The sequence below is a fragment of the Melospiza georgiana genome, chromosome 3 (genome assembly GCF_028018845.1).
Source record: "Melospiza georgiana isolate bMelGeo1 chromosome 3, bMelGeo1.pri, whole genome shotgun sequence".
Lineage (NCBI taxonomy): Eukaryota > Metazoa > Chordata > Aves > Passeriformes > Passerellidae > Melospiza > Melospiza georgiana.
In genome coordinates, this window is record NC_080432.1 from 47,018,374 (window position 1) to 47,161,048 (window position 142,675).

At 40.8% G+C, this 142,675-nt stretch overlaps 4 protein-coding genes and 1 long non-coding RNA gene across 5 annotated transcripts; 2 read left to right on the forward strand and 3 right to left on the reverse strand.

Annotated features, from left to right (window-relative positions):
- Positions 1-839: 839 nt before the first annotated feature.
- QPCT (glutaminyl-peptide cyclotransferase) lies at positions 840-13,110 on the reverse strand. Its single transcript, XM_058020724.1, has 7 exons — positions 12,963-13,110; positions 9,036-9,182; positions 6,380-6,661; positions 3,690-3,866; positions 2,745-2,844; positions 2,165-2,281; positions 840-1,246 (listed from the first exon to the last, which is right to left on the reverse strand). Exons 1-7 carry the CDS (start codon positions 13,062-13,064, stop codon positions 1,101-1,103), a joined length of 1,071 nt encoding a protein of 356 aa, XP_057876707.1. The 5' UTR covers positions 13,065-13,110; the 3' UTR covers positions 840-1,100.
- A 6,601-nt stretch (positions 13,111-19,711) lies between these two features.
- Positions 19,712-62,062, forward strand: PRKD3 (protein kinase D3). The gene is made up of 19 exons (XM_058021833.1): positions 19,712-19,793; positions 22,509-23,529; positions 33,133-33,271; positions 34,915-35,046; positions 35,733-35,890; positions 38,071-38,260; positions 40,980-41,057; positions 43,007-43,190; positions 44,690-44,813; positions 47,636-47,713; positions 49,333-49,609; positions 52,816-52,868; positions 53,241-53,313; positions 56,288-56,394; positions 56,968-57,129; positions 57,591-57,689; positions 58,898-59,165; positions 60,056-60,141; positions 60,783-62,062. Exons 2-19 carry the CDS (start codon positions 23,239-23,241, stop codon positions 60,954-60,956), a joined length of 2,673 nt encoding a protein of 890 aa, XP_057877816.1. The 5' UTR covers positions 19,712-19,793; positions 22,509-23,238; the 3' UTR covers positions 60,957-62,062.
- A 1,708-nt stretch (positions 62,063-63,770) lies between these two features.
- On the reverse strand, positions 63,771-70,407 carry NDUFAF7 (NADH:ubiquinone oxidoreductase complex assembly factor 7). The gene is made up of 9 exons (XM_058021834.1): positions 70,303-70,407; positions 70,140-70,220; positions 68,661-68,771; positions 67,525-67,735; positions 66,975-67,033; positions 66,136-66,249; positions 65,211-65,354; positions 64,730-64,903; positions 63,771-64,355 (listed from the first exon to the last, which is right to left on the reverse strand). The coding sequence occupies exons 1-9, from the start codon at positions 70,390-70,392 to the stop codon at positions 64,143-64,145; spliced, it is 1,197 nt and encodes a 398-aa protein (XP_057877817.1). The 5' UTR covers positions 70,393-70,407; the 3' UTR covers positions 63,771-64,142.
- A 296-nt stretch (positions 70,408-70,703) lies between these two features.
- On the forward strand, positions 70,704-85,309 carry CEBPZ (CCAAT enhancer binding protein zeta). Its single transcript, XM_058021832.1, has 16 exons — positions 70,704-70,877; positions 71,244-72,766; positions 73,815-74,046; positions 74,361-74,535; positions 74,881-74,969; positions 75,421-75,474; positions 76,152-76,254; positions 77,131-77,199; positions 78,343-78,409; positions 79,647-79,747; positions 80,974-81,031; positions 82,027-82,226; positions 83,200-83,283; positions 83,756-83,817; positions 83,906-83,987; positions 84,650-85,309. The coding sequence occupies exons 1-16, from the start codon at positions 70,725-70,727 to the stop codon at positions 84,787-84,789; spliced, it is 3,192 nt and encodes a 1,063-aa protein (XP_057877815.1). The 5' UTR covers positions 70,704-70,724; the 3' UTR covers positions 84,790-85,309.
- On the reverse strand, positions 84,506-86,909 carry LOC131082148 (uncharacterized). The gene is made up of 4 exons (XR_009114314.1): positions 86,785-86,909; positions 85,195-85,239; positions 84,852-84,935; positions 84,506-84,750 (listed from the first exon to the last, which is right to left on the reverse strand). It is a non-coding gene; the product is annotated as an uncharacterized LOC131082148 (long non-coding RNA).
- Positions 86,910-142,675: the final 55,766 nt, after the last annotated feature.

Here is a 142,675-nt window from a genome sequence, read left to right on the forward strand (position 1 = left end):
TATTGTTCTTCTGTCTTTCATTGATCTCATTCCAGGCCTTCTTTTTGCAAGTGTTACAACAGATTTATCTGTTGAACAATTCCAGTAAGGAATGTAAAAGCACAGGGTTGTTAAATTTGTATCTTTTTGGTGCCTAAACTGCTGTCTTGCTTTTAATAACATTTTATTTTTGATAGCACTTAGCCTTTAAAATTGTATTTAGATAAACTATAGTTTCTAAAGTGATCACTTTCCTGATATGAGTATTTTTGTTGTGGTCTGCATTAAAAACAGCAGATGGGTGGTGGCTTGGAGGTTTTTTGGGTCAAATTATGAATGATTCTCACGTGACTGAATGGCATGTACTGGGTCATTGCTCCCACACACCACCTGATCTTTTGTTTATATCTCCTGTGTCGCAGCCAAAGCACAGGGAAACCCCCACAAACCTTCCTGTTAGGATCACCCCCACCACCACTCTCCATCAACAAGTATCCAACAAATGATAGGGGCAAGGCTGAGCTTGGGTTATTGGTCTGTGTTCTGGGGGTCAGCTGTCTGCAGAGATAAACCCTTGCAGCCACCTTTGTAGGGGAAGGAGGAGAGGGACCAGAGAGGATTAAAAATGACACCTGTGTGTCAGGAGTTCTAGCAACTCATTTCAGCATGAGGTGGTTTTGTTCAGCCCAAAGTAGAAGTCTGCTATGATGTGATTTTTGCCTCTTTTGATAACGTGGTGTAAATTTCTGTAGCTGAACACTGCAAAAGTTGGTCCCACCTTGTAAAAATGTATCATACAATTAAGTCATGAGGCATTCCCTCCTGGGATCACAATACGTGACAAAAAACAGTGATAACAATTTGGAAAGATTCTGGAGGTTTTTTATTTAGACACAAAACATGGAAAGATCAAATTCTTTCCAGGCTGAGCTAGGTCTTATTTAATGGTATCTTATTTGGCTACTGGATCAATGGGCCACGAACAGCTCAATCAATAATCAGTCTAGCAAGAGCTATCCCATTTTTCTTCACCTTGATACTCTCCAATGCAATTAAATAGCGAGTGTGAAGGTGGGCAAACAGTAGTGTGAATGGAGTACAATTTGTTGATGTTTTGTCTTTCAGAGGTTGAGATATTCCAGTACAAACACTTGCAGGATTTTGTTGAGATTGTCAATAGTGGCTTTGTCAAGGTTTTCTTCTGTGTCCTTCATGGTATGCCATACTGCAGGAAAAGGGGATGGAATCAGATGCAGGACTGGAACCCCTATAAAAAGGAAAGTGAAATTTGGAGAAGAAATGTTTTAGAAGTTCTGTTAAGCCAACTGATACTTCACCATTTAGCAACAGAGTCAGGTAACTACTCAATAAGCTTGCTTTACAGGGTGTGTCCCTGCAGCTTCCTTTTTCCTTCTCTTGTTTTGATGCTTGTGACTGCATCCCATCATTAAAGAGTGTATTGTGTAAAGCTGCCACCTTCCTTTCCTTTGAGTACTTTTCCCTCCTCCTACTTTTTTCTTTTTCTTTTTAAAATAATCTGTAGCTACTTATTGGCGGTTTTTTTTTTTTTTTTTTTTTTTTTTTTTTTTTTTTTTTTTTTCCCAAGATTCTTTAGGTTTTGTGTTTAGGAGCTACAGTAGGACAGAGAAATCACTGCAGCTCCTCAAAATGAAAACTGATTACCATGTTTTTGTGATACTGTTAAGACTGAATATTTTTGAAACATTTTTCTAGTTCTCTACATAAATGGTAAAATAGGGTTTCTTATTTTTACTCTGTAAAATAGAGACAGTGTTGCCCTCAGATAAAGGAACTGTATCACTGCGTGTATGTGTATATATACATATATATATATATACATACACACACACACATTAAGCCACCTATATGTACTGCAGCTTGTAGATAGGTAAAAGAGGAATGAAATCAGTCTTCTGCTTCCCAATTGCTTTTGGGGAGGAGCATTTTTTTCTCAGCCTCTTTCCTGTTTCACTTCTTTTTCTCTCTGATTTTTCAGCTGCACACCTCTAAGGAATTAATTTTTTTCATTAGGTAATACATCAAAGCTCTAAAGCTGGATTCAGAAGCCTCAACTTGAGACAAATAAGCTTGAAAAATGGGAGCATATGCACTTGCTCATTTACTAAATTAAGCATTTCTTACTGAATATAAGAATTTCTGGTACCTCTTAACAAAAATGGAACATGATCATCTTCAACCAAGCCTCGATGTAAATTACTGCGGAAATATTGACTTGGAACAGGGTGATTCTTCAGCAGATTCATGTTGTGTAGCTTTTGCTCTGTAATGCACAATGAAAGTGATTATTACAATTTTTGGACAATGAGGAACGTTGGCAGGTTTGAATTATTTTTCCTCACACATGGAAGCATTTTCCATGGCACAGTAGTGACTGTCTTTTGCATTTGTTTAATATTTGGAAGACTTCAGAACTGGTGCTGTTACCATAATTTTACAGAAGTGAGAACAAAAACACAGAAGTGAAGCAGTTGCCAAGTGTCACAGAGTGACAATCAGCAATATAATGTTTTGTTGCTTTCAAATGTCTGAGAGTCTTCCTCAGTTGTTTTATTAACTAAGTATCAAAATCTTCATACAGGTTTAATATTTCACATTTACATTATCAAAGATTCTTACTGTAAACCAGAAAATTAATCTAAAAATCTGATTCACAGGGCTTAATATATTCAGAAGCTACTCACTTGGTTTTGAAATTAATTCAAAACCCATATCCTTCGGCTTACCAATTGCTTGAAGCCTCTGAAACCATCGAAGAGTGTTTGGAAAGTAATTGGGAAAGACCGGGTTTCGTGCACCAATTAAATCCAGTAGTACAAACAGGTCCTAGACAAGAAAGAATCTTTAGTGCAGAACTCTTTCCTATAACATCATCAGCAGTAATGAAACTCTTGGTTTCCTGTACAGCTCATGAGCAGGTCTTTGCTAGCCCTGGCCAAAGATCTGCCTTTCCAGCGTGGTGCTGAGGAGAATTCACTAGCAAATCCTGATTCCAATCTGATACATTCTGCTGTCTTCCCAAGGAGAGCAAGGTTAGGCTATTCCTCTGTTCCTCAAGCTGAAGCAGGCTGCATAGCCTAGCCTGCAATTTGTGTGTTATATCTCTTTAAAACAGTGGTAGGTGGGGAGAAAGAAGAGGAAATTGCTTTTTCCCCTGAGAACAACAAAGTCTGTCAAGGGAAATACATTTTATGAGTCACAAGAAGCAGTGACAGAGGTGCCTCAGCAGTAAACAGGGAAAGTAGAAGGGAACAGACAACCAGAATGTTAGTAGGAATCAGAGGGATACAGAGATTGCTGTAGCTTAGTACTGAGCTAGGGGAGATTTGTTCATAGGCCAATGCTGTTTGTGCTCTTTCCTTATCACTTTGAATTATCTTTTCCTGAAGAAGGTGGGTATCCTAGTTTATATTCTAATAAACTGTGTATTTTGATATTTCTATGGCTCCTCCTCATACTTGCATGCAGCAGGTCTAATCCCATGAAAAGCTCTTCCCAATTCTCTAACATATTTCATAATGTTTCCAGAAGCCTGCTTCTTCCTTTAACTTCAGTGGGGTCGTGGTTTCTTGGGAATTTGGCCAGTTACCTATTAATTAAATATTTTTACAAATGCCATTTACTATTGTTCCTTAAGGAGGAAAGTTCTTAGGAGAGGAAGAGCCACTTACTATGCCCTGCAGCTGGTTTGTGGTTGTTGAGCCAGGTGGGTGTGGGGTCGATGCCATTTTTTGAGCTAAGTGTTGAGATCCATAGAGGGAGTCGGAAGGGGACCACCGAACAAAGGCTTCTTCACCATCAAAAAAGATCAGCTGAAGGGAAAGGTCTGGTCTTGATGTTGAGCTGGCCTGTTGGAGGAAGTTAAAAGTAAAACTAAGTGATTCTGGCCAGAACAGTAAATAAAGGGCAAATACTGTAGTTATGTAAGTAACACGGATAAGGATGTATTTTCAAGGTTCCTTATGCAGACCTTCCTTTGGATGTTATTATGGTGTAACAGTGGTAGTCATCAGTCAAGGTAATTGTTATTTATCTAACACAGTGACACATTCTCCAGTCTCATACAATTTTGGTTCTGGATAAAAGTTTCATTTCTGACTTAGGAGGACGTGACCTGAGTGTTGAGACCTGCAAAACCAGGTAGCAGCAACATTATCTCAAATAATGAGGGGACATGTCAGTAACAACACCTGATGGGAGTGCAAATATCATCATTTGATTGCATCACAAGGATTAATGTAATTGCTACAGCTGTGCATCAGTGGAGGTGAATTATGTATTTGACAAGTTGATGGTTCTTTCAGCCCCTTCTTTTCAGTCAGGGGAATTTGCAGTCACGGAGGTAATTTTGTGCTAAACCAGAGCAAAGAGAGTGGATATGTCAGATATGTCTTTTCCTTTCAATAACCAAAATATAACAGCACTCAAACCTGAGAATATATATGACAAATGTGTTTAATGTCACAAAAAAGACATTTGTATGAAATTTCTTCCTAGTGTAGAGGGAGTCTACTATCTGAATCCTCATTTCAATTGTCAGAATTTCCTAATAATCCATAGCCCAGAAAATCCCAGTCTGGTTCCAATAAATGAACAGTTTGAGAATTGTAGTCTTGACAGTCGCTTGACAGTCTTTAAGCCCTCTATGAATTAACACTGCTTCAAGTAAAATTGCATGATGTGGTTAAAAAGGTGGGGTCACTGGCAGCAGTCATGTCCTGTATGGGCTACAACTCCCAAATAGCTGGAGCTGATGCAATCTGAACAGAAGCTTCTATAAAATGTCAGTCATGCAGGAAAGATGCTATTGATTGTGCTCACAGTGGTATATTGATTTCTCTAATGGCAATGGCTTGCTGCCCTTTGTCCTTTGCACATGACAGAGCTCTGTGGGCAGCAGTCATTTTGCATTACATTCTGCAGGAAACTGTATCGGTGCTATTTGAGTTTTAGAAAGTAGTACTTGCGTTATTATTACTATTACTGCTTAACACATTTTAATAATGAAGAGAGTCTTTGCCCAATAATTTTAAACTAACTCTGGAGAAGTAAGTTATAACTGGAGAAGCATCAAGACAAAAATCACAGCTTCAAGTCAAAGTATAAATAGATTTGGCTGAAAACATAGCAAAGTCTGTTGTGCTACCATAAGCAGAGCAAAAACATCATAACTAATGTATTAAGCAGATGGATCCCAAAGTATATTTTGTTAACAGACTGTACAAGTGATAGCCTGTGAAAAGTCATTAGTTGCCTTTTTGTCAAATGCTGTCATCTTAGATGATATAAAATAATTTTCACTGTAAAATAGTGTATTCATAGTGAAAAATGTCAGTCTTTAAAGTCAGTGTGCAAGTTGTTTCATAAATACTCACCGGGCAAATTTATTATAAATGAAAGCCTATGTATTACAGGACTTTTTTTGGTTTGTTTTGTGATTAAAAATATTGGCATATTCTTAATCTTCTCATTCTTAAATATTCACATATCAGAAGGCACCAAATCAGTTTCTGGAACTCCTGTCGACAAGTAATTCTAAAACCTGAGCTGAGTGTACTCCTGACACTTTGTAGAGTGTCTCTCACATTTGAGAGACCTTTTCCTGTAACACCTCTGCAAACTTATGAGAATTATTTTTCTGTAAATACTGAATACTGAACCAGTAGATGGCACTCGTGAATCCAAAATCCTACAAATCTGTAATGCTACAAGCTTTAAGAGTTTGTAGGCTCAACAGATTTTTGTGCCTAGCAATTGCAGCCCTTTGAAACAGATTTTCATAGCATAGGTAACACAGACTGATGACATTATACTTCTTCCATAAAAAAAAAAAAACCTATTCAAATTTGTAAAAATAATTAAGAAGAAAATCTTTGTGGGATGAGGGGACCTGAGTGTGACTCATCTGCAGAACAATTAGTTCATCTGTGTCTCAAAGCAGAATGCAACTGAGAGATTTCTGCAGGATTCAGAATGCAGCAAAGCTTTTCAATGGCCCTAGATGTTACTGGATAGGATAGGAACTTGTGAGTCAGGTTCTGTGCCTTTTAGATAGAAAGTAGCATTACACCTTTCCAAGTCTACGAAACATCTATTATTCATGTATCATTTGTTCTTTTTAAATGGTATATGTTTATACAGATAACTTTTAGATATCCACCCTTTTTATAAGAAATTTTAATGTGACAATATAATTTAGAGTAGTAGATACTGATCTCTGTTTGTTCTTGGAGTCAATGGGAGATTTATTACAAGCACAGCAATCAGAGAACCCAGCATGCAGGCTGTGGAAAAGAATGTGGAAATGCCCTGAGGCCTGTTGCTGTTGGCAAGGCAAATGAAAATGAAACAAAAGAACTACCTTGATTAACTGCAGCTCGTTATCCAGGGCCCGTGCCAGCTCCAACATCATGGCACAAGGCACAGCTGAATCAGTGGCTCCCACAAACACTCTGCCCTGCCACTGTTGTCCAAAGAATTTTGAGTCGTAGTGGCAAGCAAGCACGAGATGGCGTTTTGCAGAGGGCTCCAGAGTGCCAATAACATTTGAAAAGGTTTTATAGCCATATGGTGTGTATCTCTGAAATGTGTCTTCTTCAATTTCCCAACCAGCCTTTAATGCTTGAAGACGGTCCTTGATATGCTGCAATTATAAAAAACAATCGGGTTAATATTTCTTGCTTCAGAAAGATGTTGCAGACAAATTGTTATTAGCTAATTAATAGTGGCTCCTAAGCTTATTTCTGTAAGTTCATGGTGTTTTAAAGGATAAACTTTATAGCAAAAAATATAATATCACTGTATAACTTTGCTACCTGAGCCTCTGACTGCCTCATTTGCTTTTTATTTCTTCCCTTTGACCTTTCTCTTTGTGAGTGTGAAGATGTTTTGAATTATTGCTGGTTATTATGACACATAAAGATCTTGAACTCTAAAGTTTTCAGGCCAGTGTCTTTTACAGGTGTAACTAGAGCAGATTCAATGTTAATATTTTCAGAGCTTGACTCAGATGTGCCTTTAAATTGAAAGTCAGAATTGGCTGCAGAGACCTTGTTGTGGCTGTTTAGACAATTACCACACAAAGATGCCATGGAAGTATAAGGGGGAAAAAAAAAGCTCTTTGTGTTGGTTGGTTGGTGTGAGGTGGCTGGACTTCTAAGCTTCTGTGAAAAATCTGCCTTTCAAGTGACATAAATTGTTTACAAGGCCATAACAGATAGGTAGATTATTTTAATTAAAGAAAGAATGAAACATTTCAGAAGAGCGTTTCAAAAATGAAATTCCATAAGTGTAGCTCATATAAAGATAAGAATTGAGACAATCTATAAGGCAAATCATTAATTTTAGCTATCTTTCTGCCTGAAGAGAATACCTCTAACAACCCCAGCTATACTTCAACCAGAGTTCTGGCTAACTCATATTAGAGGGACATCTCTGCTTCTCTGTTGAGCAACTTATTTTTGTGGGTCCCTAGAGAGCTTCTTCAAGGCAGATTCCTCTCTCTTTAAGTAAACATTAGGAAAAGCCTCTGAGGGGAAAATAGACTTTGAAGACTTGTTCTGCTCTTAGGGAAGTCAGTAGGAATGATAAAAAACAACAATATTGCCATAGATTTTAGTGCTAGAACAAACTTCCATTTTGTTTGTGGTCACCCACTAAAAACTTTTACAACATGTATGGTCTATCAGCCATCAGTAGGCAGAGTGAAGGATGTCTGTTAAGGATTGAGGGCACTATATAAGCCTGGATGGAGCTCCCAGTAGCCTTTTTCCCTGGTCTGATGATTTTGTGTCAACAAAGAAGTATAATCCATTTCAAACTCCATTGCTGTGTTTTGACAATAGAGGACTCTTAATTTTTTTTTAATTTAATACATGCTGTTACCTTGTAACAGGATGATCCATTCTATTTTGAACATAATCTGTGGTTTTCTAGCCTAGGCTCAGCTGTTTTTTTGCTTTTCTTCCTTTTTCCCCTTTCACTTGGCTGCCTTCCAGAGTACTGCTAAAGAAACCACAAAGCTAAATCTACAGAGATGTGCACATACACACACACACACACACACAATGCATAAAAAGGCTGCATTTTTCCAATCTACCAATTCCTGAGTAGCAAATAAATTTATTGTAGCTGAGGCTGTCTTAGAGCTGTTGAGTCAGTGCCCAAAGGGCAGATGAAAGCTAGTGGGATGCTGTGAATGTCTTTAGTAAACTCAGCTGTACCATTGTCTGCCTCCTGCTTGGCTGATGGGGTCCAGAGCCAACATGGACACTGTCCTGAATTTGCCCACGCTGTGAGTGCAGAGCAGAGGGGCTGGCAGAGCAGCAACCCCATTGTGTGACAGCTTCTTGTGGCTCAAAGACAACGTGCTGGAGTCTTTCCTGCCTTGGGGCCAGCTGCAGCCTGGTTTGTTAGCCCAGCATCAGGACATGGCTGTGCTTGGGCCAGTGGAGCTGCTGTGGTTCGTGGATCAGGGCTGCACTTTGTTGTGCTGACCATTTCATCTGCCTGCCCCTTTGGGCCCCTGTGACCCCCTTTTGTGTTGATACACCCATCTGAGGCAACACTCCAGAGCACTGTAACAGCACAGGACAGGGCCTCTCCAGAAAAAGTGTCATTTATTTCATCCCATGCATGGTCTCGGGTTTGAAGCAGTGACCAAAAACCTGCTCATGTGAGGGAAAGGACAACCACTGTGTTGTACTTTGGGTACCAAACCTGGGGCAAACTTGTTAATTTAAAACATTATTAAAAAAAAAAAAAAAAAAAGACTTATTTTCCATCATGCTATGCAGCCCTGGGAAATAATGTCAGCTGATGTGCAAGCTGGGTCATGTTGGCACTATGCGGTCTAGACTTGAACAATGATAGAGTTCATCCTACTGAATTAAAGGAATTTCTGTGGCACTGTCTCTTTGGTAGGGGTTACCAAAGATGTTACCAGAATATAAATAATAATAATTATAATAATAATATATAGTAAAGATGTTAGAGCTTGTCAGGAAGTGTTGTCTTACCTGTCGCACAATGTAACTTCCTTGTGATCCCGGGTATCTTTCTATCAGGATAGGGCGCAAATCATTCTCCCACATTTCAGAAATATCTGTGTTGGCCACAACTTTTTGAATAGCATCAGAACTTAAAATTCTTGGTTGGTGAGAATACTGCAGAAGGTAGAGAGAAGAAGAGTGCTATAACTATTACTAGGCCTTTTTAACCAGTTTTCTTCATAATTACAATAAAAATGGTATATTGTGCTACTTTATTTTATTCCAAACAAAACGTAATTTTTAAACCCTTTTCACTCAGAAATTACTGGCTTCTCTTTCATTTCCATACAAAATTTGCTAGTATTTAAAGTATGGGAGAAAGTTTTACCTACCAGCTAGCTGTAAAACCCGAACCTATGAATGGGTTCTCTGTTTCCTAATATCTAAATTATACATGTCATGTCTGCAACCACGCCACCTTCAACCGAGGTTTCTATTGAGACAAACACCAGAAGCTTTGTTTCCAGTAGTAGTATTTGGCTTTATGCTGTGTGCTGTGAAGAAATGCCTAAGGTAAGTCACGCTCAGAGGGAGCTAGCTGTGTCATTGTGGTCTTTGCCCACAGTGCAGAATGAGTGTGACTGCACAGAATGCTGTGGCTCCTCTGGGGCTAGCTGGGGCATTTGTCAGCTTGGTGACACATGGGTTAACCTCAGATCCGACAGTTTGTCTCCTGTGGCAGCCCCTGGTATGTGACCCACCTCCCAAGTGACTTCCTTTCTGTGGCCCAAGCACAGGCCTTTGGGGCTGTATCAGGTGACCCAAAATGCTTGAGACATCCTTATGCAGCTGGCAAAGGCACATCTGAGATGTGCAAGAGCTCCATAGAGCTCTGCAGTGGTAGCCGAATGCCAGGTGGGATTCCCAAGGACATCTCAAATGCTCCTTTAGACACCAGGTTTGAACCTATCCAATCTCTGGCAGTTGTCTCCTCAGAAACTTCCTGTGCCACTACTGTTTTTACAGATTCCTGTTTCAGGCACTATCATTCCATTCCTCATTTATATCACATGGTCTTCCCTCTACTCCTGTCTTTCTAATGAAAAATACTGCTTTGTCTATTTCTTCTTTGATCAGAACTGCCTTACATGACTGATCAGACTTGCTGTCCTTCCATGTACCTTGTCTGTGTCATCCTTTCTAAGATGAGCAAAAGGAGTGAAAATGGAACGTGGGCACATCATAGTTTATACTGTAGGACAATTTTATTTTTTATTTTATTCTTTTTCTTTCTTCAAACTATTCAACAGCTGACTTGCTTTTGGGCTGCTCCTGCATCAAAATGACATTTTCATACATATCTGTAGTCTAACCCTATCATTGTATGTGTTAGCAAGGAATAATTCACTCCTTTTCTACTCATGTGTGTCATTTCACATGTGTCTGACACAACACCTAAAACCCATTACCTGGCCAGAATGTGAAATTACCTCGAAAGTAAAGTATCTTATTACCAATTATCTTATTACCCTAGGTGATGAATATTGTTTAAAAACAGGGGTTGCCTCACTATTTGACTTTTTTCTACTTTGTTTGTGTTTGTACAAGCAAGTATGAGCACAAGTATTTTTTAGACTTCACTGCAAACATTTAATTCTACCCTTCTCTTGTTTCTTAGGTGTTTATCTCTGTGTGAACCTTTCCTCTATTTCCACTTAGGTTTAGCAGTGAAATTAAGCAGAGGGCTGACACAAAGACGCTGAATCTAGTTGTGCCAATTTTAATACAGTGTTTAAAGCTGAATTTTAAGACTGTAAGGACACCAAAATTTAAGATGGGCAGTTAACATTTTTATGGCTAGCAAATTTATACATAGATTAAAGAAAAAAGAAAAATTATATCATTTCATCTGATATGAAGATGAACTTTTGAAAGTTTGGAAATTATACCATGGAAGTTGTAAAACAGTCTTTTGAAATACTAGAAGTATAATAAGGTGGAACTTAAACCAGTGTAGAAGAGGCACAGAGAAGAGAAAATGACAGGGAGCTGTTCAGTTTAGGAGGAGCGGGCTGTAAGGGGAGAGTGAAAAACAAAAGCTTTGTACTTTGGAAGAGTAGGAGGACAATTTAATTAAGGAAGTTCAGAAAATCTGCAGTTGAACAAGCGAAGAGCATGCCTGGTAATTGGGGTCATCAAATCATTTGGCAAAGAAACATTATTAAAGTACAAATGCATGAAAATACTTCAGAGGAGAGGAATCAATTTCCATTTCTAATGATGGAGATATCTTCAAATTTGGGAAGTGAGAGGAGTTACAAAAGTGGTTATGAAATAAAAGAGAAGCAAAATAAGATTTGTAAGTGACTCATTCTTTACAGTGTTGGTCAATCCCTACTTAGCCACAACAGGGAGGCAGAACAGTATCTTCATGACAGGGTTGTCACTAATCCTGCTCTACTAAGCTGTACAAAACTGCAAAACTTCGAGTTCTACAAGTAGCCCAGGCTTACCTGTAGGACTTTGAATTTCTGGCTCACATGTCCCTCCAGGGACAAAGAACAAAAATTGTTGAAGGACAAGAATTTGATGAGAAAGAGGAGGTTGTCCTTGCTCAGTGTGTGCACAGGTGGAGGAGCTGAGGTGATATGGTTCTGTGGCACTGCTGACAGCACTGCTGGGGAGACTGGCTGGTCAGAATGCAGCCAGCTAAAGAATGAGGGGATGGGGCTCAAGGGGGCTGCAAAAAGGAGCACTGGGGCTGTGTGATTGTTCATTAACCAGCGTGACTAAAGATTCACCCCTGCATGTATATACTATATATGTACATATACATGTATTGTGCATAATTACAGATATATAGTCTATACATGAGCTATATATATATACTATATGAGCTATACACATATATATGTATGTAGTGTAAGGTACAATTAATAGAACAGAATGAAACAGTATCTCATTAACAAACAAAGAAACAAGCCAAGATTTCCTTGAATGGGGAGGGGGGGGATGAGTTAAAACAAGGAGAAAGGGAGTTACTAAGGGGAAGCATGGAAGGGTGTGAGGGAAGCCTCATTTTACCAGCTTGTCTATTCCGACTTGAGGAATTCAGTCGCTTCTTGCTGAACTTTGACTTCAGCTCTTCTACAAACACTTGGGGAATGGCCCTAAAAGTATATTTTCTGTTTGGAAATTCCTAAAGGGTTTAGTTGAATGTGGTTTGCAGTTTTAAGCTTTCCTACGTTTCACGTGGTTTAATTCTCTATGAAGAAAACTATGTTAATGTTTCATAATGAAACACTAAGACCTGCTACATTGAGAAATCTATGGTTTAAAGATCACCACTGTTTAATTAAACCTTATCTCAAGATTCCTTTTTTCACTAGTTCACACAGCAGTCTAAATTAGACACAACATGGTACAAGTCTACAGCATATTAGAGCATTATATCTTTTCAAAACAATTTTGTACCGGCTATCAGCACATGCCTACTTGCTTTTCCTAGATACATGTGCATTGCTGCTGAAAGCTATCTGTCTTCTCAAACTAAGTCACTGTCCTCTGACTCAACATGGTCACAATGAAAGTTGGAGTATAGTAGAATGTTATAAGGAATACAATTTCAGATTTTGGGTTTCCCCTTAAATTCAGTAACATTTCAGACCATGACAAAGCTTATCGCTTTTGATGCCCGGTCCCGGGCGGTGGGAGATGACAAAGCCAAATGTGTGAGGAAGATCTGCTCGTAAGGCTTAGGAGGGAAGCCATGGCACCCACCCTCACCTGCGGGACGGCGCCAAGGGCGAGCCCAGCCCAGATTCACGTTGGAGGCCAGGGCAGGAGGGATGGGGCCGTCCCCGCGCCCAGCCGCTCACCCCTGCCCGCCGGGAAGGCGCTGCCCCCGCACCAAGGGAGAGGCGAGAAGCGCCGGGAAAGGCGAACGCGACCCACCTTCTCCTGGGTCCACTGCGCTCCGGCGTCCCTGCCGAGCGCCGGGGGCAGGCAGGCGGCCAGGCACAGCGCCCCGAGCAGCCGGGCGGCGACCCCCGCCATCCCTTCCCTCCGCCTCGCCGAGTGCCGGGGGAGCGAAGGAGAGAGCGGCCGCTGTGCCGACGGAGGCGGCGCTGAGGGAAGGAGGCACGGAGGGAGGGAAGGAGGCACGGAGAGAGGGAGGGAGGGAGGGAGGTACGGAGGGAAGGAGACACGGAGGGAGGGAGCACGGAGAGAGGGAGGGAAGGAGGCACGGCGGGAGGGAAGGAGACACGGAGGGAGGGAAGGAGGGAGGTACGGAGGGAGGGAGGGAAGGAGGCACGGAGGGAAGGAGACACGGAGGGAGGGAGGCACGGAGAGAGGGAGGGAAGGAGGCACGGCGGGAGGAGGCAGCGGCAGGAGCGGCGCTGGCCGCAGGAGCCGCAGCCGTGCCAGCCCCTCGGGCAGCCCGCGTTCCCCCGAGCCCGGCCCGTCAGCAGCGCCAGGGGCTGCCTGCGACCCGGCCCCCTCCGCTCCCTCCTGCCCCGGCCGCCGGGCAGCCAGCGCGGGCAGGCACTCGTGATTCCCGCCGTGGGAAAAGCCGGAGCCTGCGGCTTTTCCCTGAAAGCTGGTTCTGTGTTCCGAGGGGCAGCTCGTGATCCCTCGGCCTTCGGGCACCGGTGGGAGCTGCGGGCGCTGCCATGAGGGAGGGCCGCGCTCTCCCGCTGGGAGCCCGCCGGGAGCAGCGCCCGCGGCTGATGGAAGTTCGGAGCCGGTATTCCTTATGAAGGGTGGGACAGCAGAGACCACAGAAATGCGAAGGGGTTTAATTCATTAATTTACAAGTTCTTCTTATGATCTTTTTTAGGCCTAAAACAACAATGCTTGCTAAAATGAAAACCCACTCTTCAGGCGTTTTAATTTATGTACTTTTATTATCAACCAAGAACAAAGCAAAATCTGTGGTGAGGCGGTATTTTGCAGTACACCCATTTAACTTAATTAACCAAAGATACAAGTGTCTGAGTTTTTGTCCTCTTCCTTAGGTGATTTGACATCACCGTTCTTGCTCTAGAATGTTGTAGAAAACATCTGGCTATTCTGCATCACAGATATTATATTTAAAGTCTCCGACTTTTATATATTTCTTAAAGTTCAGGCTCAATCTCAAAACAAAATAGAAGAAAAAGAAGAGGTGAAGGAGGGAAGCAGCAGGAGTAATAATTTTGCTGCTTGTCACCCTTGTACTGGAAAGCCTCATCCTAGTAACTACAGCTTTGCAAGTAACAGCGATGTTGGAGAAATTGAGTGATTTGTGATTTGCAGATTGTTGACCCAGATTTCACAGGGTTCCTAGAAAAGCTGGTGGATCTGCCACCCAGCGTACAGATGACATCTCTGGTGGTGATAGCTTTACTACAGATCCTTCTAGCTGATACTCAGAATGTGGCTCTGTCCCTTCTTTTCATATATGGGAAAACAAAGAGTTAATTTAAATTGGTGCCTTTTTTTTTTTTTTTTTCAGTCGTGAAAGTCCACACAGTGCTTTGTTAGGAAATTGTTCCAAATTCACAGCTGAATCACTGGTTAACAGAAAGAAATGGGCAATCTTTTGATTACCAAGAAAAATCAGCATGGTTGACAGATTTTTAGACAAAAGCCCCAGCATGTCAGAGATCAAGTCACGGGCAATTAGTCTAAATCCCACTACCAAGATGATGGCGATCCCAGCAGAACTACACTACAGAACAAAAATCTGTTGCTCCTCCATGAGATTTCCTGTGGTTGGCTATACAATCCAGATGCTGGACAGAATTCCTGGGTGATGTGCCAGGGTTCTCATACAATTTAGCAGAAAAGAAAATAAATACTATAGCTACAGGAGAAATCTGACAAGAATATGAGTCAGGACTAGCTAACACTGCTTTTCCCTAAGGGATTGTGGTTGCTCTGAGGGTTACAATTATTTGATAGATTACAAATTTGGCTAGTGTAAAGTCAGATTAAGGCAGTGTTAATATCACCTACATGGGAAACACACATAAAAATATAAGTGCTGGACCAGATGTGATCTAGAGAGATCAAACAGGATTTTTTTAAGGGCATTACTTTCAAAGTTTGGAGTGGAGAAGTCCCCTCTCATAACCACCCCATAAAGTTCTGTGTCTACAAAGAAGACTGAGGGAACAACAACAGCAAAAAAGTACATGCAACAGAAATCAGAACACTTCACAGCTGAAAACAGAATTACATAACTATTTAAATATGCAAACTTTAAAATAAAAATCAGAAGTGATGGACATTTTGTTTTTCCAGGGATTTATGAAGGAAAAAAATGTGTTGTTTAATCCTGCTCCGTACCACCTAATAGGAAACGTGTCAACAAATTTCTCAGTGGCCAGCTGTTCTATTACATACATTTTAAATAGTTGTGTTATTACTATGAAAAATCAAATAGATGTAATCAGATACCATGTAGAGGGGGAGAAAAAGGGTACTTTAATTGAAGATAGCACAGACAATGTGTGACAGATTGATCTGTACATCGTCCCTTCCTGTGCCCAGCAAGCGACAGCTGGTGTGACAGTGCCATCTACTGAAGTCCCGATGGACAGTGGATGCAGGCACCTCTGGCGAAGCCTTTTCCTTCTGCTCACCCTCCATCCAGCACGCCAGCATTTCAGCCAAACCGCCCTGGGAAGGCAGCTGAGGCCGCGGGCTCCGTCATTGCCGTGCCCACCAGCCCTGGAGAGATGCACTGCCCGGCGCTGCTGCGGCTTCAATGCGGTTTAACGCAGTTTAATGCGGTTTAATGCGGGTTTAATGCGGTTTAATGCACGCAGTTCTCTCCCGAGGGAGAACTCCCGCACCTTCCACCGTCACAAATACAGTTTGAATGCCTGCCTCCCCCGTGGCAGGGAGGGCAGAGGAAGTGTGGTTTGCTGCGGTTTGAATCCACATAATGAAAGGTCATTTCCAAGCCAAAAGGCTGGATGGAGCTCCAAGCAACCCAGTCTAGTGGAAGGTGTCCCTGCCCACAGCAGGGAGGGTAGAACCAGATGGTTTTTAAGGTCCCTTGGAACCCAAGCCACTCCTGATTCAATAATTTTGAGCCTCAGCTGCAGCTGATTTGCCGGCAGCAGTGAGGCAGCAGAAACAGCCTGAGATTTCCAGAGCTCAGCAGCCTGGGCTGCTGCAGCCTCAGAAATGCACAGGCAGCTCTGCCAGCCCAGAGGGAAGGGCTGATGGTGGGCCCTTGGCGGGGTGATGGTCACAGGGGAGCACAGGGGCCTGCAGGTGCCCGCTGCTCGGGGGCATCCTGTGGGCTTCAGCTGCTGCTGCTCATCCCGGTTAGCTCATCCACTGCTCCTCTCCTTCATCAGGCTGTGCAAGCAACCTGCTTGGTGATTCAGGTTACAGAGAGCCTGTTTCCATGGGCTGATGCCTTCTCAGACAAAGCTTTAATAAGTGGAAAGTGTGAAACGTGTTAGGTTTACCCCAAAGCCTTATTTAGGAAAATAACTTTATTTTGGAGCCGATACAGTTGAATTCTATATATGATATGAATGAAGCTAACCATAGATTAAAGGATCCATGAGATCATTCCTTAAACTAGGGGGGGGTTAAGTGAATTCCAAAACTCAATTACCTAGAATTTTGAATACGAATATGGATTTTGTTTAATAAAAAAAATATGTCCAAAATGTATGTTTATACCAAGGTAAATTTTGATTCTATGTTTTGTAAGTCTATATGAAACTTTTCACTGGTTGGTTGGGAGGTAGATTTTGGGACAAAGTTCAGCTAAGGGCTCAAACCAAGACGATGAGGTAATTCATAGACATACCCACATTTCAGGATTTTATCCAAACCAAACCTGAACTCCTAGCTTTTTTTTCAGTTCCCTTATGGGAGAGGTTGAGTTGAGAGAGTGAGAGAGAAAAGAGACAATGAACAGGAAAAAGAAAAAAGAAAACAAAAAGGAAAAGCATTTCTATATTCTGTCTATAGAGATATTACTTCCTCTTTTTGCAGACATTTGTTGCAGATCTTGCAGATCCTAAATGAGGGCCTTTGCTATGCAACATCAGGGTAAAAACAGTGAAAAATAATCATGGCAGCGTGTGCTTATGGAATTTCTCAGGCAAATGCCCCAGTAAACTCTCCCAAGATGTTGCCTTGAATATGAAAATATTCAAAACATTAGATTGGTGAATAGAAATGAATACATGATGTATCCACGTTCAGATATGAAATAACCAAATGCTAGAGGTATTATTTTCAAACTGGAAAAACTTCATGCATTTTTAGAGTTATAAAACAGTTTCAAACGCAGTTTGTTTATATAGCCCTTGTGGTCCATACAGAAAACCAGTTTTTTGTTTATAAAAGCAAATAAATACAATGAAAGTCACCCATTTCCTAGTATCTTGTAAATGTAAGAGAGCGATTTGTAAAGCACAGCTGGCTTCAGCAGGGAAAGCTGAGCTGTGAAAACAAACTCACCATCTGAGGGAATGATGTGGGCTCAGAAAAAAAAATAAGAACACTGATGAAATCCACAGGAAATCACTAATTATGGTAGTCATAAAAATAACAAACCAGAATGCTTGCCCTGTCAATTACTGCAGCCAGGGCTAATGCTGTCATGATGCTGCAATCACAGAGTCAGCTGTGCATGTGCACAGATGGGTGTGCTGCTCCAAACACAGATACTGAATGCAGAGCTGCTTTCAGATGTGTTTTACACATCTTTACAACAGAGATCTCTACAAACAGAACAGGGTTTGGGTGCTTCAGCGATATTTGTTTAATAGAAAGAAACACCAAAGAAGTACTTACAGCACTTTGGTTTATTTTGGCTGATGCTGCCCTGTATACTGTAATAAATTGATTTTAACTAATCCATCTTCTGATTTATGAAAAAGCAGCTATTGCAGCTTAGGGCAGCAAATTAAATGGCACCAACCCTATTGGATGGTATAAAGCTGAGCTTCTTTACAAAGAAATATAATCGTTGCCCAGGGGCTATGGTAATACCTAATATCCATCTGGTGCTGTCCCTAAACAGATATTTTTAGGGCTGCTACTCAAAATGTGAGAAGCTTGCTGCACTTTAAATACAGCAGAGTGTGTCTCTTTGCTGTGCTAAGCATCAGAAATCATGTTTATGGAGGCAAGCTCTGTGTTTACAGTGGTGGCGTGTGGGAGTCCCACTTCAGAGGAAAAAGGAAACGAAGATTGCTCAGCTATCTGCTGCAGAGCTTTGGCAAGAACATCCTCTATTCATGGAATAGCCTTCATTAAAAAGTCCCAGGGTGGTTTTTGGCATTCAAAACCAGTTAAAGGCAGAATCAACCATTAACTGCTACGTTTTTATTTTAAAGTACTTCCAGATTTTGACAAGAAGCTGCAGGCATATTATTTATCAAATAAAATGGCGCCAGCCAGCGCAGAGAGCTGGTCACACTCTCTGTCAGCTGCACTGTGTAAAGGTCTGATGCAAAATAGGGTGCAGAAAGCGGAAGGGCTCCCCTCAGCTTCAGTGGATTTTGGGCCAGGCCTCAGGAGCACAAGGTGAAGGAAATGAGAAACGTGCCTTACAAACAGAGCTATAAATGACAAGGCACTAATCTGCTTCTCCATCTGTGTCTCGCCGAGCTGAGCATTAGAAGCCTTTGAATTTGACAGTTTGCCTTTTCAAGGCATTTTCGGTCTGGTATATAACTTAAATTCAGCAACTCCCTATGGTAATGGATTTTAGTTTAAGACTTGCACACAGAAATTGAGACCAATTAAAGAAGGAAGATTACAGGTTGTCTCTTAACAGGGAGCTGTTGGGCTGAAGGGAGGTCACAGAGGCAGTTTTGCCTCGCACCAGTTTTATTTGTTTTTCCCAAGTATCTTGCCTGCAGAAATCTGCCGCTGATGCCAAGAGCGGCATCATTAACGCAGGGCAGAAAATGTGATTTGGGTGAATCAGAGTATTAGAAGCGGGGGCTGAAACGCAGCAGGAGACGGGCAGTGCAAAGGGCCTGGAGAACTTCTGAGTGCTGGCACGCACATCCGTGGGGGCCAGCGGGACACGCTGACAGCCACTTCCAGCTCCCAGGTCAGCGCGGCCACGGCCAAGACCAGCGCGGGGCTGTGACACACTAGGTCAAGTATTTCCTGTGCAGCGATGGAGGGCCTGCCCGGCCCAGGGGACATCCCCGTCCCGGCAAGGTGAACCGGGAGCGGCGCGGACCGACACATGGGCTGTGGCTGCCCGGCCGGCCGGGGCGGAGCGGGGCAAGGAGCCGCGGTACCGCCAGGTGAGGCGGGCAGGGCGGGGGCTGCCCGAACCCGCGGCCGGCGCTGGCACCGCAGCCGGCGGGTGCGAGCTGGCGCGGACACGGGCTTTAGCAGGGCTGGAGAGACGAGGCCAGGGCGGCGGCGGGGCGGCAGCTGCAGCTGGGAGCGCAGGGCCCCGCAGCCGGGGCCGTCCTGTTCTAGTCCGTCCCGTCCCGTCCCGCAATAGCGGCTCGGGGCAGCGCCCGCCACGGCCGAGGAAAACTAACGGAAACTCTTTCACGGAGCCCTGCGCGTGCGCCGCCGCGCGCGCTGAGCCCCCGGCCCGCGCGGGGCACGCCGGGGCTCGTGGTTCGCACAGGCCGGGCGGCCAGCGGCAGGACGCGGTGGCGGGACTACAGCTCCCGGCAGCCCCCGCGGCGCGGTCCCGTCCCGTCCCGGGCGGCTCTGGTGTGTGTGCGGGGAGCCGCGGGGCTGGAGATGCGCGAGTGGCCGCTCCGGCCCGGGGCAGCGGCGCCGCAGGTGAGCGCGGCGGGACCGGGGGCGCCGCCGCCGCCGCTGCGGGCGGGAACCGCCGCGGGGCCGTGGTGTGTGGGGATGTGGGTGTGTGTGTACGGGGGTGGGGGCCGCCGCCGCCACCGCGCCGGGGAAGGGCGGGGGCGGACTCGAAAAGTTCCTGGCGCGGCGGCGGGAGCGGCGCCGAGCCCGGCACGGGCCGTGCCCCGGGGGAGCGCCCGCCGGCCCCGCGGGGGGAAAGCGCCGCGGCGGCAGCTCCGCCCTGGGTGCCCCGGGGTGGGGGTGACGGGCCGAGGCCACATCATCTCCGGAGATGGTGCCGGCGGGGGCGGGTCGCGCAGCGGGGATTTAAACCTGGGAGGGAGGGACGGACGGGCGGCTGCCAGCGCCAGCCCGGACGGGGCTGCGTGACCCGCGGCAGGCAGGACGCGTCCCGCCGGTCCCGCCCGGCAGCCGTGGCGGGGAGTGCCGTCCCTCCCGGTGCGAACGGCCCTGCTGCGTAAGAACCGCGAGTGGAGCCGCCTGGAGCGGGACTCGGCGTCCGCGCCTCGCCTCGGATCGGGAGGGCAGGGCGGGTGGAGGGCCAGGTGATGGAGAAGCTGCCCGGGAGACGCTTGGTTTGGGGACAGCGGGAACGGGAGGGACAGCGCTTCTGGGCGGGCGCGGGCTGCGAGCCGGGCTGCGGGAGAAGGAGGCAGAGGGACTCCTTCATTGCCCCTGCTCCTCTCTGCTTTGTGAGGTACAGGGATTTCTTTGCGTAAACAAAATGCAGTATTGTAGTCTGCATGTCAGTTTCAGCGTACGCTTATTGATTTGGTGTTCCGAAGAACTGTATCCTCACTAAAAAGTGAACAGTTTCTATGACTTTCCTTTCATAGAAAGATCCATTCTTTCCTATTAAGCAACAAAAATAAACTTTTTCAAAGGCTTGTGTGCAAATACATATGCACACAATGCCTTTTGATACATATGGTATCAAGGCTTTGTCAATGCAAATGCATCGTGCCTTTGACAAACATAATTAACGTTCTAATTAGGCAGTTGTAGGTGAGCTTTCACAGGGTGCTTTCACTGTCTTAATTAAACTTGCCTAGCAGACTCATTAAATTCTTTCACATCATAAGGCTTTTCTGTTCTCTATTTTGTTGGTTAGGCATTGTTTTTTGTAATTCAAATCCACCCCTAAGGCTTCATATTTGCTGTCTCTGGTATCTGTGAGAGGTGAGGGAGAGGAAAGCAGTAGGTAGAAAACAAGAACAAGTCATGTGCAAGCAAACTTGAAGGCACTGTGAAGCTGCTTTCTTGAGAAACGTCTTTAAATGTTACTGTTGCTGTCCTTGCTTTTCCTATTTATTGCTTTCATCTGTATCGTGTTTAGCGTGTTCTTTAAGGCCAAAGTTTCTTTTCAGATGTCGTTGCTACAGGTCCAACAAGTCTTCTGTATTGGGAGGCAAGAGTTTCTAGATAACTGTGCTGAAAATCCAAATGTATCAATTTGTTCTCTTACAGAGCCCCTGTTAGGAATTTTGTCACAGTACTGAGAGCTTATTTTCCTGCCAGTACTGCAAATTGTGTATCTCTCTTTCCTTATCTACCTTTCAGAATGCAATGACTATGAGGTTTTCACCTATTTGACTGGTAAATACCAGGAGTGCATAGTGTATTAATTGGACTGTTTTAGCTAGTCTCAGCCTTATATCTGGGAAGGACAGCTTCCACTGTGTGCAATAAGATGTGGCATTTCTCTTCTGAAATTTCATTGCAAGAGTAATACACTTTCTGAGTGTGGTTTTTTTTTTTTTTTTTTTTTTTTTTTAACTACATAAGGGAAGGAAAAAATATGTGAGCTTACTGATTTTGGTATCCTGTATGGATCAACGCTCCTTAAAAACTGTTAGCAATATGTAGTATCTATGTATTTGGACCACTTTTGCATCCATGGAAAACTTTTCCTGTGGCAGAAGTTGCATGGGGAATCTTGAAATTATTCTTTTCGAGCATTTCAGCTGCTCATTAAATGCTTGAAATACTGAACCAGGTAGCATAGCATCTTGTAACAAGTATCTCAAGCCCATGCTTGTGAAATTATTTATTTTCAAAGGTTGTAGCTGACTTGCTTTTTTAATCAGACATGTGAGTATTATTAAATGATTTTTTTCCCAAAGGAACCAACCGATGCGCAATTGTAGGCTCTGCATATCTTCCTATAGTTAAGAGTTTGTGCAACTCATTCTTCAGTTTGCTTGAATAACACTATTAAAATGATACATGCTGCCACATAGAGTTTGAGTTTTCATCTTGTATTTTTTTTTGACATTTCTATGCATTTAATGAATTCCCTACCCACCAGCGTCGCAATGTAGATGTGCAGAGCAGAGCTGTGTTCTACTGCTCCCTCCCCACGTTTTTGTTGTTTTCCTCCTAAGTGCTAAGGGCTTTGCTCTGTTAAGCCGTCGTTAATTAGAAGTTGTAGTAACATATTGATCATTGCTAGATCTGATTTTTCTTGTGTATCATACCATGGGAAAGCAGTAAAGTTTAATTTACAAATACAAAATGCTTCTAATGTAACACATTTAGTGTTATTAAACCATATTTATTATTAACTTCTTTGAGTAAAAGGAGTTGGTGTCCTGCTGCGTAAAAGTAGAGTGGTTGTGACATGGGTATGTGACTTCACGCATTTCATGTGAAATAACAACTTTATCTTTTCCCCTACAGGCAGAGTACAATGTTTCAAAATGCTGGAGATTATCTGGGTGATGCTACAGATTACATTTAATATGATTGTATCTTCAGACATTCTGCTGCTCCATTTCATGAGCTAAAATATTTTATAAAAATGAAATTGGATATCTTCATTGATCTTCAAGTTCATCGTGTCCTGTGAATTCAGAGAAGACTTTCTGAAGGAGGAATAGATTCATCACATATGTGGACTTCTGTTGTTGCTCAAGGATACACTTTTTTTTCGTTGTGAAAGGCTATCTGCATGAAGATGAGATTTGAAATATGATCTGTGTAACTAGGTGAACAAGGATCCTTTTAATGAGTTATCAACATCTATTTCAATCTGCTTCTCCGGCTTTTGTTTTTTAATAAAAAATGAAGGACAAGTATAAAACAGAAGAGCTGATGTGTTTCTGTGAGGCCTTTATGTAATCCTCTGTGTCTGGATGTGGTGCTAAAGGACAAGCAATCTGCTTTTGATCAGCTGATTGTAACTGCAGAAAGAGAACCTTTAATTTAAAGTAACTTGCAGCTGTAATTATTTTACTCTTTGGCTTGCGCCAAATGAAAGGGAAATTTAAGTTTTACTGGTCAGGAGCATTTTACTGAACTAAGAAAGGGAAACTTACATTATCCTTGTTTTCATTTCAAACCAAGAACCGATAACATTTCACTCAGAATTTGACTGCTAGGGAGATCTTGGCCGAGTAAAGCAAGTCAGATGTCAGCAAACGACTCTTCTCCCCCATCCTTACAGAAGTTTTCCCCACCTACGTGTCATGCTGCTGCACCACAGACCCCATCTTTGTCCTCAAGTCCCCAGTCGGGGCTCTCCAGTCGGCTCTCCAATGGCAGTTTCAGTACCCAGAGCCTCACCAACTCCCGAGGCTCCATGCATGGCATCTCCTTCCTTCTGCAGATTGGTCTCACTCGGGAGACTGTCACCATTGAAGCTCAGGACCTGTCCCTCTCTGCTGTTAAAGACCTCGTGTGCTCAATAGTTTACCAGAAGGTACGGTATAATGCTACTGTGTTGTGCTGATGGCAACAGCTGTTTGCTAGCAGGCTGTTTAGTAATAGCAACTGAGATATGCCAAGAGTTTGATATGGTGGCAAAGATCTATGCCAGGTATGTGCAATTATGCAGAAAGAAATTTTGGTAGCTCTCAAGGGAGAAGCTTTTAATTCAATAGGAGTAAACCCTCCTCTTACTTTCTCACTTGTGAAATCTAGTAAAAGAACATGTAGTTCTAAATTTCCTACATGAATGACTTTTCACAGTATGGGCAGTTTTTTCCTTTTAACAATTGCCACTGATACCTTAGGTTTTTACTAGCTTATGCTTACTACTGTTGAAGAGTATTCTTGCATCTGCATAGCCAGCTGCTGCGACAGGACCAGTTGTGGCTACAGACTTGATACTTGCTCTTCTTTTTGTTTCTAGTTAATAACTAAATATCCCACCAAACAGCTAATAATGTTCTATTATTGCTTTTCTGTATACTGAATACATGTGTTACTCCTATATGTCAATATATTTCTGTTAGGAGAGGGTTGACCGATAAATAAAAGAACCTTGGCACACTTTTCCGTTGTGCCTTGGCTACCCTGTTGCAAATGCTGCCTATTTAGGAAGGAAGTAACACTGATCATGTTGGTTTTGCATCCAAATTTTGTCTTTATCTTTAGGTTAGGAAGGTTAGATCCTAGGAAGCAGCCTGAATAGAAGTTAACAATATTTCATAAAGTAAGAAATAATTGCTGTTTTCCATCAAGGTCAGGGAATTATCTCCATGTCTTTCATTGTTGAGATAGTGGTGATATTTATCATTGATTAGTGTTATTATATAATTCTTTTTCACCTAATAGGCTGAAAAAATGTAAGTGCATGATATGTTATTTGTATATGTTGTTTATCTTTTTTCCCCATCTCATAACTTACTGCATATTTTTCATATAATATATTTCATATCTTTGGTATTTTTATAAACTAGTTGACAAACAAGCCAATTTCATAATAACTTCCAAAATATAATTCAGCATCTTAGTTCCTTTCTGAAGAGATGAGTTATTTGGGTCAACTTTTTTTTTCCCTGTACCATGCATGTTAGATGTACCTTTATGCAGCCATTTTAGGGGCTGCTTTTTCTCTCTATATCCTTCTCTTTACATCTGCATATTTCCTGTCTTTTATCTTAAAGTAAGATGAAAACAAGTACATTCACACTTATTTTTCTTTTTTTCCTTTCTGTTTTTTTCAGCAGGCTTAACTAAAATTTTAACGTGAGGTCTTCTTATAGCTCAAAGTTCTTACATGCTAAGCCTAATCTACTGCAAAACTGATGAGGATTTCATGATCGGTTTTCCTTTTTTTGTCTGGCTGTGCTGCAGTTTCTGCTCTCCTGCAGCTGATGCTACCAGAAAGTGACTGCTCAGTGAAAGCACAGGCAGCAAACTGATCAGGAAACAACCTCATGTGTGGTGGATTCATCTTTCATAAGTAGTTTTGCAGCTAGTGCACGAGTGGCAGTATTCTCCCTGTACTCTATTTGACAGCAGTATGTCCTGCTTTGACTTTTTTTCTCTTAGATCTGGTGACTGTTCAATGTTCTTGGATTAGTGGATACCTGATGTGAGAATTGCAAACTGCATTCTTGTCGGTAATTGTGTGAATGGTTGCTGCTTTTTTCCAGTTAAAAGCTTTGAGCCTGCTGGGTATGCTGTTGAGATTCAACAGTGTTAAAGCTTCCCTTTCCTCTGGTATTCCACAGCTTGCTTAAAGTGTTTTGTCCTGACTGCAGGGTACTGTGTGGTTTGTTGTTGTGATAGTTCTGTACTTAACAGTATCTACTTACTGTGACATTTCTTTAATGAATTAGGAGAAATACCTTTTCTTTTTTTTACTTGGAATAGTAATTGATAGCTTTTCTTCTTATTTGACTGTTATTGTTACTAGAGTTAAACAGATGTTTCCTTGCTTAACAGTCACATTTCAGGTTTGTATTCCTGTACATAATCTGGAACAAAAAAACTGAGGAGTCCTTATTTGCTTACTTGGGAGCTTAAACCACCTGCCTTACTGTATTTGAGGCTACAATTGCAGTATCAAAAATGTTGGTTAGGGCTCTGCTTTTCTGTGTTTCCTGCTTCAGACACTGGTGTTCAGTGTAGCTTGTTCAGGTTTTGCTGAAGGGTAATTAGAAGCAGCATCAGCAGAACTGAAACTAGAGATGTGTCTGCAAAGAGAGTGAGATGAGTAATGCAAATATTTGGTGTGTCTCTTAGGTCTCATACAGATGTTCTGAACATCAGGAGATGTTTTTTCTTTTTAAGTGTTTTTCTTCAATTTTTTTCAAGTATAAAGTTAAGTTTGGGGGTTACTGTGTTAGGGTTGTTTTGTACTGCAAAGGTTAATAGAACTTCTCAGAAAATCCAAACTTTTGACTTTATAGGGATGCTTAAAAAAATTCTTGCTTATGGTCTCTAGTACATTCATGGTCTTCTCTGTTCATTCCTTATCTAGGGTGCTCTGTATTAAAGGATCAGACATAGAGTTCTCAGGGGCAGTCTGAAGAGGAGCATAAGCTGGACACATATGGCTGCTGGAGCAGAGGGACAGTGTTTAGAAGCAGAAAAACCTGTAGCAGGTAGACAGTGTGTGTCCTTGCACAGTAGTCAGATATTGCAGAGGCAAGTTCTTAATCCTGTTCTGTGTTTGAATGCTGTCTCTTCATTCCTCACATGAGGTAGAACAAAGGAATTACTGACTTAAAACTAGAAACTTACATGTGGTGATGTTCCACTGCCTGCAGACTGAGAGTTATGTTGGACAGCATGCTCTAAGTGCTGTATTCTAGTTCACCTAATTTTATTCTGGTTTGAGCTATAAATGAAAAACATTTGATTACTGCAGCTAAAAGTGTAACTTGAGTTATTACTTGTATAGTATCAATACCTGCAAGATTTGTTGTAACTTTTTCAGTAAATTTATGAGTCTTTACTTTCGTGTTTCTGCAACTTCTCTATCTTTTTTGGTCCACAGACCTGTCCTTCATCGTTTTCACTTTCAGTCATACTCGGCATTCTCCTTCTCTGTATATATTTCCTCTGATGGCTTTGTTATATTTTGCTCTGAAACAGACCAACTGCTCCCCTACCTTAGAATGTTTCCCTGAAATTCTCATGATCCTTTGACTGTTGCATTCTTTTTGATTGAGTACTGATACTTTACCTATGTAATCTGTTTCTTACTCTTCCTGCCTAGTTTTTCTAGAACAGTATTTTTATTGAACCCATCCAAAGTCACCATTTAGCAAAATCAAAGTGGTGTTTCTTATGTCTTGCTGATTAGATTCTGCTTCTGTATTTTCATAACATTACAAGAATCATATTGCAATCCATCCATATTACAGATGGATTTCTACAGCTCTTGCAGTAACAACTTGAGCATAATAAATAAGTAACAGAACTGCAACCAGTGTTCTGGGTTTTTCTCCAGGTTAAGCTTGTGATAGTTCATGGTGTTTGTTTTTCAAAGGCTCTAAAATGAATGCAAATCATCTCTTCTGTTCAGATGTGCTCAAATCTGTTTTCCTCCTACTGCTCTGCCTTCTTGACTTGTTAACTCTTTTCTTCATATGAGCTAAAGAATGCAGAGAATTAGCAAGAGTTGAGGCATGAGAAGCAAACATGCTTTTTGAGAAGGTGGGAGCTGGGGAATTACTGGTGGCACAGAGGTGTTACATGGGGGGCAGATTAGCATTTCCAGCATGGTGATAGTTTGTATGCCTGAAAACCTAGCCAAGCAGTAGTCCAAGTATGTCTGTACTGAGGCATCTGGTGAGGGAAGGATCTTCTGCAACATGTTTGAAGCTAATCATCTGTGTGATAATGTCATTTGGCACATGATTCTAAAGAGTGGGAGTGAATAGCTGGGTAGGGATGCAGGATAATAGAATGGATGACTTCAGTGAACGGAGAGACTTTCCAATGGTGTTTTGGACCATTAGACTTTGGAATTAACTTTCAGTGGTTTGAAGCATTTGTTTTGAGTTATGACGGGTCATGAGATATTGGACCTTGAAACAATATCCGCCTACACTTTTCCCTAGTGAGAATTTTTGGCGACTAGTCCAGAACTTTGCAAAGTAACTCCTGGAACTTGAAGTAAAGGGAGTTTTCAGTTACTGCCAAGATAGAAAGAAGCCTCAGTTGTATTTCGCTCAGAGTACTGACTGCTGTATGTTGGTTGAGTTCTTCTGCATAAAAAAAGACAATGTAGTGCGCTCTCAATTAAAGCTAGCTATGCTGTAATCCTTACAGTATGAGCATGCTAGATAACACCAATGATTTTTCCTCAGTGTAATTGTAATATTGCACTAGTTGTGTTATTTGTGCTAGTATCACCAAGTATTAATAATGACATATATTCTTGATATAAGTTGATGATATTGTTGTACCAGAGATTAATTTTGGCACAGTCTAGTGCATATGTAGACTTCCCACAAGTGATTTCCTGTCACTAGAGACTCTTTTGGAACTGTTAAAACTGGGAACAGTCATGTTTTTGCTTTTAGGAAACTTAGTAATACTGGGATTAGCAGTTTGTATGTTCTGAGTAACTGTGCAGATACATTAGGCTTTTGTGCAGGAAAGTAATGGCTGTATAATTCCATAAGATAAAACAGGCTTTAAAACATTCTGCTTTGAGTTTGTTTTCAAGTTTACATTATGAGCTCTTAACACTTCAAACGAACTGGGTAATGTTCTTCCTTAACAGCTTCGTGTAACTGAGCATAAAGAAAGCTATAAAAGCTGTACTTTGCTGCAGTACAAGAGAGAAGAATTTGGTAGTGTACAACTTGAATGTAGTTCAACTATTGAACATAGTTTAAGCTTTGCGTAAAAATTCTGTTAGAAGATCCCACTTGAAATGAAACCCCTGTTAATCGATGAGGTTATTCTTGGCCAGCAGTGTGCACTGAGCCTTCTGGCCAAGGTGCTAGTGAGGAATGCTGCATTCCCGAGTGGGCTGGGAGCGGAAGAGAGAGCAGGCGCCGCATGCCGGGAAGGAGCCAAGCTGCTTGGTCGGAGCTGATTGCTCCCTGCATCCAGGCCGGGCCAAGTGCCTTACACAGGGCTCTGCTGGGCCACCTGCAGCTCATCAGAGCCGGCCATGGGCAGGGCAGCCAGCCAGCGCTTCCGTGGTTGGGTGCACGGGGCTGCAGTGGGGGCAGAGGAGAGCAATCTGAGCCACAGTGGGTGGAATGGAGTTGGGAGGCAGGCATCTTCCCCGTAAGTGGGAATTTTTTTTTTTTTTGGTGGGGTTGGGGGGGGGAAGTGTGCAAGGAAAGAGCAGGATTAGTTCATTGAACTTCAAACATTTTGTGAGGTGTGATTGAATTTGGAGGCTGCCGCAGCTCTGTCCCTATGTGCAGCTACAGACAACAAGACTGACCACGTATTCCTGATAGACACTAGCATTTGGATGCAGGTGTGCAGCACATACATGTGTATGCACAGATCCAAACAGATCAACAGTGTTGGTGTCTGTGAGCCCTCACATGAGCACAAACAGCACCAGTGGTCCTATGCTGTATCAGTCTCTGGTGGTTCAGGATGGAGGTCTGGTAGTGGCAAAAAATGTACAGACACCTACTCCCTCACCAACCAGTAAAAAAATAGCAACAAACAAAGGTGGGTGTCTCCAGCAGCTGGCTTCAAGCACTCTCTGCTACTTCAGTAGCTGCTGGATCTTGGTCTTTTCAGTTGCTGACACCTGGATATTCAAACTCTTGATTTCACTGATGTCTGCAGTCACTGAGATTGCAGGGTCCTCTTGCTCTGATTGCTGGCAGTCAGACCCCCCATACACACACATGGGCTCAGAATGAGAGAAAATCATTCAGGAAAATAGCTAGAAATTGAATTTAATGGGAATAGAGGATGGGTGGTGCTGATGATGCACAGGGCATGTTCAGACAATTGTTCTAACCAACCCCTGTTTACAGATGACCAGCCTCTTTTATCTTCTTATCCCGCAGTTTTTTCCCACGTTTATTCCTCCCTGAATCACCTCTTTCCTTGCCTTTGTTGCCTTCTGTAAACATTCTGTAGGTATTGTACAATCCTAACTTCCCAGCATTTTACAATCTCTACCATACCATTGGACAGCAACCACTGTCAGGCCAAAAGGTGTTCTGGTGTTGACTTACCTGATCAGTGTATGTGTGGAAACCGGGTCTAAGGATGTCCTGTGAAGGCCAAGGTATCTTTTCCCTGGAGTTCTTTATTTGGGTTCCTACCTGCCCTTCTCTCTCTGTGCTCCCCTGGCTTGTGGAGATGGGCCTGATGGTTCCTCTTGTGAAGGGTCTGGGAGGTCCTGGGCAGGGTGTTGGTGGCCCCCACCTGCATTTTTCCTCTGTGCTGCTTTGCGGATGTGCAGACAAGCACCTCACAAGCAGGACAGGTAAAGGAGCTGCTGAGGTTCCTCGCTACTGCCTGTCCCTCTTAAGGATTCAGGAAAACCTCCTAGCAACTGAAGCTCCATGCTAATGAACAGGCTGGGTCTCTTCTCATCCTTTTAGCTTTTGTAATTATTATTTCAGAAATGGAGATCAGGCATGCACAATGCCTAGAAAAATGTCCTGGTGTAGTCTTGTCACATGCTATAGAAACGCTATGCAGAGGCTGTGTTTAGTGAGAGAACTCTTGTACTCCATACTAGTATAGATTATTCCCTTGATGGTTGTGAGCTTGTGATTCTGCATCATAGTCTAGAAGCCACTGATGAAGCTCAAGTTTGGAAGTGGAAGAAATACCTTTTAAGGAGGTTAAATGTTAGAGTTACAAAACTAGATAATTTTTCACAGTCACTTTTATGTGTATGTATATTGGTTTTGGAAGAAAAGGGCAGTAAAGCATATGATGTCAATAAGAAAAGCATTCATGATACACAGCTTAAAAGGTCAATTTAATTAATGGAAAACCAAATGAGGGTGTTGATATCAACAGTTCTAACAGTCTGTAATTGATGATTTTGCTTTTTTTCCTAATATTTCTACTACATAGAAATTAATTTTGCCTTTGGAATTTATTTGAAAGGCAAAATCATAGTTATGGGTATAATAATGTTATTTACAAACTTTGGATTAATGATGATGCTGCTTTCTAAGGGATGTAATGTCTCATATTTTTAATCATTAAACTTGCTGTCACAAAGAGGACTTCAGTGTTCATCTGTAACTTTAGTTTATTGTGCCAGCTAATGCTTTTCAGTAATGAAAATTAGTGTAGTATGTTTAAAACATTTTAATAAATCCAAGATTTGTACATGAGAATGGGTAAATGGCACATAGGCAGAACATATTTTGTCATAGCAATTAAGATAAGTGCTGCTTGGCAGGTGATTATGTGACCTCTGGTTACTGAGGTGGAGGATTATTTGTAGGGATGTTCTGGCAGCTGCATAACAGGGTTATGGTCTTAAAGAGTGAAAAAAAATTAAAGAGAAAGACATATCTTTATCAAAAGAAGGAGACTTAAACCTGTAAAATATCTTGGAGGCTTCCTTAAAATCCGTGGTTTGTAGGTGGTTCTGTGAACTTCATATGAAGAGACAATAGTTCATGTGATTCCCTGAGTCATGAATTGTCCCTCCTGGCAGCTGAAATTATTATTGGTGTTATTAAAACGTGTCATGTGTATCTGTAGGCAGATATATACAGTTGTAATATTGATTTTATATCCCTTTTGTTACAATTAAGTTTGTCAGCAGTATAATGCAATTAACAGAAAATTAACAGTGTACCAAGGAATAGACATCGCAGCACTTATTTTAATAATGTTATTGTATCTTGTTTTCTGTCAATCAAGGCACAGTAGGATTTTGGGTTAGAGCTTAAAGTAAGTTTATGATGTGGTTTCAATTATGAAGAAATGTCAGTTTCCTTGGAAGAATTACTAGTGACTGTATCTTTGTGTGTTCAGAATATAAAGTCAAGTCCTGTGCGTACTTGCAGAGATACTGATATACATATTTGGGCAGCACAGCTAATTCTTGCTTTGTATGTTCTTTCCTATTACAAATGATCTTTGGGCAATTGGAAAAATGCAATTTTTAGTATATTCTTGGATATTTGCTATTTTACATAGGAAGCCTGAGAGTGAGTTGAGAGACAGAGGAAGCAGCTGGCTGCTTTGGCATCGGCCCAGTAAATCAGTTTCTTCTTGCTATGGACTGAATACCTCTGTGTCCGTATAAATTTGTCAGCTCTGTCTTTTGCTTTTGCAAGGGTTAAATTGTACAAATTCTGTCTCTCTTAGTGACTGTCCAAGGTAGATAGCCTGCTTTCTGGAGCAAGGACTTCCTCAGTGTTAAGTGTCATGTAATTATGTAATGCATACACACCAAAACAGAGAAGACTGACTTGGTATTTCAGATAAAATTGCTGCTGTAAAGAAGACATTATTTTTTTCTCTGAATGAGAAGAAAGTGTGAAAACAATGGGCACAATAGATATGATACCTTCATTATGTATTTGATTTGGTAGAACAAATCTTAGTTAATTACAATTAATATACCACAAGCTTCATGCAGTTTAGATACTATTGACTGTGCAACACGTAGATTACTAACTTGTTACCTCATTAATTAAAAGTTTCTTCTGAGCTTTTCCATATTTTTTCCCACACTTTTCCTGTTTTGATCTGTGTGTGTGTTCCCACCTCACGTTTGAATTCTGGTTTAAACCAAAAGGTCAAAGGAGCTGCTTGAATGCTGCTCATTCCTCTCCAGGGTCTGTTCCTCCTCTTTTCCCCCATGAACTGTTTACTTTAAAGCTTTTCATTTTAACAAGTTTTCATTTTAAGAAGTTTTACTCATGCTTAACAGTGTTTTGAAGATAAGGAAAACAAAAAATGAGAAAGCTTTCAATGAGTAGGGAAAATACAGAATGAGAAAGCTTTTTCCAGTGATGTATCATGGAAAAGTGGCATGTTATTTAGTGTATCTGTTTCCTGTATGGATTTTTTTTCCTGTCCTTGTGAGGATTTGAGTTTTTCTTTTCACAGAATCACCGAAAATGGGTAATGTTAGAAGGGATCACTGGAGGTCATAGAGTCCAACTTGCCTGCTGAGCATATGCTCCTCTGCAGCATATTACTCAGGATTAGTCATATCTGTTGATCTAAACTGTTGTAGAACAATGGTATGGAGCTTCTTAACTGGCTTGCTGCTCAAGGAAAGTGCAGCAGGTGCTGCCGGAGTGGCTGGAGCTAAATACCTGCCTGACCAGAATACCTGTGAAATGAGGATTATAGGTGGTGGTATCCAAGTTAAAAGTCTGCATTGGCTTTTATGTGCCAGACTGATTATGGTGGTCTGAGAGATTAAAAACCCCAATAAACAAAAACTTTAACACTTCTTTTTTTCAGGTTAAAAAAGAAAAAAAATTAGAAATTTTCAGAAAATGTTTTGTTTCCTCAAAAATAGGCAGATTTATTTTGTTGTCATGACACATTTACAACTCTTGAGTTCTGTAGCTGTTATTAAAAACATTGATGTATAGGATTATCAAAGAGCATGTATTAATTTAGAGTTTGATTTCTATTGCAGTTCCCAGAGTGTGGTTTCTTTGGCATGTATGACAAAATTCTCCTGTTCCGCCATGACCTGAACTCAGATAATATTTTGCAACGAATTACATCAGCAGAAGAGATACACGAGGGAGATCTTGTTGAGGTTGTACTCTCTGGTAGGTATTATTGTAGCAGTGGAACAACTCTTTGTTCAGTAGATTAAAAGAAATTAGGACTTCATGGAGCATTATTTTCATGTTTGCCTTGAGCTTTTTCACTTTAGGCAATATACTTTGGGGTAGAGGTTTCTGAGAAAGTCCAAGTGTCTCTGATGCTTCAGCACTCAGTTTTTTTATTTTTCATTGTTCTGTTTTAATCTTCTTCAGGTTTATTATTAAAAATAAATCTGAATTATACAAATGAGAATTTTTAAGTATAATAATACCAGTTTTTCATTTTTGTGATTGTTTAAGGTGAAATGCAGGTAGGATTCAGAATTTGTTCTTCCAAGTTGTGGGTTTTCTTTTGCTTATATCTGTCTTTTTGTTCTGTAGTTTTTGCTATTGATGGTTTATGCTGTCATAAGACTTCATATAAATGTTGTTGCTGAATCATACCTATAAAAACAGGCTCTTACAGGTTATTGTAGTTCTTAAAAATGGTTTCTTTGAACATTATAGTCCTTAGAGTGGTGGTTCTTAACCAATAATGAGGACAAAATAACCCCAGCCCTGGTTGTCATTGTATGTGTTTGATCAATACTTCATCAAATTCAATCAAAAATCAGCTGTAGTTAAACTACAAGTAAAAGCTGGACTAGTGTTGAGCAGTTTTTCAAGTCCTTGAGGATAAAGTGACAAACTGAGACGATATATTAGAAGGAGAGACCTCTTGACTGTCATGAGCTTAGATTTGTAAGCTTGCTCAATAAAGTATGAATTTGATAGCTGTAAGGAAGGCTGAGTCCTTGGCCACATTTCAGGGCATGTCTGAACTGTTCAGTAATTGATCATCTTATTTTGAACTTTTCATTGCTTCTGATGAATAGCATATTTGGAAAATTTGTTGTGTGACTCTTGGCAGTCTCTGACAGTTTCCTTACAGACAGACAGACCACCCGAAACTGAGGCATTTTGAAGAACATGTAAATCTATTTCAGTAGGATTTTAAAAATAAGATCTGAATGGGGAGTGTTAGTATGTATCTGGTAAAAAACCAGTAGCCATCAGGACAAGGCAATCTTGATGTAAAATACCTTTTTTTTGTTTCCTTACCTCAAAGATACAAAACAAAAGAAATTGAAATATATCTACACTTATTTAGGGAAAATAATATTTCAGTGTTCTGTGGAAACTTTATCCACAGTTCTTTTTTGATACACTGATTTGAATCTAATAAGCTTTTACTACAGAAGTACTTTAGAAGATAAAAATCTATTTTTAGAACTGTCTTTTTTTGAAAATTTTGTAGGTTACAGAACAGCTTGAAAATTAAATTGTTCTTTAAAACATTTACTGTTGCTTTTAGCAAAGCTCGTTCTACCTGCCTTCAACTTAGTGAAGTTTTCAACAGAGTGATTCATACTGTTGATTAGTTGGGAACATTAGCCTACAGAGTTCAGTGGATATTTTTCCTCAATAAAAATGTTTATTGAGAACTATGTCTCCTGAATGCATATTTAAATGACATACGGTAAAATGCTGATTTCTAAATATTTTGTAAGCATTCTTTAAATTAGCCATTTTTAAAACATGTTCTTTCCATAAATCCTTGTTGATCCTGTGACAAGAGTTATAACTTACTGCAATTTTTTTTAAAGCTTTGGCTACAGTTGAAGATTTCCAGATCCGTCCTCATGCACTTTATGTGCATTCCTACAAGGCTCCTACTTTTTGTGACTACTGCGGAGAGATGCTTTGGGGTTTGGTACGACAGGGATTAAAATGTGAGGGTAAGTCAGTCTATGATATTTAGTGTGTTTGTGTGTGTGTATATCTATATGAGATGAGGAAGAAGAAGTTGTATTGTGTTTGGTATGTTACCAAGTGATAAGTACAGTATTTCCTACCTGGAAAGGTGTGTGCATTGGAAAACTGAAGTTCTGATCTTGACATTAATGCAAACTTGGGCTAATGCATGACCTTGGGCTAATGACTTAAGAAATGTTGTTTCCCACTCTGAATAAAATAGCTAGCTTACAACCTTGCGTTCTTTGCACAAGGAAAATGTAGTTTGGAGAGACTCCCAAAGGGGAATCCCTTTCCTTATGGCTTTCATCCAGCTGGCTGTGGAGCACTCTGCAGCCTGCTGTCAGGTACTAACACTGCCTTCTCACTGAATTCTTCTTGCTTCTTGTGCTCCAAAGTAAGGGAGTGATGAAAGCTTCCTGGTGCTGGGAGATCAGCTGCTTCCAAGTGTTAGACCTTGTTACTAGAACTGGGCTTACTGGAGAAAAAGCTGTTTTTGTGAATCACATCAAGAACACTAAAATCTGAGAATATGACACAACAGTCTATTTCTGCCTTTGCCATTGTCCTGGGTCATCTTTTTAAAACTCCTTTATCAAAATATTAGTACTGTGGTTTTTTTTTCTTTGAATGTTGGGAGGTTTTTTGAATAAACAAACTCCTCTTCCAGGTTGTGGGTTAAACTACCATAAGCGATGTGCCTTCAAGATTCCAAACAACTGCAGTGGAGTGAGGAAGAGGCGCCTGTCTAATGTGTCTTTGCCAGGAGCAGGGCTTTCAGTTCCAAGGCCAGCACAAGCTGAACACACATCCTCTGCCTCTGAAGAAGTATGTAATGTGAAAGAAGAAACAATTTCTGGTTTAAATTCTTTAACCTCTGAAGAACTAGATAGTGTTTTAAGTGGCTCATGATGAGTATGTGGGAGTCAAACTTAACCATTATGATCAGTTTTAGTGAATTTTAAAATACAGTGATTCTTAGACTTTGACACTTAGTGCTTATTATTACTGTGAGAGATACAACAGGAAATAAACTATAAGTTTTATATATAAATTTGTTATTGGCCTTTCACTCATGGTTATATGAAATCCTGAGAACTTTGGCTTCAGAATGATAAAATATCTTGCCTTCTAGTAATACAGATTAGTTCTGTAATTATTGTATCAGCATAGATTAGTTTCTTGGCCAATGCAGTACAAATTGTAAGCTTTTATACTGGGGAAGAGTGTTCTCAATCTGCTGTTAAGCTTTTCACAGAGTTAATCCAAAAAACCCCAAACCCTGTCTAGGAGGGTGTATGAGATGAAAGGCTTACAGTAAAAACAGACATCCATAGTAGTTCCGTGTTGTGATGATTGCTGAGAGGTTATCAATTACATAACAAATATCTATTATCAAGTATATCCCAACTATATTGGGATCATGAGGCAGGAGAGGCAAGGATTAGATCCATTTGTTTGTGCCTTAGGCTTTTCTAGTAATCTGTTACTTTACACTATAACTATTCTTACCACAATTTAAATTACAAATCATATAGTCTACTTCAAGAACATTATTTTTTTTTAGCTAGAGGCTATAAAAGCTTAGTCTTGAGTAATGAAAAATATTTATTTTGATGTTTATGACTACTGGTAAGATTGACTCAGTGAACATAGAATTGTAAGCATTTATCACATAATTTAACTTTATGATTTCTGTGTGCATGTTTAGTACTTTTTTGATACCTCTTAATTTTACTCAATGCTTCTTCTGTTTTAATTGAAGTTTTTCTTTTAACTTCATTTCAAAATTTTTTTTTGAGGGGGTTTATTTTATAAGTAATTTTTCAATTTTCTAAGCAGTTTTGCCTAATTTAGTAAGCTATCCAGCATACTGTACCTTGCTTCTAAAAACTGATAGTTTGAGGTAGTGATTGCAGTTTGGTCTGCCTGCCTCCAGTGCTTTCCATTTTACCTTCTATATGGAGGCTTGTACGCGCTGTCTGCACCTGGATGCGCTGTCAGGTTGCTCAAAAAATGAATGCTGTGAGTGAATTTCTAGCATTTCTGTTCTGTGGAAATAAAGGTTCATACATAATTTCCTGCTTTCTGTAAGACTTTTCCGTCTGGTATTTTCATGGTTTTGTTTTACAATACCAGAATGTCCTCTTAAAGCTTTTTGGCCAGGTTGCTTTCTTGTCTGGTCCCTTTTGGAGCCAACACCTCCCTTACAGCCCCACTGACATTTTTTTCATCCACCAGGACCCCCAAGTCCTTCCCAACAGGGCTGACACCAGTCCCCAGCCTGTGTTGATACAGGGGGTGACCCAACTCAGGCGCAGTGCCAGCACTTGGCCTTGTTGAGCCGCAGAAGTTTCACATGGACCCACTTCTCAAGCTTATCCAGGTCCTGCTGGATGGCATCACATCCCTCCAGTGTGCCAGCTGGGTGGCATCCACAAACATGCTGAGGGTGCACTCACTCCCACTGTCTGTCATTGATGAAGACATTTAATAGCTCTGGTCCCAGTGTCAGCCCTGAGGGACACCACTTGTCACTGATGTCTGTCAGGACACTGAGACATTGACCACTCCCCTCTGGATGTGACCATTTAGTCAATTCCTTATTCTTCTAAAGGTCTGCCCATTGAATCCATCTCTCCATTTTAGAGTGAAGGATGTTGTGGTGACCATGTCAAAGGCTTTACAGAATTCCAGATAAATGACACCTATAGCCCTTTTATTGTCCACTGGGATGGAGTCACTCCATCATGGAAGGCTGCTGGCTGTCCCAAATCACTTCCTCCCTTCATGTGCTTTAGCATAGCTTCTAGTAGGATCTCTGTGATCTTCCCAGATACAGAGGGAAGCCTGAAAGGTCAGTGGTTCTGAGGGTTGTCCATTCTGCCCTTTTAAAAATGGGTGCAGTTTTTGCCTTTTTCCAGTTCACCTGACTGCTGTGACTTTTCAAGGTAGTCATGGCACTAGAACTGTTCTGGTGCAAATGATGTATTCCTTCTTTATTGCAGCGTTGCTGCCCAGAGCCCAGTAAGAGGATTCCCTCTTGGAGTGGCCGCCCCATCTGGATGGATAAGATGGTGCTGTGCAGAGTGAAGGTCCCACACACCTTTGCTGTTCACTCTTACACTCGTCCCACCATCTGCCAGTACTGCAAGCGGCTGCTGAAGGGCCTCTTTCGCCAAGGAATGCAGTGTAAAGGTAAACCTTTCCTTTGCTACTGCAGCAGTACATTTCAGTAAAGGTCTTGTATTTAAAACTGTTTGATGACTGTATACTGCAAACATGTAAGTTTTGAAAAATTGCATAATTTTCAGAAGACCAGAGCAGCCCTCATTTTCATTGTCGTAAGCTGTGCATTGTACATTTTTCTGAAAAATAAGATTTAATTGTGTAGTTTGAAAACACTGTAATTCTAGAAGGATAATTATGAATTAATAAAAATGAGAAATGCTTCCTTTTTTCAATATCTGTATTCTAGACCAATCACTAAGGAATCTGTGAGTTTTCATTGTATTTTAGTACAGGATACTGATTATTACCTTTTGGAGATAGGTGCCTGTGCTGAACTTGCATGGTTTTTATGTAGCAAATGTTAACATGCATGGCTTCAGTTCTCAGACCCTTCCATGTGGTTCCTAGGGTGTAACTAACGCGATCTCCTTCTGGCTTTTTATTACTAGTTAGTGCAGATCTGTTGGCTTTGTTGCAGGAAACAAAAGTCTAGTAATGAATCATAAACATTAATATGGAAAGGAGTTTCCATTTCTCTCATGTGAGTTTGTCAAACGGGGGTATCAAAGGTCAGCTTTTTGAGAGAGGTCACTTAATACATTTTCAGTTTGCTTTATTAGAGGAGAGAAACTATTGTAAGCTTACAGCTGTGTTAACCTTTTTTTTTTTGACTGGTAATAGTGCTGTCTCATGTAAGGAAGTAGTTTTATTTTTCATTTCTGTTGTTATTTGCAGTCTTTGTAGTCTGTTTGAAGTCTGCATCCTGAACTGGTTTTGATATTTTTTCCAGTCAGCGTGTCTCTTGGATACACATGATACAGAAATAATGAAGCTTGAAAAAGATGCCTTGTGGTTTTAACATACAGATGCTGCTGGCCGTATACAGCATATGACTGTATCCAGCTGAACAAATGGAGCTACCACATCAGTTTCAGGGAATTGAATGGCACTGGATAAAAATATTATTTGTATGCATGTTGTAAGCATTTATGCATGGAAAACAAGCCTAGAGAAATGCCATGTATATGTGCAGGACAGAAATAAGTGTCTTAATAGGCCTCCATTTATGCAGTAAGATCCTATACTTATTTTTAATATACCAGGAACTGATATCAAGCAGTTCAAATTGTTTCATATTGACTTTTCTTACAGATTCTTAAGGTTTCCCACCAACTTCCTTGTGCACATTCACAAAGCTTGGGGGTCTTCTAGTAGTTTTATGTTTCTGATTACCCGGAAGAGCCCTGGATTTCTTGATTTAATTAATTGCTATTTGGGCTCTGAGGATGATGTTTGAGATGCTAAGGCTGTGTTTGTGGTAATAAATTAAATGTGCCCAGAAACATTCCCGGACACTGAGGTCAGCTGGGACAGGATGACCCGCGTTCATGAACAAATTTTCTTAGCATCCCAGCCTGGGTGGCTCTGTGCAGACTGCCTGGAGCAATTTCATAGGATGCTCTGGTTTATGAGCTAGACCTTGGAACTGTTTGAGATTATGCTAATGCTGTGGGCCAAAAGCTTGCTAGGGGATGTTTGTAGCTATTTACTAGACTAGAGAATTGCATGGCAGTACCCAGGAATGTTTCTGAATATAGTTTAATCTTTTAGGATAGATTCAGTCTTCTAGTTTCATGACAGGATTTGAAATGTCTCTGTTTCTTCCAGCCTTTTTTAAAGTAGTGAAGTAATTGTATTTCATAATATGGACTGAAGCCATGGCTGTAAAATACTGTTAATGGGCCTCATAGGAAGCATCTTTTTAGGCACTCAGAAGCTGAGTAATATTGTATTCTGCTCCAAAATTTGGCTCCTCTGCCACTAAAAATGGAGAGATAATGGTTTTTCTCTTGTCTGGGCTTAAAAGAAAAACACATTGAGCTTGTTTTGAATAGCAAAAAGAGGTTAAACTACCAATATGAAAACAATTGTGGGGGCAGTAGGGAGTTTTGAAATTCATGGTATTGATGGAGTTGAAAATCACAGGGATGTGACTAATAAAGGAAATTCCTGTTCATACCAGTAATGTTGTGTGCTGGACTTGGTTCAGTGGGCTGCATTGATACCTCGGGTGCAGCAATGGCACACGGCCAGCTGAGATTCCATCCTGTGTCAGGCCAAATCCGGGCATAATGTTATTCTGTCTGCCCTGTGTCAGCAAGACATGGAGCCTGAGGAGTCAGGCAAATCTGTAACCTGAATGAGAGGGGAACCAGACTTCGGGATTTACTGCAGAACATATTTGCTCTGATGTAGTTGTGTGATCATAGATGTTGTGTGATCAGACTCTGATGGCTGCAAGTCTTAGTTGGCTGGTGGGGAAAAATGTTAGAGATGAGACAGTTAAATCATATAGCAATGGAAAAAAGGATGTGGAACAAATGAAAGAATGGGAGAAGTTACATCATGAGGGAAAAAATAGCTGCAGAAGAAGCTACAGAAGTAGCAAGCCATTTTGTACTGGAAGGGGAAGTACTGACATAATAAATAGTGGTGGGACAAATCAACATGTGACATAAGGACAAGATTGCTAATTTCCTCCTGGAGGTGACCTCATTGGTGCCGTCTTCAGCTACATGCAAGTATATGAATCTGAAGTTAGAGTTGGAAGGAGTGAATGATAAATGCTAGTGTCTGGGTGGGAGTCAGGTTCTGATATCATGGGCTTATTTATCTGCTGTTTTAGATTGCAGATTCAACTGTCACAAACGCTGTGCACCTAAAGTACCTCGAGACTGTCTTGGAGAGGTTGTTTTCAATGGAGGTAAGATGAGAAACATGCTTTCCAATAGTGAGAGATCTTTTGTGGCTGAAAACCAAATACCTTAGTATTTAGTTCCCTCACTTCTGAATATTTGATGTATTTTTATTTATCTTGCCAGTTTTTTGAGTTAAAATGAAAAAGATTCACTGTAAAACTTACACTCTGGTGACTTAAATTTTACTTCAATCAGTCTTGACAAGTTCACTATGCTTTTGTTGGGATTGCTTAATGGAAATGAAAAATCTAGAAGCCACCCCAATGTACAAAATTTGAAGATCTAGTGTGATTGGTCTGCTCATTTTTCACCATGAAATACATACTTTAAAATGTTAATATCTGGAGACATGTGCCATTTTTTATGACTTTCTCATATCTTACTGGCCAGAGTTAGCTGAGGTGTTTGAGGTAAAAGAGAAAGGAGAAAAACCCCAAGCCAAACCAAAAGAAAGAACTGCACCCTAATTTCTGGAAACCTCAATGAAGTAGGACTGCTTTCTGCATAGTCCTTGCAGAATTGAAAGAGGAATGTGCAGAACACTTTGTGGAAGAATGTTTAGAGTATTTTTGTAAGTTTTAAACCAGTGTTAAACTGATGAAATATGAGGTAGATGAGTAGATAGGGATTAAAAACTGATTGAATGGGGGGGCCTAGAGAGTGATTATCAATGGCAAATAACTCATGGTGTACCCCAGGGGCCAGTAAAGGGTCCAGTCCCATTTAACATCTTCATTAATGATCTTGATGGGGCAGTGTACCCTCAGCAGCTTTGCAGGTGACTGGGAGGACTGGCTGATATGGCAGAGGGTTTGTGCTGCTATCCTGAGGACTTCAACAGATGGGAGAAATGAACTCAGGGGGTTGTTGGACCAAGTGACCTTCAAAAATCTCCTCCAACTTCAGCCATTCTGTGGCTCTGTTGCCTTGTCACACAATTTTTAGTGAAACAAAATTGGTGATGTGGAGCAGATTGCATCAAACAGTACAACTTGATTCAGAGGCTTGGGCAACAGCTGTGCTAGGGTCTGTTGCCATTGCACAATAGATCCCATCCATTCATGCTAACCTTCTCCAGCTCCCAGGCTCTTTCCTGGATCTTGAGGTTGGTGGCTGTGAACAGCAATGTGCAATGTGATGTTGATGCAGCCTGGTTTTACTGCCCTTGAGATGCTAAGGTGCTAAAGGCCACAGAGTTTGTGAACTATGGTTTCATGTAATTCTTCTGAAGACATAAAGAGCAATTTATTTTTTGTTCCTTCTCCCATTCTTAATTGAACTCACCCTAGGTAAAAAGCAAACTCAAAAACCACAAGCCAAAAACAAACAAAAAAACAACCATAAAAAGGCTACAGACATATTACAAGACATATTTTTATGTCTTAATTCTTAATTTTCCACAGTACAAGTTGTACAGCTTTTGAAAACACTAAATTTCTGCCTACAAAAAATCACAGGTGAATAAGATCTGTTCTGCTTTTCTCTTTTCCTGCGATTGCACAACTCCCCTTTTCTTTCTTACTTTTCTTATTATGGACTACAAGACCAGGGAGAGCAGAACTGGGTTGCTGTTAATGGAGAATTTCGTTTGCACAGGAATAATTCTCTGGGTCATCTCTAGCCATTGAAAGGTTACTTTGTCCTGATTACTTGTGGAACAGAATCACTTAATGAGATTTAGGTGTAGACTTTAAGCTTTTCACTCTGTTTCTTTCAGAATGGTTTGTGTTTAGTTGGGTCTCTCTTGCCTTGGCATTTAGCAAAATGAAATTGATGATGTTCATTAGCATACTCTGCATCTTACAGCAAGTGTGTGAAGATTTTGTATATTGTGATTGTAATTTTTTTTTACATAAGTGTTAACTAAAAAAAAACCAAAGTTGAGTTTTGGAGGATTTTATTTATTTTTTTTACTTGTATGTGTGAAATGATGTCTGACTTGTGTTGTTTCCAGAACCTGCTAGCCCAGGGCAGGACTTGGATATGCCAATGGAAGTTGATAGCAGTGAAATGAACAGTGATGGTAGTAGAGTTCTAGATGATGCTGAAGAGCCCTCTCCTCCAGAGGACAAAATCTTTTTTATGGATCCATCTGATCTTGATGCAGACAAAGATGAGGAAGCTGTCAAAACAATCAGGTAAGTTCCAGGATGGATTTCTTTGCTCAGGATATGTGTTGCTCAATATTGTGAGCAAAACGTTTCCAATTAGCCCAGTTTTATTGCTGAAAGTGTATTTTCCCTTTTTGTGGGTTTTTTTTAGCTTGAAAACACTTTGTAAAATTCTCCTATCTCAAGAAAATCTGAGACATAAATAGACTAAAAGAATATAGCCTCTTCTAATTGGTAAAAGTGTTATGCTATGACAGTTATTGAAGAAATGCAACCAGATTATTAGTGCAGGATAAAACTTAGAGTTTAACAAAGCTAATATGTGGTTAAGGTCTCTGTTACTTGAGCCTAATTTAGTTACTGTTATATATGTGTGGGTTTAAACAGCATTAGTTGGGATATTTTAATATTGGCATCGTAGTCTATGCATGTTATGCAATAATTTGCTTTATTTATCTTGAAAGTGATGTTTCTGAAGTCTTTTATCTAATAACTGTTAACATAGTTCCTTAAATCAAATTTGATCTTTTTATTTCTTTATTATTCTGAGTAGTGTCATCCTGATTTTCTTAGTCATTCTTAATAAGATAAGCACAGTTGTTCTTGGTCAAACATCACTGTAGCTCAGGGCTTAATAGCAAATTTGTGAGGGAGAGCATATAATGATACCTTCCAATTTCCAGTGATTCATAGCTCAAGGCTCTCCTGACTGGGAAGCAACATCTACCTCCAAGTAGCATTTTTCCATTTATTTCTAATTGAATTTGAAGCAATTCAGGTTTTTGGTATGACAGTATCCTGTAGCCAGTCCTACATCCTGTAGCGTAGCAGGCCATGTTAAGGCATCCTTACTTTTTTTGTTTTGAAACTACCTCACAATGTGTGTTTACAGATGTGTCTGTTAGTGCCACATGTAGAGCTCTGGTATAGGCGGGCACCTCGATGTTTAGCTTCATTTTCAGTGCTATTAAAACCTGTATGTTTAATTAATGGCTCTCTCAGAATATTAGAGATTATCAAACCTGTGTCTGCAGGACAGTTAATATACCTTAGCATTGACAGAATTTTCTAGTACAGCTGTGATTTAACACACCCTGGTTTATGTTTTCTTAAATTGAAAGTTTGCTTTGATAGGGACCTTCATTAACCACAATATTTTGAAGCAGCATAATCAACTTACATAGACAATAAGAAATTATAGTTATGCTGATGCTAATTATATTTGTGTGGTGTAAAATGGCATGAAAGACCAGCAGTCTCAGCAGATTGTTTTGAAAGAGGATAATTTCTGTAGGTTTCCTCAGTCCAGTGTGTTTCTTCTCTGTTCCTTAAGTACTGCAATATTTGCCCTAGAAGACCTAGTAGGAGCTCAGATGCCTTATCAAATTCATCCATCAACTAAATCTGCATGGGAAGAAAAGTTGTCTGTTCCTGAAAATTGTGGACTAAATACGTAAAACAAGTATAATTGCAGTACTGTTGTGTTTTAACTTGTTCCATATTAAACTGTTGTATCTTCTTTTTAGTCCTTCAACAAGCAATAACATTCCTCTCATGCGAGTTGTACAGTCAATCAAACACACAAAGAGGAAGAGCAGTACAATGGTGAAAGAAGGATGGATGGTCCACTATACTAGTAGAGACAACCTGGTCAGTTACTTCAGTTTCTTCCTAAATTAAGTTATTTCTCTAAACTAGTGTGTTTTATTTCTGATTAGAGTATAATTTGAAAGAATTTAGCTGTGATGTTCATTATAAAGAAATCTGGTTCCAGGCAGAAAGTATAATTTATTCAATTATAATTCATGTGGTGATTAAACAGTACTTTTCCTTCTCCCCTTTAAGAAGGAAAAGCATCTCTACATTGCCTCAAATGAATTGCATATGCAGTATTTCAGCTTTCCTGAGAAAGTAACTTAGAATAATTTGTTTGTGTCATCTTTCTCTTTAGTAGTTGAACTAAACACTTGTCTCTTTTTCTGTTCTACAGAATACTTGTCTCTTTTCTGTTTTGTTCTTTTCTGTGGGAAGAGGTGGAATTCATAAGAATATTTTGTGTACTGAAATGGTTGAGAGTATTATTCTAATGATCTAGGTGTGTGTAAATAGTTATGTGTAGATATGGGAACCCTTAATTCCTCTAGCAATTCACTCTAAGAGTTGTGGCTTGACTGTATGTCCTTGTGTAAGCAAGCACCCCCAAAAAGACTGTGTTGTTTGTTACCAGTGCTACTGATAATGCTACCTTAATTGAGTAGGCAAGCTACTTGATTTTTGTGTATTGAGGAGGAAGACAAGGCAAAATAACAGGGTTCCTTAGTATTGTCTGATGGGAGGAAGTGAATCAGTCCTCTTGTTTTTTGGTAGATGAATGAAAACGAGGAATTTAAGAAGTTCCCAGATCTCATGGAGAACATTATAGCATACTGAGACTATTCATGAAAGGCAGCAGAAATACTTTTGCATTCTTTATCTCTGTGGCATCTGATTGGAGGAGGCCTAGAGAATTAAAAAAAGCACAGTTATTTAAGTTCTGAAGAAATCAATTTGAAAGGTGATAATAGGCAGCTCTATACTGTAATGTTTTCACTTTTTGTGATTGTCAGCTAAACTGACTGCTGTAAGTGGTCTTTGTGAAACTACCTTAAAAACCATTTCTTTAAGGTACAATTTTTTAGTACCTGAATGTATTTATCACAATCCAAAATAAGTATCTAGTGTATTTTAGATATGGTAACAGCCAAGTCTACATAAAAGTCACAATTATCATCAGCTGGCTCTGGAAAAACTAAGGCCAGGTAGCAGACAGAGGTGAATAGTTCTAGCAGAACTGTTCAGGGCAGACCTGGTATTCAGCTCTGATTTAAACTTTCAGTACAACCAGTATGTTTTCCCATGGACTTTTTTTTTTGTTTTGAGCCTCCCCTTAGAACAGTGATCTGCTGAAACAACTCAGTTTAGTTTGATTTTCTTCATCTGTCAGTCTGGCTGCTACCTCGATGACATCAACTGAAAAGGCCAGTCAGATGAAGTATCCTGACCCAAAGGACAGTCAGCCAAACAAGATCCCACAGAGCTTCCTAATGGGAGGAGACTTCCGTATTGGGCATTACAACATCGGCTATTTCCCTTGGCCGTTCTGTTCTCACAGTGTCAGACTGCTTCCTATTCCTGAAACAACTGGGCTTCCTATCAGTTCCAGACAGGTTCATTTTAACAGCACGATCTGCGTGCTTCTTGTGCTCCCTGATAACAAGAGGTTTCATTCTTTAAAATGAGAAGTTTCTGTGTCATCATCTTTACTCTTTTTCTAACCTTGGTCCCATCTTTTCTCAGAGTAGGGTATGGGCAGATTCTGAACCCCTGAGTAAGTTACCAGCCTTTTCCTTAATTCCTCTCTCCAAAGTCTTTCCTGATTCACAATTTAATAAAGAGCATATATGTTGAAATGAGGGGTTTACACCTTTTTTTTCACCCATTGTCCCAGTGCTCTCTGGGAACTCCTTTTAGTTAAATCCATTTTTTGATCTAGTTTTCTCTGTCTAACTCCTATAGGTTGACTTAGCTTCTCCCTGAGTAATGTGATTTAAGCTCTGCTTAAATATGGAAAAAAAAACAAAACAGCTTTGCTTTTAATATGACAAAGTTTATAAAATAGAAATGTAATTGAATGATATTTCAAACTTTGTCATCCTAAGTTAGGGTTAAGGGTCTTGGTTTTTGTCCCAGAAAAATGGAAGTGGTTTTCTAACTATATCAGCATGGTGCAAGGAAAGTATCTTACAGATACTTTGATTAATACAACCATAGTAGCTTTCTAAAAGCTTCTTTGTTTTGAAGAATATTCTTCTGCTTAAATTATAAGACAGTTATATGCAACAGTTAATCCATGTTACTTTTTGGTCAGGGAGATTTCTTTTTGGTGGATACTTCCAACAAATGGCTATGTAGTCTGTCTTGGGTTTTTTTTTTCCCTAAATTGTTTTTTTTTTTCATTTGAATCTCATAATATGCCTGTTTTGCCTCTATATTGATGGAAGAATTAAGGACTTGTTAGGCTTGCTCAGTGCTTGAACCTTGCAATGTTGGTATGAGGGCATGAAGGGAGAAAGCATGACTCCCACAATTGTCACTAAATTTGAATGGCTCAGATTTTGTGAGAATATGCACCTGGAGTAAAGCCTGTCTAGTAACTCTTTTTTCCTATATGAGGTAACTCTTGTTGTCACTGCTTTTGCTGGAAGGTAAGTGATATTTGCTAGTTTTTGGAAATAATTTTTGAGCTTCTTCTTCAATTAAGACAAAGTATTTTTTCCCAAAGTTTATTTTTTCATTTCTGTAGTCTAAGATTATTGTAGAATAATTTTGAATGATTATCACAGTAGTTTAAAGCATTTTTAATTTAAATAATGAGATAGTAAAAGCCATATGAAAGGTTTATTCCTTATGTAATTGTACTCTGCATTTTGTAGAGAAAAAGACATTACTGGAGACTGGACAGCAAATGCCTCACACTATTTCAAAATGAATCTGGAACAAAATATTACAAGGTAATTAATGATGAGTAATAATTTTGTTTCACTTGATTTATTCAATGCTTTATAGATATGAAGTCTACTTGAGCAGTTTACGTATTATCTCCATTTTCCCATCTCTTTTTTGAATCAAAACTGTGACCAGGTTAATTGTTGCCCAAAGCCTGTAAGTGGGAAGGATCAAGACTAACTCTGAGAAGTTGCTTGCAGCTCCTGCTCTAATTCCCTTGAGTATGTCTCTCCTTACATTTTTGCATGTACTGTTCTCCTGAATTACCTGGCATATTAAGCTTTCCTCACAATTACCAGAGAATTTCTTTGGCCGCCATTTGAATGAAGGCTTGAATTTTTGTGTTGTCTGAGTAGTGACTGAAAGTTTGCATGCTTATGTGTTTTATTTCAACGTTCCTCAAATTCAGTTACTCCTTACTGTACAACTGAAAGTTTCAAGCTTTATAGGAAAATTTACTGTATAGCCTTATGTTTATATAATTTAAGCATAGTGTATTGTCAATGTAGGATTGTGTTTGGTGGTGGAATATTCAGAAAATGCATTTGAATGTGTAAACAGGACTTTTCCCTTTCTTGTCTTATGCCTTTAGGTGGGGGTCCAAATCTTGCAGCTTCTTCATTTATAACATCTCTAAGATCAAGCCTTTTCTCTGTACACCCAGCTAAACTTGCCCAGATCCTTTTCATTCCTATCTTGACCAATGCAGTCTCTTCTCAGACCTCTCTGATACTTGTATTGCCCTGTGCATTCAAAACACAGCTGGTAAAATATGTTCCTTGCTTGTTGCTCCATTACGTCACTGCTTTTAGTCCTTTCACTTGCCCCTTTGCACCCCTTGTTTTAACTGCTTAGATCTGATTGTCTTTGCTGTTAAAGTAATTCACAGTTTTTGTCTTTACATTTATTTGCTCTTCATCTCAATCAGCTGCTGTCTCTTATCCTCCTAATGCCTGCCTGGTGTTCATCTGCCTTTTCACTGCTCTTGCAAGTGACATGCACCTGCACCTTCCCATGGATGTGGAATGTCCTCCTCCACCTAGCATGAACGTGAAACCATTTCTTCCATGAGATCTGTTCTGTAATACTCTTGTACCATGGTCTTAAACTGACCAGGTAGAGGATAGTATCTGTATGCAGATAATATCTGCTAATATCTATATCATGTTTACCCAAAATTATTCTGATGCACGAAGCAGTGCTTATTGATTAGCTGCATCCTCTTCTTAATGTTAGTGTTTCACTTTCTCCCCCACCTGCTCTTCTCTGCCTAAGCTGTATAAACTGCAAGGAGAAAATGATCATTCTCTCTTTGTGCATCACTTACCCATGCAGTGGGGGTGTGTCTCATGATGAACATTAATGTAGTTTGAGTAGCAAATAGTAGTTGTATGGAGGGAACTGTGGTGGGCCTTAGAGTCTGTCTAGGCTTGCATATAGATATTCAGAACACTGGTGTTCAATGGTCATGCACAGTTCAATTTTATTTATGAAGCTTGGTGTTTCAGTTTTGTTTTTTTGATTTACTTAATTTTGGTTTTTTGCAACGCTTGCAGTTATGGGTGTTAGTATATTAAAATATTATGTGCATTTTCATTTTTTAATTTCTAATATCTTTCTTCAGGAGATTCCACTTTCAGAAATTCTCCAGGTGACTCAGCCTCGAGATTTTTCACACGTGGTGCAGGGCAGCAACCCCTACTGTTTTGAGATCATCACTGACACGATGGTGTACTTTGTTGGCGAGAACAATGGCAGCGCTCATCACAGTCCAGTCCTTGCTGCCTCCGGAGTGGGACTTGACGTAGCTCAGAGCTGGGAGAAAGCCATCCGCCAGGCCTTGATGCCAGTCACCCCTCAGCCTAGCGTTTGCACCGCTGCAGGACAAGGGAAAGATCACAGTAAGCAGTGAGGTGCTCTTGTTCATGTGCTGAAGCTGCTGGTGGTAGTGATTCCTTTGGGAACAGGGCTTATTTAGAGTGAAGTACTGTCTGTTGAAGTACTGCTGAATTGGGTTTGTCATTTGCCATGAGTCTCTAAAAATGACTCAGGTTTGTGGAGGGTGGGCAAATCCTTTAATCCTTTGTAGTAGAAAGTAGTAAAGAATCAGATACAATATGAATGCAGAGTGCAGAGTTTTATTGTGGGACCACTAATAACAAATGCAGATGTAAAAAGGGAGTACAGATTACATATTTCTAACATACATAACTAAATAAATATATTCAGATTACATGCATACACTTTGAAAGAAACAAATTTGGTTTTTTTGATGTTAGTACCTATATATGTTTATATTTTTAAAATTCTATGAGATATCAGTAGCTAAGGAGAAGAAAGGAGTTAGTGTTGCTATATTAATACCATCAGTGATGTTAAAAACTTTTTTGAAGCTGTGGGTAGTTATAAAAAGTACCCTGTTCTTCTTTTTATGCACCTTCCCTCATTTTTTTCATCTAGCATAGGATTATATTCATTATCAAGGCTCCACTAAACTTATGTATTGTTTTCTTGCTTTTAAGACATCTCCTTGTTCCTTGCAACAACATTCATTCTCATTCTGTTCTGAGATTTATGCTTTTACTTTTCAGTTTCATTCCAAATTCCATCTACTCTTTAATCTCCTTGCAGAAAAATTTTCTTTTGCAGTAGATTCTGAGATCAGTTTCTCTGTTTCTGATATCTGGCTACTCTGCATCAGCAGCAGTTAAGAGCATGTAAATGCTAGTCTGAGGTAATGGCACTTCCTGCAAATGCAGCAATGGTCTAAAATAGTAAAATTTGAAATGCCAGTACTGGCTTTGATATGTAATTACAGTGAAGAAACATACCTGGGAGATGGTACCTCATACTTGGCTTTGTACACACATAAAATGCCATTTTTGATATGGAATTTTTGGTTTCATATATATATGTACGTATATATCTCTATGTAGATACACAAAAATTCTCTTTGCTATCTAGCATCTAAGGGTTACTGTTGCTGACAGACTTGCAAGACACTTGATTTTTCCAAAACAAATTGTTTTTCAGGTATAAATAATAACATTCCATTGACATTGGTAGGGAATAGAACTGCAGTGGTAGATACTGAGAGGGAGTATTTTAATATGTTTAGTATTTTAGGAGTATAAGAAACTGTAGTGAGTCAGGGAGTGGTATTTCCATATTTTTAGGCAACTCAGGTTGGTTTTTAAACTCTCAGAAGGCCACAAAATGTCTCTTCATCCCTCTTCTTCCTACACTTTGTGAATCATGAACTGTATCTCAAGGGCCCTTAGATTTTAATTTTAGAAAAGTCTCAAATACATGCCTTTAATTGAAAAGACCAAAAGTAGGAGGGAGACATTGCTAGTGCTTGAAGTACTTGCAGCAGCAGGGAATTTGTAGTGTCAAAGTGTCCGCAAAGGATCATCTAATTCTTATATACCCCACTGTGGCCAGAGGTAGTTAGAAATGAGGATATTCTTCCAGTATCACCCATGGCAAAGAATCCTTTGTAACTACCATCCTTTTTACCTGACGTTTGGGGTTGGCTGTTTCTTTGTGGAGTGATTCTGAGCTAAAATGAGAAAGAAACCTGCCTACTGTAGAGAGAATCTACCTGCTGCAGAAGTTGTATGGAATTGTGGCATTACTAATTTCTTTAGAAGTGACTGCTTCTTAGCCCTTATTCTTGCACATTTCAGACACTAGAAAAATGGATTTATTTGGAAGGAAGAACTCACTATTTACCTCAGAGTTATTTCGTATTCTGTAGCCATCTGTGGAGAAGGGTTCAGTGTGTTCTGTTAAACACTTTCAAAACTGTATCTTTATTTTCTAGTTACCTTGAAGCAGTTTTTGTTCACATTAGGAATTTTTTGTCTGACTTCTTTATTGTTTCCCCTTGTGTTCTGTACAGTTACTTCAGTACTGACTTGGTTGTAGTCAATAATCAGTAGGCATCTGCAAGACTCAGAGTTCATATTTCAGATGCGGACTTCAGTATGTCTTTGACAATTAGTAATTGTTCCTGTCTTCTCTCTGTAAATTTCTTCTTTGAGATAAAGCAGAGGTGGCAAAAATCAGACATCTTTTTTCTCTAAATTCTCTTTAGGATGATAAAGGCTCTTTTCAAAGTGCTAGTAAGTTTATAGTGTGTTTTCTAGCTACATTGTAGATGAATTACTTCTTTTTGTTCTTTAAGTTAACATAATATCACAGAATTGTGAGGGTTTAATGGACCTCTGGAGATCATCCAGTCCAACCCCACTGACAAGTCAGGGTCCAGGTTACACATGAACACATCCAGTTGGGTCTGGAATGCCTTCAGAGAAACAGACTCCAAGTGGTAGATGTCTGCTACTCTGAGATGCTTTACTTTGACCTTGGAAGTCAAAAGAGAAGGGTATTTCCTGCCTTCCTTGGCATATCTCTTTTTGCCTGTGCATCAGTGTTATTGTAATGAAAAATTGATGTCAATGTCTGCTGCAGACTGAAGAATTTTTTATCTGATACATTTACTTGGAAATTATATAATCTTCCTGAATGTGCCCTTATGTTCCAATGATTGATTTGCTTCTGTAGTTTATCGATAAAACAAAGATTTTATTTTTTTTATCTTATGAGCTTTATTGCCTTTTTAATTATCAGTTATTCTGTTACTTGATTTCTTTGATTTGTTTCCTTTTCTTATGCATTAATTCTGTATATCTTGGTGCCACAGAAGATAAGAAGCCACATTCATTTGACTATGAGGGATCTACCTGCTCCTCTTGCCTGTATTTTTCTTTATTGTTACCAGAAATCGTTATTCACTTAATGAACTATGATACAATTACTATTGATTTTGGTTCTCCAGCTGTCTATTGTGTACACACTTGTATTGCTCTACTGTTTTTGTAATCAGGAATAGGACAAAAAAAGACAAATAGTCCCAACAAAACTTCCAGGGTTATTTATCTAATGAGTTCCAGAGTATGAAGTTTCTGCAACTAAAAATCATTTCACCGATTCTGGTTTAGAAGTCAGTAAAGGGTTTTTGGTTGATTCTCATTTTTCCACTCTTTTTAGAAAAAGTCTGCCCTTTTTATTTACTAACTTGGCTTTATCTTCTTTATTGCAGAAGAATTGTCTCTAAGCATCTCTGTTTCAAATTGCCAGGTCCAGGAGAATGTGGTGAGTCAAGTGCATTGTATTACAGTGATGTTTATTGACTGAGTATTACAGAGTAATTGGTAGTAGCAGTGTCTGGATGAGAAAGCAGCACCAGAGCACTTAGGTAAAGAAGTCCATGTTATGTGCAGGAAGTTACCTACTCACCTGCCATGGCTGTTAGTTTTTATGAATGTGTGTCCCTGCTTTTGGTGCAGCTCAGTGGATCCTCTTCAGGAGAAGTTTGTTGCGTTTTCTCACTCCTCAGTGTAATGATGGTTTTACAGATTTTGATTAATGCCAGATATAATTACAGCCTAGCCAGTAATACCTAATGTGGTCCTGAACATTTTAATGACTCCTGCTATTTGTAATTTCTTTTTTTTCATGCCTTAGGATATCAGCTCTGTGTACCAAATATTTGCTGATGAAGTGCTGGGTTCTGGTCAGTTTGGTATTGTATATGGAGGTAAATTGCATTATGTTCCATTAGCATTTATTAAGGTAGAATGTCTGCTTGATAATATTATCCTTTCCATACTTACTTAGCTGTATCTGGAATGTCTAGGTGAAGTTAATCATGTTAAAAGTTTTGTTTGGATTACTTTGCTGCGTGGTTCTGCAATTCAATGTACAGTATTTCTTACAAATAAATTCTTGCATTTACAGTTTTGCATTGGCATCCTAATCAGTTTAGAACATGCATTTTTATTTTGGCCACAGTAAAATACAAAGCAATCCAATTTGACCATGCTTTATGATTTTTTAAAATTGCAAATTCTAACACTGTGCTTTACAGTATTAGAAGTCATATATTTGCTGTCAGTTATACCTGTTTTGAATTACACCTGAGAGATGTGGCCAAAAGCAATTAGAAAAACACATAGTTCATGGTTTGACAATATGGATGCAAACATGTTATTGACATACTTGATGCAAACAAATTTCTGTCAGCAGGGCAAAGTAGAAAGAGGTATTCTTTGCTAAGCATGTTAGCCCTAGGTTTCAAGTCTAGTATTATCACCTAGTTTTTAAAACCTTCTGTTGCAGCATATAACTTGTTTTTAATATGTCATCACAAAAAGGAGAAATACTAGAAATGCATATGAACTCTGTTTCTATCTCTTTTTTTTTTTTTTTTTTTTTTTTTTTTAATCTCGTGTTATATCTCAAGTGTTGAGAAAACCACAGACCATAAATCTGGAAAGAGAAAAAGTCATAAGTAATGATTTACAAGTGGTAATCTTTCTGCTTCTGTCACATTTTCTTTCTAATCAGGAAGTGTTGTGGCTTTGATTTTTCTGTTTGCCAATTGTGTAGTTAGCTACTTTATTACTTCTAAACTGCTTGGTGGAAATACAGTTTGGTCTGGTTTTACATCACTCTTCAAAGAGATCAGGTTTTTTGCCCCCTCTGCATTTCTTAAAGCATAGTGTGAATCAAAATATCCTCCCTCTCTTATGAATAGAAATTAACAAATGCAGACAGTTGTTATTTTAATGACTGGGTTTCATTTTTCCTAAATTGCCTTGTAGATAAATCTCAGCTTGATGTTTTGCATGATTCAATACTTACAATTGCTTAAAGTGTAGTAAACACAAAAAACTTTCATTGATTTTTTTTTTTTTTTTACTGAATAAAGGCTTAAAATATATCAGATATGCTTACTTAATATAAAATCACAAGCTGAAAGAGTATGAGAGGACAGTATAAAAGACTATGGTTTTTCTGGTTCTACACACTGCTTAATTGTTGCTGGTGTTTGGAGAGACTAGACCTGGTAACTTTGGATATTGGCTTATCTACACCTGTGTAGTCATACTGAAATAATGGTAACAATTAATGGAAAAATTAAGTTGCTTTCATTGTTGTGGGGTTTGGATTGGGTTTTTATTTTTTATTGCATTTTTTGTGTCCCCTATTCTTGACAAACGTTTTCAAAATTGCAAATCAAAAGTTATAGGATATAGATATCCAACTCCCTGTATCAGTGAGAACAGTTTCCCTCTGCTTTTCCTTTCAAACTTTAGTTAGTTTGAAAGATCTGAAAAAAGGGAGACATAAAAAACTACTCTTGACATTTTCTTGCTGATGTAAAACTTGCACTGAAAACTGGCTGGCTGTGTTTTGTTTAACAAAAGGAATTTTCAAGCTGCTTGTCTGTTACTCTTCATGGGCAAGTTTTAGCTGTAGTCCAGCTTATATAGTTAGGTGTTTTGTTAGATGGATTGGTTTGCTTTACATTCTTTAGCAATCTAGCATTTGCCTTCTGTGTTTTGCATCTAGTTTGTAATTGATTGTATTTGTGCTACATTTCAATATAATTTCCTTTATCTGGTGGAGTTAAGCTCTTTATTCATGATGATGTTAAAGGCAGGTGCAGTAGTTTAACATCTGCCTTGGCAGAGAGAGCAGCTGTGGAGCAGTTCCTGTGCCCTGCCTAAGCCCTGGCCCCAGTGCTGACCAGGGGGCAGCAGGAGAGGCTGGCTGGCTGCTGAGGTGTGGCTGGGCTCCCCACAGCAGTGCTGGTAGAACCTTCTGTGCCACTTGCGCTGTAGCTGGGTGTGTCACCCCTTCTCCTAAAATGGCTTCCAAACCCTTCACTGAGTGGAAAACGACACTTTTCTTTGGTGCAGACTTACTGTTCTGTCATAGTTTAGTACTAAATGCCTCAGATTGCCAAGGCCTTGCAGTGTGTGATCCCATTAACCTCTCTGATGTGACTGAAAGGAACCAGTTGTGCAGCTGTGAAGAAGCAGGGCAAGCGTGAACAGCTCCTCACTTAGCCCTGGACACAGCCTCGCTGTGTATTGCAGAATGCTTCTCATGGAGCTGATGCAGGTTGCAGCAAGGAATAATATGTAGTGCTGTCAGAATGGTGTTTTTCTTACCACATTTTCCTTCTTACCACAACCTTTTAGAGCTTTTTGATCACAGCAGACTGCCTCGGGTGTTAAATGTGTTGCTGTTCTTTGGGGTACCTAGTTGCTCTCATGTTTCCCAAAGAGTATTAGGTGTGTAATTTCCTGTCCACGTGGAGCCCATGAAAGTATGAAACCACTACAGTGGGTGTGTCGATCTGTTTTCACTTTGGCCTTGAATTGTTGTTGATTTTGCAGGAGAGGCAATATTCTGTGGAGCAGTTATTACTTGCTCATGTGCAAGTCCCTTGCACAAGCAAAAGCTCCACCCAATACAGCTAATGTCAGTGTGTGTATACCTGACAGCAGAGTGGTAACTGGTTTAAGTTTAAACTACAGAATTCCTGTGGAGGTTGATCACTTCTTTTACTCATATGCCATTTGCAATTCTAAATATAAATATGGTAATATTGTACACCTGACAGAATATACTGGTTTCCCCTAAAAGGAATTTCTGCTGTAATATTTAATAGCTATAAATTGCTTTTACCTCTTGGTGGCTGACACTGACTTTCTGTTTAGGAAAACATAGGAAGACTGGAAGAGATGTGGCTATCAAAGTCATTGACAAGATGAGGTTTCCAACTAAACAGGAAAGTCAGCTTCGTAATGAAGTAGCCATTCTCCAGGTATAAGTGTTTCGGAATCGTGTTGGAGTTTTGTCTTAAATAGACCATTAATGAGATTTTGTATTGTGTCTAAGTTTTCTGAATTGATTGTTAAATTTACATCTGTGATTTCTGAGTACTTTTGGAAGAGAGAATCTTATAAAAGCAGGAACTCTTGAGTACTTGGTGGAGTTGATAACTTGGGGGTGATATCTACCCCACTGTAGGGTGTCCCCCTAAAGCCATGAACTTTGGCTCCATGTTGACTCCCTCAGTATTATTTTCTGCTGTTCTCCACTGCTGGCTCCTCAATCTTTGAGTATTATTCTTATACTCAATAACTTGAATACAGAGCATGCATCAACTGTAAAATTAATCATTTGAGCTAAGTTGTATTAAACAAGTTATCCGTAGTAGCCGGCATGTTTCATGTTGACACTTGTTTCAAGCTCATTTCTTTCCTCAGGTTTTTTTTTCACCTGCATCTCTTTAACTGGTTTTTTTTTTTTTTTATTGGTGGTCATCATTTCTGTGTAATTCAGACTATTTCATACTGTTTTATTTTAGTAATGTACCTATGCTGCTTTGTTTTAGAATTTGCACCACCCTGGGATTGTGAACCTGGAATGTATGTTTGAAACCCCAGAACGAGTCTTTGTTGTGATGGAAAAGCTGCATGGGGATATGCTAGAGATGATTCTTTCCAGTGAGAAAAGTCGACTTCCAGAACGAATAACTAAATTCATGGTCACTCAGGTGAGCAGTCAGTTCCTCTGCTTTGAGGGGAAAGGCTAGATTTTGGTTTTGTAATTATAAGATGAGAATTTGGAGAAGGGGTTTTCTGTATTGTTATTCAGAAGAGAGCAGAGAGAGCTACACATCTAAAGAAAGCTGAATAAACAAGAAAAGAACTTTGAACGTTTCTTATGTTAATTTTTTGCCCTTCTTTCCCAAGACATAACATTATGGACATCTAAAAATGAATGTCAAAAGAGTAAGCATTCAAAAAAACAGAGCGGGGGGGGGGAAAGGCTTGGGGAAAATAAACCCCCTTGTTTTCAAGTATTGGTAAGCTGGAAAAACAGTCCTTGCACAGTATATATGGGTTAGTTCTTGAGGACTCTGTTGCTAGAAATTGCTGTATTGGTTAGTCTGTGTGTCTTTTGACACTTCTGATCTGCTTGAATATATTCTGAAAGCGTTCATTTGTTTTGTAGATACTTGTTGCTTTGAGGAATTTACACTTCAAGAATATTGTGCACTGTGATTTAAAACCAGAAAATGTACTACTAGCATCAGCAGAACCATTCCCTCAAGTGAGTGAAGATTAAACAATACTTCTCGTTACTATTCATTGGGTTTTTTTTAAAGCAGTATTGGCACTGCTGCTTAAAAAGCAACCTCTTGTGGGATTTTCAGCTGACTTCTAGAATTACTTGAACTGCATGTATTGTAGTCATCTCTTTTTTTTTTTTCCCCCCTTGTCTCACTAAGTGCCTTTAGTGCATTGCTCTTCCTTATGCTCTGAGGAGGGCTTACTGACTTGGGGTTACATGTTGAACTTGGTCTGGATTGTTTTATCTCCATAAGTTCCTGCTGTGTTCAAGTTGAGCAACTGTTGTAGAATCATGAGGATTTGAGCATCGTTGCACGTGCCAGATGTTAATGCATTTTGCTGGGATGTTCTGTCAAGAGCTTGCTGGCTCTGAGTTTGAGCTAAAACTCATTGTTTGATTTTTGTGTAGCCAAAACTTCAGGAATATGATTAAGAGGAATGTGATTTGGCTGGGATTCATGTGTGTTTTTAACTTTGGTTCTGTGCCTTTTGAGAGTGAGGATTCACTTCTGAAAATGAGCTGGGTTTGGAATCAAGATACTTCATTATAGTAGAGGTGGCCTTTGAGTCCCAGTAAAATATCTGTATTGTAGAATATGTAAATATGTCTATGTAAAACCTGTTCCTCTAAGTAAAAGAAAAGGGGGAAATATAGTAGAGGTGGCCTTTGAGTCCCAGTAAAATATCTGTATTGTGCTTCAATATCTCTATATAGGCCTTGCCCCAGTAGGTTCCAGTTGATCTTGATGGGCTGCAGCTGCAATGTCCTTCATTGGGCTGCAGCTGTGGCTAGTGAAGGTAGCTGGGATAAAAGGGGGTGGGTTGGCCAGTCAGGGAGAGCCTGGGAGGAGCTCTCACTAAGAAGGAGCAGCATGCAGTAGAAGGAGTCAGAGCTGTGAAGATCTACAGCCATAAGAAAACACCATGAGAAGGTATGGGACTCTAGAAATATAACAACAACACTTCATCCTTATTTGCACACTTGTAGCCGTGTAATACACAAACTGCCTCAGACCTGAGTCTGTGCAGAGCCAGTTCAGCTCTTGATCCGAAGCATGGCTGATCTGTGTGCTGCAAACCCAGCAACCTAAAACCTTAATGGACTGGTTTCCATGGGGTTTTGTTGGCAGAAAGGGTGTGAAGTGAGGCAGGGATTTCTGAGTCTGAAATGTGCTGCTGCTGCTGCAGGTGAAGCTGTGTGACTTTGGCTTTGCGCGCATCATTGGTGAGAAGTCCTTCCGGCGCTCTGTGGTGGGCACTCCCGCGTACCTGGCCCCCGAAGTGCTCCGGAGCAAGGGCTACAACCGCTCCCTGGACATGTGGTCAGTGGGGGTGATCGTCTACGTCAGCCTCAGTGGCACGTTCCCCTTTAATGAAGACGAGGATATCAATGATCAGATTCAAAATGCAGCATTTATGTACCCACCAAATCCTTGGAAGGAAATTTCTAGTGAAGGTAAAGAAAGTAATTTTCTCTGTTAGAATGTTTGTGTATGTGGGTAATGCTTTCAAATGCTTAAACTTCAAGGTTCATTGAGAAAGGAGTGGGAAAATTATTGATAGCTTGAGTTTAGTAGGCTATGCCAAAGTAGATAAATATGAGATAAATATATTTGTGAAAGATAAATTGTGGAATACAGTGCTTTAGATAATTTTCAGGGCAGGGGAGAGAGGAGATTTAGCAAGATATACAAATTTCATGCATGATGAATGGGATGAGTAATCTGACACTTCCCAAAAGTCCCAGAGGAAAGTTAATTCATGTGTGGGTATTTGCTGAATGCTGGTATATTTTATCTGAGCTATAATCACAGAAATGGTTCAAAGTTGAATCTGGAATTTTAGCTTGTACATTAGGAAGTACAGATTTAAGTGTCAACCTAGAAGTTTACAAAGCTGTTCTGTAGAGCTCTCCAGTGCCAGCTTTGGTTATGTGTTGTTACCATGTTTGGTTAATACATGATTAATACATGGGCAGATGTGGAAGGACCGATACAAAAGTATACAATAGTGGAAGTACCTCTATTATTGTGGAACACAGGATTATGCTCAAGCTTCTTAAGCATATCTGAAAATCACTAAAAGCAGTAGGGAAAAAGATTAACAAATAATATAGTAAAGCTTTTAGTGTTTCCATCAAAAGTAGGGGGAACTTACCCCATACTTATTTTGTAGCCACATTTAATATAAACAAAACTAAATAGAAAACTCAAGAGCTTGATTAAATACAAAGAAATTCAGTATAGGATACACTCACACATAAAAAAATAATTTCTACTGCAGCATGTGAATGATGGTAGAGGTGATTTGTGTTTTAACAATATAATTTTTCTTCTTCTTTGCCAGCCATTGATTTAATAAACAATTTACTTCAAGTGAAGATGAGAAAACGTTTCAGCGTTGACAAATCCCTCAGTCACCCATGGTTACAGGTAAGCCCATCTGCCTTTTTCTCCATGTTTATAATGGGTGAATAGTTTTTTTGGCTGAAATCCTTCAGAGGCTTATGAAAACCGCAAGTGTCACATTCTGTTAATAAGCATTCATGAATGCTTGAACATTTCTGGTTTTAGCTTTACTTTTGATGTGCTCCAGGGTTCTGACCATCTATGAATGCCTTCTTTCTTCAAGGGAAATTTGTCTTACTGTTCTTTCCACCTTTTCCTTCCTGTCTGACAACAGCATGGGTTTATTCTCCTGGCTTCCCCCCTGACTTGGGCAGTGATGAGTGCATGAAGCCCTGTGATGTCAGCATGGAGGCAAACATTATTTGTTCAGTGCTGAAGTGGACACACAGCGTGGTGTGTGCCATAACTTGTAGTCCCTTTAGAAAAGATTTGTTTGGAATGGACTTTATCTGCTGCTTTGACAACCTTAGATACTAGCCTATTTAATTCTGAACTATTCTTTGTGGATAATGTTGGGGCTTTTTTTATTTTTTTTAAACAGATCTTGTTGGTTGTATCTTGTGGCTATTTACACTAAAAATGGACACAAACTGCAGAACTTATCTGTGGGAATGTAGTGCTGCTGTTTCTTAAAACTGCTTCCTTAAATCTCTTTTACTCCTTAGGATTATCAGACCTGGCTTGACCTCAGAGAATTTGAAACCCGCATTGGGGAGCGCTACATTACCCATGAGAGCGACGATGCACGCTGGAAAGAGCACGCTTACGAGCACAACCTCGAGTACCCCCAGCACTTCATTATGGCTCCCAATCCAGATGACATGGAAGAAGACCCTTGATTTGTTTATTGTGCTAAATTGCAGCAAAGAAGGATGCTCCAGGCAGAAAGTGAAGAAAGTGGAACAGCTATTTCTCTTTCCAAATGCCGTACACATAGTTTGGTGTGTGAAGCCCCAGAGGATCCTCCATTGCCATGGGAATAGACTGCTGTCTGCAAACTTTTCTCCATCCCTGACTTTAACTCGGAGTAGTTACTAAACAGTGGGATACAGAGCCCTGTTGGGTAGCATTTCACCCAGCTGGGTGGCTACAAAGCCATTACAGAGGTGTAGTGTGTACAGACTGAACGGTTTGTGTTTTTCAAGGGTTTTTGTTTTTTCATAGCCTACGCAGTAAGAGTTTTGTAATAGTTTTCTAATCCCTATTTACTAGGCCATAGAGGACTGTTTTCTGTTACTTAGATACATCTCCCGTTTCTCAGACTGTGGATGGTGAAGAGACTCCATAAAGAAATCAGCACAGAATACCTTGGCTAAAGCAAAACATGGTGGTTTAGTTGAATACAACTTCATACATGAAGGAATAATTTGCTGCTGTTTAGACAGTTAAATATGTGTGTCTTGGCCCTAATTGAACTTTTTACAGAAAGCAACCAAAAAAAAAAAAAAGGATAACCCCATAACTTCTTACATTCCTCTTGAAATGCTGGCTGACATTCTAAAGAGATGACAACCAAAGCTGTGCTAGGCTTTTATTTTGTCTGTTAAAAAAAGCAATAAGCCACAACAGTGCGCTGCTGTGCAAGGCTGGCACATCATTGATACACACCAAAGGCATTTTGCCTTAAAACTACACAAATAATGCAGAGAGCACACAAGACTTGATGTAGCATATCCTTTCACTCTGGAAGACCAGCTTCTAGCAGAAGGATGTGGAAAATAGGGAAAAATACATGCAGCTTTCTTTTGTCATTTTGAGTAATAAGATTTTTAAATTCTTCTAATATTTTTCTAATATTTTAAGGTTCCCTGGACTTAGATCAGGAGTAGTTTGTAGCCTGCTAGTGTCTTATGTTAACTCTGCTCAAAACCTAGAAGTAACAGTGGATAGCACATCAGCTGTTGCTTCTGCCAGGGCAGCTGGATTGTAGGAGAAAGGACTTTGCCTTCCCACCTTAACCTGCAGCCCCTCCCATCCTCTGTACTGTGCTCAGAACTGTTTGAGCTGAACGAAGAGGCCAAAAGCAACTCCTAACTCAGTTTTTTCTGTGCACATGCCTCAACTGAAGGATTCCCAACCACTAATTGGACTTGTGGCATAGCAGAGGGGAGCAGCAGTATTCTTTGGAATGATTCCCTTGGACAGATCAAGTTAATGGTATTTCAAAGAAGTTTGAGGCTGTAATGCTAAATGCAAATGGAAGAGGTTTTTTGGTCTTATTTTAAAAAATTAAAAGGGTGAAATATTTTTTTTTTTTGTGGGTAACAGTGTTGTGCTCCTGGAGGGTGCTGGATGGCTGCATGCATCCCGGATGTGCCAAGCTGCTTAACTGGAGCTTAGTTGGAAATATTTCTAAAATACTGATACAGGCTTGAACTGCAAAGGCAGTGAGAGGCTTTGGGGTATCTCCTCTCTCCTACAAAGATATTTCTTTTTTTGTTTGTGTGTAGATAAGTATTTTTTCTACTGTTTTTATTCAGGTAAGGAAACAGGTGAGCAGATTTCTAAGTTGTTAGATGTACCTAAAGTGTTACATGGTTAGCTCAGAGCTGGCAGCTGCTTGCAGTAGCAGTGACGTGGCAGTGGTCAGTGGCAGCTGCAGGCAGGTCTGGGTCTGTAACTCACTCTTTCTTTCCCATTGCCCTTCATCTATGTGCCACTGCATTTTGTAGGTGTCTGTGTTGGCAAAGGCTGAGCTCTGGATTCTTAACCCTGTTTAGAGAGGGTTTCAGGACTGATTGTTCACAGAGGCACTGCTTTTCATCTGCAAGCAGAGCAATCACCGCTGACATTGGTAGTTTGGTATTTGCCTGCTCTTGGCAAGGAAAGCAGTGCTGTTGAAAAGCTTGCAGTGCTCAAGTGACCAAATTTCAGTGAAGCCATTGCTATATTCCATCCTAACTAATATGTAGATACAGTTTGGTTTTAAACTTCACATTTTTTACTTGAGCTGTTACTTCAGGTTACCTGTGGGTTTGTTGTTTGTGTTGTTGTAAGGGAGGAAATAAAGCAGCTCAGTCACTTGAAAAAGCACAACAGCAACAGAGGAAGGAGGGGACAATAATGAAGTAGAAGGCCTGGCTTTTGTCTCTCCCCATGAAGTCTGCTCTGCTTCAAAATATTATATGAACTATTTATTCTTCAGGTTGTATTAAAATAAAAATAATGCTGTTGGCTTTTGGAGGAGATTGCCTGATCATATGCAGACTTATGGAGCCAGACAAGAGAAGCCACAAGCAGGTAGTAGTCAGGAAACCAAAAAAATCAGGCTTACATCATGAGTAAAATTCCTAGAGTAGTAAAAATAGCTGAGTTTTTTATTCCCTTTTTTCTACCTTTACTGCAGACTTTGACAGCAGTAGGTTACGGTGTTTAATACCCTTACCCCTAGATGAATTAAGTTGCATTCATTCAAGCAATAGTGCTATAGTGATGCTAGAAAAAAGCTCATGTAAAATTTATAGCCTCAAAATGACACTGTCAAGTACTTTTATATTTTTATACACCCCATTGTTTGTAAATATCCTCTGGTAAGCTTGAAAATAAAATTTATTTCCCTATCAGACTTGTTCTTTTTATTTACATGAATTTTCTCTCCTATCAAATGTTCTTAGGAGTAAATGGTTCTATATTTTCTTGTTTGTAGTTTTATTAAATATGTCCTGCTGTGGAAATTCAGCCAGCAGGAACTCCTTTTACATGCATCCTGTCACTATTCTCTTTATAATAGTATCTTCAGAGACATCAAGGCATCTTGATTTTATTAAAGTACCAAAGCTTGAATACATTTAGAGTATCCTTAGTGCATCTTTGTTACTGACAAGTTTTGATTCCACTAGCAAACATTTCACTCTGTTCTTTCATAAGACCCCCAAACCACTGTTCATTCTCTGTGTTCTTGTTTCTGTGTGTGCAGTCTTTTATTTCCACTCGTACTGCTTTGAGTAGGTCAGTCCAGAGGTTTGGTGGGCTGCACCACGCTTATTCTGAGACAGCCATCATGCATTTTGTGATAGTATTTGAAATTACTTTAGTAACAGTTCATTAAATCCAGCAACAGGTGGTAGGGGAGACTTTGATTCTGGCTTATCTTTCTTGTCAGGATGTACAAGTCTGTGGTGAGGCAGCAGGGCAAAGAAATTAAAACAGTCCCCCATCTTCTCGGGATTCATCAGCATGTCATAGCTGTGAAGTAACTGCTCACGAGTTGCTGTGTCACCTGAATTCTGCAAGAGCACCTGGAAAAAAAAAAGCAGGTTAGAGCCCCTCCTGCATTCCTATAAATTGCTGCATACCTGCAATCCCTTCTTGCATCCTTTTCACCTAACAGTGCTGTGATGGTTGGTAGAACTGGTGAGATCACTGGTGGTGACCCACAGCCCAGACACCGATGCAAGTTTTGTGTTAAGTGCTCCTAAATATAATATGATCAGTTTACTTTCAGGGATCTGGAGTAACTTACATCTAGCAGAAACAACGTTCTGATCTCATACCTACATGCTAATTTGAACAACTTCATTTTAAAACCAAAGATTTTTACTAGAGCTCTTGTGCTGCTTAAGAGTATTGCCTGTGGACTGGGAGAGCTCTGCAGCTCAGAACACTCTCGTACCTGCAGTCGGAGGTCAATGCCCATGTTCTTTAAAAACTCCCTCTGTTTTATAGGGCCTAACGTAGCTGTTTTTCCCTGGGCCATCTTTCGAAGGTAGCTGAAATCAACATCTGCTGTCAGGTCTGCTGTACCTGGAGCACTCAGCACATCGTGAAGTTGGTGATTCCGGAAACCCTGAAAATGAAATTGGAAGATTACACCCAGCTGTAGTCCAACCATCACAGCTGGAGACAGCAAAATTAAGCTGTGCCTTTGAGTGGTGACAATAGCAAATTACACAGGGAAAATTAGAGATAAATGTAGCAAGAGCTCAGATTAGCCTTTCCATCTGATAGAAACCCTTCTAGGTACTGATTAAACAGGAATTACTCAGTTCTATGCAGTTTTTGCTATTATGCCCACTAGGAAGTTTATCTTACAAGAACCTAATGATCTAAGATAACAGAATCTTTTGGCTTATTGCTGTAGGCAAATGCCTTACCCGGAACGTGTCAGTTTTGGTTCCATCGTGGCCGTAATCTGCGACCAGAGCGGCCCCACCATCCTTCTCTATCCGAGAGGCCAGCCTCTGCACAATGACACCAGCCTCAGGACACACTTCCACGTGGTCTCTTGTTTCTTCTGGCTAGTGCACAGTTCAAAGACCAGAACACCTGTATTAGCAGAGAAGCACAAGGCAAGTGTCCCTCACACCTGGTGTCTTGGGGCTGTTGCTCTGCAGTGACACGCAGGTACAGGAGGTGCATTCTAGGCTACCTACACTGGCTTGAGCTAGTTTATACTATCACTCACTCTCATTTAGTATTTTCTGAGTGCTGGATTTCAGTACTCTCTTCAATAATCCGTAGTGAAATGAAAATTTTTCTACCAAGAATATCTGTATCAGGTGAAACTTCCTTACTGTGGTACTTAAGGAAAGTAGTGCTTCAGCTGTTCACACCCTTCTGAGAGGCCTTCTTGTGTGAGACTCTGTAGCTCTGTTTAATCTCCAGTACTTAATTTTGTGGCTTTGAGTATCCAGTGCACTTCAGGAAGAAACCACATTAAAGGCCAGGCAGCTGCCCTGAGTACCCTGCAGCAGGCTGAGAGCCTGGTCGGGGCAGGGCCACTCTTGAGATGGTGATGCCACACACACAGTGAAGAACTCTGCCTGTCCCTTGCTGCCTCAGTTTGCTCTCTGAGGCATTTTCTGTGTTCAAGCTCCTATTTTGTGAGGTTTCATACATGTGGTAATTTTTGTGCTGCAGTTTCACAGCATACAAAGCTAAATGCTGGTGGAATTTTAAGCTCCATTCATTTATAGACTGGGAGCCCTCTTCTTGCTGTCAGAGTAACTGAGAAGCACTAAATGTACTTGGAAGAGTCAATAAAGGTGTAAGGATGAGCTCTGGGAGGCATAACCTCACCTGAATGAAGTTTTGTGTTGCAGGGGTCCTGGATGGTGACAGGACAAATCGCAGCTGGTCAGGAACTTGTGGGTCAATATCAACCAACACCTCACGCCAGCCCTTCTCCGTGCGCTGTTCAACGAGCCCAAAGCACTCAGGTTACACTCAACAGTACCACGGTATCTTGCTCATTTCATTGAAATAATAGGTCAAGCCTTTCCACAAAGGTTTTAGGAACAACACATTGCTAACAACTATTACTCATTCTTATTTAATTCCAGTAACTGCCTTAGAAAAAGCCTGTGGTGGAGTCTCATGTGCAGAGCCAACAATACAGGTTTGATTACACTTAAAAGGAATGAATGATGCTCTGAAGAAACACACTGCCTCTTCTATTGACAGTGCAACATTTAACTTATCAAAATAAAAGATTTCATTCTACTGGTGACTATCATAAATTACCTACTTCTGAATCGTATCTAGCCTCTATTTTGCTGCTCTCATTACTATTCAAGTGAAAGCCCTTGAGTCATTTGTTAGCAGTATTACAGAAAATCATGTGGAAATTAAAAGCTGCGTTAATGTAGCATAAGGAATAAAAAAACCTGAAACATTGAGAGTTATCTCAGCAGAGAGAAATCCTTAGCTTTCCTCAAGTTTTTCCATTCAAAAATAATAACTAATTTTACTGAATTTAATAATTCAGTTTTCAGCTGAATTAAGCCTTATTTGTCCAACTCAGAATTATTTCATCACCAGAGACAGGGCATGTGACTTGTTTGGCACCTTAATTCTGCTCTTCCTCAAAGAGAAAAAGTGTTTAAGCAGATGGTCACAATTAAAAAATCTTGCTATACCTGAAACTTGTGTATTGGCAGGGCATCAAAGAACTCATGTGCTAGATAAAAGCTGTAACCTGTGGGAAGGTAAAAAAAAAATGCATTAAATTATTAACACTTAACAGCTTCCAGTTTAAAATATTTTTATGGTTTTTAATGAATTAAGCTAGTTAATGTGGTTGTGAAAAAATTATAATTATTTCCAGCTTGCACACAATAAAGATACCATTTTTACAGCTAGCTCTAGCTGCCAATCCATGAATTTCAGATCACTATCTTGTGAAAGAAGATTCAGGCAAAGCCAGTAAAGTGAGGTTTCTTTTCCCCCCCCATGAAAAGAAAAAGTCAGAATATAGGAAATTGGGTAGCTATGCCCAAATGAAGGTAGACAGAACAGGTAGCAGTGATGAAAATGAACCAAGATCCTGCCTCGGACTCAAGTAAGAACAAATATGTATATAACTACTTTTCTGTCCAGTGTGAAGGCTAGCAGAGATGCCCTCTGCTATCAAAAGCTGTCAGTGAAGGAAGGGCACCATCACTTTAACGAGGCACTCAAGCTCCTTACCTGGTGGCACATCTTGAATGTCTCTGTACCAAAAAATGGGAATTCCAGTCTTGCTAATGCCTTTCATGTAAGCAGACTCATCCTCGGGGCTTGGCTGCACCTTCCCTCCTGTCAGCAGCACTGCTTGGATCTCACTGAGTTTGGGGCTCACTTCTACCAGGTGAACAGAGACATCACATTTACTAAGGACAGAGGAGAGCTGCTTGAAGACCTATAAAGGCAGATGAATTCTATTAGGTGCAGTCTTGTGCTGTGTACATCAAAGGTGTAAGTATTAGCCTTCCTTCTCACTATTTACTATTCACTATTAACTATTCAAGGTAAAGGTTTTAGTTGGCTTTCACTAACAACCTCAGTGAGAGAGATTGCATTTTGCTCCTCCAGTAGGAAGTGTGAGTTTCTGCATAAATCTTAATAAAGGATAACAACATGAAAAGCTAATTTGGAAGACTAGTAGCAGCTCCTCTAAGACCTGTAGAAGGTCTACCATTAGAAGAGAAATGGTTCAGTTTCCCTTCCACCTTGAAGAAGTGTTTGATATCCCACATTTCACTATTTTTATTAACATAGGTCAATAGAATAAAAGTTCTTATGTCATGCTAAGTCCCATTAGCAATCTGTTTATGAATCTGCAGCATTTTAATTAAGACAGCCATGCAGGCATGGCTGAACACAAAGCATTAACTCAAAAAGAAATATGGCCCTGAAATGCCCAAAGGAATTAACACAGTTTCATTCTCTGTTATTGTACTCCCCTGTTCTGTTCCTTACACTAAGGTCTCCATCTCAATTACACACAGCAACAACTTCCTAGATGGTTCTCAGTTTGGATAATGTTTCCCTACACAGAAATAATTTACAGTGGAATATTCCTGCCCTGCCCTTCTATCCAGTGGTGTTTGGAAGGTCACAGATGTGTCTGTGCAGTGTGCACACTCTGGCCCCAGTCTCCTTCCCCCTGAGAGCCCTGGGCCCAGAAACTCCTCCACTCTAATCAGAGCCTGAGCTGCCACCCTGACTCAGGTGATCTGGCTACCAGGGAAGGGTAAACCCTGGCAGCAAAACATCCTCCCTTCAGATGTGACTGTAGCTGTGGAATGCAGGCAGAAGCAGAGAACAGGAATGTTCTCACCTACCCGCAGTATGTCCTCGGTGAGGGTGCCCCGCCCTGGGCCCAGCTCCACCAGCTGCAGGCTGCTCGGTTTGCCCATGGCCATCCATTCACTGATGTACCACACTCCTATTAGCTGCCAGTGAGAAACAGCACACAGGGTATCACTTCAGTAATTACACACAGTAACAGCTTCAGCACTTGGGGAAAATCGTGCCTGCCTTTTGTCTGATAACTTAAATAACATGGCAACATTCTGTCTCAGTATTTCAAAGTTAAGAAGAATTATGGTACATAACATCTCATTCTTGCCTTTGAGTATTAACATTGGTCGTTGATTGCTGTCAGCCCAGCAGAAGAAACTCTCCATCAGTAAATGTGAGGAGTCTGTTCTGGCTGGAGCAAGAACTTTCACCTAAATGCACTGCTCATGTACCTTTGGACAAATGTTCTTCCTGACAATGCATTTACCAAAGCATCACTGAGAACAGGATTTAGCCAATCTTCACTTCTGGAAATGAGACCAGAGTGAAACCAGATCACACCGGAGTGAGCCAGATCAAACTCTGGAGATAATTTTTGAGGAGAGTTTTCACACTGGAAAAGCACCATAACTCTTTTTATCTATAAGCAAGTTCTGTATTACAGTAAAGTGTTACTAAGCACAGACGGTGTTTCAGACAAAGGACTTTCAGAAAAACAAAACCCCCTTTCCTCCCTCAAAACCAATTTTTCTCTTGGGAAGTAACTTGAACCTTATCATGGCTACTCCAGTATTTTGACACTGATAAGGTATCTGAACACTGGCTTGGAAATCAGTTGGGATGGAAACTGGAAGAGACCACATTGGGCCACCTGGACCTGTTGAAGTAAGTCATCCTAGAGCACATGGCACAGGAATTGTGTGCTGATGGTTCCTTAATGTCTCCAGTGAAGGAAACTCCACAACCTCTCTGGGCAATCTTAGAGCCAGCGCACAGTAAAGTTCTTCCTCATGTTCAGGTGGAGCTTCCTGTGCATCAGTTCCTGCCCATTGCCTCCTGTGCTATTGCTTGGCACCACGGAGCAGAGCCTGGCTCCATCCTGCTGGCACCTCCCTTCAGATGCTCACAGACATTGATGAGGTCCCCTCTCAGGGCCTCTTCTCCAGGCTGAACAGGCCCAGCTCCCTCAGCCTTTCCTCATTACAGAGATGCTCCAGAGCCTCAATCATCTTTGTTACCCTCACTGGAGCCGCTCCAGGGGCTCCATGTCTCTCCTGTCCTGAGGAGCCAGGACTGGACTCAGCACTGCAGATGTGCCTCACCAGGCTGGGCAGAGGGGCAGGATCAGCTCCCTTGACCTGCTGGCACTGCCCTCCTAATGCACCCCAGGATTCCATTGGCCTTCTTGGCCACAAGGACATACTGGTGGCTCATGGATGGCTTGTTGCTCACCAGGATTCCAGCCAGGCCCGCGTGGTTAAAGTACAACAAGTAACTAAGGACGCGAGGAGCAGCGTTACCTCTCCGAACACCTGGCTTATTTCGGGCGAGGTGATGAAGTCCCCGCTCTCGCCGACGCCGCCGCGCCGCGTGTAGTAACCCTGCGAGGGGGAAGCGGCCCAGGGGCCGCGGTGAGCGGGGCCCGAGGCACGGCCCCCCCTGCCCGGCCCGGCCCCGCCGCACCTGCCCGGGGTTGGTGAGCGCCTCCCGCATGTACTCGGCCACCGTGACCGGCCCGCTGGCCCGCAGCTTGCGCGTCAGGTGCCGCAGCATCGCCCCGGGCCCGCCGGCCGCCGCCGCCTCGCCCTCCGCGCCCGAGGAGAGCCGCGCCGCCGCCGCCGGAGCTGTGGGGAGAGAAGGGGAAAGGAGGGCTCAGTGGGGCGGCCCCGCAAGGGCTGGGAGGGAAAGCGGGGACAGGCGGCGCTCACCGCGGGGAGCGGCGGCGGGACGGGGCAGCCGCCGGCGGCCCGCCAGGAGCGCGCGGCGAGCGAGCGGCAGCACCATGGCAGCGGCTCCCGCTCCTCCTCCTCCTCCTCCTCCTCCCCGCCCGGTCCCTGCCGGAGGCGCGTCAGGCGGGTGCGCGGCAGCGCTTCCGGCGGGCAGCGATGGCGGCCGCGCTCTGGGACTTCGGCCTGGGGGAGCGGAGGAAGGCGGGCGGCGACAGCGGCGAGGAGGACGACGATGGTGACGAAGAAGCAGGAGACGGGGATGCGGGAGAGTTCACGCTGGAAGAGGTGCTGCGCCTCGGCGGCACCAAGGTGAGGGAGCGCGGGAGGAGCGGGAGCACGTGGCGGCCGGGACCCCCATCCCGGACGGGCCCTTGCGGGGCGCGGGGTCTGCGGGGCACGCGCAGGTGTTGGGAACAAGTTCTGTGCTCAGGGGATGGTGAGGCACCGGGACAGGCTGCCCAGAGAACTTGTGGGTGCCCCATCCCTGGAGGTGCCCAAGGCCAGGCTGCGTGGGACTCTGAGCATCCTGGCCTAGGGGAAGGTGTCCCATGGCAGGCAGGTTGGAACTTTATGGTTTTCAAATCCCTCCTAACCCAAACCATTCATGGATTCTGTGGGGAAGCCTTGGGAGTCTTGGCAAACCTTGCCAGTGACAGATGTGCCCTGTCTCTGCAGCAAGATTACCTCATGCTGTGTGCTGTGGATGAGGAGAGCGAGATGGTGGACGGCGGCAAGAAGGACACGATCGATGACCTGAAGGAAGGGGAGCTGGAGGCGTTCGTCAGCTCCCTGGGGCTCAACAAGTATGCAAACAGTTGCCTGGTGGTGGAGGGGGATGAGGATGATGATGATGGCGGCAGCAAGGAGAAAGAGAAGCCTCCAAAGAAAGAGAAAAGCAAAAAGGAAACAAATCGTCCTTCACTAGAGGGGAAAAAAGAAAAAAAAGGAAAGGAAAAGGCAAGCAGTGTGAAAGACAGCAAGAAAAAGCAGGCTGGTGGTGATCAGGGCCAGCAGCCTTCCGCAAAGAAAGAAAGGCTGGAAGAAGATTTTGAATTTCATGCTAGGCAAGCAATCCTGATCAAACCAGGAGGTAAGTGGTATGATATGGAATACACCAACGAGTTCTCTCCAGAACCACAGAATCAGACACTTTTGTCCAAGTACAAGGCCCTGGCCCAGAAGTTGTATGAACATGAGACAGACCTGTTTAAGAATAAGACAGAGTATCAGAAGGGGGCCTCTGCTGCATGGATTAAAACTGTTGTGTCCTCGGGTACCTTGGCTGACAGGATGGCAGCAATGACCCTTCTCATCCAGGACAGTGCTGTCCACAGTCTCCAATTTGTTGAGAACTTGATAAACCTCATAAAGAAAAAGGGCAGCAGGCAGCAGAGCCTTATGGCTTTGGATACTTTCAAGGAGCTTCTCATTACAGATATCTTACCAGACAATCGGAAACTGCGGTCGTTCTCCCAGCGACCCCTTAACAGCATAGTGCAGATGTCGAGTGGCAACAAGGACTCAAGAGACAGGAGGTTGATCCTCTGGTACTTTGAGCATCACCTGAAGCTGCAGATAGCAGAGTTCGTGCAGGCCTTGGAAACACTGAGCCACGATTGCCTGACAGCCACGAAATCCCGGGCGCTGGCAGTGTCCCACGAGCTGCTCTGTAACAAGCCCGAGCAGGAGAAAGCTCTGCTGGTTCTGCTGGTGAACAAACTGGGTGACCCTCAGAACAAGATTGCCACCAAAGCCTCCTATCTCTTGGAGACGTTGCTTCACAAGCATCCAAACATGAAGGGAGTGGTGTGCAGTGAGGTGGAGAGGCTGCTGTACCGCTCAAACATCAACGTGAAAACTCAATATTATGCCATCTGCTTTCTGAATCAGATAGTCCTCAGTCATGAGGAAAGTGCACTGGCTAACAAGCTGATAACTCTGTACTTCTGCTTTTTCCGGAACTGCATAAAGAAAAAGGACGTTGAATCCAAAATGCTCAGTGCTCTTCTTTGTGGGGTAAACAGAGCTTACCCTTACGCTGAGACTGGTGATGAGAAAGTGAAAGAGCAAATGAACACCTTGTTCAAAGTTCTGCATCTTGTGAACTTCAGTACCAGTGTCCAGGCCCTGATGCTGCTGTTCCAAGTGATGGACTCTCAGCAGACTGTGTCAGACAGGTACTATGCAGCGCTGTACAAGTAAGTGGCAGGTTTGCATTTTTATATTCATTTCATTTTAATTTAAATTTCATTTTAATGGTAGTCACCATTAATTTAAAGTTGTAGAAACACTTTGCTTTTAAGATCTTCCTAGTTTCGTGTTTCTTTGGCTAAAATTCCTGATGTTTTGTGGAAGGTGGAAGCTGCTTATGATTTCTTTGATTTAACATAAGGATAAAAACAAAAGACAGTGATAGGTCCTGAGAGCACATGTGCATTTCATCCTTTGCCACTTTTCTGGTGGCTTGCTTTACTTCCAGATCTTATTTGAAACTAATTGATAACTGTTCCTTCTGACATCACGTTTACAGGTACTAGCCTGTAAAGTAATTAGGCCTGTAAGTTTGGCCTGTAAATAGCCTAAAATAGTTTCTTTTTTTCCCCCTTATTTTGAGGAGGAGGAATATTATCTTAAATTTTTTAGATTATTTAATTTGTGTAGCTGGAAAGCCTTGTGTTATAAAAATACTGCTTTTTTTTCTTGTGCCAGCTGATTGTTTAGACTCTTTATAGGATCCTTACAGGCTTCTGTTTAGATGACTAAGGGGAATTTACTGATTATTTAGAATGAGAATTTCAAGTTCCCTGAGAATGTGGAGAGTATTTAAGGGCCTTACTGTGCTTGGCAGCCTAGAAAATGAGCTTGCCAGTAAAAATGTCCCATCTGATTGTGTATTGTGCTGATTTTTAACCATCTGCTTTCTTTTTTTAAACAAATGAGCAAATCAGATTAGTTCCTTAACACTGAATATCTCAAATTTTAAAAGTTTTCAGTTCTTTTTATTTTCTTGCAATATTTTGTTTACCAAGGCAGTTTTGGTTTTTTTTTAATCTTCAATGTCTCATATATATTCAGAAATATTACACAGCTCTTGACAATTCAGGATTGAAATTAATGGTATGGAGTACTGAGGAGCAAACTTTTTTTAGATCGCCCTCTGAAAAATGTAGGTAATTGTTGTTAGCAGCAGTTGTTCTCCTGTGTGCATTGTCACAATCAGCAAAATTTCTCCTGTGTGTCCTACAGGAAGCTTCTAGATCCTGCTTTAGCAACGTGCTCCAAGCCATCCATGTTTCTAAATCTTGTCTACAAGTCTCTGAAGGCAGATGTCGTTTTGCGGCGTGTGAAGGCCTTTGTGAAGAGGCTGCTCCAAGTCACTTGTGGACAAATGCCTCCCTTCATTTGTGGAACCCTGTACCTTCTGTCTGAGCTTCTGAAAGTAAAACCAGAGTTAAGGGCCCAGTTACAGGATCACATGGTATAAGATGGTTTCTTTATCTCACTACTTTTTCAATAAGAGCTGTTTTCATAAGCACATTTTCCTAACCTGTCTTTTAGTAACCATTTGCTAACATGTTTCTTGAGATGGGGAGGGACCATTATAGTTGTGTGTTCTAAGCAGTAAAGTTCAATTTTAAGTGCTATATCAAGGACAAAAATCTGTATTTCTTAAACATCAACCATCATTTGTTTAAATTTTTATAAGTAGCTCAAAAACTATGTGCGTTTTTCTAAAATATCAGAGTAAATATGGAAAGAAAAAGCTGTTTGCTCATGGTTTTTGTTTTTTAGGGGTCAGATGATGAGGAGTGCTTTAAGGATCAAGAAGAGGCTGAAGAGGATGAGGAAAAATTTGTGGATGCTGACAAAGAAGTAGGAGATGAAAAGAAAAGCACAATGGAAAATTCTGCTAAAACAAACAATTCAAATTCATCAGCCTCGTGGGTGCATCATCTGAATATGGGAGGTAAATTGGCAAGAAAATAGATAATTTAACAGCTAAGAGTCCATAACAGGGACATGCTGGTTAAGAGTTGTTGTAAGATTCAGTGATTAAAACATTATTTTAGTTTTTAAATTGAAGTTTGGTTGAAAGCAACCACTCAGAGCAATTTATCTGTTACCTCAGCAGTGATGAGACTCTTGACTAGTGTATTTCAAGGGCAGCTGAATACAGCCTTGTCCTGCTGCCAGATGAACCCTGGCCTGTCCAGCTGGGAGTGATGGGCAGCATTACTGTTATGGGGAAATAAGAATAATACTCTGGTAAAGTTGCCTGAGAAAATTTGTTTTGCTCCCCTCCACCCCACAGGCAGGAAGGGTGAAGCTTCCTATGATCCTCTGCACAGAAGTCCTTTGTACTGTGGTGCTGAAAGTACAAGCCTTTGGGAACTGAAAAAGGTAGGACATTCTTGAATTGCTGTTGTTGAGTTTAAAAGTGAGGCCCTTGTATGAAGAGAGGAAAAAGAACTTGGTTATTCTTGAAGTAGCTGAAGAGAGAGGTTAAAGCTGACATGTTGTTTAGCTTTAAGCTTGTATATGTTCCATACAATATTGATATTCTTTAGTGGGGAATAGAAATATTTTAAGTGGGGATTTGGACAATAATAATATTTTTTGACTATTGGATCTTAGCTTTGATCATTAAAGCTTTTTAGTGTTGACTTAAATAAAATTGTAAATAAAAATGTATTTAATGCAAATAAAAGATTAGAACTTGAAGTTCTTCAGTTGTTAAAGTGTTTCCATCAGCCTTGCATGGCTATGTGTATGTCTGTTATTTAGTAAGTCACAGAGTGGTCTTACAATGTATTTTTTAATTAGAAATAAATTAATGACTCATGTTTTTCAGCTTTCTGAACATTTTCATCCGTCTGTGGCCCTGTTTGCAAAAACGATTCTAGAAGTAAGTGCTTTTGCTAGCTTGTTTCTTTGAGGTTTGATATTTTATGTCAGGTATCTTTTGCCATTTGAAAAAATACATTATCAAGTCTCCTTGCAATTTGTGGGTAACTAGCAGCTCTGCAGAGCTCTTATCATACTCTAAAATGCCAAGCTTTTCATGGTATGACAATGTTATATGTAAAGGATACTGCTTACAAAAATTTTAGTTTTGTAGAAATGTAGGTATTATATAATGCTTAAAGCTTTATTAGAGGTTTTTTAATATCCTTTTATTTAATTTTTTTTAAATATGGGAACCCTACTACAGGAACAAATTCTTTTAAAAATACTGTTGTATGCAAAAACCACTCCAACTTTCACAGATATGTATTTAAAATATTTATTTTTCATTTGAATATATGGTATTGAAATGATGTTGAGTATTAACTGCTGTTAGCACGGTACATTGCCAGGCAGTTTATCACTGAAACAAAGCAAAGGAGTTGTGGTTTACTTAAGCAAATAGTGAAATTGCAAAAAGAAGGATCTGATCAGGGTTATGTGGTATTGTATCCCCAAATCTTTATCTTTTTAAAGTATGTTTTAATGTTGTTCTTGAACTGATTGAGTCCTCTGTGTTTAGATGGTGTCTTTCTAAAATGGACACCTTAATGTTTTTTGTCTTTTTCCTGCTTTCAGGGAAATCACATTCAGTACTCTGGTGACCCTTTGCAGGATTTCACCTTAATGAGGTTCTTGGATCGCTTTGTGTACAGAAATCCCAAGCTCAGCAAAGGCAAAGGTAGGCACCTCTCTGTACCTGTGATCCTGGTTGTAGGTGCTCTCTGAATTGTCATTCTCAGATTGGCCTTGTTGAGTATTTGGGGTGCAAGTGGTGGAACAGAGGAGTGGGATCAGTCTTCAGGGCTGTGGGACAGATGTCTGCAACCCAGAGCCAGCTGACAGCCACATCCTGCTGGCCCTCACACCTGCAGTGCAGAACTGTTCCCTTTGCAGGAATCAGCAAGGGATAGGGAGATATGAACACTACAGAATGGTTGAGGCTAGAAGGGACCTGTGAGGTTGTGGGCTCAAGCAGAGACACCTAGAGCAGACTCTCCAGATGGCTTTTGAATGTTTCCAAGAGCGGAGACTCCACTGCCTCTCTGCAATCTGTGCCAGTGCACAGTTGTGCTCACAGTGAAAAAGTGTTTCCAGGTGTTCAGGTGGAGTCTCCTTCATCAGTTTAATGACCCATCCCTTGATTTCTGCAGTATGCCCATGTCTGTCTTATACTGGAGAGCCCAGACCTGGGCACAGGGCTCCAAGTGTGGTCTGACAAATGCCAGGAAAACCATCAGCCCTCTTTGCTGCAGGGACACAGTGTTGGCTCACAGCCAACTGGGTGTCCACCAGGACTACCAGGGTGTTCTTAGCCAAGCTGCTTTCCAGCTGGGCAGCCCCCAGTGTGTACTGGTACCTGGGGTTGTTCCTCCTTCAGTGCAGGACTTTGCTCTTCCCCTTGTTAAACTGCAGGAGGTTTCTGTCAGCCCATTTCTCCAGCCTCTTGAGGTCATTTTGGATGGCAGCACAACCCACTGGTCTGTCAGCTGCTCCTAACAGTTCTGTATCAATAGTCATAAAATAAAAATTCTCTCTGATTTATATTCTGATACAGAAAACACCAGCAGTGTGGTAATGCAGCCAAAGAAGAAGCAGTTTATGAAGGATATGCAGAATCTTGCAGGTAAATCTGCCCCTTAAATCAGTTAAGATTATGATGACTAAAAAAATCCTTGGTTGGTTGATGTTGATGTGTTATCTGCACTGTCTATACTGTTTGTTTTAGCAATAAAAGAAAGTGCCATCCATCAGGAGTGCAATGGTCATGCCTCCTGTTCAGGATCAGACCTCATCTTCTTGTAAGGATGTATGAAATCTTCACAGATGGAAGTTTGGATGTGTTGAATCATTTCAAGAAAAAATTATGTAGAGAAAGTCAGTTATTCTATAGCCATTTTTACTCTGTTTATTATTATTGAAAAATGGCTTAAATACCAGAAAAAAGGATCTATATAATTATTTAAATGACATTAAGTTCTTTCATTAAATGATATGGATTGCTCCATACAATGCCACAGCTGCAGCTTAAGGATGACTGTAAGGTATCTTTTCTTTGGCACTGTTATTTTGCTTAGAGTCTTCCTGCCTCCAGAAATAAGCTGCCTTTTGTCCAGTCCCACTGTTTCTAACAGTCAAGAGTAGGATGTAGTTTAAAAACCAGCAGTTAAAAAACCAGAGCAAACTATCAGTAAAACATGCCACTTGAGGACAGAAGAGGTACAGTGTCTCTGTAGCATTCCCAGGGATGTGCTTTTCCACCAGCTTTGAGTCTGTTGTGTTGCAGAGGTTTTAGTTATGTACTGATGTACTTTTATGGCTGGTTTTACCGCTCTTAAAGCTGAAAATAGAAATTTTAGCCTATACACTTTGTCACATTTTTTAGTTTATTCTGAGTTTAAGGAGCAATTTAGGAGCAATTCTGTCCTGAGGAATATACTACTAATAAATAAATAAAATAGTGATGTTAGTTTCAAGATTAAAGAAAAGCATCTTAAAAACCTGCCCCTGTCTGAAAAGTTTACAGTATTGTTACATTGGAGATGGCTGAAAGTGAGATTACACATTTGAAGTCTTTTATAAAAATTACGCTTTCGTATATGGTCAGAATTGCTTTCTGTCTTGGTCTGAAGAGGTTTTCAGATAAGCTCCCCATTATTGAATGGATGACACCGTGTGTCTGCTTCTATCTGTGTGTGCTGCTTAACCTATGGAAAGAATAACCAGCATTTCAACTTGGATTGAATCAGTTCATTTTTTCTTTTTGCAGTCAACAGTAAGGAATTCCGGGCCAAAGATGAAAGCAAAATCCCAGTGGATGAAGTGTTCTTTCACAGGTAATGGAATACTTGTGAATATTCATTTTAAATGTTGTTTTTTTAATGCAGTGCCATTAAAACCCGCTGCATTTTGTAAGTACTCTCTGGTATTTCAAGGATTTGCAAATTTTGATTCATTTGAATGACTTAGTGCTTTTTTTGGACATAATTTTAACATTTGTCAAAAGTGCTTAGGAAAGAATATCACCTATGAACAAAGGCAGTTGGGGCTTGTAGTTTAAGTAAATTAGGTAAGCTGACATTACAATAGAGAAGCCTTAAGTAGTGGGTAATGGTGAATATCTTGTGGGCTGTAATTCTTATGCATTAGAGGTATGTATAATGAAAGCTGGAATATAGCTTGTTTATGTTATTAGCAAAAGAAAGAGGAGCTACTTTTCAGAGTATTTAGATTTTTATTACTCATAGTTGTTTCTGTTTCTTTGAATTTCCTTTGAGATTATAATATAAAAATGCAGTTGTAGTACTAAAATTGAAGTGATATGCATTTGGCAAGATTTGTTTTTATTAGATCAAAATACTGATTACCTCTGGCTCCTTAGCAAAGTATCATTTGAATTAACTTCATTTATTATAAATTAATTGATACTGTAGTATTGAGGAATATACTACTACTAAATAAACAAAATGGTGTTAGTTTCAAGATTAAAGAAAAGCATCTTAAAAATGTGCCCTCGTGTGAAAAGTTAACAGTATTGTTACATTGGGGGTGGCTAAAACTGAGATTACACATTTGAAGTCTTTTGTACAAAGAACTCTTTTTATATGGTCAAAATTGCCTTCTGTATTTGGTGGTTCTTTATCATGTAATGAAGGTGAAAATGGCTGACAGAAGATAAAACTAAGACCCAAAAGAAGAGGGCTATGTGAGAAAATTTAATAAAACTTGATGGGTGAATGTCTTCTTTATTTTTTCCCAATTATATTCAAGTTGAATTTGATCCTTTCTTCTTTTCAGTCTAAGGCAGATTTTTACATCTTTGTTGTGATTTTTTATAAATTCATTATGTTAAAAATAACTTCTGCCACCTTCTGCCAGTGAAATTTCATTGTTTTAAACATTACAGTAGTGACTGATTCTTTGATAAACAAAGGATGTACAAGTCTCTTGATTTTAGATGTGTTTGAAACAATCACAGTTTTCAACTGGCAACATACATGGGCAACAGTTTGCAGATTTTTAAATAAAAAGTCATAAAGATCATCCCCTGTAATTTTGTGTCTGTTGTTTCAGATTTTATTCAAAGTTTGATAAGAAGAGAGAGAAACAAAAGCGTCTGGATGATGAAGAAAGTGTGGAAGATGTGGATGATGATGAATTTGAAAGAGCATTGGGTAAGGCTGTGTTCTTCCTTGCAGTAACTATCCCAGTATTCCCAGATTTTTCAAATTACTAATTTATCCTTTTTATAGTTCATATTGTGTAAAGGAGCCAGATAGAGGAATATGGCAGTGGGAGAAAACTGGCTTTCCAGTTGCTCTTTGTGCTACTGCTGACAGCAGTTCCTGCTATGTGCTGTGTGAGCTGCCTGGGTGGCTGTTTGGAAAAGAGGCCTTGCTCCCTCCACTGCAGTAGTCTGCTTGTTTGAGTGGCTGGGAATTGTCTGATTTTGAACCTACACTCATGAGTGGCATGCCCTTTTGTTCTCTTCCTAAGTCTGAGTAACCTGTTCTAACAGCATGTAACATTTGCCTCTATTTTTTCTTTACTGCCTAGCCTTTTTCGGTCTTGCTTACAGTTTCTCTCATAGTTTCTAACATCTTTCATGAGATTATGAGTTCAGGATGGTCATTGGCAAACTTCTGCAGTAGCCTTAGCTCTTCCTGTAGCATGTACTTTGCTTTGGAATTAGTGTGTGATTTGTTCCAGAATTTAAATTTGTTAGTGTACCAGAAAATGTCCATTATTTTGTTATTTCAAGTTTTACTTGTATGTATTAAAAAAAAAATCCAGTTAAATCTCCGTAACTGTTTTGTACAGTATTTTCAGAGAATTCTACATTCTTTTGTCAGGATTCTTAGTGACTCAATTAATCTGGTCTTAGTTACAACAAGAATTTGTTACTAATTGCATTTGTCCTTTATTATTAGTATCTCCCATAAGAATTTACTTCATAAATTCAGAAGCTTCAAATAATGACCCTGTATTTGAAAATTAGATATTTTGCAATGCTAGAATCCTAGAATAGCTTGGGTTGGAAGGGATCTTAAAGATCACCTCATTCCATCCCTCCTGCCATGGGCAGGGACAGCTTCCACAAGACAGGTTGCTCAGAGCTCCATCCAGCCTGGCCTTGAACACTTTCAGGGATGGGGCATCCACAGCTTCTCTGGGCAGCCTGTTCTAGTGCCTTACTACCCTCACAGTAAAGAATTTTTTCTTAATACCTAATCTAAACTCTTTTCATTGTGTAGCCATTCCCCTCATCCTGTCACTACATGCCCTTGGAAAAAGTCCCTCTCCAGCTCTCTTGTGGCATCCTTTAGGTACTGGAAGGTACCTGCTGGATGCAATGACTTGCATATTTCTTTGTAGTAATAACATTTTTCTTTCTCCCTAGATTCTTTTGAAGCTGCTGATAATGCCGTTGTTGACCAGGATGACCTTGATTTTGCTGGGTAAGACTTCAGATTAGTTCTTACTCCTCTTGTCTTAGTATCTGTATAGAGTTTCCTCTGTGGAAGGAGATAGACTTTTTTCAGAATGATTTAGAATACCACCTTGCAAAAAAGGCAATATCAGATTTACATTGAGTAATGCAGGTTTTCTGCATGTCCCATAATAGTCCCATAGTGATGACTTTGGGATGCTTATAGTCCTTAAATGAGACTTGTAGTATTGGATTATCTTAATTAATTAATTAATTGTTTATTTTATACAATAGAGTGACCCAGTAAGCAGTGTAAAATCTTGTTTTTCATTGTCTCAGGTTTGTGTTTGAGAATTACCAAGTACAAAAGGAAGTAGAATGAGGCATAATGGCATTGCTGCCATAAGTAACTGGACCTAACACAGTTAACAAGCTTTGTGAGATCCAGAGTCACAGAGCTCAGTTCTCCTGCAGTCAGCACTTCCATTAATCATCATTTAGGTGGGAAAGGACCTTTAGGTTCATTGAGTCCAATTGTAAATGATTAAGCAGCTTCTATTTTACTCAAAGTATCTATAATGCAGCATTTGAATTTGCACAGAGACTTTTTCACTTAAGTCAACAGCAGAACTAAAGTCTAAACTCCTAGTGAAACTTGAAACATTTTTGTGATCTTGACTGGTGTTTAATAGAGCAGTTTGTGTTTTACAGAAAAGACTTTCTGAAAAGGAGCAAACACCCAGAGGAGATAAAATACTCAAGCTGTCATTTCTGCTAATTTCAGAGTAGGATTCTCTCCAGAACTTCTTAAAATAGTTTACTTTTATAACACAACTGCCTATACCAATGTTGAAAACATACCTGAGTGTATAATATGTATATTTTAGGTCTCAGCCTACATTTGCAGTACTTTGCAATGATGTTGAACTTTCCTAACATAGTCTTTGCCACTAGATAGATGTCATCTAGATGCAAACAGCATTTTTCCAGATGAAGTGCTAAGCTTGTTTCATCTTCTTTTAGTAACATAAAAAAAAATCCCAAGGGCCGCAAGAAAGGTGAGGGATCTGGTGCTGACTGGGAGGATTCTGATGATGAAGATGACTTCAGCGATCTGGACGATGAGGAAGTCTCCTTAGGAAGTATGGATGAGGACTTTGAAGAGGATATGGATGAAGAAGGAGGTGTATTTATGGATGTGTCTGAAGATGATGATGACCTAGGTAAAGTGCCATTTGTTACTGAAAAGCAAGAAGAAAAAGCTTTAAAAATAGGTTATATAATATGTAATTACATATGCAAATTCCATTTTAGTTATCTAGGTGGGAAGTTTGGCTTTTAACCAAAGAAATGACAAGCCTTTCTCTGTACAATGAAATTTTTAAGAGAAGCATTTCCAGGCACAATCTCCTAGATGAGGGTGGGAATTAGGCATCAAAAACTTCCAAATGAGACATGTTTCTTTCATTCTGAAAATTTATACATGAATAACTGGCTTCAGTAGGCAGAAATATTAAAAGAGCTCAAGGAGGAAAAAAAATCTGGTAATTGATAATTTTTGTGTTTCTTCAGACACAGTTAAAGCTGTTTTTTTTTAGATGAAGTTACTTTTATTGAAATGGCTGTCTCACAATTAACAGCTTACTCTTGTAATAGAGCTATGCACTCAATTTTTTATTACCACTGGAGTAGTAACTGATTCTTGTATCTGCATGGTTTTATTTTTTCACCCGAAAAGCACAGTTTACACAGAATACAGTGCACGTGGCTGGAAAAGCAGAGATTAATGGAGTATTCAATTAATAACTAAAGGTCACAGGAAGATGACTGAGGGTAGAGGAGGCAAACTGCTCATACAGTTGTTAACACAATCTTTCATGAGATTATTTCACCAAACTTGCCATGCAGACATTCAAGGTTTACCTAATGCCTGCTTTTAGCTTTTGTATTCTATGTATCATAGTATCGTTCCCTTCTGGTGCTGTGGAAACAACGTAGAGAACAGCACACCAAAGACCAATTTTTAATGGTCCAGCTTGAGGAAATACTAGATTTGCTTGTGTGCACTGCCTTTTAAAGACTTGGACCATTTTGACAAGTATGCCTAGAAATGAATTTTAGTCTCTGCTGCACTTTAAATACATGTACATGGTGTGAAAATTGGAGACTGATGTATTTGGGTTTTTTTCCTATCAGACTCAAACAATGACAAGCAACTGAAATCCGTCAGTAAAAAGGGCAAGAAAAAGAAAGATATGAATTTTGCAGGATCACTGGAAGGTAAGAAAACACTGACATGAAAGCTTAATAGAAATAAAATAGTTCAAAAACCTTTGGAGTAGAAGGATTTACTACAGCAAATAGAGGGATTTACTACAGCAGATTATAACATTTTGGATCGAGGTTCAGATTTGAATAAACCATAAATGAAAAGGAGGTTATCCCCAGCCAGCATAATTCACAGTAACAGTCTGCTGTTGAAGAGATGAGAATTGATGGACAAATTTTGAAGAAGGATGAAGTTGTACTGGTGCTTTGTGCATCTGTTACACCTGATGCACAGATTTGTGCTATTTAATTCTTGGTTGGAAACTTTTTTTAGAGGGGGTGAGGAACAAAGATTTACAACATAGCTAATGCAGACAATCTCATTAATAAAAAGTTCTAAACATTTAAAACATGGTAAAACTTGTTTTAGTGTCTTTGGGAACTTGAAGTTGTGTCTCATAAGAGCAATACTCTTTGTTTGAAGGATCTAGGCGAGGAAAGAAGAGAAAACTCCAAGATGCTGGTATACTGGCATCTGCAGAAGAGGTGAGTTTGATCAGTGCTGAACAAAAAGCACTTTCAAGCATTTCACCTGTTGCTTTGTAACAGAATACTGAATTTTCTCTCTTTAAAGTTTGGCTATCTGCTGGATGAAAATGCTGGCTCTAAGTTCGACAATATCGGAATGAACGCCATGGCCAACAGAGATAACGCGAGTAAGTACACACTGCAAGTAGCAGGCAGCTGTAGTGCTGAAATTCACTTCTTTCCCTTCAGGTTCTGTACATGAACAGATGAACCACCTTTAACCACACACAGCAGGGACAGTAGCTCAGCATCAGGAAAATGTCACAGTTTTCTCTGGTGACAAGAGATGCCCAGTGCTAAATATTAAGTGGGAGTGGTGGAGTAATAAGGCTTCAGAAAAGAGGGAGAGGCTATCCTTGGCCCTTTCACTCTGAACAGGGACAGGCAGGATGCTCTTTGTCAGGCATTTGTGTGAATTCTGCAAGGTAAAGCGTCTGTGATTCCTTGGGAAGGGAAAGCAAAAGGTACCAGTGTCAGTGAAGCAGAAAGCAGTTTTCCCAAAGTAATTCTAGTGAATTATATGTGTATATGCTGCTTGAATAAACACTGCTCCTAACGCAAACGTGTCTAGCATTAGTAAAATACAAAGCAGTGTCTAAAACTCTGAGATGGTAGGTTTGTTTTGTGAAACAAAAAAACCCGCAGCTTTCTCAGAAAAAAAGGCAGTTTGCACTTTATTAACTTTTATAAATACAGTAGTGAAGTTTTAACTTGGACATGATTGATCTGCATGCCACATCATGGTCAGAGGTATCCATCGGCTCCTAAATTCTCATCTTTCCTTCTCCAGATGTCAAACAGATCCAGTGGGAAATAGAGCGAGACAAGTGGCTTCACAACAGGGATGTGAAAAGCATCATCAAAAGGAAGAAACAGTTCAGGCACAGAGGGCTGAAAAACAAGTTCAAAGGCAAGAAATCAAGACGATGAACTTGATGTGGACATTTGAAAAATAATTATTCTTAAATAGTTTTTTATTTAATCTTTCTTACTTCAGTTCTTGCTGCTTAACCATGTCATCTGGTCATTCTCCCTTATGCCGTGAATTCCAGACCGCTCATTGGATTTGTAATAAACTGAAAAATAGGAAAATCCATGTCAGCTCTAAGTTAGACATATGTGATGAGCAGCCCCTTTGTGGCTGATTTTATTTAGTGTATAACTCTCCAGCTCTGAGGTCTCTGTCCAACAGTCTGACACTCCAGCCATGCCTTAACAATAAAAACTTCTGCAGTGTCTCCTGGGGAAAGTTTTAAGCCATCCTAAGATACTGTTCTATATATTGAGATGCAACAGAAGCTTCAGCCATCCTGAAGCCAGCGACTACAAACTCACCTTCCAGAATTGATGGAAACCTCTTCTGCATTGTGTATCTGAAATCTGACAAGAAAGATAAATCACAGTTACTTTCCCAGCATATATTAAGATGAATAATTAAATGCACTATTTTTCTAACCAGAGTTGTTTCATCAAAATTTGTTTAAATTTTGCTAGTTACAGCCACCATTAAATAATGTGATAGGAATTTATTTTTAAAAAATAATTTCAGAGACTTTATTCAGGTTACTCATACATGCAGCCCTATCATTGCAGTGTTTTCTGAGCTTCCTCACAATTGTGATAACCAAGTCCTACAGCTCACAGGAAGCTGCATGCCTCTCATAGACTGACATGCACATAAAACCAGGGAAATTTTGTTTCCTTGTGCAGATTTAGATGTTCACTGAATCATTCCGCGGGCTGCTCTTGACAACCCAGTAGAAAATCACAACAGGTTTATGCCATTTTAATTATTTACAGCAGCTTGTAAAAGGATGTTACCCATTCTAGTACTAACACAAAGGCAGTAAAAGCCTCTGAGTTCACTGAGCTGTTAGATTAGCCCACTGCACCTTATGGAACTGCAATTATAGAGAATATGCAAATGGATATAAGAATTGCAAAAGAGGAGAAAAAAATCCCAAAGATGAACGCCTAGCATCAAGTTACAGTAGGCTGAAAACATCTGTTCTCCATATTTTTGTTACATGTATTTTCTAATAAGAATGCAAAGATGGCTGAAATTTAAGAGCCTGCCTGACACCATCTGGGTCCTGGAAAACAAAAGCAAACTGATGCCAAGGTAAAGCTCAGCTTGCACTCAGCATGAAGACTACACCACTGCTGAAATGGGTGGATTTTTGCCCTCCCAGCCAAAGCAGCAGCTGCCTTTTGACTCACCCTGACCCTGCAGGCAGGACAGCTCCTTTTCCAAAGGGACACAGGTCTATCTAACCAGCGCTGCACCCTGCACAGCCCTGCATGCAAAGTAAGGCTGCTGCTCTGCAGAGCAAGCCCCCTCGTAGTAACCAAACTGGGGCTTTGCTTATTCTGTGTTACCTGGGCACGGAATCCTGAGTCTAAGAGACTGAAATTAAACAATCTGGGAGACAATGGGGGCCGCCTCCTGCCAGCCGGCTCTGTCCTCAGCCTGGGAAATGTCAAATTGCAAAGGCTACGAGACCCAGACACAGCCAGGGCATCCCTTCAGGGGCTCAACGCCAGGTGCCTGGAATAGGACTGATCAATTCCTGCCTCATTTGCGGGCAGCCTGTCTTCCTTTCAAATACTCATCCGGCCCGGTGCTGCTACTGTAACACCGGGCAGGATTCCTTTTTGTTCCGGGTGTGGTGGCGTGCTGCCGCCCGAAGGACTGCTTGCTCGCGGGCTTGGGTTTGTAAAGCTACACCAGCAGCTCGTTCTTCAGAGGTAAATCCTAGCGCCAGCGAGCCAGCCCTGTGCGCCTGCACTCACACCAGCCCAACTCCTGACCCCACACGGCGGCATTTCCTTACACAGCCCAGGCTGTGCGAGGCGCTCCGCGGGCACTGCCGGCGGCCCCCGCGCGGAGGAGCCTCCCCTGCCCGCCCCCCGTCCCCGCCGCACCTTGGCTGCGGTCCATGGCGCGGTAGAGCAGGAGGGCGCCGAGCAGCCCCGCCGCCTCCAGCAGCAGCAGCCCCCTCAGGACGCGCCGCGCCATGGCCGGGGCTCGGCGCCTTCCGCCGCCCGCAGCGCTGCGCAGGCGCCGCCGCTCCGCCGCCTCACGGGCCCGTCATGGCCGCGGCCCCGCTCGGGCCGCCCGGAGGCAAGTGGTGTAAAATGTGAGCTGTGTAAAAATCTTTTCAGGAAAGGGCGGGCTTTGTTGTACATCCGGCCTAATCAGCGAGAAAAGACATTAATCCGTGCGGCAGGTAGCGGGTAACAGGCGAGCGCTAAGTGATGGCCACGTGTTAGAAATACAAGTGACTTGTCGGTAGAATTGCCTTGTTAAGGTCTTGGGCGCCATATGCTTCAGTAATCTCAGATGTAGGGAGAGTTTGATAAAGCCAGGCGAGAAGAATGGACTACTGATAGTGGGCACAAAGACGTACAGCAGAACCCCCATGATTAGGAAGAAACTGACAAAGCAAACTCAGCTTGACTGGGTAAAAGGTAATTTCTGTCAGGGGCAGATTGTGACCACCGACTCACGGCCACGGGCCCAACAAAACCACCGACCCACAAGAAGAGAAAGCATGTTGACTGATGAGCATGAGAAGCGAGCCAATCATTATCTAACAGAAGATAGAAGACTAATTAATAAGGGAACTACGTCATTTGCAGCCAATGAACACTAATTCCTTAGTTTGCTAAATTGTATAAATGGTAAGAACTTCTGATAGTTGGCATGCTTGGTTTGTGGAATACCTTGGAGCACTTGGGTTTGTGCAACTCTGAAATGAATAATCAGTGTGTCTCCCAAGTGTCAGGAAAATTAATAAATTATGCCAGAGGTTTATGTCCAAAAAGGAGACAGAGGAGCTCTGTAACTTCGTTCGAATAAAGGCCATGGGCATTTCCCATGAGGTCGCTCAAATTGTTGGGGGATACAGCCCCGTTTTTTACCCTAAGTTTCTGACTGCATCTCCCTCTTCCTTTTCCCCACTGGCTGAGGTACCTGAAAGGCACAGACTTCCTGAATCGCCTGCTCTATGCTCCCCTCCAGTATGCACCCCCCTTTCATTATATAAAAGAAAGAAAAACCTATTCATAATTCTATTAAGTCTTTGTTCTTTTTCTCTAGGATCAGGAATTTAACCTGGCCTTGGCTGAGCAAAGTCTGTGTTGATAGTAACATCTTCTAGAACTAAGAGTTTCATCTGTTGCTTCTATAAGTTTTTTCTGTTGCTATCTATAAGTTCTTAGCCCCATCTACAAGCAGGTTCATGGTCTGTTTGTAAAGACACAGTCATCTTATTCCTTGCATTTTCATTGTCTTCTGTTATTCATATTGCTATTAACTCATATTATGGGACTGACTTTATTGCCAAAATAAAAGCTCTTCAGATTTTCCTTAATAGGGGCTTAATTTTCTATGTAAGACGCTTTTCTCCCACCTCTGCTAGTGTTTTGTAAGATTAGATATAATATTTTTGCTGCTCATTCTTACAGGGTGATTAATTTTCCAATTCTCTTTTCCCTGGTGGCTGAGTTTGCAAGTATTGCTTGTACTCAGTGGGATTTCTTAGTAAAGTAATTCCTGCTCTGAGGGTTTTAAGTGAACAGGATCAACCCAAGCAGCAGAAGCTTAGGGTTGTTGGAGAAAACATGGATCCGAGGAAGGAATTCACTGCATTATCATTGTAGCAGTTGTGGCTCTAACCAGAGAGGATCCTGGGTCAGGGTCTCATTTAGCATATAGAATTTGCATTATTTTGCAAGTTCTGATGTGGAAAGAAACTGTAGTGTATTTAGGGGCTTAAAAATAATGCCTGTAGTGTTTGGGGTGAATTTATAGCAGCTGTGAGACAAAGCACTGAACTGTACGAGGCCAAATAAACAGGAGCAGGCACAAAATGTAAAATATGCATTTTTGTTTTAAGGAGCCCACAATCCCTTTGTGTTTGCGTCCAGACTCCTGCTGGACCCTACTCAGAGGTTGTTTATCCTATCTTGGCGCTAGCTTTTATTTCTCACAGAGTTTGGAAGAGTTCAGGTGTGGAGAATGATACGGGTTGTCTCTGACATTTAGTAACTCAGTAAACCTCTCCTGCTCAGGCCAAAGGATGAGTAGATAAAGGAAAAAAAGGGATCTCACACTGTTAAGTTGGGCAGTTTGTGGTAGCTCAGCAGGAGAATGTTTTGCCAAAGACCACTGCCAGTTGTTCAGTAGGAAAGCAGGCACACAGCTCCCCATGGTGTGCTGAGGAATGCAGCACCTTGTTACCCGGTAGGCACTCTGGTGGGAAAGCCTGTATGCCAGGTGAAAAAAGGCAAGACTAGAGGAAAAAGAATGAAAAGGAAAGATTACCTGCCCCAGTCTGAAACTAGAAATTGCTGGGCTCCCTCTAGCCCCATGATGTGACACTCGGACCCACCAAGCCATAGTGCCACCAGGCAGAAATAGAAGTGTCAGCTCCACAGCTCCATTGCGGGGGGCGCTTCCCGACCAGGACACGGAGAGGGGGCTGTGTGTCACTGACATCTTTTCATAAAAATCTTTTCTTTAGGATTTTTCTTCTTTCTGAGAAGCTGTGGCTTCAGCAACAAAATGTAAACAATGGTTATCTGCTGCTGTAGGATGCAACAGGTGGATTTGTGATTGGTGTTGGGTAGATGTTTAGATTTACTGACCGCTCACAGCAGAGCTGTTCTTGCTTTCTGCCTGGACACAGAGCTTTGTTATTAATTTTTTTATATTCTTAGCTTAGCTAGTATTCTGAGAACTTTATTCTTATTAGTATAGTTATAATGTAGTCTATATATCATAAACTAATAAATCAAGCCTTCTGAACATGAAGTCAAGATTCTCACCTCTCTCTTCACCCTGAAGACCCTTGCAAGCCCTGTAACAGCTGTGGGTCAAGGGGAACACCCTGTGCCCTTGCCCTGTCCTGCCAGCAGTCGGCAGAACAGCATTTGGGCAAGGGGGAGTCACGGAAGCCTTGGGGAAGCTGGCTCGGAGGTGCAGCTCCAGGAACAGGCCACAGGTTCATGCTGGAATGGGATGCAGCATGGGAGAGCATGCAGCATGGGAGAGGCTTTGCTGCAAGATGCCTTCCAGAGGGCCAGGGATGGGGAGGGACGCAGGTGTCTGGGGGAACAGCTCTTCTAGCACTTGTTCTGGCACGTTCTTCACACAGCTACAGGCACAGCTGGGGACATGCACTGGCAGTGGCAGTGAACAGGTGGCTCTGCTTTGCCCTTCACCCAGGGCAGCGGAGAGAGGCAGACACTTCCCTCAGCAGAATGAGTGGAGTTTCTTGCTAATTCCTTCCTTCTCCTACCCAGAATGTGTCTCTCTGTAAAAGGCAGAAAAGCTCTCATCATTTTCACTACTGCCTATGTTATGAATATATTAAAAAAATAGTAAATGCATTGTTGAATCAGTTTTGCCTCCAGAAGTGATTCAGGAAGGTCACGGTTACAAAGCTGTTGAGGATCTAATTAATGAAAAACATTACTTTGTTTATAAACATTTGAGTGCTTTGGTGTTGTCATTTGATGACTATTATACTGAATTAAGCTTTGTAATGAGAAGGCTCTGACATCTTATTTAAACCTCAGACATGTTTTATTTTGTTCTCTGGGTTTCTTAGTGCAGGTATGAAATGGCTTATCTAAATTATTTGATATTTACAACTGTCCAGAGAATACATGTAAGCACAGAACTGATTTTATTAAATGTGAAGATCCAGGTAAATATAATCTTAATGAAAATAAATTTTCTATTTAAAACTGATTTTTTTCTCTCTCCTGCACTCCTGCACAAAAGTTATTAAAATGAAGTCATGCAGCAAGTAAGGCTATTTCTCCTAAAATAGGAAAGAAGATAATTTGGATGACTAATGCCTTCTGATCTTTCACACAGGAAACTCTCACAAATCATTGCTGCACCTGTGTAAAAAAACATGTTTTCTCTTCTGTTTCTGTTTAATTCTGAAGAGGATAAAATAGATGCCATTTCTAAGGGTTTTGATAACACGTCTGAATCATAATCACCTCCCCAAGTCTATTTTCAAGGACAAACTTATAGTGGGTTTTTTATTTTTCCAAGAACAAGCCTCATCTCTCTGACGGTATCAGTGTGCAAGACTAATTCTGAGGCCATATCCTTTTTTTGCACCCAAGCAGGTGGCCCTGACGGAAGACAACTTGGAGACAGTGGGAGTCTCATGAAACTTGGGCTCTCTTAGCACCCCGTACAATTTACAGTGGCCTCAGGGCTGCTGGAGTTGACATAAGCAGGGACATAGGTAGAGCTGTTGCAGTGCTCTGAAATTGCTGGAGTGTCAGGATTTCTTTTTTTATGCAACTCTGTTCTGTTCACAGTCATGATGGGAATGAATGTGGCAGCAGTGTCTCTGGGACATTGGCTGTCCCCTTGCAAAGACTCATGAGGTTAAAACTTGAGTGTTTCTGGTACTTGGTCACTGAGCAGTGGCAGATACTTAGCACGTCCAAGATGCACCATAGAGGAAACAAATAATTAGTTAAGGGATAGAGATTTTTTCCATGTATTATTGTAATTTTTTCCTTCATGAGGCAGGAAAAAATAAAATGTATTTGGCAAAAATGTTTAATGTGTATAGTGTGTTTTCAGCAATGTTTATGCTTCTCTGAGGATTACAGTCTCTTAAAGATTTCAAGAAAATTATTGAAAAATGGGAGATGATTGTAACAGCTGTGGTTTTATAAAGGAGATTTTCCTGACAGGAGGTTGACAAATGGTTCCTTAATATTTCCCAAGTAGTTATGGGATAGTATTCAATGACAATATTACAGTCTCTCAGTTATATCTTTGTACAGTTGCTTCATGACATAAACAAATCTTAGAAGTGGTGATAAGATCTTTATTATGATTATGTTATAATTTTGTTCTACATGCCTTTATTAATAAAATATTTTGTACTCCCTCTATGTTATTGTTTGCAAAATGTTTGGTTATTCTCGCACAGTGGTTTCCAGGGTAGATGAGTGATCTAAAATTGTGTCCTCTTCCTCCCGCTCCACATAGTGGTGTTGTTTCAAAACCCTTAAGATACAGCTGTTTCAGCTCTCCATTTCCATAACAATGGAACACAAAGTGTCCCCAGTTACAGCTCCAGGGATGAGTTCCTCTCAGGATTCATGACAGATCTGTATTTTTACAGATACTGATTGTATCTGAAAAAGCAACAGAAAAAGTATTTTCAAAACAACTGAATGGGGCCAGTGGGAAAACAGCTGTGCCATAATTAATTTCCTGATGGCCATATGTCACAGTAAGGGAGCCGTAGAATGCCAGAAGGGGAAAATGTCCAAAAGATGCTTTGCTTCTGGGTATGTGTTCTTCCAGCAAAGGGTGAGGGAATTGCAGCTGGACAATGGCATTGGGTGAACATTCTGCCACTTAGTATTGGAGGAAATGCTGCAGGTTCAAAGTGTTAATAAAATGGCAGTTTGTTTCTTTAGCGTTTCTCCACATTAGACCAAATACATCATTAGCAACCCATATTTTAGATGTCAGGCTTTGTCTGCTAAAAGATGTTTACAGGACAGTATAGTCACAGAAGAGAAGGACGTGGTGAGATTAATGTTTATGTGTGCAAACTGTTTACCTTCAGAGGAAGCTTCTGTCCTTCTCCTGTACAGACAATACCACGGAAAGGACAGGCTGTTCTTTTTGTCTGCATTGATGTAACTAACAGGCAACAGAAGGCAATTCTTCAGTTGAACAGAAAAAGCGCACCCAGTTAGAAAGAAAGATCACACCAATGGTTTTTTTCTCTTCTTTACAGTCACCTGGGGATCCTGTTTTGAACCTGAAGTCACCTGGAACAAACATGTTGAAGATAAGAATATTATGGTCATGATATATGAAGACCTGAAAGGGATGCAGCAGATGCTCTTTACTGACAGCCAAAACGCATCTGAGCCCATTCCTTGAAATCTGCTGAAATTAAGAGGAAATTGCACAGGTTTCTGAAAAAGCAAAATCAAGTTGATTTTAGTGACAAGTTCAGTCTGGCTACACAGAAGCAAAGCTCCAGAAAACAGAAATGCAACACAGAAAACAGTGAATGAAATGAGTAGATGATGGCAATGCACATCCCAAGTAGGTGACTCCTTTTTTTAGAGGAAGCATATTGCACATCTTGCTTTCACTGTACTGCTTTCAGAACCTGAGTGCCAGTGTAAAGCAGATAGCTGCATTCTTTGGATTCTCACCAAGAGCTGAGCAGATCCAGGCCATTGCAGGAAGGCACACTTTCCAGCCAGAGAGTGTTAAAGCTCAGGAGACTTATGGTGCTGTTGGCTTGATTCTTTTCCATGAAGGTTAATCTGTTTGTATTTTGCCAGAATGGTGAATAGTAGCTCTTTGTCTTGGGCAGACAGGCATTTGGATCAATAGGTGGTTAATATTTATGTGTAATTTTCAAGGCTGGGTGTTGTTTAAGAAACACCAGTTGTGCTTCAGGAATCTTGACTGATTTCACCCCAAGGACCAGTACCATACCTCCATCATGGTATGCACTAAGCACCAACTAAAACAAAGAAGAGTTTTATTTATCTTGGCTTCTGTGACTACTGGGGATGGCCAGTAGACTGAGTGCCTCCACAGATCTTCCTTCTTGGGATTGCCTATGGACCACAGTCAACTCACAGAATCCAGATGCTCCACAGATTGATCTGTGGTTTTTAGCCATGGATCAGGCTAGAACCTCAGACAATCCCTACTTGTGAGCTCTCCAAAGTCTAGATGAAAGATAAACTGCAGCTTAGAGCAGTGTCTGATTGCAACAAACAAAGCTATTGCAGTTAAAAGCCACACAGTTCAAAAGGCTTTGGTCAGGGATGGTGTTGAAGCAGGAGCACTACTTCCTGTTAAAATAGGTTGTCTGAATTACTAATAGATCAGTAACAGCCAGCCTGTGCACTTTAAGTTCAGTGAAGTATTCCAAAACATGTCAAGAGGAAATCCTATCTGAAGATGCTAAATAGGCTGCTCTTAAGCATGTTCTGAAAAATACACCAGCAATGTTATTTAGAATGAGGCTGTTTAGCTATCTGAGGGAATATTTTATAGGTGATGTTCTAAAATTCCTTCTTTCTCATCTGCACATTTTTCCCAGGACAGAGTCACATACTCAGTATTTCCTAGCTGGTGATGGGCATTAAAGAATGAATATAAGAATCATGAGTGTGAGGGTCAGCTGATTTGTTTTCTGCAGCTTTCTGTGCGTCACAGGTTTGATTCTGTTAAAAATTATGTGCTGGGGTACCAAGGAAGAAAGCTGGACCTAATGTCACTGGAGAAAGGGAGAATTTGTACCTTCCTCAAGCACTTTAGCACATTGAGGATCAAAAAGAACTGTGAGGTGCTTTGAGATGGTGGCATTATCCACCAGGTCAAATCCAGTAGCTCACAAAGATTGCAGCTGTTGACCGCAGCTAAACCAAACAAGCAATAAAATAAAGTTCCTTATTGGGGAAACTCACTATATATTCTTTCCATCATAAATGCAGGAAGCAATTTGTATATGTATTTTCCATTTCTATACATTATGCTCTCTATATATTTTAGCTTTTATGGTTTTTTATTATGGTACTCAGCAGTAAAGCTTTGAATGGTATTTTTGACACACAACATTTAAGGAATATGTTGGATCATTCAACTTCTGAATTAGAGGGTATTTTCCATTCTTTGACCACAGTTTTGGTATCACCTTCTAATCTGCTTCACATGTACCATTTTCCATCAGTTGTAGATATTTATGGTGTCTACATTTATGGTAACTGGTAAATGCTGTTCTATTAGTATTTCTGTCACCTCAGTTTTCCTTATGAGCTATTCAGTAGTGATCATAATGCAGGAAAGTATATCTAAATGGTATTGAAAAAGAAATTGGAGGTCTTCTCTTGGAAAAGAAAATAATAAATGTATCTTTTCTATGCAGAAGATAGTTCCCTTGTGTGTGTTCAGAGTGTCAATAACTCAGTGAAGAAGGAGAAGGATTCTGGTATTGAATTATAATAAAAGTAAAATGGGATTAAAGCAGACAGAGCTGAGCTCAATTTTCTCATTTGTAAAATGTTAGCATTTCATATTGCAGCTTTATGCAGTACATAAATTGGAAAGATAATTAATGTTGAATTACAATAGAAGTGCTGTAAAAGCACAGGGCACATATGACATCTACAGCAACATCAAATAATTATTTCTGAGGCTAGGCTGTTATAAAGTGTGCCAAATGGATTTATAATGAAAAGGGATGAAATACAACAATCACAATCATTTTATGACATCAGATGCCTGGACTTATATTCTGATGTGTTGGTTTTTAGTTGTTGGTTGTTGTGTTGAAGTCCAAACATTGATTTGAATTTTGGCTAAAGGACTTTTGGTGGGGATTAGAACCTTCTGTTTTACTTGTAACACCCTGCAGAGCTTGGAACTTTGACACTGTATCACAATGAGAGTGGTTAGTGACTGCTACAGATGTTAATATTGTCAGGATTGATGCAGAGGAGAGAAACAAAGAACAGCAATGTTCTGAATGAGAGCACACTGTATCAGTGCTGTGTCTGAACTCATTGCTAGAGCGCTCTGTAAAACGTCATTTATGTCCAGGTATTTATGGTCTGTACAATTGTCCTGTATTGCTATAGCACTTTGCAATGCATGTCAAATGGATATATGAAGTATTAGCCAATAAAATATTTAGTTTGTATCTGAACTAAATCTTTTTCACATGATTTTTTGGCTTCTGCAAAAAAAAAAATTGATGGGTTTGAGGAAGACAGAAAATTAGTCTTTGACTTTGCTCAAAATGTGAGGCAGTCAGGAACAGTCAGGAAATGAGAGGGGGCTGGGAAGGTGGTTTCTTGAGAGCTTGTGTACTTGTGAATAATTTAAGTTTATTGACATATGCTTGTGGGGTCTCTAGTGAGTTCCCTGCTGTTTTATATTTTACAAGCCAGCGAAGCCATTTTCATTGCTAGAATATTCATTAGCATTGCCCCAGCAGGAAAATAACTCATAGTTGCATTATTGTGTATTTCTGATATATCCATAGGCAATGTGTTTATATTCAGGGGAAAAAAGGAAATACTAATCTTAGGCATTAGACATATATCCCAATAAATGTTAAAAAAAACCCCAAAACAGCAAGCAACCAAAAATAGAACACTTATAATCTTTGTCATTTATTTCTCACAGACAGCTCTTGGAACAACTTCTGCAGATGTGGTGAGACCTCGTGGCGGCTGGGTTTCCGTGCACCTCCATCCCTGCAGCACCTGGTGGGCAGTGTCATGCCAGGTGTGAACCCAGGGCCCTCGCCACGCTGAGAGGGGGCTGCAGTGGGAAACCCCCTCTCCCCTTGCCTTGGGAGCAGTGGGAACACTCCATGGCTGCCACAGCCCACTGCCTTGGGGCTCTCCTGCTGCAGGAGCCTTCTCTCTTGGGCTGTCTGGTGCTACATGCCTGGCTTTTAAAGGTGAGAGAAGTTGTTCTTCATGTTGGAAAGATGCAGCTTAGCTCTTGGAGCTGAGGCAAGCACAGCTGGGAGTCTGTTCCCCTCCTGGTGACCAGGGATGCCAGCCTGCCTGGGGTGAGCAATGCTCTCTTGGTGGTGAAATCTCAATAGGTTCCCCATTCTGTCTGAATCCCAGACTCCTAAGGGTTTTTCTAGCAGTAAAGCCTGACTGTGTTCTTGCCAGAGAGAGGAAAAACATAGCGTGGGGGCATGTGGTAGAACAGGACAACATAAAAACAAGAGGGCTCAGAGGGAGATGGGCTTTGAAGGCTGTGTGTGTTTGATGAGTGTGTTCCCCATATGGCTGGAGATCGTAATTTGGAGCAGAAAGCCTCGGGAAAGCCACCTGCACAATGGTGCCAGTGGGAGGTGTCTGTGCCCTCCAGAGTCTCAGCAGAGCAGCAAATGTGTCAGAGTGCTGGGGCTTGCTCAGGTCCTTGTTGTACACAAAGCACAGTATTCATGGTCAGCAGTAAACAGAGCTGTAAACAATCTTCTGTTCTTATCAAGTCCAAATGTCTCTGTGGCACTTAATTGCTTTTGCAGGCCAGTTTATGCCTCTCCAGCCCCTGTGCCTTGACTTGCCATTTTAACTCAGCAATCTGAAGCACAAGAGACAGACAGTGTATTTTATACATGGGTGATTTCATAGTTTCTGGCCCTCCAGGTCTCTCTTGCCTCAGTTGCCTTTTTCATTGTCCATGTTTTGAATGGTTTATGATTTGAGGGCCATACAAGTGCTTTGTCCACAAATGAACTGTTTGCTGGAAGCCCAAGGACACAGAAAGAGAAGAAAAATGCATGAATATAGAAAGAAGACTATGTACTGAGTAGAATAAGTATCATTATTAAATGTTGTAGATATAAAACTGTTTGCTGACATGGCAGACCCTCCAGAAAAATGATAACAGAATTAGCCTGAGTTTGCTTCAGAAGGAAAACTGTTCCAAGTCCAGCATGAAATCATTGAGGATTGGAGGAAAAGACAATCTATAGCTGAGGTGCAGCTTTCAGAAGGTGTGGAGGCTTCCAGGGCTGAATCCTGCTTGCTCCGTGTACCCCACTTGTGGCAACATATCCCTCCTCTGGCAGGTCCCTCTGCACCCCACAGCTGCCCTGCTGTCCCTGAGGCAGTGCCAGGCACAGTGTCTCGGGCACAGGAGCTGCAGGAGCTGCTGGAATGCTACAGCAGTTTTACGGTGAGCTCAAAGAGACAAAAGGAGCTTGAAAAGAAACACACTGAATGTTTGCTGGGTAGTTTGCACATGGACATGAGCGGGCAGGGGTCAGCTCCATTCTGGAAGTCATGATTACTGCAGTTCTGAGGGCCCACATCAGCAAGGGCCAGCCCCTCTGAGCAACACTGGTGCTCAGCAGTGTGACCCAGAGGAAAGCAGAGTCTCACAGCATGGATGCAATCCGTGTGAGTAATCCAACAATTTGCCCACTCTAAGCCAATTTGTGAAATGTCAGTGTCAGCTGAGGTGAGTAGGGTGAGTAAATGCATGGCACATGGAGCTGCTCATGGGTGTGCATGGGAGAGTGGCTGCAATATTGATGCACTGGAAGAGTGGAGCAGTGAATGAATTTGTTTGGGGATGGTGTGGAAAAAGGCACTTGTTATTTGCATGTTAAATATTGATACCTGCACTCACTAATCTTTTTAATGCCAAACTGAGTGCAATTTTGTTATGTTCTGGGGTGATTAAATATAAATTACCTTATTTTAGAAATAGTTGTTTAGAATTAAATGCAATGTTATATTGCTAGGGTTCATGGACTTCTGCTAACTTACATGAACACAACACAACAGTTAGTTGGCATTTAATTATATGCGTAGCTAATCCAAAGTAATGCAACATTTTATAAGGATAATTGGTAAGTTGTCATGTAGGTGGTTTCTCTAAATGGGTTCATAGCATTTAAAAGGATAAAAGAAATTGAACATAAATAATAGGTTATTAGAAATAAATGGGTAGGCAATTACTCATAGTATCAGAAGTGTACAATTCAGCTTACAATGGAATTCTCAGAATGCTGCAGCTACAGTATTTGCATAAAATAACCTCTGAAATTTGTATTTTGCTTTGTTTCCCATTTAGAATGCCTTGTGTAATTATTATACTAAGTTCCCTTTAGAAGAAATCCATTATAATATTAATTATGTTAATTCTGATGCTGTGAATAATTGCCCATGTAGTCAGTAAAATTGGTTTTTGGTTTTGGCCCCTTAAATATGAGTGAACCTTCTTACAGGGATGTGTGCTTGGTATCTTTGGGGCTATTTTTTCCTTATTTTTGCATTAGAGTGGCATACAATTAATGCTCTATTTAGGAACTGATTTGAAGTGGGGGAGGAAGTTTGAACCTATGTTTATCTTTGGAAAACATAGCTGGATGTTGGGGATTGTTACAGCAAAAAAAAACCCCTTAATTTTTCTTTCTGTGGACCATAAATGTTACCTGAAATTAAATAGAAGAAGAGAACAGTGCCACATTCTGTTCTCAGGTAAATACTCTCTTTAGAATCAGCTGCTGCTGTGACACTGGCATCAGTCTGTTGGGGATGAGTTTGACCTCTTAAGTGCTCTCCCCTGTATGCTGGAAAATGCTCCAAGTCTCTTTCTGTTGAGGGGAACAGGAGGGAGGTAATGTTGTGCTGTTTTTTTGTGCCATGCAAACACAGTTGGGTTGCTGAAGGCCAGCACTGGTTTAGTCAGTAAGTGCTCATTTTGTTCCCTCTGTTTGATTATCAGGTTCGGTCAAGAGTAGTACATGAAAAGACCCATGAAAATGCCATTCAGCAAAACATGGCATGATCCTGCCCTGCAAATGTCAGATTACTATTTGTATTGTGACAGCCCATTTCTCTGTGCAGATAAAAAAGCCCATTGTGTTTTTGCAGCATTACAGGAGAGAGATGTTGAATTATGGAGAAAATCCTGAGGGACAGAAAAGTCTCTCTAGTTGCATGTAATTTCATTACTTATACTTTCAAAGCAATGGTCCTGAGAATGAAACCACAGCATCTAGGTACTGGCAGTGGTTGCAGGATATAAGGAACGTACTGGACTTTTTGTTTTGTTCTTTACACTGCTTTCCTTAAAATACAAACTCAGGTTCCTTCAGGTAGATCCCCAGGGGATTTCAGCATCTCAATGCCCTGAGATCAGACACTGATGCATCCCCTTTTTTGCTCTTCCCCACCCCACAAAACAAAAAATCAGCAGGGACTGGTCCCGTCTCTTTATTTAACCAAAGTGATGAGTCCAGTGTCCCCTTCTTGTGTTTATGGAATGACCTTATAGTGAGATCTTACTCCTAACTTTAATTCCTTCTGCAGAGGGATGAATCAAACCTGTGTCTCCCAAGACAGAATAAGACAGAAGTTGTAGACTCCTGTGGTATAAAGAGGAATATACCACTCCTGTGGTATATTTCCATCTCCTGTGGTATATTTCCATCTCCTGTGGAAACTGTTGCACAATAAGAATTAGTCAGGCAAGACAGAGTGACTGTGGCTGGCTGGACCAACATACAGGCTGCTGGGAGATGGGAGCTGAGTGACTGCTCCTGAGGAGGAGGGAAGGAGCTTGCTGGTCCCTGGCACTCTGCAGCAGTGCATTCATTAATCACTGAACTCTGCACTGTGCTGTATTTCTCGAGTGGAAGGGGCTGCTGCTGCTGTGCCTGGTGTGGGCAGCAATCCTACATGTCAGGGTGCATGTCAGGCAGGCATGTGAGGTCAGAGGTCCTCAGGGAGACTGGGAAATGTCCTTCTGCTTATTCTGGCATGGGAAATGAAAATATATGGACATGTAGGCATGAAAACAATATGATTCTCAGGTCAAGTGGAAATTTCTGCTCACAGAGTAACATTCATCCGGGCAGACTCCTTTGCCTGTTTGTCTTACACTTGCTGGGTATGAGAGCAGCGCTCCATCTCCATCATTTCCATGTATCTCAGTAAAAGGAACAGGACTGCTGGGAAATAAATGTAAAGAAGGAGGCTGGAGAAATTTGAAAAAAAAGCAATTTCTGACAGATGAATGGTGGTAAAAGGTTTCTGAGGATTGCTAAAAAAATCTATACAATCCAGTTGTACAGTTCTGGTAGGACCTCTTTGTCCAACTGTCCTGTAGTTTTAACCTCTGTTGTATCCTAATCCATGTCTGACAACATCCATTCTGGTATGTGCAAGAAAGCCCAGCATGGCTTTTATGACTGCCTTGTGCCACCTGCTCTCTGCGCCTGTGGCAGTGTGGACACACCCAAAGCAGCACAGAGAATATAGGAAAATCATGGAATCATAGAATTGTGGAATGTTTGGGTTGGAAGGGACCTTGAAGATCATTTAGTTCCAAACCCCCTGCCATGGGCAGGGGACATTTCCATCAAGAGCAGGCTGTTCATAGCCCCATCCAATCTGACCTTGAATGGTGCCAGGGATGGTGCATTCACAACTTCACTGGGCAACTTGTTCCAGTGCCTCATTACCCACACTGTAAATAATTTTCCCCCTAATATCTAATCTAATCCTACTCTCTTTCAATTTGGACCCATTCCTCCTTGTCCTGTCAGTTTATGCTCTTGTAAATAGTCATGCTCCATCTTTCCTGGAAGTTCCCTTCAGGGATTGGAAAGCTGCAGTTAGGTTACTCTGAGGCCTTCTCTACTCCAGGATAACCAAGCCCAATTCTCTCAGCCTTTCCTCACAGGGAAAGTGCTCTATCCTCTGATCTGAACTTGGTGGCTCTCCTCTGGACTCATCTAACAGGTCAATGTCCTCCCTGTGTTGTGTCCAAGAAGTGGTTTGTTTGCTTTTGATGGCACTTTGCCACTGGTGCCCAGATGGAGAATGGGTGGGTTATTCTCTAGTTTGCAGTGTCATCTCTAGTCAGTGCTATCTCTACATCTCTTCAGGACAGAAGAGATAAAAGTACTCCAAGATTTGCCAGCATTACATAGGAATCTGGGAACATCTGTAATTTCTAAGTTTCTGAAGTGTCATTTTTTTCTCACTTTTTTTTTTCTTTTTTTTTTTTTTTCCCCCAGAGAATCTATTCAACAGCACAAACCCTGCTCACCTGTGATCCTCTAGGGAAGGCTTGCTGAACAGGTGAGCCCAACTGGTCTGAGGTGATTAACAAATCTTCAACACCTGTTACCTGCAGGTGTTGAAGATTTGTTAATCACCTCAGTCCAGTTACTTCAGGACAGATAAACTGAAGGGATTAGCAGGCTGGAGATGAGGAAAAGGAGACAGCAGGTAAGATAAAAGAAATGAGACTTATCAGTAAGTTAAAAATGTAGTAAAAAAAAGTTGGGGTTATCTGCATTTTTTCACTGGTCTGTTCACACTACAGAAGACTTCTTCTCACTGTAAGTTGCATGTTGTTCCAAGGCTGTATGTGCATTCAAGGTTAATAATGTACTAATATAGTTACTATTATTTTTACATAAGCATATATTAAAAAGCAATTCTTGCAGTCTTGTAGACTTCTCATTATCAGTTGTATTAATCTCCAAGCAAAGCTGTAACTGCAGTAGTTACTGTTTATTGATCAGCTAAATACCATTTATCTCCAGTACAGAGTTTACTAAATTTTTTTTGTTGTTGTTGTTGTGTGTAGCTGCTAATAAAATTTGATAGCATTTTACTTGTAGGGAGATTTTAGGTTGATGTTGAAAGACATGCTAAGAGTTAGCCGATTACGTTACATGACTTTCCACTAAAAATTCTAGTTCTGCTTGAACAGAAGGATGTACTCTGAACCTAGTTTTCCCCATGGCGTTCATTTTGAATCAAAAGTAACTGATTTTTGTCTTTTCCTGATAAATGCTTCTATTGATTTTTCTACTGCTTAAGCGCCTGCTTTAAGGAAAACACTTGTTTAAATCAATCCCTATTCTGAAAAACATGTGAGAACAGGCTTAGTTGCAGCTCCTCTGTAGGCCTGATGGGTGTTCTTCCTGCAGCATAAGAATGTTTCTATTGTGATGTTGTTTGGGTTAGGTCCATTTGTTGTGGCCCCCTCATCCTTCATCCACCAACCTTCTCTATCTCAAATGGTGGTAAAATATTCCCTCCAGACAAATGACTGTTCTAAGGTGGGTGAGCCCCAAAGTCCTTCAGGAGATTGTTGTACAGACTGCCCCTTGGAATCCTGAGACTGCCTTTTCTCCTTCTCACCTTTGCTCTGGGCTCTTTTGTCCTTTTGGGCTGTGGCTGTTCAGATAGGTTCAGGATGGAACTGACCACTACATGTTACCTGAAATATAATCCTCCACATCCTTAATTAGGAAATGTACAAATGCTGAGTGCTTTATATACCCTTATATCTGGGGTTGTCCTATTTTCAATGATATGACCAGTTGAGAAATGCAGATGCAGAGTTTAAACCATGCTCACATAAAAAAAAAAGCGCGCTTGTAGTTAGGATACAGATTCAGGCATCAGTTGATTGAGAGCTGCTGTACCAGTGCTGAGGACTTCTCTTACCTGATAAACATGGAGACATTTAATAAAATAATACATATTTTAGTGCAGGCATCCTTCATGGGAAGCATTGCGGGATGTTAATGAGGGTGAATGGAGGGTATAGAACCCAGTTCCACAGGGTGAGGCAAATCCACAATGGCAGAGTGCTTGGCACAGCAGCCATGGGCTTCTTCTCAGACCTTTAGGTGAAACTAAAATGTTACTAAAAAGGAGGAAAGGGTTAATTCTCTTCTCCTTCCTCAAATGGATTATTCTAAAACATTTTCCTTCAGTCTGCTGTGTAAAAATTCTTCACATTCTGTGAGGTTTTTCATACATGCATATGCACAGTAGAAAGCAAAAATGTATGCCCTACGTTCAGTCATCCCTGCATTAGCTATTCATCAAATAAGTTTGCCTTCTACTGATCTTTTTACTGAAGACCTTGCATAGCTTTTTAAAAGTACTTAAAATTTTCTTTCTGTTCCTTGTACTCTAATAATGTATGGGACTTAATGTTTATGGTGGCAGAAACTTCTATTTCCATGGTTTATCTTCAGAAGATGTTTTTTGCTGTCTTTCGGAACTAGGGGAATTGCCCCATATGGTTACACCTGGCATCAGGTTACTCCAGGTTTTGGGGAATTTACAAGACTTATGGGAGAACATTCATCCTGATAAAAGTTTCAGCCTTACCCCTAACAGTTTATTGAGCTAAAGATCAGATATATGGTACTGAAAATATTCTGATATAATTATATTTCTTTCTATAGTTGATACAATTCCAGTTATTCTTCCTTGAGTCAAGGATGGGTAGTTCTTCCCTTCAGATTGCTTATGCAATTGCTTTTTAAGTTTGTAAAAGTATTTGCTGTTCCTGTGGTTAAAAGGCTTGGCTGCTTCTTGGGGTTCAAATGTAGTTTTGACATAGCTCTCGTGTACTGCCAAATGTCAAGGATTACTAAAAACGTGTTTTGTCACAGGCATGGAGTGAGGTACATTTTTTTTGAACAAGATAAAGATCCTAAGAACAGTTGATTTTTGAAAAAATATAAAAGGCTTGCTGACCTTTTGAAATTATGTGTAACTGAACTCCAGGGTTTATTGATCTGCACAAAAAACCCTTCCAAAATGCCACAAATTGCTTTGTGAAGTACTCCTGCCTTCTGGCATGAGGTGAAGTATTGAGTACTAGAAGGTGTTTTGATTATGCATTTAAAAATGGGAAACCTATGAATATACATTTAAATGGATTCTGTGGGTTATGATGAACTCACAGTGCTAATGCCAGGCTGCAAGCTTAATTTTGATTGCAGGGTCAGTCCTTGACTTTCTCCTCTCTGTTTATCTCTAGTGTGGACTGTAATTTGAAGACAATGAAGGGCTTTCAGAATTGTTTTTCTGTGTGTACAAAGCTGAGCAAGATGCTGTAGGTGGTGTATCTTCTATATCAGTGCATTATGTGACTGAGCTCTCAGAGATGTCTGACTCAACAAAAATGAGTCACACCTTTATTTATGGTACAGTGAAATGGTGTAGGAGGTCAAATTTGGACTATTTTTCTTCTTAAATGATAGTCAGGCTTTAGGGATTCGTATTTATTAAAGTCTAAATTTTCCAGGTAGTTCACAATGACACTTTTTAAGGTTTTTGAAACTTGCCCTGAGATGAAGGGCCACAGAAACCACAGTGGGCCCTTGTAAACTTGTAGGCCCTGTGACTTTGTTAAGCTGTGTTCCTGATCCAAGTAATTGGCGGCACTTTTTCCTGTCTGTTTTCTTGAACATATCTTGAGGATATGTTTACTTTCTGGCAGCCCTCTGTGGACAAGCCACCTTACTGGATGCTGCCAGAGGTCTAAAACCAGGGACTGCCCTTCTCAGTTGTGCTTACATCTATGCCATGGGACTTCTCCAAGCAAGAGTGCATCACTGCCTATGGGTCACAGCAGAGGAAATAGGCAGCGTGTTTCGTGCTGAAACAAAACGTTCTTGGGTAGCACTGAAGAGTTGCACAGCCAGGCAGCCTCTGGGCATTTCCCTGCTGTGCTGTGTTTGCAGCACTCATCAAAGGCTTTGTGTGGTGTGCAAGCACAGCACATGTACTGCATGAGTAGCTGTAAGTCATGCCCAGTCAGTTCTTGAAGGAGTTTTCTTTGTGCCAGCACAGTTTTATTGTGGCTTTGAAGCTGCCGGTTATGGAATGCGATTGCTATCTGAAGTGTTTATGGAAACCTTCAAATGGGTCTGGGCTTGAGTAATAACACTGTAAGATGCCTTCAACAGAAAAAAGCAGTACAGACCTTCTCTCCTTTCCCTTGATCTATTTCTTTTTATAGCTACATGATTTTGTTTAGAAACCTTTAGTAACACTAGTATTGGAAACGCTTTCAGTTGAGATCACACCAGGTTTTTGGTGATAATTTCCAGTGCTGGAACTTCAGGAGGCCGCGGGGATGTAGCTCAGCAGGTAGAGGGCCAGTTCCATAGCCCTACACCACATAACCTCAGGCAACATCAGGCTTGCACAGAGATCCTAATCAATAGATTTTGTAAATAAAAATAATATGTCTGTGTTGCAGCCATCTTAGAATAGACTAGGTACTGGAAGGTACCTACAGTGATTATCTAGTCCAGGTGCCTGAGCAATTCAGGGTTGGCCAAGCTAAAGCATGTTATAAAGGGCATTTTCCAAATGCCTTGTAAACACTGACAGACTTGTGGCATTGACCATCTCTCTGGGAAGCCTTTTCCAGAGTTTGACTACCCTCTTGGTAAAGAAATGCTTTCTGATATCTAGTCTGAACCTCTGCTGGCACGGCTTTGAAACAGTCGCACACATCCTGTCATTGGATACCAGGGAGAAGAGCTCAGCACCTCCCTCCCCCTTCCCCTCCTCAGGAAGCTGTGGAGAGCAGTGAGGTCACTCCTCAGCCTCCTTTGCTCCAAACAGGACAAGCCCAAAGCCCTCAGTTGCTCCTCATGGGACATTCCTTCTGGTCCTTTCACTGGTTTTGTTGCTGTCCTCTGGATGCACTCAAGGACTTTCACATCCTTCTTAAATTGTGGGGCCCAGAACTGCCCAGGTGTTTAAGGTGAGGCTGCACCAACGCTGAACTCAGTGGAAATTCAGCTTTCTTGCCCAGCTGATGGTGCTGTTTGAGGCACCCCAGGGTGCAGTTTGCCCTCCTGGCTGCCAGGGCACACCCTGCTGGCTCACACTGAGCTGCTGCCAGCAGCAGCCCCAGGTGAGCAGTGGCCAGCCAGGTGTAGCCCAAATCAGCCCTGTGAGCTCTGCCCTTCAGCCAGTTCTCCACCCAGTGCACCCTGAACCTGCTCATCCCACAGCTGGACAGCTTTTCCAGAAAGATGCTGTGAGGGGCAGTGTCAAAAGCCTTCCTAGAATCCAGAAAAATTGCATCCATCATTTTTCCTTTGTCCACTGGGCAGGTGACCTTATCATAGGAGGGTGTCGAAAGGGTTAAACAAGACTTTCCTTTGTTAACTGTGCGTGATGAGTGCATTATTCTTCAAATGCCTTTCAGCAGTACCCAGCAGACTCTCGTACTCCAGAATGGTTGCAGGTGCTGAGGTTTGACAAACAAGTCTGTAGTTCATTGGGTCTTCCCTCACATTGTTCTTTGTAGGAGGATGTGGAATAACACTGGCCTGCTCCAGTCAGCAGGGACCTCCCCAGACTGCCAAGACCTTTGGTACGTGATCAAGAGAGGTCCTGCCATAGCTGCACGAGCTCCTCAGCACTCTGGGGTGAATTCCATCAGGCCCCAAGGACCTGAGAACATTCAGCTGATACAGCTGGTCCCTTACAGTTGCAGCCTCCACAAATGGAAAGTCACAGTTCCCACACACATGGTCCTTTTGCTCAGGGGGCCAGGCAGCCCAAGGCTTATCTCAGCTTTCCAAATGTGTGTATCTGTAATTGCAGTGGAACCTTCTAACCATATTCTTGCTAGAAAGCAAAATCTTCATACATATATGCATGTATAAATGTATTTTTAAAAAGTATCTTGAAACCCCCTCTCTGTGAAATCTTTTACACATTAAAATCAGGATCATACAAAGACTTGTATGGTGTTATAGAATACTTCTGCACCATCTGCTTGATAGAATTGAATTGCAGAATCTTATCTTGTAATTTGGAGAGTGAAAAATCATTAGATACAACTAGACCAGTCTCTTATCTTATGAAAAGTTTAAAAATTCATTATTTTCCATATAGATAGGATCACTCCTGTGAATAATAAGCTAGAAAGATAGGCTAGAGGCTATACTTCATCTGCACTAATCTCAGTGGCTAACACAAAAGATGATGGATAGTAAGGAAAATATCTGCTTTGAGTTGTTTTTAAAATTGAAGTGGATAAACAACCCTTCATCTCTTTCCAGTCATTACACTTTTCTAAGAAAGAAATTTTAAAATTGCATCATGGCTCCAGTCTTGGACCCTGTGCTGAGCGCTATTTAATAAAAACGGGGTAAATGAACAAATGTGGTATCATTACTGCAAGAGGAAGAGCTAAGGGCTGCTGCAGACTTGAAATATGGAATCTGTTTTCAATTAGAGATTTGTTTTCCTGTTTGAATTAATAGTAAAATATGGACGATTTTGAAAACTGTTTTTAACAGTATTTTCTTTCTTGTATTCTTTCTTTCTTTTCAAAGTCTGTCAAAAATACTAGGATCCAAGTGTAATTTTAATCAACTGCATTTCCTTGGTTGTTTTAAGTCATACTTGTTTTGACCTTAGTTTAGTTGTCATGTGACTCTTGAAGTCACCTTTTTTTAAAAAATTTTTTTTTTCTTTTTTTGCTTTGGCATTTTGCCATGCCTGGTAGCTATCATGTCTCATTTTCCATGGGGAAGATTTACAAATGAGTTGAGGAGAGAGAGGTCTTAAGGAAAATAGTATATGCTCAGAACCAATGCTAGAAAAGTTAGCTTCCTTTTGGAAGACAAATTTAGGTGTTTTTGTGTGAATTTTTTGGTGTTTTTTTTAATTACTGATGTGCCAGCACTTGTTCCATAATTGAGAAAATCAGTGGATGCTTAACTGACCAATCTGAGTTCATCCTTTTAGATTCGCATGGATGTCATTTATTTGGTTTCCACACTTTTTTTTTCTTGGACAGTCAAGCAATCCAATAAATAGCAAAGAAATGCCCATTGAGATGTGAGTGGCCCTGCCCTTTGAGCACTTTTTGGTACATGTGTGGGTAACCTTTCTCCACAGATCCATTTGCTCAGGAGAGCTATCAGGATAACCTTTTCTTCCGCAGATCTGTCTGCTCAGAGCTATCAGTGTAACCTTTTCTTCCTTGCAGAGGGTGAGTTTGATGTCTGTTTAACTCAGGAAGACCTGCTTTTCCCAGCACCAATAGTGTTTTCCAGGGAGGCTGGATATCCAGTGCAGCCTTCCAATGCAGCAAGCAGAGCTCAGAGCGAGGGAATGAGCCACAAGAATGGGATTCAGATGATGTGTAGGGACATTCTGGTTCTCCTATGTGGCCTTAAGCAAATTGTTTCTTCTTTTGCACTTCAATTTTCTCTGAGCCACAGGCAGATTGTTTCTTGTTCAGAGGCACTTGGCACCACAGGTCCAGCTTTACTCATGCTTTCATCCTTCATGGAAAGCCTCTACACGGGCCTTTGGAAGCTCATGTAACTCATTGGGTGAGCTAACCTGCAGCTCCTGAGCTGTTTCTGTCAAGCCAGGGCAGCTCCAGCTGGTTAAGCACTGTAAACCTGCAGAGTTCAGGTTTGATCCAAACCCCTATGGGTCTCTTTTCGCTAATTCCAGTGAGCTTTGGAGCAGGAATTTAATGCTTCATGGGGTGTTTTTAGCGTGGGAAGCATACACTATTCCTGGTGTTTCAGTGCAGTTTTAAGCTCCTGACTAATTCCTGTTTACACGTTTTGCATTCTAATGATTTATGAATTTGTAAAATGAATGCAGAATTGTTTAGGTTTCCTGGGGAATGCAGTTCTAAGCACACCTGGTCTAATTAGAGGTTTAATTTCTCTCCTGAGTGAAAGTCTAAATCCTTTTAACTCTCCAGAGAGACAGAGAATAAAAATGGTTGTGAAGTATTGAGCACAGCCAATTACAGAAAGAAAAGAGTTGTATGGCCATAAAACGTGCCAAGCACAGCAACAGACACAGAATAAGATGGCTTTCAAGTTTTCTGTCAGTTTATCTCCATAGCAGGCTTGTTAGTGCAAGAGAAGCAATTTTGAGGCATGCATCTTTGCAGATGTGGCTGTAGATTAATACCTGATGCATGTGAATGGTTTTATTTTTGTTCTGCAGGGCTGTCCCAGTTTCATCTCTCCATGTGTGTTCCTTCTGAAACTTCTGACCGTGGTTACTATGTTAGTGGTCCCACAGAGTATAGGAGCCTCCCTTGCAGCTCAAGGCTCATTGCATGGAAAGATGGTAGGAGCAAGACCAAGTGCAAGTTGGAATTTATATGCTTGGCATTGGATTTAGGATAAATTCAGGTCCTTGATTTGAAAATTATGACCCAAAGAATTTTGTTTGGATAGTATTTAGACCCTAGAGGTTTCTAACTTATGCAAGGGCATCTTTGGTTGACTCAAGTTCCCAGAGTGTCTTCACTCTGCACATGTTAGGAATTATCATTTTCTTGGCAAGTGAAGCACCTCAGGTATTAAATGATGTCTGAACTCTGCAGGCACAGGAATGAAAGTCCTCTTCTGCCTCTGGCTTGTGGGCTGCTTGATTCTGCAAGTGCTCATGGAATTGGTCTATGGTAGGAGATACCCTATAAAACAGAGTTTTGTGTGACTGATTTATTTTTAATTACACATAGAGAAGGGGTAATTTTGCTGCTTAATGTGATATGCAAGCTTGAAAGTTCTGCCTGGAGCGTCTGTGCTTGTGGTTTGGTGGTTAAGATGTGTAGCTGGGAGGAGGCAGGCTTCAGTTCTGGTCTTTATTTCCTGGTTGTGTTTTGGTGAGTGTTGAATCCAAAATATGGACTTGGTTTGTCTGAAAAATCAGCTTGAAAGAAAGAGCTCACTCAGCTGTAAGAATAAAGATGGGAGTAAATAATGATTAAAATGCAGATGAAAAACAGCAATTGAGGAACAGTTCTACTAGGTTCTGTGTTCAGGAGCAGAGAACTGTAAGAAACATTGTAGTCAATCTCTGGTGTATGAATTAGTCCCTTAGCCGATGGCACTTATTAGTTTTCTGAGTCTTTGTCTTACTGCATCAAAGTTGAACTAAAAATCCTATCAACAGAACAGTATTCAATCAGAGAAGCATAAAAATGTGTGAAGGGAGGTGAATTCATTAAGTCTACTAAATAAAAGAATTTTTGCAGCTCAAGGAAGTGGACAATCATCAGCTCATTATCCATGTTTGGATAAAATTTTTCATGGCAAATATGTACTTAAAATGGAGAGAAAAACCCATAAATATCTGCCCCTGTTGCTGTGCTGTCTTCTTCAGAGTACTTGGCAGTACTTGGGCAATGTGCATTTTCTCAGTTGATAATTACAGATCTCTTCAGTACATCTTTGTTAAAAAGGCAGATAAACAATGATTTTTTTGGGCACAGTTTGTTTTGCTCTTGAATTGTATTGATTTATTTCTTAAGAATGCTTGTGCTCTCACTGTAAGTGCTCAAATTATGAGAGGGGGGAGGATGGTGAATTAGGAGCCTCATAGAAGGACCTGTATGCACACACAACTGACCCTATAAATGGATTTTCTGCTGAGTGTTTACAAAAAGCTCATTAGTTATACATGACATTTTGATGTGAGACTTCCTCAAAAGGATCAAGAATTAGACCTTGTCTCCTGAAATACACAGAAAGGTGCTAAATGTGACAGTAATTGCCTTGTCAAATAGTCAAGAAGAATGAGACGTCAGGTGAACAGCTTTTCATTGTTTGCTCTGTATCATTGTACTGTTGTGTACACTTAATGACTTTCTGTCTTGAGTAATTTTTATTTTGATGATTTGGACTTGCAACTAATTTGGCTGGTTTTTTTTTTTGAGAATCTGACCTTTCTAATTCTGACTCCTTCCAGCATATTTTGAACCATTTCTTAAGAAAAGAAGTAAAACCTTGCTGCTTTATTTCACTTCACTTTATTTTTTCCCCTGATTTTTATTATTAGTATTTTTATTGAAGGAGAATGCAATGGTGCCAGTAACTCAGGGTTTGGCATTGGGCAGTGCCTGAGGGTGGCAAGTTGGTGATTCCTTTTGTTTTCTCCCTGTGAAGCTATTCAGATCTGCTGTTTGCACAGGCACAGAAGAGTTTTAGATTGACAGTAAATTTTTTGAGTGGCCTGTCTTGAGCCTCTTTAACTCCATTGATCTTTCCCATTGGCCACCACCTGAGCCAGACATAGGAAGACCTGAGGGTAAAAATCATTGTGAGAATCTACCTTATCTACCTTTTAAAATATCCTGTGATGCTGGTGCACAGCCAGTACACACAAATGTTGCCTCTCAGACTGCCTGCTGCAGACACTGCCACAGCTCTCCATGTTGAATGGATTTGGGTGTGCTTTCATCCTTAAAGGTTTTTTCTGGGTTGTATTTCTTCAATTGGTGTTTTTTTATTGTTGGCTACTACTCTCCCCTATCCCCCTTTTTAATGTCTTGGGTATCTGTATTATTCCTGTTGTGGGAAAACTGCTCCCTAGCCAAGGTTAATCAATAGTGAATGTTCAAATCTGAATATGGAATAATCATTGGTGCAAGTTTGCTCTTTTCCAGTAGTTAGCCTCACTGTTGACTTCCGGGCAATTTCTTCTATTACCCCTCTCTTTATAGATCACCATTAAATTAGAGCCTTAAGTAGGGTAAACAAAATATGTTTTGGTCAGTGAATTAGGAGGCAACATTTGGTTTGTATCTATTTACCCTGAAGACATATGTGTGTATGTGTATATATATATATATATGGCGACAAAGTTTTTGCAGGGTCTGTTGAAATAGGAGAAGGTGCAATGGTTTTGAACTAAAAGAAGGTTGATTTAGATTAAAGAAATTTTTTATGATGGGTATGGTAGTGAAACATTGGAACAGGTTTCCCAGAGAGCTGGTAAATGTCTCATCCATGCCTGGAAACATTCAAGGTCAAGTTACATGGGGTCTGAGCAATGTCATCTAGTTGAAGATACTCTTGCTTATTGCAGGGGCGTTGGACTTAATGGCCTTTAATGGTCTTTCCAATCCAAGCTATTCTATTATTTTATAATAAATTTTGAAAAGGTGGCTCTATGAAATTGTTACAAATCAGTTTAACTGACTTTTTCTGGCCAGGATGGAGTGGCTGATATGAGATTCCCTGGTGATTTGGGGTAAGGCCAGGCGATTTAGGCACAGCCAGGTGGGATGGCTCGTGTGTAACATCTGGAGACGATCACTAGATGGCAACGTGACACAGCCCAAGGGCCCTCTCGTCTGCCTGTAGCGAGCTTTTAATTTATTTCTTGTAATCACTGGATGAAACCGTCTTTTTTGTTCAGATTACATAGCCAAGGTAGAGGGTCTCGTGAGCCTGTAGGACGAGGAAATAAGTTATCATTGCATGGCCATCTCAGAAAATAAATAAAAATTTTTAGAGCTCTTGTTAATCCATCTCTATACTTACTGTTCCTTAGTGTAGTGGCTCGAATTTTGGATAAAGATCTTTAAAAAAGAAAAGCCCAAACGGAAGGATTTGACCTTTTGCACTGCTGCAGTTTTGTTTGTTCTGTGGTTGATGGGTGGTTTTTCATGTGACTGTTCTAGAGCCAAGTGTGGTCTAGGTTCTGTACAGGTAAAAAAAAAAAAAAAAAAGAAAAAAATAAAGCATGAGCAGCATGCACCTCAGGCTGATACTGAAACTCTGACCTGATAATGTGACACAGTGTGCGTGCCAGAATGAGTAAACATCTCACAGCACAGGGCTTGTGCTGAGAGCAGGCAAGGCAAAGGCTTTCCTGAAAGTTGTGAGATGGGGAGGTGGGAGGGCAGGTATGCACTGGCATCTCTTTGTGGTGAAGTTCTGGGTGCTTTTGGTCAGAGGTACTGGTGCACGTCATAGGCTGTACAAAAAGGGCCAAAAGTCTGACCCTAACATTTCTTCAGCTCCTACCAAAGCTGTTTCCAGAGATGCAGATATAGAATATCTCTGGAGTGCACAGATAGAGAGATTAGAGAGATGGAGTTCAGAAATCCTTAGAGAAGTCAGGAAATACTATTTTTTTAAATTAAAACAGATAAAAATGGTATTCATCACTTGTGGATTAAGGAAATATATTTCTTTAAATACAATATGAACATTGAAGGTTAATCAGAATAACAAACTTCACTTCATAGCAGAAGAGAAACAACTTTCTGCTGATACAGTAGCAAGTGAATATTATAAAATAGCTTTCTTGAGGACAGAGACTCTAGATTCACCATTTCAGGCAAGAATTTCTTTTTCCTATTGAAGATTGCAGTCTGGGGAAAGACTACATGTATATGTCAGCATGTGTGTAGCCATAGCATCCTAGTATCAAAAATAAGCATAGGATGTTTCTGTTAAGGTATTTCCACTGAAGCCAGGGCAGAATTGGTGCTCTGGAGAAGTTAATCTCTGATCTTGAGATATCTCTGTATCTTCTCCCCCCCCCCCCCCTCTTTTATATGTATATATATATATAACTATCAGATATTATATATCTGATAGTTCTGGTCGCATTATGTTCAAGGAAAATAAACTTGGAGTAGGATAGGTGAATGGACCCCCCCAGCCCCAGGTCTCTTCAGCCATAAAGTTCAAGAAGAGTCTTCAACTTTTTTTCTTGTTTGAAGCAAAGTGAAGGTTGAGAAGCTGTTTGGGGGTGACAATACAAGGGAAGAAGGGGAGGAAAAAGCAAAAGGACCATTGTAGCAAAATAGCAAGTGGATGTACATTAGCTGTCTGTTCTAGATGGAAAATATGCCTTGCCATCAGAACAGGGATGTCTAATGTGGGTAAGATAAACCCAACTGATGCTTTTCTTGAATGAATTATGTGTCTTGGTTGACTGTGGGAGGACTCATCTTCTCAGCTCTTTTCATTCCTTGAACACACACATCACTGAAATGTTTGATGCCCCAGTGAATAATCATGCAGCAGTGGACTATACTGTGCCTCTAAGCCCTGCCTGTTTTCAGGGCTACTGTGGGAATATTTACTTGTACCAGCAGTCTGAGTCTTGATATAGGGATTTCAAAAGCTGATCTGCTCCTCTGCTGGTATTGGAATGGACTTAATTTGTCCTTTTACCTCTGCTGAGCAGAAGATCTTTTGTTAGCAGTAGAAGCCTCCTTTTTTTTTTTTTTTTTTTTTTTTTTTTTTTTTTTTTTTTTTTTCTTTCTCCTGGGCATTAAGATGAAAAAGGGAAGATCTTAAAATCTTCATTCACTTTTGTTCTGTTTCCTTGCTGCTTCCATGGTCTAGGGCAGACGGAAACTGATCTGAAATGTATGGGAGGGAATGTGGAACACCAAGATGTCATATCTCCCTCAGGTCTTCAGGTGTGCGTTGCTGTGTGTTTTCTCACCCGTACACCTGCAGTCATCATGTCTGGTCTTGTCCACTTCACAATCTGTGTAGCACAAGGTGATAATCACAGAATCGCAGAATTGGTAGGGCTGGAAGGGGTCTGTCAAATGGCTGCTGTGGTGTTACCTTTCCAGGGCTCTGATCCTGAACACAACATCAAGGAGAGATTCCAAGGTGAACAGCCAGCTGATCTGTCCCTCCTTGTCCCATCGGGATGGAGGGTGGAAGGAGAAGGGGACACATCCCTATATATATATTCACATATTTTTAATGTAACTAACAAAGGCACTGGAAATTCCAGACATGTTGAAGCACAAACGGAGCTGCTTCCTTCCTTCCTTTCACAGGAATGTGTGCACAGCACGCAGTTTTCAAAGGCATCCACAAGGAGGAGCCCGGAGCTTGCCAAGGACAGACCTGTTCCTGTCCCGTTTTTTATTGCCGCATCCACTGAGGGTAGCCTTGTCTTGAAGCATAATTAGTTCTGAGGCAGAATTTTATCAGCGTAGTCTTTGGGGAGTGGTAGCATGTAAACACTTATTAAAATGTTATTTTGGGGTCATAATTCTGTCATGAGCTGAACTTGACAGATGCAGATAGAAGAAGGGGTTATCTCTCCACAGGGACCATTTGTTTCCTTCTGATGATTTACATCAAATGGTGCATTTCCCTTCAGTCTGTGGGATCATACAAGGATAGAGAAAATTTTCATATTTAGAGCAAGAAAGCACATGGCCTTTTACACTGGGAAGGATGGGGACAGTATAGGTTCTTACAAGCAGGATCTTCCTTCTGGTAGCTTCAGAAACAAGAGTAATGGGCATTAATAGACAGGGACATCAGGCCTGTTTTTTTCTCTTTATCCCTTCCTTCCTGAAAACTGCCACTCGGCTTCTTTTAAGTTCAGGTATTAGGAGGAGCAAAATAAATGTGTTTTCAGCTTTGCAGTCTTCTATAGTCTTGCTGTGTGAGTGGATGGATTTTTTTAATCTCCGTATCTTTGTTTTCTTTTGGGAGAATCACAGAACGGTTTGGGTTGGAAAGGACCTTAAAGATTGTCTAGCTCCAACCTTGCTGCCATGGGCAGGAACACCTTCCATTAGTTCAGGTTGCTTAAAGCCCCATCCAACGTGGCCATGAACACTTCCAGGGATTGGGTGTCCACTCCTCTAGGTATCTTGTTCCAGTCCCTCACCACACTCATAGTAAAGATTTTTTCCCTAATACCTTATTTAAACCTGCCCTCTTTCACTTTAAAGCAATTCCCCCTTGTTCTATCACTACATGCCCTTGTAAAATTTCCATCACCGGTTTTCTTGTAGGGTCCCTTTAGGAACTGGAAGATGCTGTAAGGTCTTCCCAGAGCCTTCTCCAAGGTGAACAGCCCCAACTCTCTCAGCTTGTCTTCAGGAGAGGCGTTCCAGCCCTTTGATCGTCTTCATGGCTTTTGGAGTCACTCCAGCAGGTCCAGTCCTTCTTAGGGCCCCAGAACTGGATACATTACTCCATGAGAAGCACACCAGAGTGGAGCAGAAGGGCAGAATCCCTGGACCTGCTGGCCACACTGCTTTGGCTGCAGCCCAGGATTGGCTTTCTGGGCTGCAGTGGCTCATGTCAAGCTTCTTGTCCTTCTCCTGAGAGCTGCAGTCAACCCCTTCACCACCCAGCCTGGATTTGTGCTTGGATTACCTTGACCCAGGTGCAGGATCATGCACTTGCTCTTGGTGGACTTCATGAGGTTTTCACTGGTCCACTTCTCAAGCCTGTCAAGGTCTCTCTAGAAGGAGCACAGCTCTCCTTGCTTGCTGGTGATGATTCCTTTCTCTGGTAATGTCTCAGATACTGTCTCACATGAGAGGTGTGGTTACTTAGGGGCTGTCTAAGATGATTTTCCAGGACGTTTTAACCTTTTTTCAATTTTCTAGTTGGGGATTATCTTTAGTTTATAGCCACAAAACTACTAGTGAAAGAGATCAGTGATGACTTTGGGGCTCTCTGCTGCTGGCTGATGGATGCAGCCCCCTTCCTAGTGAGGGGAATATTGTGGCACTCTGTCCTGTTGCCATGTGTGCTTCCTTGGGCAGTAATGCACGGGAAGGTGGCAGGATTTCAGACATCTAACTTTGTACCTTCTCCTCTCCGGTTTGTCTATTCTTGTGGCACAGTTAGCAAAATCTCCCCAGACTTCAACAGGACTAGGAACAAGCATTTAGAGCGTGTTAAATTTTTTTTTTTTTTTATAATGAATTGCCTTTGAAACGTGAGTAGGAATTTAAGTGCAACCTTCTAAAATCACCTACCAATACCTTTGCTAGCTGAATGCACAAATGCACTTCAAAAGCAGGATACCAACGTGTTCTTAAATTCTTACTTTTATCTTGCTGTTGCACATTGCTGAATCAAATGCCCCAAGGTAGTTGACTTCACTTACAAACCTAATTTTCATCTTACCTCACAGAATTTTTATTCTGGGGCAGCTCTAGTACCACTTTTGGATTTTGCCTATATGGTTTTCCCATCAGTGTGCCTTCCCTGCTAACAGTGGTACTTCTCCTGGTTTAGAGGGACAGCTGAACTAGCTCCAAGAAATCATAACATTCAGAAGACCTGCCGATACCTGCTGTCATTTCTGGGCACAGGTATCTGCCTCTGAGGGAAATTCTCTGCAACTGATGCAACTGTTCTCTGTTAAGTGAGTGCAAACAGCACCCAGCACTTTCATTTGTACTCACTGAAAACTGTTCTGCTCCTCCATGCTCATTAGCAGTGAAATTGATAACATTCTCTGATGGTCCCAGCATGATCTGGGGCTTCTGTGATTGATTAAATGCAGAGGCAAATTTGAGGCATTACATTAGTTGCAGAAGTATTTTCTTGCAAGTGGACTGTGGAAAATGGCACTGATTGATATTGCAATGTGAGCCACATGGGTCTTTGTCCTTTACCTCTATGGAGGCTTAAATATATTGTGACGTTTTTTTTCCTCCATGGCTCTGTGATGAAGAGGGATTAGGCTGTGGTCATGGAAAGGAGCAGTGTGAGGCTATGTGCCAAGAGATTTGTGTTGTGGCTTGGCTGTTTCAGCTGGACTCCCTGCTTGTGTTAGGCTAAGCATCTTTGCCTCTGCTCTGTATCCACAGAATTAAGCTAATGTGGCTCTGCAGCTGCCTGGGGACATCAGGAAGCTCGATGTTAAAAGCTGATAATGACCACCAGCAAGTGAGCCTCTGGAGGGGGATTATTCTAAACAGATTTTTCAGTTTAGTACAAAAAACCCACATCCCTTCCTGTTCTTCAAGAGAGATTGGACTTGTGAGCTGGTGGCTCAGGGTTATGGAGACTTTTGAGTGTCTAAGAAATGCAGAGCTGGGTTGGAAGGCTCTCCACCTTTGCACACCCAGAAGAGAACAGTGCTTGGAAGCCCAAGAACAGAGCACAGGAACATCTGTACGGCTTTGAGAGGAAGGAAGGAGACTTATTTTTGCATCAAAAGTTTACAGAAATGGCTGGCCTCTGAGTGAGGAAGTAGTCTACTTTGTGTTTCTCAAATTTACAGAAAAGGACATTCCTGTTTCCTCTTAGCACAGCCTTGCTAAAGGTTACAAAATTTAATTCTCTTTCAAGTTGATCAAAACCTGCTGAAACAGGTTTCCACTTGCAACCTTTCCTGTCACAAAAGCCATGCTGGTATTTGTTAAGTGCATCCTGGATCCTCGTTCTGACAGTGCTGTATAAAACCAGACACTGTTCCTGTGCAGAAACTGAGGGAATGGTTGGCATCAATAATTGAAGCATTTAAAATTAACCACTAAGATTAAACACTGAATTAGCGATTCAGAGATCCCTGTTTGGTAAATAAATGAAACAGAAAAGAAATTACTCAGGGACTACTCTAGCTCTTTTAAGGATGAATAAGGAGTTTCTGTTGTGGAGGTTTCTGCTGGGGCACTGTGACCTTGTGAGAGCAAGGATCCCCCCATTCTCTTCTGTGGCGTGCAACCAGCTGAGCAGTGATGATGGCATAGCATTTATGCTGTGCTTTAATACCTGAATGCCTAATGTGGCAATGAGTTTAACTTCCTTCTTCACTGCCCCTTCCCCTGGTCTCTCACCAGTACTAAGATTATTTTAAGGCTTAATTCTGCTCTCCCATAGCATGTGTAGCACCTGCCAGCCATGAGCACAGAGATCAGGGGACCAGCTCCTCTGGATCTGAGACTTTTTTAGTAATTTCAAGTGCTGGTGCTCTTTGCAAGTACGTTTCATTTTGTTTCCCTCTGGAAAAACTCAACAGGCTGAGATAGCACCTTGCAGCGTTCTTGTCATGTTTCCTTAGTGGCGTCCCTGCCATCTTGTCCACAAGAATAACAAAGCCAGATCTGCAGTTTTGTTTTGAGAGGTAATAAAAATGAGCTCCAGCTGCCTTTGCTCTGGTGTGTATAAATTGTTAGCACTACTGTATGCTCCAAACCCAGAATTTGTTTTCTGTTTTCTGGCTATTGGTGGTGCTGATGTACGAGGGAAATGCTGTTGTCTGCATTTTGCAAGCAATGTTGACAGTGTGGAGCAGAAACTAATACAAATATGGCTATTAAAGTATACAATAAATTAGGCAGTGCTGACATGGATGTGATAAGATACAAATAGGTAACATTGAGTTGTTGTGCTTACTAGGGCAGTTTCTCTAGAGGCATAATCAAGCAGTGATTCTTATGTTTTTTCACTTGTCTTCTCTCCCTCCTGCATATTTCTGTCTTTTCTCCAACTTAATTTTCTTGCATGCATCTTCCTGCCCTGTCAGCCTTGAAGTCTAAAGACCAACTTTTCGGGGGGGGATTATTTCTTTAGAGAGAAGGCCTGACAGTAGAAATTGGACCTAACTTATTGTTTACTGAGGCAAATGGTGCAGACCCAAGGGAGCCTTTCTGAATTACACGTGCCAAGGACACACTGCTCCAAGTCCCAGCTCCAGTTTTTGAGGGTACAGGCTGCTTCTGCCTTGGGGGGCATTTGACATGAAGCATGTTAGTGGGATTTGAGATTTTGGCAACTGAAGTATGCTTGGGAGAGGTTTGTTTGAAACCTCTGTGTTTATTTCAAAGGAATTTTGGAAGATATGCTTTTTTTCCATTTGGGAAGGGAAAGGGGACAGGGGGCTAGGGTCAGGCTGTCCTATAGCCAACCTGCAGTGTGCTTGGAAGGAAGTGCTTTGGGATAAGCTTGGTGCTTTGAGATAAGTGGTTTTGTATTTCAGTTTGATTTCCCTGTCCTGAGTTCATAAGGCCCCTATCATTTATTGCTTAGTGTGAGAGTTAGGGTTTTGGTGTAGTGAAGGTCACCCACCTGTGACTTTGGCTTTGCTACCTAATTGTAAGAGACACCCCACTTCCCCAGCTTGCTTTTAAAAAGAAAGGTTACAATTTGGAGCCTGAGATTTTTTTTTTTTTTTTTTTTTTTAATGAAGAGAAGTCAGGTCTTTCCTCTAAGGAAACACCTGGAAAATTAACATTTTATGGTGTGCCAAATTAGTTCCTTTGAAACTGCAAGGTGAAAAAGGTTGTTAAGTCAGACACTCACAGAGGATTTCTTCAGCTCAGTGAAATACCTGCATGGCCAGCAACAACCTATTCCCCCTAAAAGTAGCTCTGAAGACAAGATCAATTTTTTGCTTCTATTGATCACTTATCCCACCCACAAGACTTATTCAGGACTGATTTTAGAACCCTGAATACCAGCAGTAAGGGTAAATTTTGTAATATTTGAATGAGCTACTTGTGAAAGAAAGATTCAGCACTGCATGTGAAGGCTCTGAGGCTAAATTTAGCATTGATGTTACTATTCTGGAATTTTGTTCCCAGTTAGCATGATCCTGTGTGTCTGTATTATCTGTGTATGTTTTTGTTTTTTTTTTTTTTTTATGGATGTAGTCTTATCTAAATAGGCAATACGCATTCACTAAATGTACTCAGCTGTAAGGATGGTTTGGCACCAGAAAATAATTTAAAACCCTGGATATTTCATGTGGGTAAAATCCATCCAGGAGGTCAGCAGTTCATATGTTTGTTATGTATGGCTCTTAACCAGGAATCACAAGCAGAAAATAAATAAAAAGTGGTAACTTTTTTGACTGTCTTATGTCAAGCTCCCTGAACATCCTCTTGACTAATTACAGTTGATATATAAGAAAAACACATGTTACTTTCAGGAGATTTTTTTATTCTAAGGAGGCAGATGGGAGAGAAACTGGAGCAAGATGCCAAAATGTTTTCTACTGAGACACCCTCACTTCAGTCACTCTTTGTCTGATTAATGATTTAAATATGTAAACAAAATAGAACATTCTTGAAAAGAAGTGCAGTTTGTATTAAACAGATCAGTTGGCAAGGCTGCCTAGGACCAAAGTTCAATTAATGGCTTTGCATGAGGATTTGCCACAAGTGCTATTATAATTTCACATATTTTAGAAGACAAGATGTTGTGCTGATTAAGTTCTTTCTGCTTCATTTTTTACCTGTTAAGAAGAGCCTTGCATGCTGAGTAAGAAAATAGATTGTTCAATAAACATGCCATCTTTCAGTGCCCTTATTCTCCAGCAAGGATTGGAGCTACTAATGCTTGTCAGTGATGGGGCCCATCGGCTTCTATGTTGCCTAATTTGGGAGATTTATATTCAGTCATTTGAAATCCCACAGTGATGAAGCTTAATATCCAGGTTGTCAGGCTAAATGCATGACCTTTTTTTAATATAAAATATTTCCTATCTGTTAAGCTGGTTCTGGAGTTACAAAGTTACAGAGGATTGCTCATTTTTTTAAACCTTAATTTATTGAAATGCTGAAGGAAGTGACCTGCCTTTCCACAGACAGCCTGGTACTAATGAAACATTTGGATGTGTAGTGCACAAGAGTTGTGCTTGGTTTTTGGAATTAGTCCTGGCTCTCCCAGAAGTACTGGAGAAACACCATGGGGGTTGTCACTGTTTAGGTTATTAACTTGGTTTTCTGAGAGTCCTGGGGCTGTGGTGTCACTGTAACAAGGGATGATTCTTAGAGAGCAAACAGCATCTAAATTCAAAGGGACTTCCCTGAATGGTTTTGGTGCCCTAAGTTTTAGCTTTGTTATTTTCCAGATTCTGTACTGCATTAGTATATAACTCTGAACTTCATATAAAGCGTTAGCAAGTTCTCTTCACAGTTTAGTCAGAGAAAGCAATCCTTTTCCAGCCTGAGAACCAAGGACACCATTGCAGCTTCAGGCCCAAAAAGCATAAACAACAATGAATTGAGGAGAGCAGTCTGGGAGGATGGGACTTCATAAACTGCAGCTGTAATTAGACAAATAACCCAAATACGTAAATGGACCAAAACTCACAAAAGTGTGAAAACTCTTGAACAGAAGTCCATCTTTTGTATAGCCACAGCTAGATTCTTGTACTGCCCAAGGTGTATCCTTTGAGGACCTTTTTAATAAATACCTACTTTAATTCCTTTAACACTGTCTAGTCTCTGTTCTAGGTAGCCTCTTTAAGCATCAGTTTGTTGTTACTTTTGTTCCCAGACACTCAACAGCCCTGAATTTTGAACCTGGCCTTCCCATGGTATGCAGTGTGCCTGTAGGTGTTAAACTGCAGAGGAACATGTGCATAAATCATTCCTTTCTTTCATTAAAGGCAATCTAGTGATTTAAAATTGCTATGAGGAGAAAAAGTTCTAAAGTCAGATTACAGAATTTCAAGGGATTCTTCTTATTTTCATCATAGACGGTATGGAAAGCCCTGTAACGTTTGCAATGTGACATAAATGTCAGCTTTCCTCTAAAGAAGAGTCCTGCAGGTTGATTGTTTTTCACTTTTGAAATCATGACAGAAATAAGCCTGAGGAAAAAAAAATAGTGTGTTTTGTCCCTGTCTTATACTGTCTCAGAGACACCCACAGAGAAATTGGTAGAAAATATCTCTTGATCATGAAAGATGGATGGGCCCATGGCAAGAGCTTAGCTATGAGATTCCAAGTTCAGTATGAATTTTTGCCTCTGGGTTTGAGCTGTTTACAACAGGTTTTAGCTTGAAGTTCAAAATTATGGTTGTAGGGAAATATGACGTTTTTGCTGCTGAAAGTGTATGAGAAGTAGATGTGTTCTTTTCATTGCTTAAGCAAGTCAATGGAAAAATCTAGTTGCTGGGTATCCAAACATCAGGACTTTTAGTACAGTCTGAAGGTCAACAGATTTTCAGGGAAATCTGTGTTCTGTGGTGTTTTGTCTTCAGCAGATTAGAAGCAAGCTCCAAGCCTTTCTACTCTATCCTGTGTGTTTTAGTGCAAACTGGAGAAGCTAATCTGTTTGAATCTCAATACCTCCCTCTCAGGTCTGCTAATTGAGTAGTTTATATGCATCCTCTAAAGGTGAAAATATACACTTGGTAGAGGGAAATATTTTTTTGTGTTTCTAGATAAGCACATTTTTAAAAAATGAAAATATCTTGCTTTATTGCCATAGAAAACACATACAGCACCTGCAATCTGTGGAAAGTGCTTTTCTATCTCACCAATAACCTTAAAATTTTCATTTTTAAGGTTAAATCTTGTTCCTAACTCCAAATTGATCATTCCCTATTGTTTGACAGCATTCTACCCTCTGGTTTCTGAGTCTTAGTTTAGAAACGGCAGAAATGTGGTCAGTGATCTTGCTAGTTCAAAATAAAGTTGCACAAGAAAAAGGTCACAGCAGAAATAAGTCTTCTCTGCAATCTGCAAGGAGATCGGTACTCTGATCAGGCTGAAAATTGTGTGAGAGGTGGCATTGTAACTTTCATGCTGCATTAGTGTGAAATCTGGACTCTCCATTCCACTCTTGGGGTGCTTCATCTCCATTTATAAGGAGTAAAGGAATCAAGAGGAATCTAGTGGTTCATCCCATGAAATGGAGTTTCTGCTACTGATCAGTGTTTTGTGATCCAGAGAAAGTTTTGAGCTACTTAGAGTGATGGCTGCTGTTATGGGGAGGGCGCTGGTTTTTGTGTCCCATGTGGTTAGTGGTTAATTAATCCTCTGGGTTTTGATTGACTTCGGTAAGTGGGGATGTTGGTATTTCAAATCTTCCTGTGAATTGGTGACTTTGTTAATACAGTGTTTCTATAAATTAATATTCTATAGGAACATTAGTAAACACAGTAAAGAGAGGACAGGAAAGTGACTGTGTCTATGGAGGCACATTTCATCCAGAAATCTGTGGCATCTGTGAAGTCTAAACTTTATAAGAAGAAGCTAAGTCAGCTCCTTTGTAGTGTACTTACTTTGCTATGTTTTCTATCTCTCAGTTTTAACAAATCATGTCACAGTTGTGTGCTTTAGTCCCTACTGTAAGCACTCTGTAAGTTTTCCTGAGTCTTGTCTGAATGACCAAGCAGCACATTCTGTCTCTGTGGGGTACATTTTTAGTGTGGTGTTCAGGGAAAGAAAGTGCAATTAGAACTAACCCATTAACTGTAATAGCTCTTTATGTACTACACTGACTGTAGACCCCTGTGAGGGTCAAGGCATTGCCAATTAGCCTACATCTGTCCAGAAACAAGGTTCTCTTTGATCTCTCTAAGTCTAACCTAATTTTTTTTGTAAGTAAAATTGGACAGTGCAGTCTAAAAGAGATAAATGGAAACTGCAAAATGGCCCTGAAATTGGTTTTGTAATTGTTGGGGGATATGTTTTTGTTTATGCTGCATTTTCTGCTGTAAAGTGACTTAAACCTGGTCAGCCAAGCTGGTCTAACTCAAGACCTGTTGGGTACTAACAATTCTTTTGGGTAATAAAAGAAACATGTTCTGAAGCAGTGTATGTGCTTTGACTTGGGGACAGGCATTTTATAGGGTAATATCAGTCTTTTATTCATGTCTGTTCTAGTGAGAATGTTGTTGGAATACAATGAAGGCTGTTTTAGACTGAGCTGGAAAAACTGCCATGTATTCTTGTGAAGATGGTGGGGAAATGCAGCACGCCTTAGTCTTGGTCACTTGGCAGTCAGGTGTTTTTTCCTCTCCTAGAGGAAGTTTTGCATTATCAAGTGATAGGGCATCTAAGGAATATTATTTAAAGATTACCTGCAGAGATAGTTTTCCTCTCCTTCTGTTTTTCTCTGGCCATATGGCTGTGTGAAGTTATTGTAGTGTGTCTGTTAGGGATGTTGTACTTCTTGGATGCATGGAGGGTGAACTGTTCAACAGGGCTCAGAAAGCAGTAAAACAAAGCAAATACATCAAAACTTGTCTTCCATAGGGACTTACATAAAAGCAAATTCACTTTTTCTGCAGCTCTCTTGTCATAGACTGTAGATGAAGAACTGTCAAGAAACACATTAATAAATAAGTGAAAAAAGAATTTTTAGAAATCTTTACAGAGTAAATGAATGCATGTACAGCTGTATTCACTCATAACCTTTCTGAACTGATTTATGTTGATGAAAACTACTTCTCTAATGGGAAAAAAATTTGAAGCATATCATAGAGAACTGGGTGACATAGTTTGCTTTTATGACTTTAAAAGTGCAAGGCATTCCTTGTCTCGTATTTGCCTCCTGTGAAGCTTTTACCCTTCCCTGGAAGAATTTGTACAGCATGGTTGAACGAGAGGAGTCGTCAGATGTGTTTATTCCTTCAATTCATCCTAAATGTAGATAAACTACTTGAAAATAGTTCTTGCTTTCAAGGTATGAAAAGCAGTACTTTTATACAACACTTTCCAGTGCATCAGGAAAAAGAATTAGAACTTTGTTGCATTGTATATTTAATACAGCAACTTGATATTTTTGAGTGGTCTTGCTAAAAATTACGAATATTGGAGACAATCCTATTCCCCGTGACTTGAAGCTGAATTTTGCTCCATTTGAGAAGTGATGTTGCACTACTACAGCTGTGGAAGAACAAGCAGGGGGTTCAAACAGCCTGGAACCACACAAACCAGAAATGATATGCAGATTAGGCAGCACATGAAACAACCTTACAGTATCTTCTTTATATATTCCAGGCAGGTCTATTTTTCCTGGTATGGTAATGTCCTAATGGAGCCTTCTCTATAGCTCTGGTCCTTCAAAAGAAAAAGCTAGGAAGGTCTTAAGAGAAAGGGAGAGCAACCCTGCTGGGCTGAAACTTGCTGGTGTCCCATTGCATCAGATCTTCGTGGTGTGTGGTCTTTTCCTATAAATAAGCCTCTGTGGGGTTTTTTGTTGTTGTTCTGTACAGCAAAATAGACTGTAGGGAGTGGTTTCTCTCTGACCTTTGTTCAGAACTATGCATATGAATTCCTGGGTTTTTCTGCCTAATGCTATTATCATCCTTCCACTGACTGGAATTGTGAGCACAGGCAGACTATATGAAGCAGTAGGATAATAGGACAAATCTGGTCCTAGATTAGCTTCACCCACTTTATTCTTTTTCCATGTCCTCTTTACTAATTTTATCCACTTTGGCTGGTATTATAGTCATGTCTCCCACTCCAAAGCCTTCATTTTGGTTAACAGCCTTTTCACTGTTACCATAGTGTGCCATTACCTTTGTTTCTGTTTACAGTGTGAATAGATGTCCATCACTTCATTGTCCATCATGACATGCAGTAGCACAATAAATTGTCTAGGGAACCAGTCAGCTTCTAAGAAGAAATGTACTGTGGCTGCTAATGCTCCAAGGAAAAAGTTTTATCTGGGGTGGAAACTTTAGTGAAGGACATAGCAGCCAGCACAGTGCATTTGGAAAATATAAAGCCTGTGAGGGACAAGGAAAACAAGAGTAATGGCAATCTCTGATTTCCTTCTTGTTGAAGGGGATAAGATGTGATGAAGAAACCGAGTGTTGGTGAACTTGGTGGTGTCTGGTTCATGGAGCAGTTGATCAGCAGGCCTACGAGGGGGTGGGTGGCTTTGTGCCAAGTGATGTGTAGGACCTGAATCCTACAAACTCTGTTACAAGGACTATTAATATACTTTGGTTCAGTGTTCTTGTTAGAACATGGGAAACCAAAAAAATCATCACAGCTGTCCCCAGTGGGGAGAAGGGTAATTGTGTAAAATTGAGGAAGGGTTATTAATAAGCTGTCATGAAGACTATTTAAGGACCCTGTACCTATTAGAAGAATTTGCAGGAAGTCATGATGATTTCTTTTGCCCAAAACAGAGATTATCAGAAGTAAGAAGAATCTGCCAAGAAGCTGAAATGATGTTTGAAGAAAGAGAGGAAAAAAAATCCTACTCTTGTATGTTATAGATAAAGCCCAGAAATGTACTCAAATTTTTCAGTTTTACCTATCAACTGCCGAAAGGGATCCAAACTTTTATAGTAACTATCATATATTTCTTTAAATGCATCAGGAGCATGAAACCTGCTTGGATATGTGTAGGAGCAATAGGAGATCAAGGTGTAACAGGAATACTCCAACTTGGTTAAGGTAAATGAAAGGAAATTTCGTTAATTCTGTAAATTGTTTTCTATGGAATAATCTGGGGAAATTTCCCATGCCACAAACCTTTCTGTGGGGTCCCATTGAGAAAGTCTTTCTGAAACTGCAGTGACTATAAAAGGTTGTAGAAGAAATAGTCAAAATGAACAGTAACAAATCACCACAACAAGACTGTGCTCATCCAAAATCCTCAGAGGAGCTGCAGCTTTGCAGCACTGTGAATCTGCTGGCTTGGAGACGCCTTTGCAGCAGGAGGTGATACATATGATCAGGAAGTTTTACAAAAGTACTTGATACAGTGTAGAAACTGTAACAAAATGAAGAATTAGAGGATGTCTGGATAAGTATTGCATGCTTGGTAAGAGACACGTTGTGCATCTGCCTTGCAGATGTGTTGCGGTAGGAGTCAACAAGCTTGTTGATAACCATGATGTGTAGTATGGTCACTTTTGTCAGAGACCTTAGTGAAAACCAGCTTCCTTGGTAGAGGATTTTAGGAAGCCTAAGCAGTTATGACATCCAAAGAACAGTTCTGGTGTGGATAGATAATTTGGCCAAAATTTGGAAGACAAGGTCAGTCCTTGGACTGAGGAGATCACACAGGAATGTGTGTGCTCTTGGCTCTGCTCACACAGGGCTTGGAGAGAAACTTCTGGAGATACCGCGCCATCATAGCTGGGGTGGCAAATGTGAAGTCTGTCTGGAGGACCTCATAAGACTGACTGGCTAAGAACATGTTAGATAAAATTCAGTTTAGGTAGTGATAAATTGATCCATGTGGGGAACAAACAATCCGGTTTGCATAAAGATGAGTAGTGAGCTGAGCTCACACTGAGAATTGGGGTATCTGGAGTGAGAACCTGGGGCTTTAGTGGATAAGTCTGTGAAAATGTCCATTTACTCACTTGTGGTTAAAAATGCAAATCAAATGTTCATGTTTATAGGGAAAGGAATACAGAACAAAACATGACATTGCGTGTAAATATGTGGTTTTTGTGCCTCTGAATAACGTGTGAAACTTTGATCTCTGTATTTAAAAATGATGTAATATAACTGGAAAGGTTTGGAGAAGGACAGAAAGGGTGATCAAAGGCACAAGAAGTCTTTTGTAGGAGGCTGTTACTGAACTGGGACTCAGTTTGGAAAGAGACAGCTGAGTAGTCTCTGATAAAGGGACACATGAAGGGTTGAATATTCTCTGTGTGTTCCAATTCAAGAACTGCTGAGTATCAAATAAAGTTAATAGGAAAAAAGCTTTAAAAAAAATTGCATCTTCACGCCGAGGGTATTGGGCATGGAACTTTTTGTTAAGGGTGTTGTGAACACTTTGTTAGTTTTATGGAAATTAGATAAGAGAAAGTTGGTGTTGGAGGCTGCTAACTACACAGAAAATACAGCAGCTCATATCCCTGAGCTAAACCAACAGGAGATTGGAGCAAAATTAAGAATGCCATGCTTATTTGGTCCCTGATTTTCTCTAACTATGGCTCCTGCTGAATACAAGTTATGCCAGGCAGTGCTGATGTTCTAGCTGGGTGTCGTACAGCCCCTCCTCTGGGTCTGTATGAGGGTCTCTGCTCTGAGCAGCACCACGACTGCTCACAGGAGCAGGGAGCTGCAGCAGCTCTGGTGGCCACTGTACAAAGTGCAAAAGATGAGCAGGTTTTGTAGAGCCCAGACACTTTGCTGGCCTTTCACTCCAGTGCAGGATGGGTACCAATTGTTAGCAGCGAGTTTTTCCAGTGCTTCTCCCAGACGTTCAGGGTGATGCGTCGCTTAACTACTGAAAAAACAGCTTATGTGGATTTGACTGGGGGTTTTTGAGACTGGTGCTCTCTGCTGAGTATATTGCAATCTGGGTGTTGCCTGCAACTTGCTCTCCAGTCTCCAATCAGAGTAAGAGTAGTCAGTGTGCTGCATAATGCTTTTGCAAGGTTTCTTTTTCTTTCTCTGTTGCTGAGGCTTAGCTTGTTTTTTGCATTACCATTTATTTTCACACACAGCCTTCCAGAGCCTCTTTGAATCTCACCAAAGTCAGGGAGAATCTTTTCCTTGACCTCCCCCAGCTTTGGAGTCAGTCCAGCAGTGTGCTGTGCTGTACTCTGCTTTCTGTTAACTCCAGGGATGCAGTCTGGGAGCACCAATTTGCCACAGCCTGCACCTGAAAGGTTTGATAGCTGAATGTGTTGGAGACACAGGGAGCTGTGCAGTTGGAAAATGTGAATTTATATTTTCCCTGTAAATCATTCAAACTGGTGTGTATTGCTGATTTCTGGGCATGAATCCAGGAAAAGAACAGAGCAAAGTGTATGTTCATCTATTCTTTTCCCCTTGTACAAAAAGAAAAACAAATACAGAGCTTGTGACTATTGGAAATTAAATAGCAGCATGTTTTTTTTAACTAATTTCTATTAAAGTGAGATGCAGATGTTTATGTGGAATGCTCAGCCTGGATTTGAATCTGTGCTGAGTTGTCACAGAGTGAGTATCAGAATTTTGTGTTTAGCTTCTAAAATCTTGGGTAAAAATGGCATCCTGAAAGAGGACATCAAGGCGAGGTCCCATGTTTTAACATCATTCAGATGCACTTGGGTAACATCTGATAACTGCAAGTCATGGCTTGCTGAGGCCAGCCTGCTGCTGTGCACATGTGAACCATCGTGCTCATGTGTCTGTCTGCAGCCTGTGGCCAGTCAGTTTTACTGTGTTTGCTCCGTTTTGTGCTGACCCATACTGGCCTAGCAGGTGCTACAGCATGGCTGGGGGCTGTTCAGGTGCTCAGCAGGGATGCCTGTGTGCCTAGTCTCTGTGCCTGGCATGGATCTGCCAGAATCACAGCTTTTTCTAAGCTTGCAGCACTGGGCTAGCACTGCAGTGTGGGTGATATGGAGTGATTTTTGTGAGCTGCAAGGTGCCAGGAATACACACACATACTTTTCTATCTTTTAGTTGGATGTTTTTCCCCCTGAAATATGCTTGACTGACCCGCTCTCACTGTCCCTCCAATGTTGGGGCTCTGACCCCCAGCAGAACTGCTGCAGTTAGTCTGCTTGGTCATGGCTGACGTCTGCACTTTGTGTAGGAGGCTGCTGGAGCCCAGCTGCTGTGAGAGGCTCCTCAGAGCTGTGTTTGTGCTTGAATCTTCTCTTACCAGCCTGACAGTCAGTCCTTCATCCTGGAGAACCTGGATCTGTGAGGTGCAGCTGCTGCGAGCTTGCCTGTGTATCATTCATCCAGAAGCAGATGCTGGCAGCCCTCATAACAAAGCCATGTCTGTATTCCTGCTCTTGAGCAGAGCTGCAGGTGTGACTGACTGCAGGGAAGCTGAGAGGAAGGTACCTAGTGGAAAAAGGGATACTTGCCAATGAAAACAAAAAAAGCCCTTGGAAAGCATTCCATGTTACCAACGTGGAAATAGAGGGCATAAGTGAGGGGACCCCCAAAGTGGGTAAATTGGCAAATAAAACAATTATAGCAGGAAGAGGGAAAGTAGTAAGGTTTGGCTGGAAATCACATGTGTGTATGAAGTTACTTGCAAGATGGATATTAAAGGCCAGGAGCAGGCATCCATTTTTGAATGTCTTCTCTTTGGACTTCATCTCTTCTTCTTATGGCTGTATATTTCCCATGGTTTCAGCTGAAGAGTGGATGTTTTTCATCTGCCACCCAGCATACCTTTGTATCTGGACTGGTCTATCTGGGATGTGCAGGATTTTCCTGCCCTCGTGGGAGGCTCTGGGTAAAGAGGGGACTGGGAGTATGTACAGCCCCTCTGTTCATTCTTTCAGAGAGGACTGAAATGTTAATTAGATAGCACTTTGCAATGGAAAGCAAGCAAAACACATCTGCCTCTCAAGCCCTTGATATTAGCCAGTTTGCTTGTTACTGGTACATGCTGCTGCCAGGTATGGCCCTGCCTTGTGCTTGCCAGTTCATGTTCTTAAGAGTGAGTATTCCTTTCAGACGCTGAGCTGTACTAGTGTGCTTTGACACAACAGAGCCCATTTTGTTGAAATGTTTAATAGGAACTAAATATTACTGGGTTCCTCTGTTAATGAACAGTTTTTTAAGTCTTTGTACTGGCAATAAGGAGAATTAAATGAATAAGGACCTTTCCTGGTGAGTTAAAGGGGCTCTGCACTAGGCACAATGGCCATTCCTACACCATATTTTTGCGTGACCTTTGGGAGGGACATGAGACCAGAACATGAACTGGGCTGTTGGTCTGTTGTAGAATGTAGAGACTGTTTTTGTGGTAACTAGGACAGTATTTTACAGACAAAAAGCCAATGTCTGTCTATGCACTGAAGGACACTCAAATGCATGCTTGCTATTTGTATTAATGCTTTACTGCTCTTTCTGATTCACAGATCAGAGCAAGAGCAGAGAGGATATTTTACTGCTAATGTTTATCGTTCTACAATGGTTCTGAGATGGTGTATGAGGGCATAGGTGGGGCTTTTGGGCAGGTTGTTGTGCCTGGCTTCAGTACAGGCACTGGCCATGCCTGGTTCTTTGAAGCCCCAGGTACTCTCCAGGAGCTGAACATGAAGGAAGGCTTCATTCCAAGGCGGGGGCTTCCTGCTAAGTGCTTCCTTCCATGCTTTCCCAGGACACTGGAGAAGTTAAATGAGCATGTGCTCACTCTTTCTTTCCCTGCAGGGATGGGAGAAGCCAGCTACAGCATGATTCTTTAACTTTGTATTTTCTGCTGGAGTAGGAGCCAGAACAATTGATGCTTGCTGGATTTGAGCAGCAGAGTGGTTATTTACTGCTAGCTTACCTCTATGCTTACAGTAAATAACCAGCAGCCTGCAGTGCAATTCCCTCCTGTGGTGCCTCTGGAGCAGCTCAGAACTGCACTCCCTTTTGTTAAGGATGCCACACAGCCCTAAATATAAACTGTTGTTTTGGTCAGCTTTTCTGTGGCTTTGTGCAGTAAATGGAAATGTGTATGTGCACTATGCAGGTGTCTGTGGAGTCAGTTAAAGAGAGATTTTGGAAAAAACAGACTTATAAAAGCTCAGAAACAGTACTAGCTGATAGCTAAGCAGAACTAAATATTTCTTACATGATATAAGAAATATGTCTGAGAAATATTTTGGCAAGTCTTTTAAAGTATTCATTATGTTTCTCAAGATAGAGAAGAAATAGAATTATTTGTGATGAAACAAATGGATCTCTTATTGCTAGACATTTTCTTCCTCTAGAAACTAATGAATATAACATCATGCTGGCTTTTGTAAATGTCATATGAAATAGATGAGGAGAGTGACTTGGAGAAAAGCTATAATCAATCACAAGGTGACACAGTTCTCTCTTGTCTGTTGATCATCTTCCCAGAAAGCAATTTGAGGAGGGAAAGATTACAAGTATAAAGAGAACAACCCCAAATGTCCCTCCCCTTTGTTAAAGGCGGATTAAATGGGTCAGCAACCATCTTTTTGGAAAAGAGAAACCAGAGGCTAAAGTGTGGTCTAGACTTTACTAAAATCTTCCCAGTTATTTGAATAAATTGGAAGGATAATGGTGTGTAAATGGCCCATTCTGTAACCTGTGAGTTTAACTCAAGTTCAAACAAAGTCATTAGAGGGAAAGAAGCAAAATGGGAGGGTGCTGTTAAAGTATACAGCCATAAGAAGAAGTAAAGGAAATATACAGCCATAAGAAGAAGTAAAGTAAAAATATAAGATGACACCTTGAGGTCAGGTCAGATGATGATCACAATAATAATTCAATGAAATTCTTTTATTGCACCCAAATGTGTTCATATTGCCAGGAATGGCTCTGTTGATACACATAACTAAGGTATCCTGAGTAACTCCATGCCTTTCACCCTCTGGTTTTATACTGCTCTGCAGCATCCTCACTGCAGTTTCCTGTCATTCAGGTATGGGGTCCCCTCTGCTCACAGGTCACAGCTGCCTGCTGAGGGTCAGAGCTTTCAAGGTGCTTGCACAAATTAAGGAGGCACAGATGTGACACCTGTCTGCCCTTCTGCAGGCTCCGTGCTCTGCTCAGAGGACACACTGGGGGAGAAACAGTGCTGTGTGCTATGGGTGGCCTTATTTTACATGTAGCCTATGGTGAGCTTGTCACCTTGACATTTCAAGGGTGAAACAGCAAACTTCTGCCTAAAGATTTGGGAAGGTACAATAAGTGGACTTGCACTCTGGAGCGGATGATGTGACTACAGCAACGTGCCTTCACTTGCTTGGGTGTGCAGTGGGTCAGTGTTAGTGACAGCCGAGCAGCTCCTCTGCTAATTGGTGTCCTGAGGTCACTGCCTGCCAGTGAGGCAGTTCACCTCCTCACACAGGAAAAACATTTTGGGCAGGTACCCTACAAAAGTGCTTAGCATGGAAACTTCAGTGGCACGTGAATTCTGCAGTCAGAAATCACGTGCTAAATGTCACAAAAATGAAGATATTACATTTAACGCACAGCCTTTAAGAGAAAAAATTAAAATTTCATATGCCTTTGATAGCTTAAATTTCAGACTTTTTGGTGGTAATTTTCAGAAAATTTGAATAAAAGAAGAGCAAATCATTCACGTGTAAGCCTGTGGATGTCAGAACCTGGGTTTAAAAAGGAGAGAGAAATAGCATGAGGTACATTGTGCTGGCTGTGGTGGATCTTTAGCAGGTGAATTTGCTGCTGCTCAGCCATCCTGTGGAGCATGGGAGCAGCAAACCCGTGGGAGCAGTGCCTCTGAGCTGGCTCCAGCATGGCAGCTTTCTCCTTACAGCGTGGCTCTGCTTGCAGCCTTGAGCTTGAACCAATCCTATTTCTGTGGGAGGACTGCAATGTACACTTTCTTTCTGTTTCCCATCTTTTCCTTGTCTACAGACACCTTCGGAAGGCTTCTCCTGGATGAAGGGATTGGAAAGGTGCTGCTGTTAAAATGGGTGGCATATGCATTTGTAGGCAGCTTGATTTGCTGACCTGGTCATCAGTGAGGTTCCTTGGATGATCTTTTCCCAGTGTTTCTGCACCAGGCACTTGGGCTGATGTAACACACATCTCTGACTGCTTTAAACATACAACAGTGCTGGGTCAATGAAAAAGTCAGAAAACATCCCTAAGTAAGGGAAATTTCAGTGAATGTTATTTTCTTAACTCTGGCTGCTGACAATGTTGTTGGGGGCTCACTCTATGTTCTGCTGTCACTTGCAATATGCTCAGATATGTAAGGATCTTCATGTTCTGTAATGATCCAAGACCTTCTGTATCACTCTCCACTGATCTGAAAAATAAGCAATTGCAGAGGAGTTGTCATCATAGCTAAAGAAAGCTTCTGAACAGTAGTGTTTCTTTGTTTTTTTTAAAGCCTGCCTAACCCCTGTGTCTGAAGCACTGGAAATGTGTGAGTTCAGCAGGCAACTTCAAACAATATCACACACCATTGTGAGCTCTTCTGCAATGGCCCTTCTTTTGAAAAAATTTCTTTTATTTTCTGGTTCGGATCACAATGTGGGCATATGGAAGTGTAAAGGATAATGGCCAGCAAGTTTTCTAAATTTTAGATACAGAGAGAGATTTGGAGTGAAGGAATTTTGCTGAAGCTGGAAAATGGGAAGTGAAATGGAGTTGTGGCTAAACCATTTTCACTAGAAACCATTAATCTCAGTTTGCATGACAAGTCTTCAAATCAGCTCTTAAACCTGCTGGAAAAAATGACCAGAAAGCACATACCCAGGATCCACATTTGATTTTTGACCTTACAAGTTCTTCAGTAAATACAAGAAATGAACAATACAAGGGAGAACCTTAAACAACTTTTATGCTTGATATCAAAATAGTAGGCTTTTTATATGGATTAGCATGCAAGTGAGTGTCTCGGTTGAGTCCAGAGCTCTTTTTCTCTTCAGTAATTTGCTTGGACTGGTTTGTCCCTCCAGTACTATTCCCCTGTGTCCCATAAGGAATCCCATACCCCTTTAGGCAGTAACTCCCACCCCATCAGTTTTTCAACTAGGAGCTGCACCTGTTGACTCAAAGTGATGGTTTAACGCCTGGGCAGCAGCACTGATCACTCCTCTTGAGAGGGGGCAGGGGTTTCCCTTTTCTCTTATCGAGTTATTTGTGTTCCCATGCTTGGCATTGTTCTGCTGTTCTTGTTTGTGTTTGTGGAGATGAGCCTTCAAAACACACAGCCTGAAGTTCTCTACAAAGTTTAACTTGAGGCTTCTTTTATGTGAAGGGAAGAGAAAAGTTTTAGGAAGAAGTTCTTCTCTGTGAGGGTGGTGAGGTACTAGATTACGTTGCCCAGGGAAGCTGTGGATGCCCCATGCATGAAAGTGTTCAAGGTCAGGCAGCATGGGGTTCTGTGCAACCTGATTTAGTGAAAGGTGTCCCTGCTCATGGCAGGGCAGCTGGAACAAGGTGATCTTTAAGCTTCCTTCCATAAAAATGGCAACTGGGCCTCCTTTTGGCACTTGGAGGAAGAGAGATGGCACTACAGTAAAAAATGGAAAAGCACAGTGTGAAGTGAAGGAATTGGTTTAGGGGAAGAGGAAAGTACAAAGGAGAAGTCATGCCTGGGTTTTTGCCTCATTTTGAGGAGGAGGAGGAGACAGGAGGTGACATCAACACCATCCTGACTCAGCAGTGGATGTGGCACATCCTGCAGAGTAGGAAACCAGGCTGGGCACATTGGGGTACTTTCCTTTTGGTGTACGTGCCTGTGTGGTTACTCTCACAAAGTGTCAGTGTAAAAAATGTTTCATTCCCTGGATCAGCCCTTTGTTGGCAGGATACACCTGCCTAGCACTCCTGAAATGCTCTGCCTGTTTTTTCCCTGAAAGACAGGACAGTTTGAAGCTTGCACCTGAAAGTGAGAAGAAATATCTCTCCAAACCTATAAATTATGTCTGAGCTTGACCTCTCATCTGAAGGCATGTTGGCATGGAAAAGCTGTTGTCATGTTTTTGGGATGCTTTATCTTCACTAACTTTGTGGTGATAGTATGGAAAATTACAGCAATCTATCTCTGGTAACTCATTAAAACCAGAAAAAATGGTTAATGGGAATAACACAGAAGCCTAGCAAATGGTCAGTGATATGAACATGACCATAAAGTATTGCAGAGAAAAAACTCCCCAAATTTCCATAATGAGGAGTCAGAAACATGGAGCAGGAGGAAATATATTTTCAGCCAAACTCCAGATAATCCAGTACAGAAAAAGAATTGAGCTTCAGAGATGGTTGCTCCACTTGTCACTGGGAAGCGCAAACCATTGGTAAGGATTAGATATGGGGCTACTTAGTGCCCAGGCAAAAAATATTATGGGTGAATAAAATAATATATCATTTTTATGAGGTTGAAAGGCAATAGATACCTTCTAAAACTCAGACTGATCTGATAGAGCAGATGCTGATTAAAGCAGAATCACAAATGGCTTCTCTCAGACATAGAAACATTTAACTAGCTATACTAAAAACAATCCTCTTGCTGGCATAGTTTCCTCCCAGCATGTATTCCTGCTTGGTGTAACTTCTGTAATTACAGATGAGAATTTCTGTCAACACATTAGAGTAATTTATCTGTCTGAATATTCTTCCTGACTGATGTTTAGCAAAGCATTTATGTGCTTTCACTTAACTACTGGGTTTAGTTGCTGCATGTTTCCTGTCCCAGCTCTGCCTCATTGTCTGGTTTTCTTTTCTGTATGTTCTAGTATTCATTTACTTCTTTGTAGAGTGTGAGACGCGAACATAATTTTTTCTTAGGATGCTTATTCCCAGATCCCTTTTATTCATGTAAATATGAATAGAGAAGAATGCCTCTCCTCTTCTTTTGATAAAAATCTAAATTTCTCAGCATCCCTAAATCTCTGTTACCTATATTCCCCTTGGATAAGTATTGGTTTATTGCATCAAAAAAGCCCTTCAGCTGTGACTTTTCCTACCACTGTCATAATTCTCTAATTAATTTCTCTACAGACTAATTTCTTTTACCTGCAGAGTCTTCCTTGTTGTCTGTACATCGTGATCTGCTTGCCTGCTGGACCACCCTCTGACTGTGTTAGGAAGGCAACCTTACCTACCCAGAAATGTTACATACATATACATAAAGTGTAGTGTTGTGTGTACGGAACTGCTGCCTATGTGCCATTCATCTCTGAGCCTCTGCTATACATCTCTTTCCTCTGAAGTCTTCCAGATTCCTTTCCAGTTTCTCTGATTTTGATTTTCCCCCTAGTTTACTTTAAAAAAAAAGCTTCCAATAATCGTGCTTTTCACTTTTAAATGTTTTTTTCTAAATTCCTGCATGTCTTGACTCTCCTGTTATCTCCTGTTCATGTTCTGGAGAGCCTGTAATTTTTCTGATTCCTATCTGGTGTTGTACATACTTGTTTTTTTATTGATGGTACTTTCTGTGCTCATGATTTCACCTTCGAAGATATTGGTTGGTTATGTTGCTTTCCTTTTGTTGCACACGTTGTCAGTACAAATGACTCTGGATTCCTCTGCACTTCAACACACTGTGTCATTATCACATGATTTCAGTGGTGCAGCAACAAGAATTTGTCTCTTATTTGGAACTTCATCTACTCAGTGCTGTCTTTCCATAAGTCTAGCTCATCTGTTTCCACCTCATCTCAATCTTTTCTCTCTCATCTCCTTTCTTCCCTTTTTAGCCTATGATTGTATCTTAGCTTATGATCTTATCTCTCTAACTAGCTTTTAATCTTGCAAATCCATTTGAGATAAAAATTATTACATTGTATTTATAATTCTCTTCAAATAAATTGCTGTGTAACATTTGTAATCTCTTTTCTCGAGCAAAACAGCAAAGCACAACGTACAGACAGGCACTGTGGCATATCTGAAGTGCAGCCACCTCCAAAACGAAACACTGTGGCTATTAAACAGCCCACAGTTACCCTGCACAAAGTAGCAGTATGCATGAATGCAATGGCTAATGCCCACTTCACAGCAGAGAAGGAATTTAAGTGCAAAGTATATATCTGCACACAGCAGAACTGTAAAATTCCCCAAAAGTGCCAAGAGGTACAATAGTGACCCTGCACACACCTATTATTTGCTTTGTAGAGATAATATTTCCTGGTTTTAGTTCTGGAGGGATAAAACTGTTGAACTCTAAAATGAGAACAATTGATCTGATGAAAAGTTACACATAGGTTTATAAGATGCAGAATTTAGATTAGATGCAGAACATAAAGCTAGACTTTAATGATGTTTCTTCATGTGCTAATCAGCCCTGTACTGGTCATCTGAGGATACTGATGAGAGAGGAAAAACAGAGGAATTAAAGAACAATTTGGAAGAATAAAAGCATTAAGGAAGGAAACCATGTATTATTCAAGGTTTAGGCCCAGGTTCGGTGAAGTTTTACTTGTTGATAAAACTGCAGACTGACTTATTTCAGTAATCCTGAAGCTACTAACAGTGCTTAAAAATAAGCGTATATAAAAATTTTGCAGGTCCAGGGCTGATTGAAATAGAGTAAATGTATAATTTTAGGATAGAAAAAAGAGAGTTTAAAGGGTGGTCAGACATACTGAAATATATTTTATACATATGCATTCTTCTGTCCTCGTTGGAGTTTTGATCTCATTACCAAACAGAGAAACTTTCTTTTTATGAACACAAGAAGCAGCTGGGTTCTGCTCTAATGATTTTTACTTTTCAAACAAACACAGTGGATAGAAGATGGATGAATGGTAAGCATGATAAATTAGCTTAAAACCTCAGGACCCTGCTGGATATTTGCAATGAAATGAAAATATGCTTTACCTCTCCTTTTGTGGAAAGCATTTGGAAACTATGACAAGATAAACTTGTAAGAGTAGGTAAGAAACAGGGACAAGGGTACTTACAAAGCCAGGACACTGGTCCCACTGCTGTTATTCTTAAAATATCTTCAGTCTCTATATAGGAAAAATCATGCAGGAATGCAGTAATTTTTAACCTTTGAAAACTGTGGGACTGTCTCACACTTAAGTAAATTCTTCTATGCTTTTCCCTCAGGGAAGCTGCCCTGCAGTTTTCTTCTGGCTATTTCTGTTTTGCAGAAGGAAGGACTTCCCATTTAGAAAGGTCCAGTGTGTGATTTCCATTTCTTCCAAGCAGCTGCCAGTTTGCCCTTGCTTAATTATATAAAAGTAAACATTCCATCTTAAAAACACACTATTGAGACTTTTTTATGATCAAAATTTTTATATTTGAAGAAAAGAATACTTGAAAATCTGTGGAAGCAGAGAGCACAGTTTAGATAGTCAATAGCACAGGGTTACAACAAATTCACCAGGTGTAAGCATCTGATGTGTAAGCACTTGATAAACAATGAATGAAGTGAGGCACAGTAAACAGAAACAGCACCTGGAGATGTGCATGCCTTAAGAATCACAAAAAAGAAACCAGTGTAGGTGATGAATTTTAACATAGCATTCTCAGATTATTGGCTTTTAAAATCTACTACCTTTTTGTTGATGTTGTTTTCATATTAAGAATTATATCCAATCTGAGAATACTCAGATTTTAAAAGATCACACTCTGCTAGGGATGCATGAAGGATTCTGCTGATAAGGATAATTTTTACAATAATGATGAACTGAAACCCTGTGTCATTGAACAGGCTTACTTCTTATTGAATCTAGTAGAAACTGCAAATTTTCGGAATCTGTTTGTGCAGCCAATCCTATGATCATATTTGGTTTTCTTTGGTCTGAACATACAGTAATCCCCAGAGAAATTGACTGTGTAAGAATGGATGGCTGAAACAGACTGTTAAGAAAAAGTTGCAGAGGCTCCACAATAAGCAGGCAGAAATGTCAGGACTTGGATGGAAAAGAGAAATGAGGACTGGTAGAGAAGGAATGGAAAGTATTCCAAACACACAAAAACATGATTAAAAAGAAATTATGAGAACAGAAAAGTGTGTGGGGACTGATGCTGTAGTTCAGCCAGGGTGCCTGTCCTTAGAATTTACAGTTGGAATAAGCAACCCACACTGCACAAGAAAAGCAGGAAAAGAAATTTTAATGCAACCCCCCCCACTCTCCCTGCCACCATTTGTATGTGAATAAACTGAGGTTCTTGAATGTGGAGGCATCATATTTGGCTTTTTTCCTTTTTTAATTTTATTTTCCAGCTGTGGCTACTGGCTGCTTCTTACATGATATCTAATTGTCTGAGGAGCAAATCTTCACCCTCTTAGCTGTCTGCTCTGCTTTCCTAGTTGCTGGAATGTCACTGCTTGACTTATGTTTGAGGCATGTTTTGGCATGCATGTGTTTAGGAACATTTTAGGAATTGTTCCTTCTCTAGCCACCAGGAGTCAGTATAGTAGAAAACTATAGGAAGCTATGCCAAAAAGGCCTGCCCTCTACAATTTAATTTTTATAGTTTAGACAAGAGAACAAGCCAATAAGTGTCATTGGTAGGCTTGGATTTAAGAGCCCTGAAATTTCTGAAAAGTGGAGGGAGGTCTGTAGAAAACTCAGGTGAATAGGCTTGTATTTCTTCTCTAGATAAACAATCTAATGAAGATACTTTCATGCTGTGCATCTAAAAGCTGCTTTAAAACTAGCAAGGCAGGAAATAATCTTCTTGTCCACAGTATGACACTTGTATCTGCTATAGCACTAGCTTGGCTGATAAAAGAAGAAAATACCTTCTTAAAACAAGATTTGGTTTATATTGAATGGTCTAATTTACATTTAAAGGACAGCTCTGTCTGAAGTGCTTTCCATCAGAAATAACAAAATCCTCACTGTTCTAATTTTGAGACTCACTTCTCATTCATCCTCTCAGGTGGCCTGAGGCAAAGTGATTAGGTTCTGCAAATTTTTGCTGGGAAAAAAAAGTAGTTTTGATTTTTGATAATAAGTTGAGCTTCTGCTTGGAGGAGTTTACTGGAAATAATGTTTTCTGCCCTTTTTGTTGTTGAAGTTTCAATGTTGAAAGGCATTTTCTGGGCAAAGTTTCTGCCTGTTCAAATTGAGCACAAACTTCAGCTTCCATTTCCTTCATAGGAGGAAGCTATCGGCTTTGGCTGATGATGATGTGTTCTTGTTTTCTGAAGTCTTGGGCCCAGGTCTCATCAGGTGCAAATTCTTATAGATTCAGCCTAGTACTTGTCTAACCAAAACCAAAAGTATTGATGGAAAACCATGCTGCTTTAAAAAAATCCTGTCATGTTATAGAATCATAAAATCATCTAGGCTGGAAGAGACCAGATAATTCTAGACCTTTTTGTTTTGTTTTTTATCCTGAAGTTTCCACTTTTTTTTGTGTCTGAACTTTTCCCATGGCTCCTCATTATGTTTGCTTATAGCAGTTCCTACTTGTTGAAGTTTGTGCTTTATCCCAATTGCAGAGTTATAGAAATAACTCCCTTCTGGCTAGAAAACTGCAGATCTTGTATATTTAATCAAATGGAGAGCAGTCTAAGGCAGTGATAATAACTCACCACCTACACTTAGCAACTGAGGATTCTCCCCTTTGTGAACGTGCAATTATCATCCTAACTAACCTACAGTGAGATGAACTCAAAAGACAGACAAGAGTCATGCAAAGTAGTTTGTCTGAATGTTTGAACAAGATGGCAAAGTAAGCCTGTAAGGAGGATAATGAATGATTAGGAGTTTCTAAAATGACTCTTGAGGAGGCTATTTTCTCCCTACATTCCAGAAAGGTTTTGTTAAGAGCCAATATTTTCTTCTAGGTTGTCACACTGCCATCATTTTATCAGGATGTCTGTTTTCAAAAGGCATAATATCTCAAGGTTTTGAAGTGGCTTTGAGAGTTGGAAATTGTGAGGTCATCTCAGTGTTATCAATATTTTACAGGGTTGGATACTAGATGCATAAAATGGACATTGAATCACCTGCATTCCCCTTTAAGAATTCTAGATTTCAGGAATTTTGAAGAATTGCATTCAGAAAATTAAGACCACTGTGTAAAATTTGAAAATCCTGAGGTTATTTACAGGCATCACTGCTAAGAGTTGTGATTGCTGCATATTTATTCATCAGAACTACCCTTAATATGCTTGAGAGCATCAGTGTGTGAAGTTATTTGGAGAATGTGGGAAGGCATCTGAGAGCCAGCTGCTAGATTTAGAGCTATTTGTGGTGCCAGGGGATCACACGTGTTTTAAGGGAATATCTATTAAATCTTTCATAAGTATAATGTGTGTATGTGTAACACAGGATGCTTACCCCCTCCCCTTTGTGCACCATCAAGTATTCAGTTCTCTTATACTCAATACTTAATGAGGGTGAGAAATATAAAAAGCTGAGTTGACTGCAAGGAAAACACTTCATTTAGTGGGAGCATTGCTCATCATAATTTTATTTGCTTCTCAGTCAATCCTATTCTATTCTGAAATAATCCCATAGAGCCATAGGTAAAATGCCTCTATGGGACTATTCCCCCCACCATTCTGGGGAAAAAGCCCTCATACATTTGAGTGATATATTTTATACAGACAAATGGGTAAGATAAAGAAAACAAAGAGAGGATAAAAGTAACCAAATGTGGAGCTGAAAATTTCTGTCCTATTCCCTTTCCATTAACTTCTTCACAAACTTTCAGGACAAAGCTGCATTTGTTTAATATTTCATGGTAATCAATTTTCAGCAACAGAAACACAACAGTGGAAAAGACTCAAAAAGTGACTGGGAATCACTCTTTACATAGAAATCCTGGCCAAGGCAGTAGAAGTGATCTCTACAGGCTGTAAGCTATGCACTTACCTTCCAGAGACGCTTTTGTCTAAGAATGTCATTTTTGATAAATAGT

What these genes read in the sequence shown, in the direction of transcription:
- QPCT (XM_058020724.1), bottom strand. Translation starts at nt 13,064, where the DNA reads ATGGCGGGGGTCGCCGCCCGGCTGCTCGGGGCGCTGTGCCTGGCCGCC. An exon ending in CGCAGTGGACCCAGGAGAAG is followed by an intron (nt 9,183 to 12,962) that starts GTGGGTCGCGTT and finishes TACCTTCTGCAG; the next exon opens with TATTCTCACCAACCAAGAAT. An exon ending in ACGAGCTGCAGTTAATCAAG is followed by an intron (nt 3,867 to 6,379) that starts GTAGTTCTTTTG and finishes TTCCTCCAACAG; the next exon opens with GCCAGCTCAACATCAAGACC.
- PRKD3 (XM_058021833.1), top strand. Translation starts at nt 23,239, where the DNA reads ATGTCAGCAAACGACTCTTCTCCCCCATCCTTACAGAAGTTTTCCCCA. An exon ending in ACAGGGATTAAAATGTGAGG is followed by an intron (nt 35,047 to 35,732) that starts GTAAGTCAGTCT and finishes CTCCTCTTCCAG; the next exon opens with GTTGTGGGTTAAACTACCAT. An exon ending in GAAGCTGTCAAAACAATCAG is followed by an intron (nt 43,191 to 44,689) that starts GTAAGTTCCAGG and finishes TCTTCTTTTTAG; the next exon opens with TCCTTCAACAAGCAATAACA.
- NDUFAF7 (XM_058021834.1), bottom strand. Translation starts at nt 70,392, where the DNA reads ATGCTGCGGCACCTGACGCGCAAGCTGCGGGCCAGCGGGCCGGTCACG. An exon ending in CGCTCACCAACCCCGGGCAG is followed by an intron (nt 70,221 to 70,302) that starts GTGCGGCGGGGC and finishes TCCCCCTCGCAG; the next exon opens with GGTTACTACACGCGGCGCGG. An exon ending in CAACACAAAACTTCATTCAG is followed by an intron (nt 65,355 to 66,135) that starts GTGAGGTTATGC and finishes ACTGTGCACTAG; the next exon opens with CCAGAAGAAACAAGAGACCA.
- CEBPZ (XM_058021832.1), top strand. Translation starts at nt 70,725, where the DNA reads ATGGCGGCCGCGCTCTGGGACTTCGGCCTGGGGGAGCGGAGGAAGGCG. An exon ending in GCATCATCTGAATATGGGAG is followed by an intron (nt 74,536 to 74,880) that starts GTAAATTGGCAA and finishes TCCACCCCACAG; the next exon opens with GCAGGAAGGGTGAAGCTTCC. An exon ending in CAAGCTCAGCAAAGGCAAAG is followed by an intron (nt 76,255 to 77,130) that starts GTAGGCACCTCT and finishes ATTCTGATACAG; the next exon opens with AAAACACCAGCAGTGTGGTA.